Here is a 144,179-nt window from a genome sequence, read left to right as displayed (position 1 = left end):
ACACTTCTGTGCCAGAACTGACTGAAGTCAGTTTGTTGAGACTTTGTGTCCATTAGTTTTGTAGTAGTTTTTCCATGGTGGATACTCTGATGGATGTTAACATATAGTATCAACATCTTCCCATTTTGTGCTTTCTTTTTGGTCTATAACATGCATCCATCCTAGGTTTCCTAGTCTATAATCTTCTGATTGGTTTTCTTCTTTGTAAATTGGTGCATTATAATTATACAAAATAGTGGGATTCATTGTTACATATTTATACATGAACATAACATAATTTGATCAATTTCATTCCCCAGTAACTCCCCCTTTCCTCCATCTCTCTTCTCCTGATCCCTTTCCTCTATTCTACTGATATCCCTTCTATTTTCATGAGATTACTTTGATTTATTTCTATGAGTCCAATCAAACAACTGAGGTATTTGTTATTGCTCACAAATACATATAAATGCTGAGATAATATCAGATAACATTTCCTTTCACTCAAAGTGATTGACCCAATACACTGCCTGAAAATCTGTCTACTTGGAAAATTCCCCTCAGTACTGTTCTTTTCAAAGCACTTTATTTTTTTTTTTTTTTTTTTTTTTTTTTTTTTTTTTTTTATATTTTATTTATTTATTTATTTATTTATTTATTTATTTATTTATTTTTTATTGTGAACAAATGGGATACATGTTCTTTCACTGTTTGTACATAGAGTAAAGGCATACCATTTGTGTAATCATACGTTTACATAGGGTGATGTTGGTTGATTCATTCTGTTATTTTTTTCCCCTTCCCCCCACCCCTCCCATCCCTCTTTTCCCTCTATACAGTCCTTCCTTCCCCCATTCTTGCCCCCCTCCCTAACCCTCACTCTAACCCTAAAACTAACCCCTCCCACACCCCATTATGTATCATCATCCACTTATCAGCGAGATCATTCTTCCTTTGGTTTTTTGAGATTGGCTTATCTCACTTAGCATGATATTCTCCAATTTCGTCCATTTGCTTGCAAATGCCATAATTTTATCATTCTTTATGGCTGAGTAATATTCCATTGTATATATATGCCACAGTTTCTTTATCCATTCATCAACTGAAGGGCATCTAGGTTGGTTCCACAATCTGGCTATGGTGAATTGAGCAGCAATGAACATTGATGTGGCTGTATCTCTGTAGTATGCTGATTTTAAGTCCTTTGGGTATAGGCCAAGGAGTGGGATAGCTGGGTCAAATGGTAGTTCCATTCCAAGTTTTTTAAGGAATCTCCATACTGCCTTCCAGTTTCTCTCAGCAAAGGAAACTATCAGCAATGTGAAGAAAGAGCCTACAGAGTGGGAGAAAATCTTTGCCAATCATACTTCAGATAGAGCACTAATCTCCAGAATCTATAAAGAACTCAAAAAACTCAACACCAAGACTACAAATAATCCAATCGACAAATGGTCTAAGGAAATGAACAGACACTTCACAGAAGAAGACCTACAAACAATCAACAAACATATGGAAAAATGTTCAACATCTCTAGTAATAAAAGAAATGCAAATCAAAACCACCCTAAGATTCCATCTCACCCCAATCAGAATGGCGATTATCAAGAACACAAGCAACAACAGGTGTTGGCGAGGATGTGGGGAAAAAGGTACACTCATACATTGCTGGTGGGGTTGCAAATTAGTGCAACCACTCTGGAAGGCAGTATGGAGATTCAAAGCACTTTAAAGTTCAAGTGAGGCTATATTGGCAACTGCCTCCCATTTTCAGCTTGAGACCAAATACCAAGTTTATCTACTCATGAACAGCATGTGTTTCTTTGTGTTGTCTTTCTTTGGTCCTCTCCACAAATGCAACCCCAGGTTTTAGCAGAGGAAGAGGCATAGGTACAGTAATGTGGGCGTGTTGGAATCTGAGTTACTTGCTCAAGTGGCCTGTTTTTGCTCTTCTGTCCTATTTGTGCTCAATCACAATCGCAACACTTACATTTTGTAGTGAATTGCTGATGGGCACATCTGATTTTATGAATTAGTAGGTCTAATAGTATTCCATTCATGTTGGGGAGTTCCGGCTACAAGACCCCTTGGTCTCTTATGGTTAGATGTTGTATGTCTCTGAGGGTCCTTGTAGCATGCAAAGAACTATTTTCAAAAGACATGTAATTCCCTGCTGAAGATTGCATGAACTTATTTCAGAACCCCGGAGGTCTGTGTTATTATTCCTCTATTGAGATTTGCTACAAACTCTACATAATATCTCTCCCCAACACTGATGCCTCTAGTACCCAAGCTAGGACTATGTTGTCTGTCTTAAGCACCAGGACTACGGACTTTTCACTCTAAACCAGGTGCAAAGTCCCCTGACCTCAGTTTCCATCAAAGCTGAAAGCCTTCTCAGTTACCTAATATTTTAGAAGAGTATTTTTAGATACAATACACTGCCTCTAGAACATTTTACAAAGCACAGGGCTTTCTTCTGTGTAGTAGACTGTGAAAGATGTGATAATTTGTCCTTCTCTTCGATGGGATTTTCCAGGATTTCTAGGCCATTGTATCCCCATGAATTTTATTGAAGTAAAGATCCCTAAATACTCTACTGCCTAAGGTTTACCATCTTATTAGGACTCAGAACACACTTGAGAGGTTCTGATACTAGAATGACTGGTTAGAGTTGTTTATAGTGAGCAAGACAGGGTCTGGCCTTTATTTTCCACAGTGATTCATATCCACACAGCTGATGAAGCTGTCTTGGGTAAAGAGGTCTCTTCATAGAGGCAATTACCTGAGGGGTCGTCAATAGACAACCTTCACAGGAGGTGGGGAAGATAGTTCTCAAGTTTTGAAGGAGGCAAGTGTAGGCAATGTAGACCAGCATACAAAATTATTTTTGCAAATTTCTATTTTCTCTGGCTCCTAAAGTTAAAGTTACTTTCCCTTCTTCTAATTTGTAATTTTCATCTAATATCACTTAATAATTTTTAAATATTTGAATATTGGGTAGTTTGAGATTTTTTAATTTCATTTGAGTTTATTTCATTAATTTTAATTTTTGGGGGAGTATTGTGGATTGAACCCAGTAGTGCTCAACAACTAAGTCACATACCCTTTTTATTTTTCATTTTGAGACAGGGTCTCTCTAAGTTGCTGAGGCTGACTTTGAACCTGCAATCCTCCTGCCTCAATCTTCTGAGCCTCTGGGATTACAGGTGTGCACCACTGTGCCCAGCTCTTTTCAGTCTTCTAAAACTTCAGTGTTTTAAGTTACTTATTTCCAGTTTTGATTGTTTTTATTTTTAAAGTTTTAATTCATTTCTTGGCCTCCACTGGTTTTTATATGTGTGTAATTCTTGCAAATTAATTTTAATTTTCAACTTTTCTGAAATGTTAGCTAGTCTTATGATTTATTCAGGCAAAGTCAAAGCAGCACAGAGAAACTTACTTAGCAGGCTGAAAGACTCCTTGAATTATATTTTTTTACTGCTTTCTGGTTACCCTTAGTTGCATTTACATTTTTTCTAGAGTTATGTACATAAAGTCATGGTCCTCTCAGGGGACTTACTGACCAGTAGTGACTCTTTAAGGCCACAACTGTCTACTCCTTGCAGACAGCTCCTGTGCACTATTGGCATGGGTGCATTTCTCATTATAACTTCTATTTAAGTTAAGAGGAATAGTATTTGAAGCACATTATTGTCCTCTTCTCTTTAAAATTTTGTGACTTGGTCTTCTTACTCAGATGAAGCTTTCCATCTTTTGGGAGGTGAGGATGAGGTGATGGTAGAGGCTGGAATGGAATACTAGCATGGGAATACAAAAGAGTCACCATCTAACACCAAAAGAGGATCTTGTAACAAGAGTGCTATGGTTTGAATAGGTGTTCCTGAAAGGCCCATGTGTTAAGGTCTTGGTTGCCAGCCTATAGTGTTTTTGGGAGACAGTGGAACTGTCGAAAGGCAGGATCTGATAGAAGGAAGTTAGGTCACAATAGGCATGTCCTTGAAGGAGATATTGGACCATAGCCCCTTCTCTCTCTCTTTGTTTCCTGGAGGACATGACGTGAGTCACTCCTTCTACCATATACTCCCTCCATGCTGTACTGTTTCATAATAGGCCCAATAGCAATGAGACTAAGTGATGATGGACTGAAACCATGAGAAAAATTAACCTTTTCTCCTTATAAGTTGACTTACCTCTGGTGTTTGTTATAGTAATGGATAGTTTGCTAATATAAAATCTGTCTTAACACCTAGGCTTTTTATAGTGATTTCTTTTGTATACCAAGAAAAAAAATATGGTGATCTTTGATCACTTATGTTCTTTGCTGAGTGTGGAGAAAATAAAATTTCAGCTAGGCCAAAATACCGGCTTTCTTAGCAAAAGGATTTTATGGTATAAGGACAAGACTGAAACTACCCTGATAAATAATGAGAAATAAAAGGGAGTCAGATAAGAGAGAGTAGACCAGATATTAGGGTGTTAGTTTCAAAAGAAAGTAGGATTGACCACTTAGAAACTTTCAGGTTGACATGGGCTAGGGGCATATGAACTGATTCCCCATTTGTCTGGAAGATTCTAGGCACTACAGTATGGAAGAAGCAGAACACTTTAACATTGTACATGACTATGACAAATAGCAGTATTAAAGAGAGGCATGTTCTGATTTCTCCTCTTTGTGTTGAAGACCCTGAGGGAGGTATGTTCTGGATAGAAGAAGGAAAATATAAAGAACAGAGGGGGGTCGCTTCAACAAAATACACTTGGTAGTGGGAGTCTGGGGATAAGATCTGATCCAGTTGAGTTCCAATTTTTCTTAAATGGAACCTACCTTCTCCATAAAGGAGTTGGTTGAGAGTATGATTTCAGAGCTGTCCTGAAAGTATAGCCCCGGAAGTCAAGCAGAGTGCAGAGACAACCTACAGAATACATGAAAATATTTGCAAACTACATTTGACAAAAGAGTTGATATTCAGAATCTCTTAGGAACTTCAAAAACTTGCTACAGAAAACAGAGCAAAACAAAAAGCCTAACAACCCACTTTTAAAAAATGGGAAATAGATCTAAACAGATATTTCTCAAATCGTCAACAGTTATATTAAAAAATGCTCAATATCACTAATCATCAAGGAAGTGCAAATCCAAAACACAATGAGGTATCATCTCACTCTAGTAAGAATGGCCATCATCAAAAAGACTACAGATAAGAAGCACTGGTGAAGATGTGGAGGAAGAGAACCCTTGCATAAGGATGGTGGGAATGTTAATTAGTATATCTATTATGGAAAACAGTATGGAGATTCCTCAAAAAGTTAAAAAAAAATAGAATGAAGCTTTGATCAAGCAATCCTACTGTTATGGTTTACATGTGAGGTGTCCCCCAAAAGCTCACATGTGAAACATTGCAAGAGAGCTTATTGGTGAAATGATTGGATTGTGAGTGCCTAACCTAATCAGTGCATTAATCCCCTCATAGGGATTAACTAGGGGGTAACCGTAGGCGAGTAGGATGTGCCTGGAGGAGGTGGGTCCCTTGGGAGCATGACTTTGGAGTATTTATTTTGTCCTTGTTGAATAGAGCTTTCTCTGCTTCCTGGTACTATGTTCCCAGTTGCTTTTCTCTGCTCACTTCAGGCCTTTCTCTGCTCACTCAGACCATCTAGGGACTGAGACTTCTAAAATCGGGAACCCCCAAAATAAACTTTCCTTCCTTTAATTGTTCTTGTCAGGTCTTTTAATCATGGTGGCCACAAAACTGACTGAAATGCCTACAATTGCATCTCTACCCCAAAGATTGAAATAGGTATGTTGAAGAGGCACCTGCTGTCCCATGCTTATTGTGGAACACTTCCAACAAAGAAATGGAATCAACCAAAGTGTCCATCAACTGATGAATGGATAAGGAAAGTGTGGCACATATACACAGTGGAATACTACTGAGCCATAAAAGAAGGAAATCATGCCTTTTGAGACAACATGGATGGCGTTGAACAACATTATATTAAATCAAATAAACCAGGTGCAGAAATATAAGTACTGCATGATCTTACTCATATGTGGAATCTAAAAAATTTGATCTCAGAAACTGAGCATAGATGGGTGGCTCCCAGAGGCTGGGAGAATAGGGAGGGTGGAGGGGTGGGAAAGGTTGATCGAGGTACTAGGTTACTGTCAGGATCAAGAAGTTCCGGTATGGCATCGCACAGTAGAAGACTATAGATAACAAAAATGTACTGAACATTTCAAAAAAGCTAGAAAAAAAGAATTTGAAGGTTTTCACCAAAAAGAAATGATAAATGTTTGAGGAGACAGATATATTTAACCTGACTTAAACATTACACAATGTATCCATGCAGCAAAACACTTCATGATACCACATCCACTAACATACATAATTTTCGTGTGTTTCTGTATCAGTTAAAAAACAAATTAACAAAAACATTTTTTAAAATCTCTGTTACTATAGGTTGGAAATATACAGCAAAATGAAAAAAATACTAATTTACTTATAGCACTTTAAAACATTAGAAACATTGAGAATTGAAGTGTATTATGTCTGTTAAAAAGACTTTTCAAAAATAGTTTGAACAGTACTTGCCTTCTTCTTGTCATATAACTTAACATATGGAATGAGCATATTTTCTGTGCCTTGGTGAATTGTCACACTGCTTTCTAAGTTTGGATCAGCTTCCAGAATTTTATCCTTTGTGCTTTCAATGTCATGAAATATCTCTGAGAGTTCCTTTAATATGAACATTTTCTTGTCAGTCCTCTGGGAAGAGCTTCATCTTTTTATCACGAACGCTTTTCCAAGTCATGTTGGTAAGTTGTTCACCTTCACTAAGTACTTCCGGCTGAGTGTTGAAAGTCTCTTGAATGGCAAGTGCCAATAATCCTATTCAGTTATGTCTCGACTATACTTTAGATCTGAATTTCACTCCAGTGTTATCACCTTTCATTTCTTCATGGCACTTTGATTTCTGTTGGCCGATTCTCTTTTTTGAGTGTCTATTTGCATAAAATGTCTCATGGGTTTTTTACTAAGCAACAGGGAGACAGCACAACCACATACTTACTTAGGTAAACCGAATTGTGGATACCACTGGCCCATCACCCACAGACTTTAAGACAAGTGATGTGATTTTTCACTGATCATGAGTGTCTCTCATTTTCATAATGATTTGTGGAATGAAGAATTAGCCTTGAAGTTTGTGCTTTATACAATTGCTCAGTTGACCTGTTGTGGTAACTGAAGTTTGAACTGTATCGCTGGGAAACTGGTGTTATTTAACCTGTGATTACTAAAATTCATGCCTATTGGAATTCTGCAAATTGATACTTTCTAAATACTCATCTTCCTGAGGGCTTAGAATTTCAATGGAGACTCAGTTTCTTTCTTGTTTTCTTATATTGAGGAGGTGAATTTTACCTACAGCAAATACACAGTTGTTAAGGCTACAATTAGATGAACACTGCTACACCAATCCCATTTATTTCTTGACTTCTCTTTCCCCATGTGAAGTCTTGTCTTTTGGAGTTAGTAGAAATCACCATGAGACTCTCCAGTCCATGTATTATGATGTAAAATGTCTCTCAACTATCCTATATGACTAGATATAATGTATCCTTCCTTCCTTCCTTCCTTCCTTCCTTCCTTCCTTCCTTCCTTCCTTCCTTCCTTCCTTCCTTCCTTCCTTCCTTCCTTCTTTCTTTCTTTCTTTCTTTCTTTCTTTCTTTCTTTCTTTCTTTCTTCTTCTTCTTTTTTTTTTTTTTTTAATTTGGACCTAGTCACTCTACAACAGCTACAGTGGCAGAGCCACCAGATCTTCAGATAAAAGGCTGCATCAGTTTGATTTTATTTCTTGAAAACTGCTACTCATTAAGATTCCTTTCCTGAAATGTATTTGACTGGGGCTTCAAAAGTAAATATCTGGATGAATTAGTTTTTCAGACAGATTTTAATAGTATGTCAATTTTCATAATAATTTTTTTAAATCTTTGATTACAAACATTTTAAGGGCAAAATATCAAATGTGAATATAAAGGTGAGCAAACCATTGCTATCCTGTTCATTCTCACAACTTAGATGTTGTGTTTCCCAGAAAAATTCTAAAGTTTTTCCTAGAGTAGATGCATGTAGTTTATACAGGTTACTCGGACGTCTGGTTTTATACCAACAATCTTTCAACTGATGTTTATTTTGTGTACTTCATGCAGAGATATTTATCTCTGGGCATCTGAATGGCTGAATAGGGTAGGTTCCCTGGAGCATTCCCGGGGCCCACTGCAGAGGGTGAAGATTGCATTCTGGAACTCTTCTTCTTTGGTGAGTTGAATAAATTGGAGTGAATAATTCTTCGCTGAAAGAAACTGATCCTGCTGAGTGGAAGCATATAATAGAGCCCTAGGGGTGGTCTGGGAAAAAGAACTGCAATTACATCCTCTCTGCTCATTGCATGCTTAGGAAGGATTCTTTGCCCTAGACAAAAAGTGATCAATGTCCTCTCATACTAACCTCAATGTAGAGCCTATTTGTAGTCATGATTGGACTATTGGGATTAAAGGATTAAAGAGAGCAAAGTGTTCGGAAGGACTTTTGAATTTTAATGGTAATTATTTGGTGTCCCAGGATCTGCAGAATGCTGTTTTGGTCACCTCAAGAGAGGAACTCTTTATCCCACTTACCAGGGTTCTAATTCTTGGCTTGATAAAAACGGATGGGAACTTGCAAACTACATCAGTGAAATTACTGATGCAATAAGCCATAGAGAGCTCAGTAGAACCTGTCTGGGTTCTTATCATATTTAAATTATACTAAAAGTGTTACTTCTTCAAATCTCAGATAAAATCTGAAACCATGACTTCTTTTAATACTGGGAGTAAGTATAGATTCTGGAACTGAGTTTCCCATAAGTGAATGTGGTAAAAGAGGAGTAGGAAACCTATATCTGAGATATCATTTGAGATAATTATTTTGTTTATCACACTAATATTCTTCTAGTATCCATGGAAAAATATGAAAGTGCCGAAGAGTGCAAATGAAAAATCCACCATTCTATCAATCAGCTGCAGTTCCACTTTTGAGATAAAAACCACTTTCACATGTGGTTCCTGTTGTTAGTTCTTCTGGTATTTAAATATCTATGGTATTTAAATATCTAATATTTATGTCTCTTTCTGTATTTAGCAATTTTAAACAGCATCCGTTTATACTACAGTGTGAAAAGGAGACAATAACTTAATTTTACTACCCTCACACCTTTCTTTTTACTTGCGATTTAAATACTTCCACATGTAAGTATTATACTTCAATCTGTATGTCTTAATCAATTGACTTTAGATAATATGTTTTGATTCCTGTCTATATAAAATGAGAAAAATTTTGGTACTCTTATTTATAAATTTTGGCTTTAAAAAATATTTTGTTTGCTATACTGGAAATTGAACCTTGGGGCACTCTACTACTGAGCTAAATTCCTGGTGGCCTTATCCTCACCCCCACTTTATTTTTAAATTTTGAGGCAGGGTCTTGCTAAGTTGCCCATGCTGTCCTTGAACTTGCTTTCCTCCTGCCTTAGCCTCCCAAGTAGCTGGAATTATAGGCATGCACAACCATGCCCGGCTTATTTTATATTTCTCTTCAGTTCCATTTTGGGGTCTGGGTTGTCGCTCAGTGGTGGAGTTCTTGCCTAAAATGTGAGGATCCGTTCCTAGTACCACACACACAAACACACACACGCACACATACATTTTTTTGAACCTTTAAGTCTCTTTTAAACACATTATCTATTATCCAGTGAATAATTACCTGTATTCCTGTAGTTTCAAAATTTTGCCATTTTCCTACCAGATTTTGCACATGTATGTGTGTGTGTGACTTAGTTGTCAAATTTTTTAATAATTTACTTGATGCTATTCAATTTACCTCCAGCAGTAATTTCCCCATAATGTATATTCATGAAAAACTTTTCAAGTTTTGCTCACCTGAAATGCATTATTTTGTTCTCACAGGTAATGAATAGTTTGTGTGTGAAGCCCTAGGGTCAACATTGATTCCTCTCCTTTGGAACTATGAAGACATTGTTCCATTGCTTTTAAATGTGCCTTATTTTGAAAGAGACACAATTCTTCTTCACTTTTGGCTTTCTGTTTCTGGAAACTTTTAGAATTTTCACTTTATCCTTGTTCTTAAATTTTATTAGAATGTGTTCAGGCATAAGTCTTTTCCAGTAATCTTTCTAGTACCATTTCATCTAGTAATTTTCTTCAGCTCTGAATATTTTCTTCTGCTAAATCTTTTTTTTTTATTTTTTAAGCAAACTTTAAAAAATTTGTTCTTTTTTAGATATGTATGACAGTAGAGTGTATTTTGACATATTATACACAAAAGGAGTATAATTTATTCTAATTAGGATCCCATTCTTGTGCTTATACATGATGTGGAGTTAGTTATATCTCGATTATTACTTCCCTCTTATTTTTTCCATAGTTCCTTCATTTTAACTCATTTCATATGAGATTCAGTATTTTCTATTTCTTTCCTTTTTCTCTCAGTGCTTACAAGAGTAAGTATCCCTCTTATTGATTTTTTTTTCCAATTATATTTTTTCACTTGATAATAACTACTTTTTAATTTTTCTATTGGTACCATGACAGCATGGTTTTGCTTTTTGGATATAATACACATTTTTATTCATCAATTAATAAAATATTAGACTGTTTTTTAAAAGACTAAGAAAGAGTTAAGGTAGTCACAAGAGTACAGGAGGCTGAACTGAGAGTAAAGGCAGAGAGCAGATACAAATGCAGTCACTGTACGTGGTCAGACAAGATTAGAACCACTCACCAAGTTGACTTCTGTGCCTTCAAATACTCTTGCTTCACTCAGAATTGTCCATTCTCATTTTTTTGGCAATTTCTTTTCACATTATTGATTTTCCTCCCATATTAAGCCGCTCCCTATTATTACTTCTTACTTAAAATTACTTATGAGGGATTAGATTGGTTAGTATAGGTAGTTGGCATGGGTGTCTTGTGTCATTGTGTAGGTCTTTTTGCTCAACAGGGATCTGTTCTACATAGGAAGATGATTTAGGGCTCTACGAGCCTGGTAAAAACATCAGTTGGTTATCTTCATTTCTGGCTCAGGAAGCAGTGAGATGGCAAGTACATACATCCACTCTGTCAAGGTATAAGAGAGATGGGTTTCACTTTGACCTTCAGCATTCATACTAAGAGATATTGGCTTCATGACATTTATTTGAAAAACAATTGTTTTCTCCTTCATGAATTCTTCCTTTTATTAGCACTTCTATAGATGTATTCTCTTTAATTTTACTATCCATCCTAAACCCTGAGTTTTCTTGGGATGGCTCTGATATCTTTGTGGTAACCATAAGAATTATGTAAACATTCACAAAGTACAACAGAGGAAGTTACTTTAATATAAAGAGAATTGCTTGAACTTTGTAGTCTCCAAAACTTTTCCATATTTAAATAATGCAAGCAGGGGCTCTTTATTTAGAATAGCTGATTGAAGAGTGCAGATTAAGTAGAATAACTCCTGAAGACATTAAGTGGCCTGATTGTAGTTTGTAAACTTTGGAATCTGAATTTTTTCCCATCTAGATGGATTTTTAAAGTAAACTACCAAGTTTTAAAAACTTAACCTACTTTCCATTAATGTATGGATCTATTATTTTATTCTTAGCAAGTAATCCTCTATTTCACCCAATAAATCCATTGATTAATTCATCAATTTTTTAAAAAAGTAATCTCTACTTCACCCTATGTTTATGGGCTCATTGATTAACTAGTTACTAGTCTTCTAAACTCTGTTGGTTTCCTTCCTGATTTTAAATATATGTTTCTTGGGTCAGTATTCTATATGGTGAATATTGGAACTTTGGATTTTATTTACCCAGTATTTACAAGTTCACCAGTATTATTACATTGTAACTTTATGAATAAAATTATTAATTTTTTTTTGATATTTTACCAAACTTTATTTGACCCAGAGGAAGTCCCCAGATATTAATTAAAACTAAAGTGGGCAAACTATTTCTTACAGGAATGAATAGTAAAATAAACGACCTTTTTTTCTTACTGTCATATGGTCTCTGTAACAGATGCTCAGGTCCAGAGCACAAAAGTAGTATAGAAAAAAACATAACAAATTATTATGAGCCAGGTTCCAATAAAATTTTTTTAATTAAAGCATTTTATATATAGATAAATTGATTTCATTATGGCATATTCATACATGCATATAACATATTTGGATCATATTAACCCCCATTACCATCCATTATACTCTCCTCCTTTTCCCCCTGACTCTCTTCCTCTTCATTACTAGTCTCTCATCTACTTTCTCATGTCATGTTTTCTTATTTTCTAGATTCCCCATATAAGAGCAAACATGCAATATTCATCTGACTGTGGCTAATTTTGCTTAACATGATCATATCTTGTTCTATCCATTTTCCAGCAAAAGACATGATTTTATTATTCTTTAGAGCTGAATAATACTCAATTGTGTGTGTGTGTATAAATATATACATTATTGATTTTCATATATATATATATATATATATATATATATATTGAACTTTCTTTATCCATTTTCCCATTGATGAATGCCTAGGCTTATTCTGTAACTTGGTTACTGTAAATTTTGTCATGAAAAACTTGGGAAACATGGATATGCAGGTGTCTACGTAATATATTGACTTTGATTTCTTCTGGCATATACTGAGGAGTGGTAGAGCTGGATCATAAGATAGTTCTATTTTTAGTTTTCTGAGGAAACTTCATACTGATTTTCATAATGGCTGTACTAATTTATGTCCCCATCAACAAGGTGTAAGTTTTCTCCCTGCCCTATCTTTGACAGCCTTTATTGTTTTTTGTATTCCTGATGATTGTCATTCTGACTAGGGTGAGATGGACTCTCAATGTAGTTTTAACTATTGACCTTTCATACTTCTTTTGAGGAGTGACTGTTAAGTTCATTTTCTATTTATTGATTGGGCTACTCGTTTTTTTGGTTAAGATTTTTGAACTCTTTATAATCCTCTGTCAGAAGAGTAGCTGGTAAAGATGTTCTCCCATTCTGTAGACTGTCTCTTCACTCTATTACTGTTTTCTGTCCAGTTCAGGAACATTTTAATTTGATGCAGTCCCAGTTGTGGAAGTGTGCAATTATTTCCTGAGCTGTTGGATTCCTATTCAGGAAGGTTTTGCTTATGACTTTATCTTGAAGTGTTTCCCCTACACTTTCTTCTAGCAGTTTCAAATATCAGTTCTTATCATTCAGGTCTTTGATCATTTTGAATTGACTTTTGTAGAATGAGAGATAGGGATCTAGTTTCAGTCTTCTACTTACTGGTATCCAGTTTTCCTAGCACCACATGTTAACGAGGTTGTCTTTTATTTAGTGTATCTTTTTGGCACCTTTGTCAAGAATCAGATACATGAGTTTATTTCTATGTCCTCTTATTCTAGTCCACTGGTCTATGTGTCTGTTTCTATACTAGTACCATATTATTATTGTTACCATGCCTCTGTAGTATATTTTGAAATCTGGTGTTGTGATGCCTCCAGAAATTGTTCTTTTTGCACAGTATTATTTTGGCTATTTGGGGTCTATTGTGCTTCCATATGAATTTTTAGAATTTTTTTTTCTAATTCTGTGAAGAGTACAATTGGTATTTTGATGGGAATTTAATTTAATTGAAATGGCATATTGCTTTAGTAATATGGCCATTGTAACAATATTAATTCTGTCCATCTATGAACATAGGGTATCTTTCCATCTTCTAGTATCTTTTTCATTTTCTTTCTTCAGTGTTCTGTAATTTTCCTTGTAGAAGTCTTTTACCTCCTTTGTTAGATTTATTTCTAGGTATTTTATTTATTTTCTTGAACCTATTGTGAATGGAATTACCTTACTGATTTCTTTCTCATCTGTTTGTTATCGAGCTATAGAAAAGTTATTGATTTTTGTAAGTTAATTTTGTTTCCTGATACATTGCTGCATTTCTTGATCACATATCTAAAAGTCTTTTGGTTCTTTCAGGGTCTTCTAAATAGATTACCATATCATTTTCAAATAGGGATAATTGACTTATTTCTTTCCTATCTGCATTCTTTTTTATTTTTTTTCCTCCTTTCTAATTGCTCTAGCTAGAATTTCAAGTACTATATTTAATAAGAGAGGTGAGAGTGAACATCTTTCTGTTTCTGATTTTAAAGGAAATACTTTCATTTTTTTCTCCATTCACTATCATGTTGGCTAGGGTTTGTTTGTTTATAGCCTTAATTATGTTCAGCTGGATCCTTCTATATCTAGTTTCTTCAGGGATTTTACCATGAATTACCTTGAATTTTGTTGAAGGCTTGTAATGCAATGATCATATGATTTTCATCTTTCATTCTATTTATGTCATATATTACATTTATTGATTTGCATTTGTTAAACCATCCTTGTATTCCTGGAATGAAACCAATTTGATCATGGTGTATCATCTTCCAATGTGCTATTTAATTTGGTATGTAAATGTTTTATTGAGTACTTTTGCATCTACACTTATCAAGGTTGTTGGTCTATAGTTTTCTGTTGTGACCTTATCTAATTTTGGTATCAGCGTGATAGTGGCTTCACAGAATGAGTTTGGAAGAATTCCTTTCATTTTTATTTCATGGAATAGTTTGAGGAACATTGGTGTTCATTCTTCTTTAAAGGTCTTGTAAAATTCAGCAGTGACTCCATCCAGCCCCAAGCTTTTATTTGTTCAAAAGTTTTTTATTACTGTTTCAATTTCATCACTTGTTATTGATCTGTTTAGGTATTTTTTTCAAAATATTCTCTTGGTTCAATTTTGATAGGTCATATGTGTCTAGAAATTTTTTTTCATTTCTTCTAGATGTTCCAATATATTGGAACTTTAGTGTTCAATGTAGTCCCCAATGATCCTCTGAATATTAGTGATATTTTTTGTAATATCCACTTTTTAAATTTGGGTCTTCTCTTTTTCTTTGGTTCATTTGATTAAAGGTTTAACAATTTTGTTTAACTTTTCAAAGAACCAATTATTTGTTTCATGATTCTTTGCATTCTTCTTTTAGTCTCTATGTCATTATTTTCATGTCTGATCTTTTATTCTTTCCTTCTACTGGTTTTGGGTTTGTTTCTTCTTGTTTTTCTAAGACCTTGAGATGCATCATTAGGTTATTTATTTGACATCTTTCTGACTTTTGAAAGTACATTCATAGCTGTAATTTTCCCTCTTAGAAGTGTCTTCACTGTGTCCCACAACTCTGATGTGTTGTATTCTCATTTTCTTTTGACTCTAAGATCTGTTTAATTTTTCTCCTAATTTATTCAATGAGTCACTGATCAATCAAAAGTATATTGTTCAATCTAAATGTGTTCATGTAGTTTCTGTAGTTTCTTATGCTTTTAATTTCTAGTTTCATTCCATTATGATCTTATGCTATTGAAGAAAATATTTCAATTTTTTAAATTACTAATAAATTGTGTATTTTGGAGAAAGTTCCTTGGACTGCTGAAAAGAATGTGTATTCTGCTCTTGTGGATGGAATATTCTGTATACATCTGTTCAGTCCATTTAATCTAATGTACTATTTAAATTTGCTATGTCTTTGTTGATTTTCTTTTTTGTCTGGATAACCTATATTGTTATGGTTTGGATGTGAGGTGTCCCCCAAAATCTCACATGTGAAACAATGCAAGAAGATTCAGAGGGAAAATGATTGGGTTATAGACTTAACCTAATCAGTGAATTAATCCCTGATGGGGTTAACCAAGTGGTAAATTGAGGTAGGAGGGATGTGCCTGGAGGAAGTGGTCAATTGGGGGCATGACTTTAGGGTATAAATTTGTATCTGGAGAGTGGAGTCTCTCTCTCTCTCTGTTTTCTGATCACCATGTGAGCTACTTCCCTCTGCCATAATCTTCTGCTGTGATGTTCAGCCTCACCTTGAACCCTGAGGAGTGGAGTCTGCTGTCTATGAATTGAAACCTCTAAAACTGTGAGCCCCTAAATATACCTTTCCTCCTTTACAGTTGTTCTGGCCAGGTCCTTTAGTCACAGTGTTGAAAAGGTGACTAACACATATATGTTTGTGACACAGTGGTATATTGAAGTAATCTATTATTGTCCAGAAGTCTAACCATTCCTTTATGTTGAGTAGTGTTTGCTTTATGAAATTGGGTGCCCGAACATTCAGGGCATATATAGTTGCATTTGTTATACCTTCTTGGAAGATCGTTCCCTTTACTGGTATGTAGTGACTGTCTCTTCTGACTAAATTTGGTCTGCAGTCTGTTTTGTTGGCTATCAATGTAGCTATCCCTGCTAGTGTTTGGATTCCATTTATGTACAAAAGTATTTTTCATTCTTTAACTTCCAGTCTGTGTATATTTTTGCTAGTGGTGTATTTCTTGCAAGCAACAAAGAATTGGGTCTTGCTTTTGAATCCAGTTCATGAGATTGTGTCTTTTAATTGGAGAATTAAGACCATTTGCAAGGTTATTATCAAAAGGTATATGTTAACTCTTATTGTTTTATTGTTTTTTCTAATGTTTGATTCTTTCCTAATTTTCATTTACTTATCTACACTTAATGAGATTTTTTCCCCCTATATTCCTGTGGTTATGTTTATCTTTCTCTTCTCTGTGTAGAATTACTTTGAGTAATCTTCTACAACACTGGCTCAGTGTTCTTTTTTTTTTTTTTTTTTTTTTTAGTTTATGCTTATCTTGGAAGGTCTTTATTTTTCTTTAATTCTGAAGGATAACTTTGCTAGATATAATAATTTAGGTTGGTAGTTATTTTCTTTCAGGACTTGAAATACATCATTCCATACCCTCCTGATCTGCCAAAAATCTGTAATTCTGATGGACGTACCTTTATAATGACTTGGTATTTCTCTTGTATAGCATGTGATATTTTGTTGTTGTGGTGGCGTACTTTGGTATTTTACCTTTAAATGACATGAGGAGGTTCTTTTCTGGTTATGTCTATCTGGAGTTCTATATGCCTCCTGAATCTGGATATTCATATCTTTCTCCAGATTTGGGAATATTCTGCCAGTTTTCCCTGAACAGATGTTCTGTGCTATGTAGTCTATGTCATGACACACTTGTCTATCCTGAACATTAATATGTTTGGTATTTTAATTGTGTCCTGAAAGTCTTGCATATTTTGTTCGTAATTTGTTATTTTTTTCTTTTTTATTATTCTTCTTTTTATGGTACTGGGGATTAAACTCAGTGGTGCTTAACCATTGAACTATATCCCCAGACCTTTTAATATTTTTTATTTAGAGACAGCATCTTGCCAAGTTGCTTAGGGCCTTGCTAAGTTGCTGAGGCTGTCTTCGAACTAGTGATCCTCCTACCTTAGTCTCTCAAACTCCTGGGGTTATAGGTATGTACCACCATGCCTGCCCTTTTTATTATTTTCTGATAGGCTGATAGGTCATCACCTTGTCTTCAAGCCCTGAAATTCTGTCTTCTGCTTGAGCTAGTCTACTTATTAGGCTTTCTGTTTAGGTTTTATAATTTACTTTATTGAGCTCTTAATTTCCAAGATTTCTGTTGGGTTCTTTTTCAAAACTTCTACCCCTTTATTGGATTTTTCATATATCCTGTATCAACTTCTCCAATTCATTCAGACATTTTTCTATATTCTTTTGGAATTTCTTGATCTTTTTAAAAATCATTCTTTTGAATTTTTTAATCAACCATTGCATCCACTTCAATATCTTTAGAGTCAGTTGCTAGTGAATTATCAATATTAGGAAAAATCATGATGCCTTAATCTTTCACATTTTTTATATTTTTGTGTTGAAATTTTTATATCTGTTGATGTTATGGTTTAGATATGAGGTATCCCCCAAAAGCTCATGTATGAGACAATGCAAGTGGATTTAGACATGAAGCAATTGGGTTATGAGAGTCATAACCTAATCAGTGCATTAATCTCCTGATAGGAATTAACTGGGTGGAAACTGTAAGCAGGTAGAATATGGCTGGAAGAGGTAGACCATCAGGTATGCCTTTGGGGTTTATATTTTGTCTGTGTGATAGGAGAAGTTTCTCTCTCTCTCTGTTTCCTTGTTCCATGTCCTGAGTAGCTTTCCTACACCACACCCTTCTCCCATGATATTCTGCCTCACTTTGGGCCCAGAGTAACAGAGTCAGTCATCTATGGACTGAGACCTCTGAAACCCCAAATAAACTTTTCCTCCTCTAATTATTCTTGCCAGGTCTTTTTTTCACAGGTGTGACAAAGCTGACTATAACAGTTGACTGGATTTCTCTCCCATTTTCATGTAAAGCCCATTTAGGGAAAAATCCTTTCTTGATCCTATGTCCTGAGATATTATAAATTATTGAATATATTTCCAAGTGGGCTTCATAGCATAGTTTCTTTGGTGGTTATTAGTGTGTTCTGATGCCACGCATATTGTTTTGAAGCCTGAAGATTCTACTTTCTATGTAGATCTCTTAAAAGTGGGGTCCTTCTAGTGGACCAGCCCATTGTGTTGTAGATAGAAGAGTATGTAGGGTGTGTCCTCTGTGACTATTTCTTTTGTCAGTCATGTATGTTCTGAAAGGGCATGAGAGCAATCTATCATGAAGCCTTCCCCAAGTGCAGTGTCTTGTCTTTGTTTTGCTGCCCTCTGCTTGGTTGGAGTGGTGAATGTTCAAGAGTGGGTCTCAACTCTTCCCAGAACTGTGTCTTCTTTGGGCCTAGTCAGCAGCTTAGAGTTGTCATCTCACCATTTCTGTGTTTAAACATGTTCACCAAAATTGGAACAGGGATGGGTTATATGTGGAATGAGAGTGTATCTCAGAGGTATAGCATGCACTCAACATGCTGCAAGTGTTGCATTTGATTCCAAGCACTGTGTAGAAAGGGAGAAACAAATAACAGTAACAACAAGAAATCATGGTGATCAAGATAAGCAATAAAGTAAAACCCAGCTATCAACTAGAACATCCGTAACACTAACAATGACAACAACATGAAGGATGGTGGGGTGGAAGTAATAGAAACTAAACATTTTTGAAGAACACAAAAAAATCCACTTAATTTAAAAAATGGTAAGAGGAAGGCAAAATAAAAATTAGAATATTCAAAAAATGAAAAAAAGGAGAAAAAAAATAAAGCAAAGGCCTTAAAAATAATTAAAAAAGAGAGAGAATAAGAGAATTTGACTATGAGGAGAAAAAAAGAAAGAATAACAACAAACAAACCTATCTGCAAACACAAAAACATCTTCATGAAAAATGAGACAACTGTTTTCACTGAGATGGTGAAGTCAAGTATGGATCATCACTGCCTATACCAGTCTGCACTTCTCTCTGTGTCTTCTGGGGAGAGTAAGGACTTAGATTGAGCAAAGGCTGGGGGTTATTTACTCCTTCCTCCTTTCGTGTCACTTCCCAGGCTGCCAACTGAAGTGGTTTCGTATTGGAGCTGACTGGAATGATTCTCATCTTCTCTGTCAAAGGTGTCAAAGGTAGCATGGAATGGGAAGTTCCATCAGATAAAGTGCATTCTAGACAGATGAGGTTGATGAAGTACTCCCAGGGCCAGGCTGATGATCTCTGTTGTGCTTCTGGGTCTCTTCTCCCCTTAAGAAGCCCACTCAGAGGGTGAGGTAACCAACTACCCTGGGTCCCATGCAATCCACTGTCCATGACCATGGCCTTCTGGGGTCCAGTTTTGGCATGCAGCAATGCACTGACCCTCTTTGGCTGGTTGCCCAAGTCTCCTGACTCAAACAGAAAGCAAGCTTCTCTCCCTTTTGCATTTCCAACCTGAATTTCCACTGTATATATATTTTTTAATGAACTCGTCTCATCAGAATTTCATTGGGGCCACACAGGCCACAAGGTAGACACTGACTGGGACAGTGTGGCAATATTTATTGTGATCTCCAGGGGAAAGGAAAATGTTGGGACTTATGTTTCTTAAAGCACCAAGCTGAAGTTTGACCTTCCTGCCATAGCACCCAACTTATAAGTTGAGAAACATAGCACACTTGTCAGACACCAGTCCATTAGGTAGGTCCTGGAATAGCTGAGTTTAAATTGCCTCTCTGATTTTTAGCTGTTTCCATGACAATTTTTTCCACTCTCTCTCTTTTTCCCTCTGTGTTACCTCTTCCTTTTGCAATGCCCTGGTACTGCTCTTGCAAGTTCACTGCTGATATGCTTTCTTCCCTTCCATTTTGAAAACAGAAGGAAGCATATCTGTGTCTCTCCAAGTTTCTATCTAACATCCAACTTCAACAAATTCTCTGTCACCCACATTGCTAGTAGCTATTCTCTAGCGGCTTCGATTCTCAGCCATGGAGAAGATAGAAAGAGCTGCTTGTTTTTAATATACCACCTTGGATTCTCTCCAGTAAAAGCTTTATTTAGGCAAATGACCTGTGAACTGCAGTTTTAATGACTCTTATCTAAAGTCATATACGTCAATATAAACTCATTATTAGGAGTCACAGAGAAACTGAATTCTAAGATCCCCTCACAGGATACATTGGTTGATGCCACCCCCATTTGATAAAGTTCTCATGGAAAATATACTAGCATACAATTGGCATATATCTTCCTCTTTGTTCTCCTTTTATTGAAATGACTTCACATTGCATCTGGATGAAACAGATGTGTGATATTAGATAGAAAGATAAATATTCTTTACATCAATAGTATGGGTTTTCTGTCTCCAGTTTCAGAAAATTGATTTTGCTATCAAATTATCTTAAAAGATGAATCTGCATCATGTAACCATTCTATATCCCAAATAATTTTTCTTGGAAAATGTTCTCCAATATTTAATTGACTTATATATAATTATCTTCCATCAAGTCACTCATTCTTATGGAGGTATATTGTCAGTCAAATATTATTATTTTTTAATGTAAAGACTCTATTTATTAATGTTTTGTGGATGTCCCTCTTAACTAACCTGCTCATCTACCATAAAAGTAACTCAAATTTAGGCAAGAATATCCTGTTAACATTTTCGGTAAATGACATTTTTGAATCAGAAATTTTTTCTACTTTCTACAAAAGACATAACAGTTGCTATGGAATTAATAACATCAGAACTGTTATTTCAAACATTTACAAATATTTATACATAGTTTTTCAATATTAAGTCACAATAGGTATTATTTTTAAGAGTTCTTTAAGAAATTACATTGTTCAAAGTTAGACATCTGTGAGTGCTATGTATTATGAGAGGTTCTATGTTGTTTGAAATGCTTCCAAGGTACTGTGATTTAAGATGCTCTCTGACATAGAATTCTTGGGTCTTTATGATCCATTTTTCTTAGTAATTGTGTTAGATAGATCCAGAACTATTTTCTTAGGAAGCAATGGTTTTCTCCCTCTGGTCGTATACTGGTGAATCTCTATTCAGAGATAAGTCTTTGTGTTAATCAACTTTTAACTACTATAACGAATACCTGGCATAAACAACTTATATAGAGAAAAAAGTTTACATAGTCTTGCAGTTTTAGAGGTTTCAGTCTATAATTTGTTGGCCCTGTTACTTGCAGTGAAGCAGCACATCAAAGAGGGAGTGTGTGTCAGAGCAAAATCACTCACATCCTGGCTGAGAAGTGAAAGAGAAAAAGAGGACTAGGGTCTCACTATCCCTTTCAGTGGCATGCCCCAAATGACCTAAGGACTTACCACTGGCTCTACTTTTTCCAGTAGTGCCACTCTGGGACTAACCCTTTAACACATGGGTATTTGGGAAATACTTAACACCCAAACGAATGTGTCCTTAATGAGTTCTTTTATTTTCTTAAGAATATGGCAGGATAGGAGAATGAAATTTTCTCCTCCACTTAGTTGGTGCAAATACTTTTAGGTTCTGACTCATTTCAATGTCACTTAATTTAAAATTGAGTTTTCTGCTCCAAAATTCTGAGAGCTCAAATGTAGAAAAAATATAAATTGTGAAATATTTCTGGATTGATATCAATATATTCTTTTCTTTGTATCCATTTTAAAACAGTGCTTCAGAGGCCTGGTGTTCCAAAGGAACTGGCATGTTAGAGGGAGAGAAGAGTGGGGGGATATTGGTGAGTAGACTCTCTGGGCCTCCAGACATGAGTCAAGGGATCAGCCCCACAGTTTCATGCAAATAAGTTTCTGCTGCTAACACATTTGGGAACCATTGATTAGAGACATCTTCTCTTTGTTTCTTAGCTAACAGAGAGCTGTTTAATGGGACCACAATAATTTGGTCTTTCATAGAATTGCTTATATAGAACTGTGTTTTGTTGTTATCACTTTGTTTTGGGGATGTTGTTGCTGAACCTCATTACAAGAAACAGTCAAATAAACCTCACTGATACATTTTTAGTGAGTATATCACTGAGGACACCACCTTCTATGAAGAACACCTCAATAAAGAACTATTATAGAATTTACCTCTTGAACCAGGAAACAGGGGTCCTCTTATACATTGATTTTATTTAATTTCATGGACATTAGTCATTTCACAACTATTAATTAATTAGCCATTAGGAAGATCCCAAATTTGACCTCTCCCCTGGAAACTAATTACATGCAGTTTTGCTTAGTTAGCTTACTTGCAACTTTGTCTAATTTTTTTTTTCATTTATTAATTATGTGCTTTGATGTCTCTGTTTACTTTTATCTGGATGAATGCATATATTTCTTTGAATTTATTTAAAGCCATTTTGGATGAAATGAGCCTATCAGATAGCATTCTCTGTTGTTAGGGATAGAAAATTAAATCCAAAGTGGCTTAAGCAGAAAAGAAATTTATTTTATTATGCAATAACAACAACAACAAAATCAGGATAAGATTGGTTTCAAATACTGCCTGATCAAAGGTTCTAACAAATTTCAAAAGGATCTGATGTTTCTGTCTGTCTTTCTCTCTCTAATGCAGTCTTCGACTGGGTTGGTTCTATTCTTGAATATACCCTTGTCTGATAATAATGAGGTGTCTGTAAGAGTTCCAGCTTACACATTGGCTAACCAAAAAATGTCAGTTAACATCTAAGTCTCGGTGTGATTCACCCAATTTTGGTAGTGTGTTCGTTCCTGGCTAGTATTTGAGTCCCAGGAATGGAATGTGTTTCTTTGATTAGGCCATAGTGTGTACCCTGGCTGTGGGGTTGATATCAGCAACCAGAGGAAGGCACAAAGGCTAGCAGTGCAAAAGGGTTTTTCCCCCAAATCCACAGCAGAACATGTTCAAAAGAGGGAGAGAAGAGATTATGCGAGCAAAACAAGGTAGAGGTGTACATTTATTGGAGAATAATTAAAAATGTAAACCTAGTGAGTTATTCTTCAATACTCCCAGAAACAAAAGCATTGACATTTCCCGCATGGTATCTAGAATGGTAATTTGTAAGGGGTTATAATAAGATAGCAGGGTTGCCTTTTTAACAAACATAGAAGAATTTATATATTCAAATGAGAATAGCATTTCAAGGTCATTACCTTGGGGATCTATGTACATAATGATAATAACTACCACTAATTGAATGTCTGCTCTTCCTGGAATTTTAGGACTGTAGCTAAGAGAAATCAACATTACTTTAAATGCTGTCCACCAAATTCTCAAAAATAGTCTCTCTGGGCATAACAAGAACGTCCTTGGGAGTGAGAATAAAAGTGTCAACTGATTTTTTAAATAAGTAAAACAGAAAGTTTAGTGATTGGGAGCAGAGGGAGATGTGAGGAAAAAATTGGAATAAGGGGACTCACTTGAGTAGGAAAGTTGGTTAGGAACAGGAAACACCTCCCACCATCTCTAATATTTTAAATCTATCAATATTCTGTTAATGTGTATTAGGTACAAAGGTCTTGGGTGAGTGGTGGTACTGTGGGGAAAAAAGAACAAAGGACTGACTGTGCTCCCTGAGGGGTAGCTTTAGTTAGAGGAAGGAAGAAGGTATGGAAAGAAATTGAGGGTTTGGCAGAAGCTAGAATTTAGGCTGGGTGTAATGGCATGCACCTGTAATCCCAGTGGCTCAGGAGGCTGAGGTAGGAGAATGGCAAGTTCAAAGCCAGTCTCAGCAAAACTGAAGTGCTAAGCAACTCAGTGAGACCCTGTCTCTAAAAACACAAAATAGAGCTAGGGATATAGCTTTGTGGTCAATTGCCCCTGAGTTCAACCCCCAGTGCCCCCCAAAATAAATAAATAAATAAATAAATAAATAAATAAATAAATAAATAAATAATAAAATAAAACCTAGAATTTAGAAGAAATGACCAAGGAATTGGGACTCAAAACAACCTTTGGAACTGAACTTCCCAGCGATCATAGCATGAAAAGGATAGGATCTTCATGATTGCCATCTGAATTAGACATATAGTTTTGCTAATTTCTCCAGCAATGTATTAGGATCCTCTTTTGCTGATAAGGATACTCAGATTTGTAGAGATTGAATGATTTACCCAAGGTTGCCCACCATATAAACTAGCACAGCTGGAATTTAATGCTGGATCTGACTCTTTTTGAAAGTTTCATTTATTTATTTTTAGTTTTTAATCAACATATACTATTTGTATTTATTTATGGGGTATAGTATTATAATTTGATACTTATTTGCAATGTATAATGATTAAATCAGAGCAATTAGCACGCCCATCTGCTCAAATATTATCATTTGTGTGTGTTGGGAAACTTCAAACTCTTCTCTAGTTAACTATAGTTTGAAACAACTAATTATACATTTCAAAATCCTAGGCCTCATCCTAAAGTCCATGCTCTTACCTTCCTTTATGCCCCAATATTAACTGTATTTCATCTTTGCTCACAATTGTTTTGTGTGCTTATTATTTCAATTTGACTCAAGAGTTATTTAATGTTTATAATAAAATGTATAACTACCCCTGGACTGAAAAACTTACATTGGCATGGCCAGTACATTCTCATCCAAAGGAAGATTGACACAGAAAGTCAATTAAATCCAATGGATATTTGTTGAACATCAAATCATAAGAGAAATTAGATAAGCAAACAAGTATTTGTACCTATTACAATTGTTTGGCATATCACTTTAAATGGCAGATTGACTTGCCAACAAAACTGAATATATTCAGAGTCAATTGATGTTTAATACTCTGCTTCTATCTACTCATTAGGAGTGCTTCTGTTTATTTAGTGTTAAAAGATAATTTTTAGAAAACAGGGTAAATCATGACTCATATAGAAACAAAAATTTAAAAAAATGAACGTATGTTAAAGAATTTATGTGACTCATCCAATGAAATAACCAACCCAATGTAAAAGCTTATTGCAAAGAAAAGTAAAAAGGAACAAATGTATTTGGAATAAAGGAAGTGAATTGTAAGCAAAGGCAAAACTGGGTTTTCCATAGCAAATAAAAGAAGTCTATTGAAACTACTGGAAAAACATAATTTTCAAATTTAATCAACTTGTTAAGAATTGTAAAATAACTCAAAGAAAATGAGTGACTAGGATCTGATAACCTGGAAGGATGTACTCTAGGTAGGCATGCATACATTTAATGCTCCATTAAAACACCTTTTTTATTATAATAGAAAAGAAATACTTAGGTTTTAGCTGAAGTTTCCTCTCTTCCAGGAGGGGAACATAGGGACATGTTTGGGGCATATTGTTGAGGTGTTTGTTCTTTGTATCTTTTGTGGATGATCAATCCCCTTTTGTCTACACATTCTTTCCCACAATATATTAATCTGGTATATCAGATTTTAATCTCAAGTCTTGTAAGGACTTGAAAGCTATTGTGTCCTTTCCCTGTGGTTTCACAACATCGGCCCAGTAAATATCTCTTGACATCCTCATCTTTGTGGTTGTACAGTTTGAATGGCAAGAGACCAGGGTAAGGTTAGATGGTTAGTTTGAAGTTATTTCATTCTGAAGTCTTGGATAGTGAGTAGTGAGAACTTGAATGAGTAGTGAAGGGGATATCATTAGTAACTAAAACATTTTTTCTGGAGATATAGATATATATAGTACAGGTTTGGAAACAAAGGGCCAACCTGTTACCCAAACAATTTAATGTCTCAGAGCAGAGTTTCCCCCTGATTTCTAAGCTCCTACACTCTGTAGGTAGTATCAACAGGATTTTCAGTCAATGGTCTATAGTGAAGTACATGATAAGAATAGGTATGGTTTCTGAGTGACATAGGTAGAGAAAATTGGGGCTTTGCATAAAAGAAGGTGTAATTACCCCAAAGTCTGGTACAATATGGCATATATTTCTGAGAAAGCTCCTGTCTACTAGATCCTACAAGGGTATCAACTGAAGTTCTCTTGGTAATCCTGCTACATTCAAAATATGAATATGTGAAAATGGGATATTGAAGATACTAGGGTTGATCATACTTGTGAAGTATAGGCATGGGCCTCACAGATCACGGGGTAAAAGCACTAGAATAATAATGAGGTCAGGGTGTTCGAGATAGATTAGAATTGGGTACACTTTTGGAAATGCAGAGAAGGCGACTGGATTGATTTCATAAATTTGGCAGTTTAGACTATGAATTAGATCACATGGTAGAAATGATCTTCAATGTATATATTAGGGTGGGGTTGGTCCTTACACATTGGGAGGCTATTTTGAAGGAATGAGGTCTTTGATGTGCAGGAGTTATGAATGGAGTGGGATATGAGTCTTGTGGTCCATGTGATACTGGTGAGGCCTGGCTTGTGGGATCCAAGATGTGAGAGAGACTTGAGCTTCACTGGCTTTTAAGAAGAACTGAACACTTGACAAGGTAAGAATAATTTCATTAAGCTTAGTGACTTGGTCTTATTTTCAAAACAATTTCATTCTCAAAGGTTAAGGATATGTCACTATCAAAGATGTACGTGCAGAGTATATTCTGAGGATTATGGAACAAAAGCACAGCCTTACAAGATGACTTCCTTGAAGTTGGTAAAAATCATTTGTGTAGGTTTGTAAAATTCACCCATATTAATACTATCTTTTTCGTACATTATCATTTCTATAAGCATAATATAAAGTGGTCTATTAAGATGGTCTATAGTAAAAATTGAATAATTGCATCATTTTAAGTTTCTTATTTGCTATAAAATCCTTATTGTAATCAGGTGTCTTTTTATAAATAGCATCTATCTTATTTTAATGTAGTATTGAAAGATATTATAACAAAAAGAAAGCCATTCCTCACATTTCTCCTATCATCTTTTAAAACAAAACTCTAAACATAAGCTATTGACCTGCGTCTGTAAAAATTGCCTTCAGGAGTCAGGGAGGGTACCAGTTTCATGGAATTGACTATAATAGTTCCTGCAATGCCATTGCATCCTGTCAGGCATATATTTCTTCAGGGACTTCTGAGATGCACATGACAGATTCAATTGTTTAAATACATATTTCTCAGATGCCTTTTTTGGATTAGATAGTGTATGCCCTGACATTAAATACAATGCAATGTGTTATTCATCTCCTATAAGATTTTATCATGAAGTTCCAAAGTATTGTGGATATTAGTAATATTCTATGCCAGTAAGTTTCCAAACCTGGGCCATTGGAGAACAATACATTATACAGATTGTTCACAGATTTATCGTGTATAATAGAATAATTTCTTTTGATATTTTTCAATGAAATTAAATATATTAAATGTGTATTTCTCATTTTTATTTAGCAAGTAGTCTTGAACTGTTGGTTTAGCATCTCAATGATGACATCAAACATCCAGGGGGTTTTTGTCATTTTGATATTGTGTTCTTGATTTTGGTCTATGCCTAGACAGCACATTCTTATACCAACATTTGAAGCTGTGAGGGAGGGGTAGGAGTGTGATGTCTTTTTCTAATGTGGCACAATTATTTTTTTCAGGAATGGATGCCCCCAGTTGATTTTTCCTTAAAGTTCATTGACCAGGACTGTGTCAAGTGTCTGCAGCTAGACCATTGACTGGTTTAGATTATCAGAGGAAAGAGCAGGGATTGCTCTTTTGTAAGATTATGGGATCTGTGCTGCCACTAAAATAAAAAATTCAGGGCTGTTATAGCAGGGAGAGATGGGAAAGGTGATGGTGTTGGTTGGTTGTGTTAACAGGTTATGTGTGCTGCAGAGCTGATGCAGGTATGTGAGTACAGGGTCAAGGGGAAGGCAAAGCTATAGGAGGACTCTTTTTTGCAAGAGTATACAGGTAATACCCATTGTAGAGGGATAACTCAGAGGCAGTAAGTGGAGTTAGAGGGCCATTAGGAAAAGCTTAGGTATAAGGGCAAAGAAATGAGTGTATTAGGCTATGGTGGTAGGAATCAAGATAAAGGAAGCAATCCAATCTTTTGAAGACAGAGATGACAGCACCTCATAAGGAAATCAATAAGAGATTAAGAAAAGATGATGAAAGAGTGAAAGATGTCTTCAAAGTTCTTATCTTGGGTCTAGCAGCAAAGTGCTGCCATGGACAGCCATGTCGTGTTTATGATGTAGAGTTGATCTGGGGGAAAGAAATGACTCCAGGATTAAAATTCAACACAGCATCAGACATTAAGGACGGAGCATGTGAAAGCTATGTCAGACACTGTGGGAACTAGGGAGAGAATCTCTGCATATGAGTAAAAGATTGAACATATATGCTTTTCTCATTGAAGAATGAATCAACCAATGCATGACACGTAAGAAAATGTTTAGTAACTTATTACATACAAGAAGAGTTGGCTGTGGGTGGTGGAGATGTGTAAATTTGTGGTCTCTTAATGTGGTGGGACTTCAGGGGATTTGCAAAGGAGTTCAGAGGAAAGTAAACAAAAATAAAAATTCTAGCATCGAGGATGTCTTTTTTTAGAATATACATATAGATATAAATATATAGAATATACATATAGATATAAATATATATTTAAAAATAAAAATACATCTTAGAGTTGACATTGCTGAAATAAGACAGGATAACTGGAAATCAGAAAAGTAAAGGAGGAATTGGAAAGAGCTTAAGTGGGAGACAATGAGAAGTTTCCAGCTTGGCTGATGGTAGCCCCACATTCGGGCTCATTATCCCCCTCTGGATCTCATTTATGTGGCCTCACTATCAGCATTTAGCAAATTCACCAAATAATTTGCAGCTCTCCCTATATATGCTATGGATACAGTTCAAGGAGAAAGTGTTCTATAGAAACAAATTCTTGATGAGCACAGGTATTTTTAAAAACAGAAAAGAAAATCAAACATACCCTGACATTGTAAATGGTTTAGCTAAATGAGACTGGAACCTCAGGAGAAAACGAGAGACAAGCCTGGGATACAATTAGAAATAGCATTTTTTTATTGGCATGATAAATTTGGTAAACAGGCTCTCTGCATCATTCGGAGGAAAATCCACACTAAAAGAAATCTGTTTTGATTTTAGACATTTTTTCGAAGGTTATTTTAATTTAATTAATGAGAAATCATAGGTTAATTGCCTCCAGCTTTAATGTGAGGGCATTATGCATGCAGGCATATTTTATTTATATCTTGACTGTTTGATGTACACAATCAATTCAAAAAGGGATAATGAAGAGGTGTTCTGTCCTGTGTGGAATAATAATTAGGGACTCTAGTACAGAATATTTTTTATTAATTGTGCAGCTCAGTAAACATGTTTGACATAATACTGAGAAATGCATTTGTCAAATTTTACCAATATTTTCCCTCTGTTCTCCCATTTTGCTTTTCTAGCTTCTGCAGAATCTTTTTCATACTGACCCTGTTTTTTTCTAACTAGGCGCCCTCTAACCACCTAACAGTTTGATTTACAGACATAGGACCACCTACTAAGTTATTTACATTATAAAATTCAGGCAATCACATTTGATATCTAACTGCTATTCTCAGTAATATTCATCTATTTATGTTGTTAGGGATGTGGGAATCAGTTTTTTTTTTTTTTCCATAGAGAGTGGAGACTACATCAGTCTATAAAGCAGAATAAATTACATTAGTGAAATCTCTATGGTTTTTGGATTGTTGTATAATTTGTTGGCAATTTTGCAGGTAATTCCTGGCCATTATTTTCTTTGCAAAACCTTTCATAAGGCACATAGGCATGGATTTCTCATTGTCCAAAGTACAAACTATGTCTCCAGAAATGTCAAATTAGTTTTACTCCATAACTATTTTGTGGGATTTTGGGCAGCAGCCAGTTTGACAGAATGTTTTGTTCAATCTTGAGAAGTGATTTGAACTCTTGAAAGTCTCTCAAACTCTGAGTACATATTTAATGAAAAAGTTGTATTATACCTCTTCGGTAGAAAATAAACATGTCCAGAAATTTCTAGAATTTTTTTTCTTGAAAATCTGTATAGCCAGAACCAAATTTCAAGGCTTTGGGATATGTTGCCAACATTTTGTACAGCTTGATTCCTCTTATTCCTTTGGCACTTAACTCTTCTGACACCATTTTTCTCTTTTCTATAAACCTCTACATCTATCACCTAACTCATGTTTTTTCATGTAGCTAATTTTTCTACATTTCTCTCTCCAAGGTTTCCATACGGGGATCTCAGCAGGTATAGTATATCTTGGTTAAGTCAATTGCTTATAACTGCCACATGAAGCAGAACTTCTGTTGGGCCACCAGTGCCCAGGAATGGTTCTTTGGCCCAAGTAACTCATACATGTGAGATTAATAGAGAACCATATTGTTCCAAAAACCAAAACCAAATATTAATTTTGCAGCTCTTCCTCCTAATGTCCAGTTCAAAGAGAACTGAGGTGAAAGTGACTGTAGTAATAACATTCAAATGTTGTCACCATCTGGTGCTTGTTTGGTGGCCCTATGTTATACAAGCAGGTGGTCCTTGTGTATCTTTAAGTGGCCAGCTGTCCACGTCACAAAAGCCACTGTCACACTTGGTGTTAATTGGCATCTTGGTTGTAATGATCAGTGGAAAAGCCAAACCTAACTAGACCTCAGTATATTATTAGTCTCTGTTCTAAGAGCTCTGGGTCAAAGCCAACAAATATTTCCCTCTGCTTTCTTACTTTATTTCCTATATGAGATTCTAAGTGCAGTCCATTAAATCAGTCTATAGAAAAGCAAATGCATGTATCGTTAAGCTGTTGATTCTTAACTGAACTGAGAGACTCTCAAAGAAATCTTCTTCAAGAAAACTTCATAGAATTTATGAAGGATCAGTTGCCTGCTTTGATTGCTCTGGAGATGATTTTTATTTCCCCTCCAACTTTAAATATTAGGATTTTAGGAATAAAAGAATCTTTTATAGTTTGATGTTTTTCTTTTTTGGATGAGTCTGATCTGTAGATAGTGTCTGCCAGAAGAACCAAGTTGGAAGAGTCTCATCCTCTGCTGGGTCATACTAAAGTACCTACTTTGACCTACACAACTTGCAGTTTCATAGGGTTCAATTATATACTTTTGTTTTGCAGTTTTTAAAAATTTAAGAAAGTATATATTTCCTTTAGTGAAATACTCCTATGTCATAAATTCTTGTTTACCCAGAGGCTTCAGTGATGGTGCTTCCTTGCATGAAGGTTGGTTGTCAAGTACTCTTAGTCCATCTTCTAAAATGGTCAGGTCTTCTGAGTTCAAGCTATTTGCAAAGAATGAAGGGGTGTTTTTTGGGAATGAATTTTAGTTAGAAGGATAGGCACTATTTAACATCACACACAAACACAAATGTTGACATTTAGAGTCAACTTTAATCTTTTTATCTCATTCCTATCACACAGACAGAAAGCATACCCGAGAAGTTAAATAATGTTCCAGGTGCAGTGGAAAATTTTGACTTTAATAGGCAGTAAATTGGATTGAAACCTTTGAGTAAAATAACCCACAGGTAGCTCTGCAATCACATCTTTGCTTATGAAGGTCTCTGTGGGCATCCCAACTCTCATGTCTCATTTCTTTCTTTAGATTTCCTTCAGGGCCAAGCAGTGTAACCCTGATTGTTAACTGTTTTTAATGTTGGTTTGTTTCATATGCACCATTCTTCTATCTCCATATATGTTACCAGATGCTTGGAGTGAGGTATTATATTTGAACTATTTTGATTCCTCCAAAAATATAACACTATGCTGGGTAAGTAGGAGGAACCCATAAATACTAAATATTCAGTAAATGTTCAATGATCAAAAGTAAAAGATACAGGACAGCAAGCTCTGTAAACAAATTAATTTTCATCAGTCAGGTTTTAAAAATAGAAATGAACAAAATAAGCCATGTGCACATTCAATGTCTTTAAAATATTGATCTTTGTATAAAAGGTTAGGATCTGGTATAATTGAACCAGTACAAGAAAAGTAAAAGTTAGACTGTCCATCTTTTATGCATTCCATTAATTATAAGAATTTCATAGTTCTGAATCAGAACTTACTGCATTAACAAATTATGTATGCTGAATTAGTCACATTACTCAAGTCCTGTTCTTTTTCCTCTGCAGAATATTTGTCACACAGATATTTAAATGGAATCAGGGCTGTACATAGTCGTGACATAATACTCTGTCAAAAAGAGAAAAAGTTAATCAGGTTGGTGAGTAATCATACATTGCCTTTCCTACCTCATCTTACCAGCTCCCAAGAAGTAGATATTAAAAGAACAGATCATTATAAAGGAAATAGAACCAGACTACCTTGGTAAAACATCATAAAATTTTAGTCATTAGTCCACGTATAATATTTTAACTTCTTTGACAATTAAACACTCTTTATTATTTAAAAAAAGAGGTTCTATTTAGTGCTTGTCAAATAATCCCAGAAAGAAAAATAAAGTATAATATTTCAGTATGAAATAGAATGAATCACAACTGGCATGAGTTAAATAACCAAATTAAAATCAAGTTCCAAATTGCCTCTTTGAATCATCAACTTAGGGAGCTTCTTGAAAAAGGCAGATTGCTATTCTGGAGGCATGGAGGGAAGAGTGTGAAATATGGTGTTTTGATTTTAGATCAGTCCTTTTCATAGGGGAGCCCAAACCTTTGGGAGATGGAGCAGTGTGTTCTTATAGTAAATGGAGTAGTGCGAAGTCCAAAGAACCTACAAGGTCGTGGGGACACAAACCAGGACAGCAACAAAAGGGGATTTCAAGAAGCAGCTTGTAACAGCAATCCATGGCACAGATCGTAGGAGATGTCTTTGGGAAGGAGGAGACTGTGCAAAAATATGACCTGGTATTATAGAGGAAGAATGAAAAAATGGCGGGAAATTTGGAGTTAAATAATGGAAGGGAAATGAGAAATGAATGAGGAATTACAGGAAGAAAATAAGCTGTACATGAAACAAAATATAACTATATGCTTTTACTATTTGCCTAAATAGTGAACAATATTTTTATGGTCATAATTCAGTAAAGCTTTCTTAAATTCTCAGCTTTTAAGATGCATCTTTTGAGATAAACTTATTAGAAGCGGACATAAATTTCATCACCTTGGCAAAATAAAATAAAGGTGGCAGTATTTGAAGGACCAAAGGTGGAAAGTGAGATGATAGAAGAGCAAGGGCAAGAATATTCCTGTTGTACAGAGTGGGAAGTCAGGAGATAAGTGTCAGTACAGAAGAAGCAATAAAGATGAAAATATCATTTGTCATTATGAACTCAACAAATGGAAAACCTAAAATAAATATCAATGTATTCTAAGTGGATGGTGGGAGGAGGTGGGGTTTTACAATGAGCTAAATGTTCATCAATCATAGAAGGAATTAAATGTACAAAATTCCTGAGTCTATAAATAGGTATATAAACACACTATATATCAGCATAGACATAATCATGGGAAGAAAATATTTAAAATGGTTTCCTTTGTGAATTTTCCCTAGATTGGGTGTGTTGGATATAGTCCCTATATCTCCTTCCATGTGAGGTGATTTTTTTCTTCCTTTTTAAAAATATGTATTTTTTCTTTTTTTGGTGTATTGTAGTTGTACATAAAAGCGGAATTTATTGTTTCATATTCATACATGCACACAATAATAACAAAATTTGACCAATTTTGCTCCCCAGCACTTTCCCCCTCCCTTCTCTCCTCTCACCCTCTGGTCCCTTTCTTCTGCTCTACTGATCTCCCTTTGCTTTTCATGCAATCACCTCCCACTTTGCCTTTTGTTTTTCTTCTCTAGCTTCTACATATGAGGGGAAACATAATGCCCTTAATCTTCTGACTTTGGCATAGTTCACCTAACATACTGATCTCAAGTTCTATCCATTTTCCTGTAAATAACATAATTTCATAATTCTTTATGGCTGAATAAAACTCCATTGTGTATTTATACTACTTTTTTTTTTATCCATTGATTTGTTGATTCACACCAAAGCTAATTTCATAGCTTGGTTGTTGTGAATTGTACTGCTATAAACATGGGTATGCAAGTGTATTAGTCAGCTTTTTGGCTACTGTGACTGAGAGACCCAACCAGAACAACGGTAGAGGAGGAAAGGTTTATTTAGGGGCCCACTGTTTCAGAGGTCTCAGTCTATAAGTGACTGACTCCACTCCTTAGGGCTCAAAGTGAGGCTAAGCATCATGGAGGAAGAGTGTGGCAGAGGGAAGCAGCTCACATGATGATCAGAAGGAGAGAGAGTGAGAGAAGTCTTCACCTGCCAGATACAAATACCTACACCAAAGCCACGCCCTAATTCCCACCTCCTCCAGCTACACCCTACCACTCCAAATACCACTTCATTAATCCCTATCAGGGGATTGATTCACTGAATGGGCTAAGACTTTCACAACTCAACCACTTCTCCTCTGAACCTTCTTGCATTTTCTCACATGTGAGCTTTCGGGGGACACCTCACATACAAACCATAATGGCATGTATCACTGTAGTATGATGACTTTAATTCTTTAGGATAAATACTGAGGAGAGGTATGACTGGGTCATATGGTGGTTCCTAGCCTAGTCTTTTGAGGAACCTCCATACTGATGGAAATAATGGTTGTACTAATATTCGATCTCTCCAACAGTGTAAAAGTGTTTCTTTCTCTCCAGCATTTATTATTGTTTGCATTTTAGATGACTTTGATTCTGCGGGTGTGACATGAAATCTCAGTGTAGTTTTAATTTGCGTTTCCTAATTGCTAGTGATGTTGAACATTTTTTCAAAAGTTTGTTGGCCATTTGCATTTCTTTTTTTGTGAAATGTCTGTTTAATTTGTTTACCCATTTATTAATCTGGTTATTTGTTGTTTGGTGTTAAGTTTTCTGAGTTCTTTATATATTCTACATATTACTCCTCTCCCAGAAATGTAGCTGGCAAAGTTTTTCTCCCATTCTTCATTGTTTCCTTTACTGTGCAGAAGCTATGTGAGGTGATTTTTAATCATGTTAATGTATAGCATTTTTCAAAAAAACTGTTGGGAAAATGGAAAACTCTCATTCACCAAGGATACAACCATTGTGTACTTAACTGCTTCCATGTGTAGCTTTAAGCTATTCCAGACTGACCGAGGTCAGTTCAGCAGTATGCCTTTCATGGGAAATCTTCCTGTGGATTTAGACTTGTGTGGATCCTCCTTCCTTTCCATTATATTTTAAGAGGTCCTCAGTTTCAGGAGGGTGAATATTTTAGAACAGTTTACTAGTAAATAATGTAATCAAATTACTCCAATTCAGAAGGCACAAGAGGGAATACAGTGCTGTATGCCTACTCCATCAATTCAGTATTAAATTTCTCGGTAGTCTTCCAGAGCTTTCCATAGTCCTTTTATGTACACAGAAACTAATACACACACACATGAACAAATACACATTTATGAAAACTTGATGGGTTACAAATTTTTGCATCTTTGGTACTTAAAAATCTATTATTTTAAAAAAGGAAAATGTTATATTCCCAGGCAATCAAAACTCGAAGGTTCAACTTAAATTGTTATATTGCAACTCACTAAGGATATCTGCATAATATAACACCAAGAGCCTAAATATTAAACACTTACTCATGAGTTCATTATGTGCAGTGTGAAATGATAAAAAGTTTTCTAGTCAAAATTTTGTTTATGATTCAGTGGCTTCAACATCACCTGAGAGCTTGTCAGAAATAGAGAAGCTCAGACCCAAAGGCAAAAACTCAATCAGAATCTGTATTTTGCAGATATCCCCAGATGCTTAGCTGGCACATTAAAGTTTGAGAGGCACAGCTCACCAGCATCAGTTATGAATTACATATTCTTTTTATGAGTTCACCTCTCTCTATATGCGATATCACTTCAAGCTTTTCTTTGGTATAAGCACTTCCATATATTTTAGGTATGCTTATTTTCTTCTCTTCTGCTTTTAGGAGATATTTGTACTTCAGATATGGGGAAGATGATGGCAATAATGTAGAATGTGAGCAGACAGCAATAGGGACTCAATTCTACCTGGAGAACACCTGAGAAATGATTGAAGCTCACTCTGATCTTCCTCTGATCATACATACCATTTTTGCTGCTTGCAAGTAGATTCAGTATAGTAGTTTATTAATTTGGACAGGGGATTTTGAATAAAAATATTTGGCAGTCATTGTAGTGAGTCTTCTGATGCTGAGAATTCTGATAGCAAGGAAAATCAGTGACCAACCCCTCCCTCATCTTCTTAAAACAGAAGTAGTACAATAATATACAAGTTGTGCTGCTCTTGAATTTGTTTCTTTAGATATCAGTACATGTCAATGCTTAAATAAAATTCCTCTATCTTCTTTTATATCATCCTGGTACTCTGTAGTGTGGTTCAACCATAATTTAATTAAACATACCCCTTTCACTGGACATTAGGGTTATTTTCAGTATTTTGCTATTGCAAACAATATTCCATAAATAACTGTATACATACTTTTTATATGTGTGAAAGTGTCTGTAGAAAAGAAGTCACTGGGTTAAATGTCATGACCACTTGCAATTTTGATAGCTATTGCTAAATTATCCCCCATGGACATTTAATTTACCCTCTGCAAGAGAGTGGCCTCAATCCCCACACCTTGTTCAATAACTGTGTTGTCAAACTGAGATTTGTACCATTCTAAACTGAGAAAAGTTATTTTAATTTACTATTTTATTATTATGAAAAATGTACATTTTTATTTGTTTATGAGCCATTTTCTATTCTTATAAATTATTCTAATACTTTGTTAATTTTTCTATTGGGTCATTCTTTTCTTTCACGGATTTGTTGAAAGATCACCTTTTAAAATGTCACACATTTCTTCAGTCTAGTTTGTCTTAGACCTTAATTATCTTAAATATATGTATATATACAATATTTCATATATTTATATACATATATTATATATAAATATTTAATATATAATATTCTATATATTATATGAAAATAATTTGTATATATTATGAAATATCTCATAATATATTTCATATAATTTATTATTTGTTTTCCCAGACCCTCTAGTTATGTCATCCCTATTTATTGAATAATCAGTCTTTGCACAAGGGACTTTTTAATGATATGGATTCTCAGAAAGCAACCCCAGCATTATTTAGTAAATTTTATTGGTACGCAAAAAGAAAGGTCCAGGCAATTTAGATGTGCAGCCATACTTGTGAATCACAGCAAGGAGGCTTAACCGTGAAGGTGAAAGCATTTTATTTTGTTGTAATGAAAATTATACAAACAGATGACTGGAAGTCTACACTTTATTCAGGAGAAAATAATTGTTCCCTAGAAATGGCTCAATGGTATGTTTGCCTGGATTGATTTGTATTGATAATACACAATATCAGCAAATTTATATACTGCCTAGTTTCCTCTTAAATGTTTCTTTGCATTTCACATAGGAGATATGTATCTGTATTTTTCTATTCAAAATATTTAAGAGTGTTATTTTACATATTGAATACTATTTTGTTTTTCTCTCCTGAAAGACAAAAGCATCCTTCTTTCAGGGAGAAACACAGTTTATCAATCTTCTTTCTTGGATTATTGGGAAAGGCTGGATTCAAAGATCTATGAGTTCAACCCTGAATGCAGTTACATGAGTGAACCCTCTGGCAATTGGTTTATCTTGTACTGTGCCTTAGTCTCTCCAGCAGCAGGAGGAAGAACAAGCATTGTCAGCAATATAACCAGTTTCTGGGTAGACAGAGTAGGGGGTTTGAGTGTTTAGAAAATTGACTTACCAAGGTTGCTTTTTCCCTGGTCTACAGTGGATCCTTAGCATTCATCCTGGGAGTCTTCTTTCTTAAAGTAGGTATCATAGTAAACTTACATTAAAGGAAAGCGGGAGTTTATTTACTTTCTTTTAGCTGGAGTTTTAAGTGAACATCACTCCATCAGCAAATGGCAAGTTAATTCTCAACCTTAGGTGCACATTAAAATGCTTGGGAAGCCACAAAAATACTGATGCTTGTAATCCATCCAAGTATGCTAGCCACTCACACCTAGGACTTCTGACCTCAAGTCCAGGGCTTTTTCCTCTGTGTTATGAGTTCATTTATAATAGCAGAATAGGACAAAAGACAGCTAGAGAAAGAAGAGGCTGAGGGAAAATATCTGATCAGAGGCACAAAAGTAGTACTAGAGATCTAGGGGTTTCCAAGAGATGGCAGAGGGTGCTCAGTGGGGCTGGGGAAGGCATGTTGAAGGTAAATCCAACATTTTTTTTCTCTATTTAGAAGGGTAAGTGAAACACTGTCACTTCTTGTGTGATGGAGATAATTGCTCCTTTGCCAGGGGACAAGTGTAGAACATACATCAGATATTTCAGAGGAAAATGCTGATCTTCTCTCTGCTTTTTTTCTTTTAAATAGTGTGCTTCTTGAAGGCCTTGACCTTTTTCCACATATAGCCCCATAAATACTGAGAGACCTTTTAATGCAGCAGTTCCAAGGACTTGTTTAGGTTTTTCTGTAGGGCCAGATGCTTCTCATTTTCCTGGGAAAAAATAATGAAACCTTGCTAATTCATAATTCACAGGCCAGAATATTTGCTAAGATTTTGGATGCTATAAACAAAGGCTTATCTTGGCTTTCCAGCTTACATTTATAAGGAAGTCTCTAAAGCGTTTTGCAAACAATACTTGGGCCTAAGAAACAGTTTAAATCGTGTCATTCCTGGCAGGTCATTGCCTTGTCCTGAGGATAAATTTGATGCTGTGTGCTGAGTAAACATTTATATTGCACAATTGTAAGCATTTAATGAAGCTGAAGTGCTATTTGATTTTAAACACCAGCTACTTTTTAGACATATACTTCATTACAAATCCACCCTGAGAAGCATAATCAGAGGTGAGGTGGACAGGAACTTTTGAACTAAACTCTGAACTCCCTGTGGTACACAGCTTGGGGAAGCTGTAGGTGGAATCTCAGGCAACCTTCTGCAGACCCGGAGGTACAACTTCCAGGATGAGGCTGGAAAGATCTCTCTTCTAATCCTCTTTTATATGCTCCTACAAAGGTACCACCCCAATTCTTCCTTTTCTACTTTTTCCCACAGTATATGAGTCAAGAATATGAGCCCTTGGCAGTGATTGTCTTCAACAGCTGGTGTGAATGAGGGGGCCTTTCCCTCCTTGTAGCCATTTTTCCAGTTCCATATCCTTAGCCTGCCACAAAAATCCAGGAACTCTATTAGATTTCCAAAACACTGAAAGTGGATGCATCAAGGTATCAGGAACTGATTGATACTGGAAGGATCTGACATTTTTAATTTTGTTCCAATGCTAATGCCATCTGAAAAGAGATAGCCATTTATAGAGATATGCTTAGATAACAGAATAAGAAACATGGGAGTAAATCCATTTAGAAACAGAAATATTCCCATGTGAGAAAATGTTTATGATGCTCCTCTTTAAGAATTTCCTTTTTTATTGATAGAATTTCTTTTTGCGGATAGTGTTTACAGTCAGTATATAGATTTCCCTTTTTTAAGTGTGAAATATGAGAGTAAAGTTTGTTTGATTTCTTTTTTTTTTTTTTCATTTTTGTATTCTCAGCTCCTAACATGCAGTCCAAGAGACAAAACATGCTCAATAATGATCTATTTGAAGAATAAGTGAAAGATGTACTTGAATATTAATGTTTTAGATTCTGAAGGTTGAACTTTGGACACAGCTATTAGCTTGATGCTCCCTGAGGATACTCCCTGTAGGATGCTTGAAAAGTTAACACAGTGCTTGGCAGGGAGGGGCTTCTTGATCACTTCTACTTATTCACGTACTGCCACTTCTTGGGTGCATACTATGCTAGGCATTTAGCCTAGGTAACTTCCATGTGTTTCATCAAGTGACATCAACAGCTTTGGACCTAGAAATTGGTTCTTTTCCTTCTTTCACAAAGGATAACCTGAGAACCACAGAATACTAACGTAAAGGTGATATCATTGTTAAGGGGCAAAACCAGAACCATTTAAATGTGCAAAAGTAGGAATCAAGGAGAACTCCTGCTTGCTTCTCACTCCTGCATTCGCTGGTTTTTAGTAGCTGTCAAGGACTTTTCTCCTGAAGACCACGGAAGTGTAGAATGGGGTGAGAAGGGGGAGGGACTCACAAGGGTTTCTGGTGAATTTCAGTCCCTGTTTTTCCCCAGTTATACTTCTCATTGTCTCTTCCTAGCTGGTTGTCTGTGGCTTTCAAAATATCACTTAACGAGGACATTTGAGAAATTACTTGGTGAGCGATAATCTATAGAATGTGATGTAATTATTGCTCACTGCAGGGCTGCCCTGAGGAGTGACAAGGGCCTGTATTGAAGCAGCTCATGAAGAGGACTTGAGCGCTGTACCAGCTGCATAGCCCTGGCTTCCTCCCAAGAGCTCCTGATGGGATATTTTCCATGATTTCTAAGACCACCTGGAGTTATTAGTCCCTTGAGGATCCCCATAAGACCCATTATTATCCTTTCCTTTGCTCCCCAGGTGCCTTAACTGAGATCCTTATTCATTGTGAGACTGGAAAACCATGCACGTGCAGGTCTTGTCTTAGGTGGCAATAAAATGCTATTACCACTGATCCCTGAATGTAAACGACACAGGAAAGCTATTTCTTAACATCAGTAAATCTAATGTCTGTGTAATCAAGAACCAGAAATCTGAACTCTCCATTTTGGTTAACTCAGAATCAGCATCATTATGGTAATTAGAGTTAGGGTTTTCATGCTTTGTCTTCCTGTAGTAAATGCAGTTATTTCCAAAATTTTAATTAGTTTTTCATTTTGAATCTAAGACTTGAGGCAACTTTTAAAGTTTGTTCAAGAGTTGGGTTTAAAACTGTAAATGAAACCTTAGTCTAGCGTTTTTTTTACATGTATATTTGCCAACACCGGAGTGTTAAAAAATATTTTTGAAAGTGTTTTTCTAAAAACTAAATGGGAACAATATCGACTTAAATAGAACAAATTTTTAAATAAATGTTAAAAATGTTTCACTGGGGGTACACAAATAAAATAACTGACTGTGATCATTTTCAGTAATACTACACTAGCAATGTCCGACTTAGTATCTCCATGTAGACTGTAAATGTTTTATCAACATGAATTCATTACCGAACAAATTATTGCAAATTTAAAAGAAACATCAAAAGCTGACTGCTTGTTTATTTTTACCAGTTCTTCCTCCATCATGGAAATTATTATGCTTCTGAATATAATGAATGAAACCAGAGGTAATGACACTGGTTTTATGTGAGGCTGCCATTTTCAAAGTCATGATACTGCTTCTTGTGGGTTAGAGGACATGAAGAGGAAAGAGAGGGAAAGAAAACCACCTTTGCATGTCTGCTGTGTCTGTAGGTCATACACTTGACATGCTGTGCTGTTTCCAGTGTTCCTCACTGTGGGTGTGTTCTCCCTTCCCTCTGAGAAAAGCTGGATTCAGACCTACATCTGCATGATGCCAAAGCCTACGTCCTTCCTATCATTCCTCTATGACTGCCTGGGATGCTTCTCCAAAAACTTTGAAATAGAGGAATCCTAAGAATTCTAAATGAAAGTAACTAAAAAATTCAAAATAGTATAAATGCACCTGAATTTTAAGATGGTATTTAATAATAGTTTTCTTATCTATATTAAAATTAAAATTCAGTGCAAATAAATAATTGCCGTACAACATATAATGTTGGCAACTTCAAGAAGACCGGGAACAGATTTCAAAGAAAAAAAATTGAAAATACATGAACTAGGTTCTATTTCAGGTTTTAAAGCCAGTGGTCTTTTGATTTAAATTCAGGAGTGGTGAGTCATTGTTTTGAACCCATTCCCAAATCTGAGATCAGTGGAAATTTCCTCCAAAAGGTGCCCATTGAGACATAATCATTTTGCGCAAAATATTTTAGGATGTCACAGATTCCCTAAAGTTCACCAATTATACTCTTTCACCTTTTGCTGGGGTTCATGGGGTCAACTTTGAAAATATCTTTAAGTATTATTACAGAGCTCATTCTCTAAAATATTGGTTGAATTTCCCATGGCTGAAAAATGTAAACAAATCTTTCACTAATAACCTAACTACAGTAGGATTCGTGTTTAAGAAAATGTACACATGGGTGAACAGAAAGATATAGAAATACCACATATCACTTTTGCGATACTTGAGGATGAATACAAAGCATTGCAGGTCTTATCAATCTTCTTTCACCAATTTAGGGAAGCTGTGAGAGAGTGAACACAATGTCAGTGGCTTTACATCCAGTGAAGCTAGGATTTAAACCCACTGAATCTGGCTCCAGAGCCCAAGTGGTTTTTTCTTTTTTTGTAACACCACAAACCTCTTTAGGCTAGTTAAAAACACATGTTTTTAGTTTAGTTTTTGTTTATTTGTTACTATGCTGGGAATCTAACCCAGGTCTTCCTGCATGTTAGACAAGCATCTACTACTGAACTACATCTCCAGCTCCACAAAACACATTTTGGAATATAATTAATTTATTTGCTAATTCATCTTTTCTGGATGGTGAGACTCTGAGCTGCAGGGCCAACAAAATGTTATAAGTGAAGCAAACTGAAAATTCAGTTAACTGAAATTGTAAAATATTTCCATGTTTGTACATCTGAGTGACTGGATTTATAAGATTTCTATGGTACCACATCTTCAGTGGCATAGATGGCATTATGTAAAGGGAATGTATTTCCCAAGTCAACCAGATTTGGACCAGGTGGTGTTCTCTTTAACAGCTTCCATATGCTCCTTTGTCCTTGAGTAGTACACAGTAGGATGCCACTGTTACAGTTTTAAATGACAGGTCATTTTAATTGGACAATAACAGTTTTTAAGGGTTATGTTTAGAATTATGTCCTTTAGCAAAATTAATTTTTACTAAATATTCATAAATATTTCAAGACTCTTGACTAAAACCTGAAAGCAAAGCAACCACTTCATCTTTGGGGAGTATTTGAAACAGTTTTCTGACCACACAACTGTGTGAGCTCATTGCCAAGGTCTTCAGAAGGGCAGACTATTCATAAACTCCTTTTGACTTAGCTGACAATATATAAAAAGTCTTTCATTCCATAGCTAAAGGATAGTTGAGAAAAAAATGTGGCGAAGCTGGATATATCTTGTTGAAATAAAAATGTCTTCCTTGTTTCTGCATAAGCAAAATATGCCACTTAGAGGAAAAAAAAGAATTTATGAATAGAAATAGAATCAGGTCACAGTGCATTTCCATATTCCCCACGGGATGTTATTACTCAAGTTCTGTGTTTTTACCTCTTTTATAATACCTGCCATTCTTCCTCGTACTTCAGACAGCAGTTCATCTACCCTTGCTATATTCTTAACTCTTCAGGGTGGTTATCATGTCTTTATTTATCTTCGAACGCACTTCCTGTGCCCTGTCCCTTTTTTTGCACCAATTTCTGCTCCACTTGGGAATTTTGTACTCACAGATGTGTCATGAATATTTATGAGATTAAAGTGAATGGTCCAATATCAATTCAGGAAATTTTTGACCCATTTGTACAAATTATTTAAAATATTCCCTGTCCCACTGAGGTAGTGGGACCTTGAGATCACTATTCACCTTTTCTCTTTAAACAGGTCAATACAATCAGGATGTTAATTTCTTCTAAAACAGAGCTTTTTACCTCCTCATAGTTCAGCATGTCTGCCCTTGATTACAGCTATCCTTGTGGTCTGTCTCAACTTATCCCAGTTGACAGTCCTGTTTCGATATCCTCTATAACACCTCTCTGAACCTTCAAATTTTACTTAAATAGGCATTAACCTAAATAAGAAGAGGTTCATTTCTCTAGTGAGCCAAAAGAGCACATAAATTTGGAACTTTCTTGTCATGGAGAGTGGGGGGTGAGCTGAGCCATAAGCAGAAATTCATCACTGAGGTACCTGCTTTCCAAACCAACTCTTCTACCATGCCACAGGGTTTTTCTTATTTTTATGTTTTGCAGTACTGGGGTTAAACCCAGGATCTTCAGCAGGCAAGGCAAGTGCATCACTGAGCTATCTTAGGCACAGTGCTTGTATACGAATTGTTTCCCCTGCTCCCTCCCTCCTTACTACCCTTTCTCTTTCCTTCTTTCCCTCTCTTGCCTCTCTTTTTTCTTTTGGAAAAGGTCATACCAAATCCTTCAAGTTGTAGCGTGTCTTTAGAGTCTTAGAAAATATGTGGAAGTTTCTTAATTTTTAAAGTGTTTTTATTTCATTGTTTTTGTATTATTTTTATACTTAGAGTCTTTGAGAACTCCAAAATTGAAAACAACATTTACGCTTTAAATTTATATTGAAATTTTCGAGCAATACTCTTTTACATTGTCTTCAGATTATCCAGAAAGATGGAGGACACAGGATTCGCTCCCTCTGTATTGTCATGTTGTCAGGGATCTTCCATAACATTTTTGAGAAGTATTAAAATCTCCTCCATTAAGAATAGCCTTTCTTTGACATCTTATATCTGTACAGCTGTGTCTCAGTGGAATTCCATCATTCCCAGCTGATCTCTGAAGGAAGGTGGGCAGTGTTGGAACTCCACCGATTGGGCTCAGGGAAGTCCATTTATAGAATTTTTAAAAAATTTTTCATTTTTTAACTTTTTACAGACTGTATTTTGATTCATTGTACACAAACGGGGTACATCATTTTGCTTCTATTTTTTGAGCATTATTTTTGTTTTTGCTTTTTTATTGCTTATTTATTTTAAGTTGACAATAATCATATATATTTATAGGGTACAATATGATATTTTGATCTATGTAATCTCATTGCCCAGATCAATGTTATTGACATTTTCCCTATTTTTTTTTAATAGCTGCTTAACATTCTCAGGTCGTACATTTAAGTCTTTTTCATTTTGAGTTCACTTTGTATATGGTTTGAGAGAAATATCTTCATTCTTTTGCTGGTAGATATCAAGTTTTCCCAACACCATTTATTGTGTGTTCTTGGCACTTTTTCTGAAAATCTATTAGCTGTCAATACTGGGGTTCATTTCTTTCATTCTCTCCTATCCCATTGGTTGACATGTCTTTATGTCAGTACTAGGCAGCTTTATAATATATTTTTAAATAAGGGTGTGATATGCCTCCAGCTTTGCACTTTTCGCTGAGGATTGTTTTGGATATTCAGGGTCTTTTCTGTTATATACAGACTCTTTCATTAATAAAATCAAGTTGTTAGCTTGAAATCAACCATGTTGGGGGCATTTACACCACAAAAATGGACAGGGGCTACAAATAAGTCCTCCCTACCCCTTCTGCTTAGAACTGATTGTTAAGTATGTACTGGAACACCCCGTAAGGTTGATGCTTGGTCTAGGTGTCTTCCTTACGCTTTCTACGTACTGCTGTGGTCTCATCAGCTATTATGCATTAGCCTCTGGCAATAAGACAAGCAATCACCCTTTGTCCCAGGTCTCACAAATGACTTGGTTATTAATCAAATGGTCACTTGGCTTTGCTTCCTTTGTTCGACTTATACTTATAAGTATGAATATGTTAGCTTTGGACAGAACCATAGTTAAGGGAGCTAAAGCCTACAGTGATTAATGACTTACAAGGTCACAATTCTAGTTAGAGGTGAAGCTGACACAGGAGTCCAGGTTTTCCAAGTTCCAGGTAGGTTTTGTTGCTGTTACATAACTCTGTTTTCCGCAACTATGTCATAAGTGTTTCATTGTAATGAGCTTCAGAAAGTACTGCATACTACTGAATAATATACTGCTTTTTTTTTTTTTTTTTTCGGTACTGGGGTTGAACCCGGGGCACTTAACCTCTGAGTCACATTTATTTTTTATTTTCAGACAGGGTCTCCCTAAGTTGTTTTAGGTCCTTGCTAAATTTCAGAGACTGGCTGCAATACTCCTGCCTCAGCCTCCTGAGCCACTAGGATTACAAGTATACGAAAAGATGAAAAGATACTCTTTCTAATATTTCTAATCTTTGCTTTTTTTTTCTTAATCTGAAGAGTAAGATACATCAAGAAATATAGAAAATATAAGATATTCCTCAAAAAAAAAAAAAAAAAACTCCTAACAAGTTAATGTGTTGAGACACATAATTTCAAACAATTTACCATCATCATTTGTTAACTCTTAAATATCTGGATCTAACTCTCATGATCTTTCACCAAAATGAGACATCCCTGCCCCCCACCCCCCGCCCCAAGTAATTTGATGTCTTCTAACTCACTTGTTAAAGGAAACTATAATGTCTTCAGCAAGAAAAAGAAAGATAGAGGGCAACCTGGGTCCAGGGAGCTATCTGTCCTTCAGAAAACCATGGCTATAAAACGTGCACATCTGAAGAGGTAGCCAGGAAAGTGGATAGAAGCGTGTAGAGAGGGTCTACCCACATCCTCTCCTCCAGTCCTCCAGAAAGAAGTGCAGTGTTTCTTTGTCATTGTTTATGAAGAAAAGCAGGACTTTGGAGACAAAGCCAATGAAGGATAAATGAGTGCTCTGCCAAAGTCAATGTGAAGATTCAACAGGGGAAGTGAGCAGGGCTCAGAGGTATTATTTTTAGAGAATGTGAACAAGAGAACTTGCCTGGCAAAAGGGTTTTTGCAAGCCCAGTAATTGGATGAAAGAGGGGCTCGTGGTTGTTCCTCATGAATGCTCCACTTGTGCACGGGTGTGATTCAAGCACAACATCAGGATGGGAAGGTGATAGCTACCAACCTCAGGAGAAAAAGAGAGAGAGAGAGAGAGAGAATGTAAATATGCCAGGGGGTGAATAGAAGTGGTTTCACTCTGTCTGCACAGGACTGAGGATGATGTCTGACAGAGCAGAGCTACTTCATTAATGCATCACAATGGTGAAGAGCCCCTGAAAGGCAGGCTGAGCAGCAGTAGCAGCAGCAGCAGGCTGTTACGCTGACTGCAGGCTGCAGTTCTCAGGAAGCTCAGCCTAGAAGAGAGGCAACAATAGACTCAGGAAGATGTCACGGGCTGTGGCTTCCTGTTCCTCCTCCTGCACCACTGTGTTCTCCTTCTCCTTTTTCTTTTCCTCCCTCTGTCCTGCCCTCTTCTCTCCCTCCCTGAGTCCTGCACTACCCGCATCCCTTTATGCCTCCTTCCCACCCTCCTTGTATTTCCATCCCTTTGCTATTTCTAAAAAAAAAAAAAAAAAAAAAAAAACCAAAAAACACAAAACACAAAGCAAAACAAAACAAAACAAAAAACACTTTTCTGACTGGGCAGAGCATTTATAACAAAGGAAAGATAGGTGGCCTAGATGCTGAAGCAGAGTAGAGAGCTTTTAACTGCAGGAGTGTTAGGATATGAACACTCCTGTTAGAACAGAAATGAGAAAATCCTAAGAGAACATGTATGCTGAATTGTTCAGAGAGGGAAAAAATCTTTCTAGGGAAATCACCTATAAAACGGTTCAAAAAGCTAAAATAAAGCCATTTCCCTGCAAGCAGTTTTCCTTTTTTTCTTTGGGAAATAACAAATGAATGTCCCCAGGCACCTCTAGTTACCCTACTGTTCATGGCTGGTCCCCAGCCTCAGGGGTTTCTATTTTCTTGTTGCTCTCAGACATGCATTTGCTTCCTGAAATTATATCTCCTTTTCCAAGGCGAGAGAACATAACTCCTTCTCCTGCTTCTGCCAGCTCCTTCAAACTCTGTCCCTTTCCGACCGAGTCTGAAAAATGGAGTGGCAATCCTGCCACCCTGCTTGCTCAGTCACCTGAACCATGGCTTCTGATTGCTGCATTATCGATCTGGCTGTGGCCTGTCCAGAGAAATGGAAAGACCAAACGATTGTGAAATAAATTTAGTACTCCTCCTTGGCACCTTCTTCTTTTTCTATACTTGGTTAGAGCAACACTACAGCTATTTATTTTGTCTTTGCAATTTGTGGGAGAGTGAGAAGGTCATGAAGGGGGTTTAAGACAAGCTGTCCTGACTTTTCCCTGGATGATCTGCCTTTCCTAGCTACCATTATCTGAGTACTATAAATCACTATGAACAATGGATTATGAGCGAGTATTATAATATCTGTTAGAGATTATCATTTTTTTAAACTTATTTTATAAATAGAAAAAAAGAAAAGCAGATCCAGAATATTACCTATATTGTTCAAAGCAAGGTTTGTTTTTAGAAGTAGAATCTTGCAGGCTGTAAGATATTGATGTGCATTTTTCTTGGCCTGCTCACTTATTCAAGATTTCTAAGTTTCATGGGTTTCATGTAGCCCTCATGAAAAAAAAAAAATCTTCCCAGACCATAGTTTTAGAGTTTGTGTGCAATAACTAAGTAAGACTGAAAGCTTAAAAGCCTTGAAAACATACGTATTTGTATGATTTCATGAGTCTAGTCCTCAATTCTGCTCCAACTAATGTTGAAATGATGTCATAACTTGTAGTGTTTTGTTTTGTTTTTGGTTTCTGAACTACTCAGAAAATGCTCTTTGAGAAGGAAAGGACTTAGAATAGTTTGGCTTGGATTTAATTTTGTCTTATCTAGCTATGCCCCTAGATTATGGATTCTTCAATGGAAGTGTCAGGATTGCTTGTCTTTTTATCTTCTAATGAGGCTTTGATGGATGTTTGTGCATAATATCATAGAATAATTGTTAGATGAATAAAATGTAAACCATTTTTAAGGATTTTAATCTCAAAATGATATTTAGAAAACCAGAAGAAGGCAGGAAATAATTAAGATTAGAGTCAAAATTAATGAAATCAAAAATTTAAAAAATACAAAGGAACAATGCAACAGAAAGTTGGTTCTTTGAACAGATAAACTTGACAAACCCTTAGCCTTACTAACCAAAAGAAAGAAAATATCAAAATTAACAAATTTAGAGATTAAAAAATGAGATATCAACACAGACATTGCTGAAATCCTCAAGTTCAATTAGGAACTGTTCTGAAATCTTGTATTCCAATAAAGTGGAAAATATAGATGGTATTGACAGATTTCTAGACAAATATGACTTAGCCAAATTGAACCAAAAGTGTAAAAGAAATCTAAACAGACACCAATATCAAGCAACGAGATTGAAACAATAATAAAAAAGGTTTCCAACAAAGAAGTCCAGGACAAGATGGATTCTCAGCCAAGTTCTCTTTAAAGAGAAACTAATACCAATACTCCTCAAATTTTTCCATGAAATAGAAAGGGAAGGAGCACTCCTAAATTCTTTCTAAGAAGTCAGTATCACCCTGATAACAAAACCAGATAAAAGAACATCAAGGAAAGAAAATAATAGACAAATAACCCCGATGAACACAGACACAAAAATTCCTAATAAAATATGAGCAATCTACATTCAAAAACACATTAAGATAATTGTACACCATGATCAAGCTGGTTTCATTCCAGGGATGCAAGTTTGGTTTGACTTTCACAAATCAGTAAATAATTCAACACATAAATAGAATCAAGGGCAAAAATCACATGATCATCTCAATAGATGCAGAAAAAGACTTCCACAAAATCTAGCACCCATTCATATTAAAAACACTGGAAAATTAGGAATAGAAGGAGCATAATTCAACATCATAAAGGCTACATATGACAACCCAAAGTCAGCATCACACTGAATGGAGAAAATCTAAAAACATTTCCCCTAAAATCAAGAACAAGACAAGGATGTTCACTCTCACCACTTCTGTTCAATTTAGTTCTTGAAACTCTAGCAAGCAGACAAGAGAAAAAAAATTAAAGGTATAAAAATAGGAAAAGAAGTCAAATTATCTGTTTGCTTAGGACATAATTCTATACTTAGAAGACCTAAAATACTCTACCAACAGACTTGTATAGCTGATAAACAAATTCAGAGAAATAGCAAGATATAAGACAACATGCAAAAATCAATAGCTTCTTGATAACCCAACAATCAATCTTCTAAGAAAGAAGTCAGGAAAATAATTCCATTCATAATAGCCTCAAAACAAAAACAACAACAAGAAGAAGAAGAACAACAAAACACTTGAAAATAAATTTAACCAAGGAAGTAAAAGACATTTATAGTGAAAATTACAGAACACTGAAGAAAGAAATTAAAGAAGACCTAAGGAGCTGGAATATCTACCGTGTTCTCAATAGGCAGAATTAATAGTGTTGAAATGGCCATATTGACAAAAATGATTCACAGATTCAATGTGATACATATCAAAATATCAAAGACATTCTTCAAAAAACTAGAAAAAAAATCCTAAAATTCATATGGAAGAATAAATGACCCAGAGTACACAAAGCAATACTTAGCAATAATTTTGATGGTACAGGCATCACAGTATCTGGTCTCAAATTATATTAAAGAGCTATGATTACAAAAGCAGTATGGCAATGGCATAAAAACATATGAAAACCAATGGAATTGAATAGATGACACAGAGCAAAATCCATATAGATATATCCATCTGATCCTTGAAAAAGGTGCCAAAAATATACATTGGAAAAAAGATAGTACTTTTAACAAATAGTGTTAGGAAATATGGATATACAGACATAGAAAAATGAACTAAACCCCTATCTCTTCCTCTGCGTGAAAAACAAATCAAAGTGGATGAAAGGCCTAGGAATCAGATCAGATACCACTGTAATTGTTACAAGAAAATACAGGGTCAACACTCCAGTATATTGGAACAGGCACCAACTTCCTTAATGAGATTCCTGAAGCTTAAGAAATAAAACTAAGAAAGGGCTGACTTCAAATTAAAAGGCTTCTGCACAGGAAAAGAAACAAAAGCAAGAAGACAGAGCTTACAGAAGGGAGAAAAAACTTTGCCAGCTACTCTTCTGATAGGAGACTAATATCCAGAATATATATAAAACTCAAAAACTTAACACCAAAGTAAACAATAAATGGGCAAATGCATTAAATGAGCTATAGACATTTCTCAAAAAAAGAAACACAAATGGCCAACAAATACATGAAAAAATATTCAACATCCTTACCAATCAGGGAATTACAAATCAAAAGCACATTGAGATTTCTTGCCACCCAGTTAGAATGACAATCATCAAGAATACAAATAATAAATGCTAGAGAGAATACAGGGAATATGGTATGTTTATACATGGTTGGTAGGACTGCAAATTAGTACAACTACTCTAGAAAGCAGTGTGGAAATTCCTCAAAGGACTAGAAATGAACCCACCATATGACCTAGCTACCCCACTCCTTGGTATTTATTTATAAGAACTAAAATCAGCATACTATAATATGCTATATATATGAATACCTGTATTAATAGCAGCACAATCCACAATAGCCAAGTTATGCAAACAGTCCAGATGTCCCTCAATAGACCACTGAATAAACAAAATGTGGTATAAATAAATACACAAGAGAGTTTTACTCCACCACAAACAAAAATGAAATTATGTCATTTGCTGGGATATGGATGAAACTGGTGACCATCATGCTGAATGAAATGAGGCAGACTCAGGAAGTCAAGAATTGAATGTTCTTTCTTATACAAGGAAGCTAGAGGAAAATAAGGCATGAAAAAAAGCGTGTGGGGTGGTATCCCATGAAAATAGAAGGGAGAACAGTGGAAGAGAGAAAGGGGACTGAAGGGTAAAGAGGAGGGAAGGAAAAGGAGAAGATAGCAAAATGAAATTAACCATGTCATATGCATGTGTGAACTTATCACAATGAATTAACTTTTAATGAAAAGTAAATCAATAACAATTAATTAAAAATAAATCAATAAAGATATTTAAAAATAAAAAACAATATTTAGGTACATGTGAAGTGAGGAGGGAGGGTATATACTGAGAAACTCCTAAAAGCTAACTTGGTAAGAAGTTTAATATCAGATTTTTGCTATTAGTTCTTTTAATATATGAAATCACAAAAGAGATCAAATCAAGCTATGACATTAAAAGACTCCTTAAGTAAAACAAATGAACTGAGATACTCATCTGGCAAATAATGAATGAATAAGCATTTTCAAGTATATAAGTTGTACGTGCTGAAGAAGTAGCTGGAATTTCCTTTACAAAAGGAAAGATAACTGATAGACCTTTGTCTTATGAGCTTTGGAAATGACACATACTCCATCCCCTAATTTTTTTTTTCAGAACAAGAGAGTATTAAATGACCCAAGAGAGAAGGAAAATACACAGAGCAAGATATTAATTCCAAGAATCAAAAATGAATGCTGTAGAGGAAGAAAGTCAACTGAAGAAATTAGGCAATGAGACAGGTAAGTGAAAATATTGCCTGTAGCACTTGTTACTAGCTTCATGCTCAGTGCGATTGGCAGCACTCACTCCTCTTAGAAGCCTGGTCTCAGTGCTGCTAGATGAGTGCATAGTGTTACAATATTTTATTAAGCATTTTAGGGTAACATCTCTTCTTTCATACCCCTCTAGGTAGCTATTTCTCTTCCTTCTTTCACTCTTGATCTGGTCCTTGTCAATCTCTGTGTATGACTTTGGTTTGCCTAGTGCAAACAGAACCACTACAAACTTGTTCCATAATGAAGAAGAAGTTCGTGAATGCTGAGATTTAGTTTATCATTGGCAATCTGATTACAATGTGACCTGATGTAGTTTTCTTCATGTTTATTGATGGGTTTATTGGTTTCTTATGTTTTTACGAATTTCATCAGACCTGGAAAATTTTGACCATTATCCCTTCAAATGATTTTTTTTCTCCATATCTTGCTCTCTTTCCTCTTCTTCAAGAACTCTAATTACATTTATATTAGACCACGTGAAGGTGTTCCACAGCCCACACATGCTCTGTCCAGATTTTTGTTAGTCTCTCCTGTGATTCATTTTGAATTGTTCCCGTTGCTATGCCTTCAAATGTATTAATCTTTTTTCTTCATTTTCAGATCTGCTGTAAATCACATTCAGTATATTTTTCACCTCAGACGTCATTTTCATCTCTAGAAATTAAATTTGGATCTTTTTAATATCTTCCATGTCCCTATTCCTCTATCTTTTAGAAGAAATGTAACAGTTATAGTAACTGATTTCACATCCTTGCCTGTCTATTCTAACATGTGTTCTTGGTTCTGGGTCACTTTGGATTTGTCTCCTCATTTTAAGTTGTGCTTTCTACCTTTTTTGTGTGTGTGTGCCTGGTAGTTTTAGACAGGATGTGAACTCTGTTTTAGTGGGTCTTGAGTAGATTTTTATTCCTATGGATCTTGATCTTTGTTCTGGGATGCCTTTAAGTTTTTTTAGTTTTTAAGGTGAATCCAAATCTACATTTAATTTAGAGTTAATTTTACCTAACCATTACTGAGGCAAGGCCCTTTTGAGTTCTTTACCTAATGCCCCATGTGTTATGAGGATTTCCAGTCTGATTGGGTGGTGGTGGTTGTCTGGGGTGGTGGGGGAGCCACGATTCTTAACCCTGCATGAGTTTTGTGAACTCTTCCCTTTAATCCTGTCAGCCAGTCTGCCTTTGGCCTAGAGTAGTTTCCTCACCTACACAGTCCGATCAGTGCTCTGTTGAACACTCATAGGGACCTCCCACAGAGGCATGTCTTTCTTCTCCCAAACTCTGGCTTCCATATTCTTCAAAAGTCTCCTCTCCATCTCCTCACCTCTGGGAACTGCTGGGTTCTGCCTGATTTCCCTCCCTTTCACTTTGGTCTAGAAGCCTCTCTCAAGGAGTTAATCTTGAACTATGGCAGGGTTACCTCATTGTTGTCCAAACTTTCAGGGGTCCCTGTCTTTCATTCTTTGATTTTCAGTGTCTTCAAAACTGGTGTTTCATATTTTTTCTCCAGTATTTCTGATGTTTCTGGTGAGAGGTCTTTCAAGTAAATCTGAACCTTTGCTATATCTTTTTGACAAAAATCACCAGTCTTTAAATTTTTTAATCTTTAAAGTGACACTCTAATTTTCTTCCTTACCTAAGGAGCTAAGAAGATAACAAGAGTATGTAATTTTATAATTCATTTATGTAACTTTTTTATCGGCCATTTTCTTTCAGATTTATAGATATTTATGTTAACAGATAAGATGAAGTAGAGTCAATAACCCAAATATTTATCTTTAATCACCTAAAATTTGTGGAGTGCTTGCTTCGTGCCAAGCTGTAGGCAAAGTACTGTACAGAGCATGCCAACCATTCTCTGCACTGTAGACAGAGGATGTATGAACCTTGTCATGTCCCTAAGAAGGCACTTGCTAACTGCTCAGGAGAGGCATAACTTTACCTGATATGAAGGTTGAAATTCTTCATGTAGTTCCTCATAAAGGAAAAACATGAGTGAAGATAACCATGCCCTTATCCCTCATCCTGCACTTCTTCCCAGTTTACTCCCCTCTGAGAAATTTGTCACTCTCTGAACTTTGGACATTCTTAGAACTCACTGGCTTTATTCCCCCAGTTCCCTTAGTCTGGCTGTCCCTCAGTGCTGCTTCCCTCCAGGAAACCTTCTCTGGACCCCAGCCAAGGTTTGGTGTCCATGGGAAGAGATCCCAAGTTCTCCAATATTTGACTCTGACATAGCTCTCACAAACTGGGATTATAATGGTTTTCTTGTCCATTTTCACTTCCAACTATAAACTTCCTAAAGGGTGAGATGATGATTTGCATTCTGTATTCTCAGAGATTAGGATATGATATGTAGAACATAGGCAACATCAATCATCTTTAATAAATGCATGACATGAGAGTTAATCCTGAAATAAATAGAGGAATCAGATTGCAAGACCTAATTCTCAATAAGTTCCCTCATTGTTTATTCAAAAGATAGTGCCCAAGTACAAATCTGGTGAGGCATGTAGCAGTTCAGGCACTCACTTAACTGCTGATTCAGCAGAAGAGCATATAGGTGAAAATGTAAGACTATTTATTTATTTATTTATTTATTTATTGGTGCTGGGGATTGAACCTAGGGTTTTGCATATGCTTAGTCTCTTTTCTAGCATTGAGGTACAAAACTGGCCCAAAATATAAGATATTATTATTCTAGTCCCCAAAGTTTTGGTTCAAACTGAACCTTGTACTTGACATGGCCCTTTTGTAATTTCTCATGGTTTTCAGATTACGTTATTAATAATAGTTCATATGGACTGAATATTTGAATCCCCCCCCAATTCCATAGGTAGAAGCCTGAAACTCCAGTTTTAGATCATGAGGGAGGACTGCTTCTGAATGGGATTAGTACCCATGTAAAAGAAACATGAAAAATGATCTCTCCCTCCACCATACAGAGATAAAATAAGAAGGGCCACCAGAGAGTTAGAGAGTCGGCCCTTACTGGATACTCAATCTGCTGGCACATTGATCTTGGACTTCCAGCCTCCAGAACTCTACAAAATATATTTCAATTGTTTAAACCATCCAGCATGGGTATCCTGTTATGGTAGCTTGAACTGAGTAAGACAACACTATCATGTGTTATTTTAGTAACAAGCATTGTCTCATTAATAAGAAGTTTCCTGAAAGTATCTCCTCCCTTACTAGTCCACTCTTATATAACTAGGATGTTGGTTGTACAGAAGCCATCAAAACGAATGCACATGGAACTGTGTGATCTTGGCTGGTCTTTTCATTCTGCCACCCAGGTATGCTTATTATACTTATATTATCTGATATGATGATCATAATTCTTTTGATGGGAAATCTAGGGATTTTTTTATTTGAATGACTAAGCTTTTCTTGGCATAGTGTTTAAAGAAAATACCTGTAGATGACAGAAAATGACCAATTTTACTTTCAAAATACAGATTAAAAGAAGTTTGGTTTTCTATGAAGGGAACTAAATAGTTATTATACCCATATATTTGAAAGCATGAAGATTAAAGGTCAAACACTAAGATATCTGCCATGTACAGTTGTTTCTTTTCTAGTTTGGCGAAAGGAATGAGGGACCTGTCCCTATACTGGACTATGCAAGGGATACTGACATTGAATCTGGTGGGGCAGGCCTGACCCATGCCTGCTTTTCCTGTTGTCTCTGGATTAACTGTGGTGATGTAGTTGACATTCAGCAAACCCTGAAGTCAGGCCATGTGCCAAGGTTATTCAGGTAACAATACATTACCTCTGTCCTCAAGGAGAATAGGTCAAATTGCTGTTTCCAAAATGGGCGTCTAGTATATTTCATTCGCTCTTTATCTCCTGTGCCTACAACAGATCCTGGTTCAGGACACATATTTTAATAACTGTTTGTCAAATGAATGAATGCATTCTGCTATAGTAGAGCAGAGATGTAGTGAAAAGTTCAACAAATTAAGATATAATGGAGTGAGAATGGTAATTTCTGCTGGTTTTGAATGTGAGGAGACTCTAAGAAAGACTTCATAGAGAAGTGACATTTGAGTTGGGGCTTTGTAGGTTGAGAAATTTTTCAGACAAAGAACATAGAAGACAGCATTTCAGTGGTTATCGAGACCAATGACAGACAGATCTGCTAAGGAGTTAATCTGGGAATGAAGAAAAGAAAAAACAGAGATCTGGTTGAAATTATTGAGTGGAACTGTAAAGGAGGAGGCGATTGAGAATGTATATGAGAAAATCAATGGCCATTGGATGCTGGTATGCATAATAGGGTCATGGAGTTGTCACGGAGGCCTCAAGAAGGCTATTTGAAGGGCACCCTGGGAGGGAGGGTACTGAGAAACCTCCCTATTCCCTTTTACTCTATCCAATTTTCTTCTCCCAGTGAGCACTTGAGCTCCCTAAGAGGACTGATTTGTCTGTTGACTTACTGACAAGTGCTCAGTACCTAGGACAGTTCCTGACACATGCAGGTTCAGCTCTTGCTGAATGGAGGATTCAGATGTTGCGAATGCATCCTCAAAGATGATGTGTTGTGTAGATTCTTTGTACCTTGGTAAAATCTCAGTGCCTTCCTTGTGGTTCATATTCTAGTATGAAGAAATTTTATTTCCAAACTTTAGATTTCTTTATTGTCCATTCGATTTGTCCTGGTGTTTTGCAGCAAGACCAGAGGTCAGCAGGATGTTATAGGAGGGAGTATGTTTGCAGAGGAGAGTCTGATTAAATTTTCACAATGGGGTTCGTATATTGCATGTGCCTGGTCATGGAAGGGGTCTTTAAACAGAATAATTCTAATGAGAATTAATATTGATTGAGAACTTCATACACATTAGAAACTCTGCTTAGCACTTACATGCACTCTTTAATCTTTCTTTTTCTTTCTTTTTTTCTTTCTTTCTTCTCTCTCTCTCTCTCTCTTCTTTTTTTTTTTTTTTTTTTTTTTTTTTTTTTTTTTTGATGTGGTACTGGGGATTGAACCCAGAGATGCAGGGTGTTCTACCATTAAGTTACATCCCTAGCCCTTTTTTTTAAAAAATTTTGAGACAGGGTCTTTCAAAATTTCTCAGGCTGTCCTCAAACTTACATTCCTACTGCCTCAGCCTCTCAAGTTGCTAGGATGGTGGGAGTGTGCCATAGCTCCTGGCTTCATCTAATTTTCATAGCAACCTTGTTTTATTTAATCCTTGCAATGGCCAATTCTAACTTTCTCCCAGTTTATGGATAAGTAAACTGAAGCTTAGAGATGCTGTTCAATTTAAGAAGGCTCCAAGCTAGCTAGAAAACCACCTTCTGGTTCTGATTTCTAATTATAACTTGAATTCCAGAGTTAAGGTTGAACACAGGGGAAATATTTCAGTTAGTAACTCTGAATCAAAGGTAGGTGATATTTGGTCAGTCAGTAAACTCATGTATCCTGACATGAGAAAGTCAACTTTCTGTGACATTAGGTTCTCAGATGTGAGCCCAAACAAACATAATGCCCCATATCTTTTTTTCCTAGAGAAGACCAAACTCATGGTTCTAGAGAGCATAAGGTCAGAGCACAAAAATGGATGCATTAGAATTAAGCTGGTTTCCATCACAAAGCTTCATATAAATATTATGCTGGCTCTATAAGACACTCAATGTTTGGTTTCTGAACCTATTAATATATAATGAGGGTACGATGTAATTAATATCGTTTGTTTTGATTTTCTGTTAAATCCGCTTTAGTAATAAGAATTCAAGGTAATTATTCAGAAAGCCTTTTCAACAAATGCCAGTTTTCATTGATTAAAAATCAAGTCAGTGCTTCATTTGAAATGATATTTACAAGCATGCTTTAAGCAGAAATGAATAATTATCGGGTTATTGAACTGCAAGTTATCTGCAAAGAATTCTCTGTTTTTTTTTTTTTTTCCTTCGTGCACCAGGGCTTGATCTCAAATGATAATAATACAATAAACCTGAGAGTACTGAGAGGAAGTGCCATGCTTTTGCCTGTAATTTTCTCAATATAGTGTTAAAACATTTTGCTTTCCCCTTTGGTGCTAGGGATAAAACCCAGGGCTTCATGCATGCTGGACAAATTTCTACCACTGAACCACATCCCCAGTCCTTAATACAGTATTGATGCCCTACCTTCCCTTTTCATTGGATGTAGAACCACTCAGAGTCAGGCATTGCTAGGGACAATTCAAAGCTGTTTACCACATAGTGATTTAAAATTCTTCTGCCTCTGGTGGTCTGCTATGAATGGTGGTTATGCTATGCCAACTCAGGAGTTTCTTCTCAATCTGAAATGCCTTTTGTTTCTATATATTTCTTTTTCACTCTTTTGCATAAAACAATGGAAAAGTAGTCTGTCATCTGTTGTTCACAGAACTGAGTTGTGCAAAAGGAAATGTGAATTCAGAGCCATTTGTTTTTCTGGGATGAAGGAAATGTGCACAACAACAGCCCCAACAAATTTAGGCTGCAGTGTATTCATATTTACAAATAGGCGTGCACACATAAATCAAGTCACCAAAACTATGCACTGCATGGGTTTTAAAATAATGTTCTTAGTGTGACTAACTCTTACTTGAAGTATTCCAAAAACATGAAAAAAAAAACCCATAAATATGTTCTCTCTTCCTTTACCTTCTCATTAGCCTTTGTAAAAACCACTCTTGTAGGTGCTTACAATGTGGTAACAAATAAGCGGCCCAAAGAGTAAGACCCTACTGTGTGTATTTCACATTTAAGCCAGGGAAACTGACATTAACAAACCAGCACAGAAAGTATGGAGCTTGCTAGATGCTGAGAAGTGCCAGTGTTGAAGATCAAGCAAGGAAGTGGATGGAGAGGGCAGGGAATTTTCATTGATAATTGGGTTGCCAGAAAAACTTTCCTGAAAAGGTAATATTTGAGAAAAAGCTTGAAGAGTGTGAGCAAGTGAGTCATGTGAGAACCTGAGGGGAGAGCATTATAGCCTCAGGAAACAGAATGTGCAAAGGTCCTGCTGTGGTCAATGGCTGATTGTAAAGGCAGAAGAAGGAGGCCAATGCATTTGGTGCAGGATGAAAGCAGAGATGAGTAGGATTGAAGGAAGATTTAATTGGGAAATCCTACAGTGAAATTCCTAGTTCCTGACAGCCCACATCTATCACAAAAGAGAATTGTTAAAACAACTGGTGGATAAGTCAGTTGATCTGCAGACAGTTTAGGTCTTTCTGACTCTTCCCTGTGTGATCACTAGAAACTAAGCCACTTGCCCAATGGCCACCAAAATCTATCCTTCTGCATGTCTGGTTGTTGAGACCCAGTAAGAATTTAGCCTTGCCATGTCAACTAGGACTGCATGGTTTGGCAGAATTTTTAAATTTTAGGTTAACGTTAACAGGAAGGAAAATTACAGAGATGAGACGAATGATCATTTGGTTGTAATTGAGAGAAATACTGTGTATGGGTGTAAGAGTTATATGTGGCAAAGTTTTAAATGTAATGCTTTCTTCTAAATTGAAATATTTTGGTAATTGTTTTCCTATGAGAAAATTGGGCCAAATTTTAAAAACTATATTCCTGATTCTTGTCCCTCAGAATGTTGTATTTCACCCTGTGGTTTTCCTTGGGTTCTACTTAACATGTCAGGAGAAAGGCAAGTAATGTGTTTGGTCAAAGGACTAAACTAAGGCAGCAGGCTGGGTAGAGGGGAAGGGAATGGGAATATATTTAGTATTCTCATTGGCCAGCCATGTTGCTTCCTTTGACTCCTCATGACTCTCTGAAGTAGGAAGAGAAGCTGTACAGCACTCTGAGCAATCTTTTGTGTGTTTCTGAATCCAACACCTGTCCATTGAAGGGAGCTTCCAGTAAACAATAAAAAAGGGAGTGTGAAGGAATTCAGGTCAGGATTCACATATATGTTAGTGGTGAGTAAGGAAAGTGACAGTTCAAACACTTTGTTCATCTCATTGAAGAACAGTTTCCAAGCTCCTTTACAGATTGAGACCACCACCAAAGTCAGAGAGGATTCTTAGGTTACCCACTGTAATCTGCCAGAAGTATAAATCCAAGACCAGAAAACATCTAAGGACCCAACCAGTAAATGATCAAAAAATTTGCAATTAGGGTGGATGAAAACCTGGAAAATGTGAAGACCCTTAGTAATTCTATGGCATCAGAAAATTAAATTTCTGTAATAACAAATTACAATATAATGAGGTCACATTAGTAGAATAAGAGGCCCAGATGCCTCAATGATTTAATCTCTCTCTTCACGTAAGCTTGCATAGAATTTTAATGAGTATTTTGATTGATAACATATTTAGTTCAAAATAGGTCTTTGAAGACAGCTGTAAGAGTATTAACATTTTAAAGATGCTGTGATGGAAATTCATTTCATTAAGTAGCTGATAAGAACAAAAAAAGCATAGGATAAACCTACTAGTGTCAGACATACTATTGTGACCCATATATTCCTATTGAGAAAAGGGACAGTAATGTATCTTTATTGGGCTATTCTTTGAACACTACAGGAGCTCATTTTCCTTACTGAGGAAAATGCCAAGTGACACCAATGAAACAGGTACAGTAAAAGCATTACATTTAAGAGAAGAAAATTTCAAGTAAAAGCTGCCTAAATATAAAATAGCTTTGGTGCCTCAGCTTGTGGTAAAATTGCAATGGCTTTGACAGCTGGTGGATTATCTCAGTGAAACTCAATACCGAGACCACTGCTGTCCAATAGTATTATAATGAAAGCTGTAAATGCAAGCTATACATGTATGTCTAAAATGTCTAGTAACCATAATAAAATTGAAATAGAAACAGGTGAAATTAATGTGTGTTAACTTCATGTATCTAAAACATTATCATTTCAACATGAAATCACTATAAACATTAATGAGACATTTTATGTATGCTTTGCACTGAGTCTTTGAACCTCATTCTGGTTCCTCTTCTGCCCAGAATAATGTAGAAAAAGTCCAAGTCCTCATCCAATGACCATCCCTTTCACTTTTGGTGAAAATCCTTATTTCTCCCTAAGTCATCTTCTTGACATGCTAAATTTCTAAGTTCTAATATCTATTCTTTTTATTGCCTCTTGGCACCTTCTTGGTCACTGTTCTGTGGACATCTCCCATTTTATCAAATGGTCTTTTAAGTTGATTCTCAGAATTGTGACTGCTACTCCTTGTCATAAACCGATGCCTCTGTTAGTGTGACAAGCTATTAGATAAAACTGATGGTTTACTAGATGGGTTAGCAGACTCAATTAAAGGGTTCAGGATGTGACTGCCAAATTCTTCTGTCTGGAAATGCTTGAAGCCAGGGTTGCTAATGAAGTTTTAGTGTCAAGGTCCTTTCTTGCATTGGTCCCTTTAGAGTCCTGGGAGGGTCTTAGTAATGTATTTATATGGTCATACAATTTCATAAGTTTTACAAAAGTACTGCTCTGACTTAACCTCTGCTTTCTTCCCCATGTTGGCAATGTCTGTGGACATTTTGGAATTGGATTTAAGATTGAACTGAGTTAGGAGTATGTTTAATTTGAATCCAGTGAGGTAATTGTGCTGCTTGCATTCATTTATGTATGGTTATTTGAAACTGACTCAGTTTAGGAATGAATTCCCAGAATCTCTCACCTTTTCCCTGGGCCTGATAACCAGCATTAGTGCCCAATGACAGGGTCGGTGGTTGTATATCATATGATTATATCCTATGGCTCTCAGAGACAAAGGTTGGTTTATGGAAAGCTCTTTTCATTCATCCCTACACGATTTTAGTAAAGAATTGTGTTCTTATTGACAGTTAAATCATAATCACTCTCTTGTCAAATATATGTATGGTAATATGGCATAGCAAATTATCACAATGTATACATTTTTTCTCTTTTGTTGGACTTACATAAAATTTATCAGACTTTCTGCATTTAAAAATATATTTCACATTTTTTGATTGACACATAGTAATTGTACATATTTATGGGGGAGAGTGTGGCATTTTACTATAAAACTTCCTGTGTTTTTAGGATACTTTAGGAAACTTGTTAACAGTACTGCAGTGAATAGGTCTCTTCTAAGGAAGCAGCTTGGACAAATATTTCTCCAAATCTGACAACAGTCTTAAAAATTTATGTGATATATAGTTCAATAAGTTGTGAAATAAAAGGAAACTTTCTACACTATGAATAAAGATAAACAAATTTTAATCAGTCATATCAATAAAAGATTGAAATTTATTTCTATTCAGAAAAATATTACAAAATCAGTGACATAGGTAAGTGATTAAAGAGTATGTAGTAAAAAAAAAAGCAAAACAAAAAAAAAACTATAGTAAAGTTGTACTACACAGTGTGTCAGATAGTAAATTAGTAAAAGTATTATGCTATTTTTCTGGATTTTGTGATGTTTGCAATACTTGCCAGATTTTAAAGTTCACTTTTCTGATTTCTTTTTTCATTCTCATTCACTAATTATATTTAATGATTACTTAATGAATTATAATTATTATTTAATGGATAATGAGGAATTAATTTTGTGTTTGTAACTTTGTATTCTAGAAAAACCTCACCTTCCCTTATTTCTACAGGTTTCAGGCCCCATGAAATCTGCATCTGTCCCTGCCTCTGGCAATCCTGTTGGTAAAAACTACCCATCACTCAAAACCAAGATCAAAAGTCACTTCCATTATAATCTATTTTCCGAATCCCTAATCAGACGAAAACTGCTTCAGAATTACATATTACTTTGTTTTCACCATTTAGAACCATTATCAAAATGTGCCTTATTTTCTTTCTCTGTCTTGCAATTATCTGTATCATTATGTGTCTTCTTTATTGGAGGGACTGTAAGTCTTAGCAGGAAAAGGCTGATATAGAGGGCACTGAGACCTGGAGGCTAATGTGTCCAGACAAACCCAGGAGCATAGTTCAGGTAAGCAGTGATCTACAGAGGCTACCTGTGCCAAAGGGGACTAAGAGGTATCCCAATTAGTTGGTGGATCACAGGAACAGTCAACTGAGCTGGTAATAGCAGTAAGCCTAGCAGGTTATCATTACCAAGGTGTTATAATATTAGCCAAGAGGGCTCCCACTGGAAAGTCAGGGGTAGAAATCAGTGTCCCAAAAGAGAAGTATATCAGAGCAGACATCCGTCTTAGAGAAATTGCAGCACAGGAAAGGATCTTAGAGCCTTAATCCTTGTAAGTTAGAAAGAGCCTAATTCCTATCAGAAAAGCTAAGAGTTACAGTCACAGCAGCTGGTGCATTGACTTGATGTTATCTGTACCCCTGATGTTCTGCCTAAGCTAGAAATGGCTAAGAGCAGAGCCCGGGGTGAGACAGCCTGTTCTTAGGAGTTAAGGGAGCTGAGATGCCAGATGGCTGTGGCCTTTCCTGAAGGCAGGGACAGTGGATTCACCTGACTCTTTCAATATTTCTGGATAAGGTTGAACATATGTGGATAGATACTTGATATTTATAAAGTTAAAAAATAGCCTGTAATCCCAGTAACTCAGGAGGCTGAGGCAGGAGGATTGCAAGTTCCAGGCCAGCCCTAGCAATTTAGCGAGATCCTGTCTCAAAATAAAAAATAAGGAGTGAGGTTGGAGCCCAGTGGTAAAGTGCACCTGGGTTTAATCCCCAGTACAAAAAATAAAATAAAATAATAATAATAATTAAGTTTTTTAGATACCTCCTATCTTCTGTTTACTTCAGCTTGTCCCTGCCTCTCTAAAATGTGGTCCTAGAAATCAAGGACTCTGGTGTGTGATAGTGGAAATTTGTGCTTTTCTTCATTTAGTTGCTGCCCTTTGTAAAAGCTATATAAGATGTCCTTGGACTATTTTATGCCAATTATGGATGTTGTTTGGTTTAAGTCCATTAGTTCCTAACAAATTTGTAGCCAACTAAAATTTCTTTATTTTCTAGGTCTACTTTCAAATTTGTTTTCCCATTCTTGAACGTGCAACTCTTTTCATTAGCTGAAATACAATGTGTTATGTTTATAAATGCTAAATTTTATCTTAAAGACTTGTATGATCATTAGAGAGCATCAAAATAAATATGAATAATTTTTATTATATATCCCTTTTGTTTTATGCCATGCAAAATGTTTTTAAATTTTCTTTGAACTCTGTATTATTTGAATAAACTTATACACATTTTCTGTACATGCATGCCTCTGTGTGTGCATTTTATACATATTTTTACATGAAGAATTTAGATCAATGTTCCCTTTCCTGATTTCACCAAGGTATTCAATAAAATTTTTAGAAAAATAGGACCAAGAACAGATTTTTTTTTCTAAACTTACTAAATCATTTGTAAAATATTGTTCTTAGAACTAAATAAAAGAATATTTAAAGAAATTTTAGAATGTGGAATCCCTTAGTTAATGTCAATTATCTTTATAAATGTTATAGATTTTATTTTAATTTTTAATTTTCAAAACTTATAATTTGAAATTCAGAAAATTTAAAATAGGAATAGTGCATAGATACTCATATACATCTATACCTCAGTCAAATTTACCTATCATTTATGTTTCATTCCACGTGATTATCATTTACAATAATTCTCTCTGCTTTTGCTACTCTTTAATATGTAGATGTTCTGAGACGGGTTTGCTGAGGGTGAGGACCACAATGCCTACTCTTACCCAGCGCTCTTACCCAGGCATCGGAGATGGAGCTCTGAAGACACAGATCTAATTTTATTTAGGGTTGCAGAGGACATATATAGACACATTATCCAATCAGGTTAACACACTTGTTAAAGTATAACAGAGTCGGCCTATAGGTGAACTATACATTGAGGGTCCAGGTAGTGTAAACAAACCAAGCATGCCTAAGCAATTCTGCCCAGCCACAGGTCTGAGACAAAGGACTGGGGGAATGGCAAGTTCCAGCACACAGCATGAGGCAAGGCAGCACAGGGGAGCTCACATCACAACTTTCTGTGATGTATGTCAGAACGAGGCCTCCCCTCAGTTCAAACTCAGCCTCAATAGCTACAAAAACCTTCATTCCATGGCGAGTCTTTACCATTACCTCAGTTTCTCCGTGCAGACTGTTTGGCTTACTTAGACCATGGTGTCGGTGACTGCTGTCAGATAAGCTTGAGGAAAGTTCCCTACATTAATACTGTTATAAATCTTAGTAAATTTGACATTTATGTAATCATTTTATTTAAGCCACTGCCTATATTTCAACTTTGTAAAGTATCCCAATAATGTTCTTTACCACATTTTTTTTTTTCTTCCATTAAAGGAGCCCATTTAGAATCAGGTACAACATGTAGTAATTGTAGTTAGATTGTTAGTTTCTTGATCTGCTCTCATTGAGAAAAACTTTCACAACTTTTATTTATTTATTTTCTGATATTACCATCTTGAGGATTTCAACATCCCTTCCTCTGTTTTAATAAAACTTTCTTCATTTTAGGATTATTTTGGTGTTTCCTTATGGTTAAAATCAGGTTATGTGTTCCAGATTGGAACAGAAGTATCCTTCTTATTTATTACTTTTGGAATCACATGATGTCGGTCTTCCCCTCATTGACGACATTACTTTTGATCACTGTGTAAAAATGTCCAGCTGAGCACTGTATAGTTACCATTTTTTTGTCTCTTGCAACTACTAGAAATCTGGAGGGAGACACTACACTGTAAGATTAAGCAAGGTCCTCATAAAAACGACTACTTATATGTAGCAATCATTGGAAATTCTTGCTTGAAGCAATCTTTACTCTGATGGTGCTCACTGGTGATTTTCTGATGGTACATCTCCTACCACATTTACTTGTAATCAAGAGTCCACCCTTCTCCTTTATTAGTTAATTAATTATTTGTTATCAATATAGACATGAATTCCTCTGTTTTAAGTGGTCCATAATTAATTACAGTTTTAATTTACTTTGGTATTTAAATTGTTGAGATTTGTCCAGTGGGAACTCTATATCTTTGTGACATACACTCATCATTTTGCTCTTTTAGCATTTATTTACTTATTTTGGGTAAATAAGAAAGATTCATTTTGCACCTACTGTACCACAGGCTTGGTGCCAGACATTTCTCATATTATAGACCAAGATGTTATTGATGATGGAGGTTGTTACAACTTTTCTAAATTAATTATTCCTGCAATCTTTTCTTTTTCCTTTTTAAAAACCAGAATATCTCCTTATATAAGTCTTCTGTATATTCTTCATAATACTGTCCGTAAAAGAGATCATATTAATAGCATCTTTCATTATTTTAATGTATATTTTAGTTAGACTCAGGCATGAATTAATTTTCTGACTTGGGATACCCTTTATTCCTTTTCAAAAATTTTAATATCTTTATTACAATATAGTTTTATGTCTTTCCTCTTTTGAATACATTATGTTTGATAATGAGAATAGAAACAAAACATAATAGGATTTGGTTAGTTAGAAGAATATTACTTTTACATATTTTGGAATTCCCCAGTTTCCTATTGTTTTTGACTTTTAATTTCATTCCAATATAAATGAAAATCTGGAGGGATTCAGAGAATTGTGTTATTTTAATTCTTTTAAATGTATTGAGACCTCTTTAATTGCCTAAATTATAGTTAGCTTGGAAAATATTCCACATATGCTTGAGAATTATGTGTATTTTGATGATATTGGGTGGCATATTTTATAGATGTCTATTAGGTATAATTGGTTTCAAGTTTGTTCAAGTCTCATATTTCATTCCTGATCTTCTGCCTAGTTATTCTATCCATTATTAAATGTGGGGTGAATTGAAATCTTCTGTTATTATTGTGGATCTATCTGTTTTTCACTTCAATTCTGTTAGTTGTTGCTTCAAATATTTTTGGGGGGGTTCTGTTGTTAAGTGCATATACATTTATTATTGCTATCTTTTCCTATTGGGTTAATCCTTTTAACATTATATAATGTCCTTTGTCTCTAGCAACAATTTTTGTGTTAAAATATATTTTCTCTGCTTTTAATATAGTCACTTCAACTCTGTTTTGGTTTACTGTTTGCATAGTGTATTTTTTCCCATTTTTTTTTCACTTTCAAACTATTTTGGTTTTTGAATCAAAAGTCTATTATAAATAGCATAGAGTTGGATTTTGTCGTTTTTACTCATATTGCCAGTCTCTGCCTTTTAAATGGAGACTTTACTCCAATTTCATTTAAAATACTTACTGATGAGGAAGAAAATTACAGCTGCTATTTTGCTATTTATATTCAAAATATTGTCTATCTTTTTTTTTGTTTCTTAATTACTCCATTACTACCCACTTTAGGTAAAATAGAGAAGTTTTAGTCTATTAGTGTATATCTTTTGAACTCCTTTTTCTTTTTTGTATTCTTAAAACTATTTTTACATAGTTTCGAGGTGATTTCTCACTGATTGTCCTAGGAATTATTGTTACTATTTTAATTTATATCAATGTAGTTCAGATTAATACCATTTTGATTTCAATAGAATACAAAAATTTGCTCTTACATAGATTTGTTCTTCCTCCTTTTGTTGTTAATATGACAGATTTCATCTTCATACATGGTATGCTTATCTTTGCAAGTTTATGGTTAATGTTTAATGCAGTTGTCAGTTAAATCAGATGGAAGAAAAATAGTGTTGCAACTAACAAATTGACACTTACTCATGTTTATCTATTTAGTAAGCTCTATTGGTGCTCTGTATTTTTTCATGTGAATATGACTTCAGCCTCTTTTCATAGGACTACCTTTAGTGTTTCTCACACAGTAGATCTATATTAGCACTGAATTCTTTCAGTTTTTATTTATCCGAAAAGGTCTAAATTTTTCCTTTTAAAGTACAGTTTTACTAGACATAAATCTCTTGGTAGACAAACTTTTCCTTTCAGTATTTTGAGCATATCCCAACTGTACTCAGGCCTCTGTGGTTTCTGATGAGATAAAAAATAAGAATCCATAGGCGATTCTTGCAAGCAATGAATCACTCCTCTTTTACTGCTTTCAAGATCCTTTGCCTTTGCTTTTCCATAGTTTGATTATGATGTGTTGAGGTGTGTGTTTGTTTGTGTTTATCCACCTTGAAGTTTGTTGGGCTTCTTGGGCATATAGATTTATGTTTTACCTTAAATTTGGTAAATTTTACATCTAGCTCTATAATATGTTTTGATTTAACTTTTGTCAAGAGTACAATGCCCTTTATCTAGGTAAGTTCACTTGTCCAAATGTGGCAGCACCATGATTTTTCTTTATTCCATGTTTTGTCTTTATTTCTTTGTCTAAGATTTATTGATGATGTTTATGTGGGTCAATCTCTGGACCATCAACTCTGTTGCATTGTCTATTTGTCTATTCCTTTGCATTATGATATTGACCACAATGTTGATTATTATAGCTTTAGAGTAAGTCTTGAAGTCAGGTAGTGTAAGTACTCCAACCCTTTCTTTCTCATTCAACATTAAGTTGGCTATTCTGGAACTTTTACCTCTCCATATGAACATTAGAGTCAGTTTGTTGATATCCAGAAAATAAATTGTTGAGATTTTAAATGGAATTTCATTTCATACATAGTTTGGAAGAGGAAGAATCAACATCTTGATGATATGCAATCTTTTTATCCATGAACATGGAATATCTCTGCATTTATTTAGCTCCTCTTTAACTTTCATGGGAGGAATTTTGTAATTCTCTTCATATGTAACTCGTACATGTCTTTTTAAAAAAATTTGATTTGTTCTAAAAAATTTGATTTGTTATGTTGTACATGACAGTAGAATGAATTTATATATTTTGATAGATCATACATAAATGGAGAGTAGTCTCTCATTTTTCTGATTATATGTATTGCAAGATCATATCAGTCACACTGACATACATGTATATGAGGTAATAATGTCTGTTTCATTCTATTATCATTCCTTCCCCCATACTCCTTCCCCTCCCTTCACTCTCCTCTACATAATATAAAGTAACTCTATTCTTCCCTATCCCCACCATTGTGAATTAGCTTCCACATATGAGAGAAAATATTCAGCCTTTGGCTTTTTGAATCTGGCTTAGTGCACTTAACATGATATTTTCTAACTCCATCTATTTACCAGCAAATGCCAGAATTTCATTCTTCTTTAAAGATGGGTGATATTTCATCATATACACACACACACACACCACATTTTATTTACCCATTCATCTGTTGAAGGGCATCTAGGTTGGTTCCATAGGTTAGTTATTGTAGATTGAGCTGCTGTACATGTTTTTTATTAGATTTGTATTTAACTATTTCATTGTTGTGGCCTGCCACTATAAATGACAATGTATTTTTAATTTAGAATTGCACTTGTTCATTTATAGGATATAGAAAAGCAATTGATTTTATATACTAACCTGCAACCTGAAATCTTGCTATAATGGCTTATCAGTCCTAGGAATAATGTAGTTTTATTTCCTACTTTCTGATTGCCAATGATGTTGTGCCACTTGTATATAGTCTTTAATAAAATCTCTATTGTAGTTTTTTCTATTTTTGATTAAAATTTGATTCATAGGAATGCTACATATATTCTAGTTATGACTCCTTTGTCTGATATGTGAGTTGCAAATATTTTCTATTACATGGTTCTTTATTTTTTTACTTTTTTTTCTTGTTGAATAAAGTTCTTAATTTTAAAAAAGTAAAATTTGTTTATTTTTAAAATATACTGTATAAGAAACCTTTCCTTATGCTAATATGTTACCTTTCATGTTTAGGACTACTAATCTGTAATTGATTTTTTGGGAGGCTGAGGTAGGGCCCAAGTTGATTTTCCCCCACATGAATATAAAATTGACCTGGTATCATTTATTAAAAAGAGAACACAGTGGGCTGGGGATACAACTCAGTTGATAGAGTGCTTGCCTTGTATGCACCAGACCCTGGTATAATTATTGTTTTTATATATTGCTCTAATTATTTTTTTATTTTAATTTTTTGCTAATGAGTTTCTTACACATGTGTTCATTGTAATGTATAAAGCTGCTCCCCTGCCCATCAGGTGCAGTCATTTTCCCCGCCTCCCAACCACTTGTCAACCTGTGAATATCCTGGCTAGCTATTGGTTCATCAGTCAGCTTGCAAGTATCCTTCTCTGATATTGGTCCCGTTAGCCCAGCAGAATTCAACTGTTTACTATAGCTTTCCCGCCATCTTTTCCCATTCTTCTGTCTGTCCTCCTCACTTTTCCCTATCCTCCTGGCTTTCCACTCTCTCTAGCGTGCGCCCTTTCTCTTTCCTTTCTCTTTTCTTCTCATTTTCTCTCTTACCCTGCAGGGAGACACTCTGTTTGCTTAATAAATTCCCTTATGTGATTTCCCGAGTCCGGCATGGTTCTGTGGAAATTCCCTTACATTCATGACAGCTTGGTCTATGATATTCCTCTTTTTTAGTGTTTTTGACAGGATATGGTTTCATAGTTATTCTGGTCTGATAAAAATAGTGGATAGTGTTTCTTCATTTATTTTCCTGATAAATGTTAAAGTGGTACATTTTTTTTCCCCTTGGAAGTTGAAGACGATACTAAGTAAGCCTTCTAGACTTGGAGGGTTATTTTTATTGATGTTTCTCTTTGTGTTTGGTAGAAAGGATTCAAATTACAGGCTTTAACTTTTAAAATAAGAACAGTACTATTCAGATTTTCTCACCTTATTTTGCCAACAATTTTAATTAGTTGCGTTTTCAAATAATTTGCTGCTTTCTTTTTCACATGGTTCTTTGAAAGTGTTTTAATTCTTCCAAAGTTTTGGAGAGTTTTCTTGTTGCATCTTTTTATTGATTTCTAGCTTTAAAATTGTCTAGCATCTTTTTAAGAGTTGATTAATAGAAATATTAAATGTATTCTAGTTATTGTAAGAACCCAGAAACCACTCCGGACACGGGAACTCACATAAGAGAGTTTAAGCAAACAGAGTGTCTCCCTGCAGGGTGAGAGAGAAAATAAGAAGTAAAGAGGGAGAGCGCCCACGCAAAAGAGAGAGTGAAAGCCAGGAGGAGAGAGCATGAAAGCAAGGAGAGAGAGAGAATGAAAAAATGGTGGGGGAGCTATCCTTGAGCAGTCAGATTCCGCTGGGCTAACAGGGGACCAACAATGGAGAAGCATACTTGCAAGCTGACTGATAACCAATAGCTAGCTAGGATGTTCACAGACTGACAAGTAGTTGGGAGGTGGTGAAATGACTGCAGCATAAAGGGCGGGGGAGCAGTTTTATATTATATTATAGTTATGACTTCTTTTGCTATTCGATAACATACTCTATTTAATTTCAGTTCTTTAAATTGATTCTTCTCAATTTTTTTTCTAAAATCTCCCACTTTTCTGAGCATCAGACTTTACAAACAAACACACACACATATACACACACATGCACGTGTGTATGCGCACACACACACACAATTTTGGAAAATATAAGAGGGATAACACATAGAGTGCATAACTCACTTGTCCATGGTTGCGATCTTAGGAACAATATTTAGAAGAAAGAAGAGGGCCCAATTAAGGAGACAATGATCAGATGGAAGACAGTGTTTCTAATTTCCAAAAAGCTAAGGGATTTAGATTTTAAAAACACAGCATAAACCTTTGCCCAAATAGATAAACATTAGCTGGTTCTAATATCACTCTCTCCCTGATAATGAGATGCAAAGAAATGCCATGACTGAAGCATGGATTCTGATTCCTATGAATCATACCTGGGATCACTGTTCCCCAAACTATTAAAATCTTAACAGGTCGGGTGTTGGAATGCAGGGAATAAACGACCAGAGACCAGTTCTCTCTTCAAAAGACAAAGGTTAAGAAAGAAAGAAGCAAATAAACTGCTTAGGATGGAAGCAAATATAAATCTTGGCTTAAAGAAGAAAATTTAAGACCAAACTGTAGAAAGAGTTTTTAGAGCATTTAAGAACAGGAAACAGGCAAGGATAAAGAAAGTTCTAGTTTACATGAAAGACCAGAGTGAACTTTTTCTTAGGCTAAAGGCTTTAATGAGCTTTTCCCAAGGTCTGGAAACTCACACATTTCCCAGTTTGAAGTCATTAGCATATCACAGACTTGTCCCTTTTCTAGTCTGTTGAATTGTGATAACATTTCAATAGAAGAAGGTGGGAACCTGACCTGCTGTTTTTCACTTCTTGCCTCATTTACATACTTGAGGGCTCAGGAAATAAATTTAAGAAGCACATGGCCTTTTAATTTCCCTTTCCAAATTTACAACATTTTTCTGGTAGCTTAGGTATACTTTCTTGGAGAAATTGCACTGGATTATTTATATATGACAAATGTGGAGAATATGTCTAATGTTTTCTTTATAAAGACTAACTTCTGTTCCACTAGAATACTGTGGGGGTTTATTACATTTTAGGGACAGAATTTGACCTGGAATGAGCTATATAACCACAGATCACTGGTATCTTATGAAGGGTATATGTTTTTTCATTGTCTTTTGTGGAGAGAATGGTTCATTTCCATGCTCAGGCCTTGTTTCTGCTTAGAGTGATGAGTTTGTATAAGAAAGTTTGGTAGAAGATGAGCATCATCCCCTCTTCAAAGTTAAGATTCAGAGAAGAGGAGAAATTATTCTGCCTGGAAAAACTTGGAGACTGAGTGTTTGAGTACCATACATGGTCTGGAAGGATAGGAGGCAAGAGAATGGAGTTAGGAAGATGAGGATAGGAAGCTGTGAGAAGACTCATACCTACTCTTGAGTAAATGTTTTGAAAACTGATGAAGTGCTTAGAATTGTAACAATGGTCCACTTCACCTTTTGAATATAACTCTGAGACATTTTTAAGAAGGAAAAGTTTTCCTTTTACTCTTCTCCTTCTCCCACTCCCTAACCTGGGGGTAGGGAATAAGATTACCCTGTGCTATCTGTGCTCCACAGGAAGGAAATAGCTGCCAGAGGATCTGAGTGAATATCTCCCAAATTAACAAGTGAATGTTAGCACACTTTCTGGCGCCTTGGGGCCCCCTGTCAGGGCACACCTGGAATGCAGCCTTTGAAGGGCTCCTTTAAAAGTCCCCTGTTCCTTCTGATGGGGAGAATCGCAGCCTTTGGGACAGGAGTCCCCTGTGTTTCTCCTTTGCTAGCAAAGCAATAAGCTTTCTTTTTCCTTTTTCTCAAAACCATGCCCTTGTTATTGAATTGCCATCAGGGACAAGGACTGAGCTTTTGGCAACAGAATGAGTACATTTTTGTTGTTGTTGAAACTGAGAAAAGAGGTGAACTATGTCGCTGAGAGATATATGGAAAAAAATAAAGCAGACCATAAGACTGATGGAAGTGGACCTTCTACCACAATCCCTGGAGATTTGACAGGACTTGTGGGGACAAGTAAACTTCTAGCAGTTCAGGAAAGGTGTAGAGTTCAAGCCAAGTAGGTTTTAGTTTTTAAGGGCCAAGTGCTTCACTGACATCTCTATTATATTTATGTGGCATCTTTTCTTCCCCATTTCTCTTATCTCTTCACCCTCCTCTTCGTTGTCTGCAAAATGTAGAAAAAATCTCCAGACCTATAAGGTTTGTAAGATGCAAGTTATTTTGAGGAAAATTCAAAGTAGGCAGAGATATTAAACTTGAAATTTTTGAAAAAGTTGGTAAAAATAGATAGCAAACACTGAATGAAGGGGATTTCCTGTGCTGTCCAATGTGTGTAGTACATAGAACTTGATGTAGTAATCTTCACACTCAATAATTTCTGTTAGCTGATCTCAAGCCATTTTATTTTCACTTACATATGCTAAGCATTGAAAAATGTAGAGCAGAAATTACTTCTGGTGGGGAAGTCATATGTCGATATCCTAATAAATCATTCTGTAAGGTGTAAAACATGATAACACCATCTATGATAATAGCATTCTTATTGATTTGAAAATAATGCATTCCAAATACTTTTATTTATTATTATTCAGTTCTTTCTCATAGTTACATATTTATGTGTGATACCTGTATGCATGCCTTCTAACTTCTGTTATGTGCATAGGTATGTGTGTATTTTTAAGCTAGTTACTTACTATTTACACTTTGATCCTAAGACTTGTTTTTGAAATCGTTAGCAATCCTGTTCATCATAAAGTCATCTACAGATACAATGAACCCATTCTAAGTTTTGTTTAGCCAAATCATAGTAGCAGCAGGAGTCTCTTGGTGGACAAGCCTATGCACCTATGTAGATCATCAAAGGCCTTTCAGTTATGAAATTAAGTAATTTCTTTTCCAATTGATCTATCACATTTGATACACATGATTAATTTCATAAAATACTCTTTTTCCTCAAATTTCCAAATGACACTCTTTTCTGCCTCTTTCCCAACTCTTCTCATTGCCCTTTCTCTGTCATTATCACCAGCCTCCATCTCTATGCCTCTCCTACGTCAAGGCTTCTAGAATTTTAACTTTGCTCTTGTGTTTCTCTACCTACTCTGTCTTAGCCACCTTGCACATTCTCATGGGTCTAACAACTATGTTAAGCTGATGATTTGTTAACTATGTTAAGCTGCATTTTGTTCCTGAATTCCAGATTCGTATTTTCAGTTGCCTATTAGAGTTCTATAATCAGATGATCTGCAGTCATCTCTAGTTGACAAATTGATTAGTGAATCCATTGTTTCCTGCAACTCAAGTTTGAATTCCCTTCATGTATAACACTTTATTTTATGTAGTAGTATCACGACCAATCCAAGATACATTGAGTACAGTGGGAGTGGAAACCTACATCCTCGTCTACTGATTGGGTTTGATCAATGGAAGGCAGGCAGGCAATAAATGGGCAAAGGAGAGACACAGTGGGTTGGGTTGCCCTGCTGCTTCTGTGTTTTAGAACATCCAAGGCAGTATCTGTGCCAAGGGTGCTCTCTTCCATAGTGCCAACTCTCAATTCTGAGGAAAACATTTCCTCTTCTTCTTGCATGAAGTCTAGGGAATAATTTCCTGCTGTTGCTGTAATTTCCTTGAAAATTTTCCCTACTACTATATATAGTATCTTCAATAAAGTTCTCTGAATTTCCTGCCAAGTGTGCTTTGTGTTTTGGGCAGGACCTTTGACTGATATAGTGATTCTTGTGTCTACCACTTTCAAAACTGTGCAGGCCCCTCTGGCTTCTATAACTCACATTGCCTTTTATAAAAATTCTGTTCTCCAGTCTCAACACATTGAGATTCAAAGATGATTTTAGTCCTTTGTTAAAACCCCCACTTGGATCCTTCAACTCCATGAAAGGATTCAGGCATTTTAAAATTTATAAACCTTTAATTAAGAAAGGTACTTAGAATTTAAATCCTTATCTCTGTAAGCTCCGCCCAAATGCCTATCACTTTTCTTTCACTCATGTATTTATTGTTTATAAATTACATGAGGTCAGGAACTTGTTCTGCCTGGTTGTTTGTTCTATTTCCAGAGCCTGAAATGTATACATTACATTGTATGCACTAGATAAGTGTTTATTAAATTAATGAATGAATAAATTAGTGAATAAATGAAATCTCCAAAAATAATTTTGATTTCCACATAGTATGTGTTTTAGTCCTGTGTTAGCATGGTAAATTATTTGTAAGATGGCTGTAACACTGCCTCTTATCCTTGGATGCATGCATTTCTGCTAGGTGACTTTGCCAGTTTTCCCACCATAAAGTGGTTTTTATCTTCCCCTTCTGAACCTGGGTGTTATAGTTTGGATCTGAAGTAGTACCAAAGGTGCTACTAGGAGGTGGAAACGTCTGAAAGTGAGGCCTAGTTCAAGAGATGAGTCACTGGGGGTTTGCCTCTGAAGGGTTTATATTGAAACCAGCCCCTTCCTTTCTCTTTCTTTTTCACTCTGCTTCCTGCTTGCCAGGAGGTGAGATGCTTTCCTTGGCCATGCCCTTCTATCATCATGTTCTTCCTCTTGACAGGCCCAGAAAATTTCAACCAGTCAACCATGGACCAAAACCTCTGTAACTGTGAAACAAAATAAAACTTTTCTCCTTTAAGAGACTTTTCTCAGGTATTTTGTCACCATGATGGAAAATCTAACTAACACCCTGGGCTAGCCCTATGACTTGCTTTGACCATTAAGACTTGGTGATATGATGTTGTGTGAAGGAAGGCTGTGAAGAATCTTTCAGTTTCTCTTTGGGGTAGAGTGTAGGAATCTGCCTAGTCAACTGGAGGACGAAAGGTCACATGTAAGAGGTTGGAGGAACCTCTGGCAGATCTGTGAGTAAAGCTGGCAGATCTGTGACCCAGCTTTTCTAGATGAAGAGAGCTACACAGGTGAGTACAGGTGACGACTTCAACAGTTACAACCAGAAGAATCACATGACACACAAATAGTTGATTTTGGGGGTACCATGATGTCATGACTTTAGAGGTGAACAAGTTGATTTCTTTTCCTCTGAAGAGTTTACAACCTCCTGGGAGAGACATGTCACATGCACTAATAATTCTTTGTTTTTGTTTGAATAGATTATGACCATAGTTGTAAAATCTTTCTCTTGAAGTTGAGAGTAATTCTTGGCAGCTAGGAAAAGGACATCTAACAAAAATGAAGTGAAGACAGAAAAACCTTGAAAAAAAATCCCCTTTGACCTAACACACATGATATATTGGAAACAGGGGGAGATACACATACATAAAGTTGGGATAGTGAAGCCATTTATTTTATGAATTATTTGGGAAGGAAGTACGAATTTAGGCCTGTCCTAACCATTTCAGCTTTTCTCCATGGATGCATGTAGGAAGAATTACATTTACACTGGGTTCTATACAGATATAACATATTTCATATACAGACTCTGACAGACTCAATTCAGAATGAAGAGCAATCTTTCAGATACTTTTCATTGCATTTATATTATAAACTCCATTTGGTGGGCGAATATCACTGTAAGCCTCCGCATTCATATGCTAATGTTATAAGTTGGAGTTGTCAAGAGAATTATGCACAGGCTTGAGTACATGTGTGTGTGAGTGAGTGATATTTGTGTTTGCCAAAGCAGCATGTGCTCCTGAAGGGAGAGTGTGTCTTATCGTACTGGCTGTCTGGTCTCAGTTTCTCTCTGTAATGTGCCAGGAAGAAAAATGTCTTTATCGCTGAATATTTGGTGATGCACAGATTCCAGGATGCCCTCCAGTGGTATGAGACATCTGTGTGTGTGTGTGTGTGTGTGTGTGTGTGTGTGTGTGCATGGGCATGTATGTATGTGTACATATATTTATTAGAAGGATGGGACTAGTATCCTTTGTGCTTTTGTGTACTTTTTATAATTTCATGGGATATCTGTTAATGTTCTTTGAAAATTTTGAATTTTTTTCATGTAATGATATTTATGAGACATCATTCCACATTTCAGTCCAAAGAAAAATAGTCTGTGATTTTATTCTTAACACTTACATTAATCCTATGTTTCTGTTAGAGACAAGAACTTTGTTTATGGAATAGCCTCAGTAGAAAACCTTTTTTATGTCTTAAATTTTAATGTCATTATAACAATTTAAAGAAACAGCAGAAGGTTGGGTTTTAACATGATTAGAAGATAGAGTTTGAGCAGTGAGACAGAGGCCAGAGTGGGAGGAAGGTCAGGTCATGTTAGGGTAGGGGTGTTTGAAAGTCTTTGGCATGATTGCCTAAGCAGTGATATGTCTGATTATAAATTGAGAGCTAATGTGTTCATATGTTGAACAGTTCACTCAGGCAGGTATGCAGAGAGACCTGTCCACATGGGACACCAAGACAAATGAAGCATTTTAACTACCATCCAATATTCCAAATAAATCCTTTGATAACTAGAACATGGGACAATGTTTCTCAAAGTGTGGTTTTAGATTCATCTGCATCAGAATTACCCAGGGGATGCTTATGAAGAAGCTAGTTCATATCTGCCACATCCATATTTTTGTAGACTGCAAATATTTCATCCTGACTTTGTTCAAGTTGCTCTCTTGGTCCAGAACATTCTCCCATATTTCTTCTTGTCCATGCAATAGTTTTTTATCAAAATCCAGTTATAACATGGTTTCCCTGAGCAAGTCAATCCTGAGTCCATGTAGAATTGATCACTTTCTCCATTGTACCCCTACCATTCCCTTTCATCATTTCTCTATGGAATCTGTAGTGGCACATTAATGTACTTCTTTGTGTTTATTTTCTTCCCACTAAATTTTTAAAGGACAGTGATGATGACTTACATCCTTGTTTCTCCTATGCCTTCCTTATGTGTTTTATAAAGTAGCTTATGTGTTTTATAAACATTGTTGACTGAATATTATGACTAAATGGAAATTTCTTGATCTTAATCACAGTTTTTCCTTGGCTAGTTGTGTTTAACTTGACAAGTGTTTATTGAATATTTTGTGTCTAATCCTGTTATAGAAGATGTTTTCTAGTTGAGATAATGTAATGCATCCAGTTCAACCCAAGTTGTGGTGCATCCAATGATGCTATGAACAGTTCTCAATAAGCATTAGTGATTGATATCTTAGATGGCTAGGTGAAGAATTTGGATTTAGAAGTGGATTTTGATGACTCAGTAAAATTTGAAAATATGAGGAGAGACCATCTCCCTTCATAGTCAATGTTCGAGTAGGAATATATATGGAGGAATCCAAATTCATGGTAAGAATTGGAGGTGAAAAAAGTATTGAAGCCAGAATTGGGGACAGGCAGTTAGTGTAGAAATAGGGGATCTGGTCAGATGGAGGAAGTGGAGGCCATGAAAGCCATCTGCCTCTGGAAGTTGGAGACTGCCCTGGGAGATTGGAATGTCAAGGATCTCCACAGCCCATTCATTACCAAATTTACCTGCACTTGTCAGGGACTCTAGGCAAGATAGCTGCTAATTAATGCCCCCTAAGCCCTTACCTGGTTGAATTACTTTGACTCTCCCCCTGCCCATTGCTTCTCACTTTATGCATCTCACCTGCAATACTGGGCCTAGTCACTTAGGCAGGAAGGAAAGAGATAAGGGGGAAAGAACAGGAGAATAAAACTTATAAAAAGGAGGAGATTTGCTCATCCTATAGATTCTGCCTTTGGGTCCCCTTCTTCCACCTGGGAGAAGTCTGCGTTTACTTTTTTTTTTTTTTTAATAAAGCTTCTTTTTTTCCACTCTATGATTGCCTTGCACGCTTCTCTGGCGTTATACTTCAACACCTGAGGAAGCAGGACTCATCACCGGTAAATGGGGGTATCAGTATTAAGACCTTAAAAAGAGGGATAATGTAGAAGTGTAGAACAATAGAAAATTGTTTAAAGAAAATAAATAAAATTGCTGACAATATATAAGAAAGTAATTTTACTTTCCAAGATGAAAAAAAATATGTTGTAAACAGGAAGATGCCAAAAGAGGAAATGAAAAATTTCAAAACCATGAATTTTCTGGATGACTGCAGTCACCTTGTCTAAAGAAGGATGAAGTCCAAAATATTACATATGAATACAGAGGACAAGGTCATTGTGCCCAGTTTAGCCTTTCATATGTTTGTGATTCAAAATGGATCTGGGACATGTAGCCCTGCTTCACTTTAGGTGTGACCTGTCCTTCAGGTTACAGCATAGCATCTAGTACTAAGGTTTCCTCCAGCAGAACAGCTCTGTGATGAGCTTTGCTTTCCTGATGGAGCATGGGGTAATCTGTCTTGCAATGCAAAAGGCCTCACTGCCCATATTGGGAATCATTCCAAAGGTACAGAGTGATGCCTAATCTAGGCTCTCATTGCAGATATTCAGGCATGGCCAAACTTCCTTTCTGCCTGAGTTTCTTGGAAAATATGAAACGATTTGTAAGGAAATCCCATGAAACCACGCCAGACATGGGAAATCACGTAAGGGAATTTATTAAGCAAACAGAGTGTCACCCTGCAGGGTAAGAGAGAAAATGAGAGGAAAAGAGAAAGGAAAGAGAAAGGGCCCATGCTAGAGAGAGTGGAAAGCAAGGAGGAGGAGGAGGAAACGCAAGTGTGTAGGAGAGAAAAGCAAGAGAGGAAAGATGGCGGTTGAATTCCGCAGGGCTAACAAGGGACCAATAACGGAGAAGGATACTTGCAAGCTGACTGATGAACCAATAGCTAGCTAGGATGTTCACAGATTGACAAGTGGTTGGGAGGCCGGGAAAATGTCTGCAACAGAATGGGCGGGGGAGCAGCTTTATACATTACACTATTGTTACTTGAATTTATAATTCAGGGTATGTGAACAAAATTTGGTGATAGCCTTTTGTTGAGCTTTGCTTATGAGAATTTAGACTCCATAAATGAACCATGAATGAGTTATATTATTTTTCCTTCACAGACTCATCTATAACTTAATTTTTTTCCAAACTTATAGTAATACAATATCAGTATGTGAAGCAGTCTGGGTGGGACCTTCTACTTAATGTGTTTTCAAAGAGAAGACGTAAGTCAATAAGTACCAAAAGGCCAGAAGGTTTGTTCAGGGAAGAAAATGCGGAAAGCAGATGGGCTTACCTGGTCAATGCCTAAAATCCAAAAGAAAACAGAATGACATATAACTAAGATATCACAACAAAAATGGCATATTATAAACTTGGAGTGAGAAGTAGTGAGCAAACATGGCTTATGGTTTATGAATTATGGGACTAGATAAGTGAAAATCAAATCATCAGGACAACTTGTGAGATTTCTACCTCATGCAAGTTCCCAAAGATTCATTACATTTCACTTCTCTGTGATATATGACTCCATAAATTTTGGGCAAAGGCAAGGGAAGAAAGATCCACACCTGTAGAGTTTTGTGCCTACCTTAAAGAGTGCTGATTCTTTAAGTTTTAACTTGGAAGCTGTCATATGTCTTTTGGATTAGGAAGGGGATTTTTGCAGAATGATCACATACGGGTTTGGGAGGGTGAGGATTCACTCTGATGCCACACCATTTTCAGGAGGGACTCCCTCCAGATGACCTTACTTAATATTCATTCTTCTCTAAAACTGGAATTTGGCTGACAAAGTGCATGAATTACTACACCTTTTTATTTGTGCAAAGAATGAAAATTTATGGAATAGGAAGTGATAAATCAAAGAGATGGGAATGAATAAGAAATGGCTCTCTTAACTTTTGTTATTTGTTGATGCACCAGCAAAAAATAAACAGCCTGGAAAAGTGAAGACAGTAAAATACTTTTGAGTTCCTCCTAGAAATGCATGATATAAATGCAATGCATTATATTCATTTATGCTCCTAGAAGGCACAATTTTTCTGAGTGCTCAAAAGAAAGGATGATTTGATACATGGGCAAAGAGTGCTAAAAGAAATTTTTAAAACATTTGCCACTGGAACATCATTTCAAACCTGTCAGAAATGTGGGCAGGAAATAGAAAAACTTCTGCCTTGACAATGTTTTTGGGAAAATGGGCCAGCTAAACAACTATGATTTGATAGCAGTAAGGAGCAAAATGCTCAGAAACACAATTTTATTTCCTTTTACAAATTCTTCCCCCAGAGTTTTTAGTCACTCACAAAACAGATGTCATTTCTGAAAATGCAGAATTGCAAAACACAAAAAAATCAGCATCCTTCAAGAATGCTGTTGTGCTTTCTTCTTATTTGCTGGTAGAAAACATGTGTGTCTTGAATATCAATTATCTTTTCAGTTCAGTATTTTCATGGGAGAACAAAAACTTTCTGGTACAGCTGCAGAGCAAACACAAAATGGTATCACAGAAGAGCAACTAGCACCTTGGAACCAGCTGTTTATACTATTTTGTCATCTTCCTTTAACCCTCTGAGTCCTGCATGGAAGTGGGGAATAATCTTGATTATACTTAGTTCTGAGTGTGTGCACATGTACATGTATTTAAAGCTTCCTCAGCATACACTGAGGACTATGAAGACAGGCAGACCTGCTGTAGTTCCAGCTTTGCCACTTATTTTTCACATGATATTGGGAAAGTTATTTAACTTGTCAAAGCATCATTTTCTTCATCCATAAAGTGGCTGTACTAATATTTTCCACATAGGGTTGTTATGAAATTAAGATGTTGCATGCTGAAGTACTAAGCAGACATGATAGGTGCTCAATGGATGTTAGCTTTGGTGGGGTTAATCTATTTGAGGTCAAGTTCTCATTCTTGAGGTTCTCTCTAGCTTCTTAGTTTGGTGATAGGTATAAAAAATACTTGATATTTAGGTGATGACTCCTTTACCACATTCTACAATTACCTGAGCATCTAGTTCATGCCAGCAGTTTCACTGTGCTGTGGTAATTTTCCAATAAATGTTTATAATGGTGTCATTATCGCCATATTCTAGATGGGAAACTGACATGCAGAGGAGGTTAAGAAACCACTCAGTTTCAAGGAAATTGGTGGTAGAACTGGTATTCAAATGCCAGTCTTTAAATACTAAGTTCAGCATTCTTTCCAGACAGACTTTCTGAAACAAAACAAAGTAAAACAAAATTTCTAATAACAAGAACAACAACACAATGCTAAACAAATAGGGTTGGGAATATGTTAGTGTTTCACATTACACACAGCAAAGAAAATTAAGTCTGTAAAACTAGGGAAAGTCAGGCATCCTCAGGGCTATGATTTAATCTAGAAGGCTTGGAGATATGAATGTTCAAATGGGAGATTTACTGTGATCTGGGGGTATGGAGCCAGAGATCACTTCCCATTGAAATTAAAATTTCATCTCTCCAAGCTGCAGAAAGTGCATTTGTTATAATTTATGTTATTTTTAGGCAGGCGCATCTGTACCTTGGGTGGTCTGTGGAGTTCTACTAACTTTCAGAAAAGAAAATTTAAAGGAAGCCTCATAACACAGGCTACACCTTTATTGACAGTTGCTAAGAACTTCAGACTTTTCTAGGAAAAGCAATTTCTATATAAAAGACTTGATTTCATATCCTTTAGCTCCATGTAAAAAATAAAGTGAAAAGTAGAAAAGGAAGGCATTGTAGTTTCTTTAGTGTGAATGGAATTTTGATCAAAAAAGATTCTTTTCTCACAACTCAAAACAAAATCAAAGAGGGAAGAATAGACAATAAACAATGCATGCACATTCCAGAAGGAAGAGCATTTTCATATGAGATGCTGAATCCAGGGACAAGGACAGCAGGACATTCCCCTCACTGACTATCTTTTCAGGAGACTTTTCTTCCCTTCCCCCTCCTCCTTCCTACCCTCTCCCTCTTCCTTCCTTCCTTTCAAAGTAAGGAATCTTAATTTGAAGCTGAAATCTCTGATAATATCTACATGAGGTTAGAAGCTAAGGCTCAGACTCTTAGGGTTGTTTGGGATGTGGTTTTTGGGTCAAGCCCCTATTAAGCCAGTGACTGTGAGGAAGAGGAGATGGGATTTTCAGGAACATTGTCCCTCCACGTGACTCAGCCAGACCAGAGATGAACTGAAGAAGCCAGGTTCCCAAAGACTGAGGTCCCTGGATGAAAATCCCAGTCCTCTGTGTGAGAGCCCTATGCTGCTGGGTGGGCAGAAGTCTTTCTCTCCTAGATGTTGCCTTTGCCTTTTCTACAAGGAAAAAAAATGAGTTTGTATTTTTCTTTCTGGCTTGTGGCAACTGGAATGTTCCAAAGTGCTTAGTTTTTGCTTCTTGGTAATTTTGGAAGGAAACATATAATTTCCTTTCCATAAAGTTTGTATGTTTGTTTGCTTGGCATCTCTAAGACAAGACACATGTTTTTGGACTAGTGGTGAGAAGTAAAATTTGACTGGTGTCAAATTCTACTCTGGCTTTCCATTTTTTGAATATTTTCCCCAGTTATGATTGGTCTTGGGAAAAGGAGACCCTCTGCAGATTTTGCCAGAGGGTCACCCTATTATGATAGTGGTTATGTGGGGTGATGGTAGGGTTAATAGCATTACCTGGTGCTAAGGTCAGATATTGTAATTACAGGTGAGATGGCAAAATAAAGGTCTTTACTCATCTCTGTTTACTAAGATGCCATTGAAAACACTTATTACTGTTAAGGCTACCCCTTATTCTGAAGTTGTACTGACCAGTCTATTGCATGGTTAATTTTTGCCATGATGATCCATGAAAACTATTCTTTTGAAGATTACGGAAAGTATTAGAGTGACCAACTGCCCTGGTTTGTCCAGGACTGAGAGCATTTCTGGGATATGGGGTTTTCAGTTTTATAATCAGGGTAGCCTCAGACAAATAGCATTTGGTCACCCACTCCTAGAAGGGGAGCAGGGCTTAGAGCACTGAATTGAACATTAGGCACCCTGGTGTTAAGTACTGGCTATTTTACTGACCAGCTGTGTGGACTTGGGTAACCTTTCAAAGCTTCAGTTCCTCTCAGCTGCAAAATTACAGTTCTAGCTGTATGACCCATGGGGTTTCTTCCTACTTCAATAATCCATGATTTCAGGATGACTTAGAGTGATTAGAGTGGAAGAAAAAATATAAATATTTCATATAACATATTTAGAAGGTTGTATTTCCAGCTTAGATTAAAATGCTGCTACCCTAGAAATCCAAAAATGCCTCCATCTCTACTTCAGTTTTGTGTTACTGGGTCTTTCTTAAATGACCTCCTGGAGTCCAAAGGAAAGCATGTCAGGGTCCTGCACTCCTTGCTTACTGGTCTTTTTGTTGAAAGTCCCCTTTGCCCTCCCTTCCACTGCCTTTACCTTAGTTCAGCTTGTCATTGTGTCCCGTTTGGACTGAACTTGACATCTACTGTCTACTTTCATCTTCTTTTAAAGTAACACAACCACATTAATTTTATATTCTATAGTTCAAATCCTTCATTTATTAGATTAGCCTTTGTCCACAATTCTCAATTTATCCACTGAGGCTTTTGCTGTATTTAAGTGTAATAAAAAAATGTGGGTGTATAATAAATTGGGGCAAATATTCTCTTTGCTATAGAAAAATTAACATACTTGGTCACAGACTTTTTTATCTTTCTATATCAATTCTCATTTGTATGTTTAAAACAAATTTCTCTGCTATTATTGGTATCACAAATACCACATTGAATTCAGACTTATTTTAAAACTTTTAGTTTGAACTTACACTTTGCATATTTTGAGATGGGGTATATAATTAAATAATTCAAAATGGAATAAGTGAGTATAAAATTAGAACACAGACTATCTATAGCAACAGATAAAGGAAATGTCATCTAGCACTTAAAATAGGATTATGATTATTAATAAGCTAGTAATAGGAGCTAACTGTACTTGAATGCTTTACTATGCCCAGCACTGGCACTTTGTGTGAATTATGCCGTTGTTTTCTAACAATTAAGGCACAAAGGAAACACTTGGTGCACATAATTCTTATTGGCTGACTAAAGAAAATATGCACAATAGATTTGCAAAGAGCAACTTTTCCACCATGAAATTAAAGGGATACTTTTTATGGTGTATACTTTAGGAGAGTACTTTGAATAACATGTGAAAACCTCGTTTTTCCACTATGGTTTGGAAAATTCTGAAAAACATTGTTCAAAAGAGTACTTTGTATTTTGACCTACAAAAGCTCGGTTCACAGCATAAAATTGTACTTTATCAAACTATTGAATTAATCATCAAGGACTGAGTAATTTTGTTTTTATAATCTGCATTAATATATCAATAGAATTTAGCAATGTTGAATAGAGGATTGGCATGGCTCTTTGGACACTTTCTTCAATACCAAATATCCTGGATAAGCCAGTGTGAGCTTCTAGCTCATAATTATATGATGATTAATTTATTTAAATCAAGAGCAGGTGTGCTGTGCATCTGTGGTTAACCTAGTACCATGTATTTCATGAACCAAATGTACAGGAAGCAAAATGGATATTCTTGTTTGATTGCATAAGAACCTAGTTTTTATTTCCTCTTAGCAGAGGACTTACCTGCTTCAACATGGGCTAGGACAGCAAGCATATCTGCAGTAGAGGTCAATGATTTTCTCAAAGGTGAGCTTTGCATCTTCTGGAGCACTGGCACAATTACTTGGCAGAGATCCTGAAGTTCTAAAATATTATATAGCATGCAGGAATTCATTTGATGTGAAACAATTTTAAAGAAATTTATTACCAACAGATCTTTTTTTTTTTTTTTTTTCTGAGAAAGAACTACATCCTGATGAGTTAGACAGAACAGAAATAACTATAAAGGCACTTCCTTATATTTGAAAGAACTGATGCATTGTGTTGAGTACCTTAAAGCTGATGGAGTTAATTGAAATGTAATTAATGTTGGGAAATGCCATTCAATTCAATGAGTTTGCTTTTATGCTTGATGTTTGATACAGATTTGCATTTTCTAAAAGTAACTAGGAAGTGAGTTTATCTGATAATTAAAACATCACCAGAATTTTTAGAAAGAAGTGTTTACTCCTGTAATTATGCATATGTGTGGGGACAGGGTTAAATTAGGTATTAAACTTACTCTTTACCCATTTACCTGTACCAAGATGTTTGATGTAAATTAGTAAGCAAGGAATTAGAACATAACCATAGTTAACATCACTTATGTTGACATTTAAGAGAATATATTATGAGAATATTTATGTTAATTTTGATTTTAGCTTTACTAGCAAGATATAGTAGTCTCTAATATCATGACTGTCTCAGATTTTATATCCATTAACATTACTGTTCACCATAAGAGTAAGTAAATCTGAATACTATTTGTCAGGTACTGTATTAAGGGCTTTACACACATGAACTTATTTGATCTTTTATATACTAAACCTGGAAGGTGTGCATTTTTTTTTTAATCAACCTCTTTTACAGATGGGAAACTGAAGAACAGAGAAATTAACATAACTAGTAATTGGAGAACCCCGAATTCAAATGCGGGAAGCCTAACTCTAGTGTCTCCATTCTTGTAAATACTATGTAATACTGTTGCCATAATAGACTGGAGAATCTCATAAACGACTTTAGTTGTTTTAATTTGATATGTCATGAAGAAAAACTATAAACCTGATCACAGTGAGAAAATTATGCCTGAAATCTTATTACTCCACATAAAGTTATTACATTTGGGGAAAATAAATTGTGGTCCTAAAATTTGTTTTGAATCAGTCTACAATATTACTTAGAAACAGTGTCTAGTAGACTGATAAACCTATTATTTTGAATGTATAGAGCATTTTTGTTTTGAAAGACAAGAAAAATTCTCGTTTCATACTCTTCCTAGGAGGATTATGCCTCTAGAGTTAGAGTACATAATTTTGAAAATTTGGTTTTTTATTTAAGATAAACTCTTAAGAGATTCTTTGATAAGAGACCTCCTGAGGTCATCTTTTCTAATATTAAGTAATTGATCAGATATTTTAGAGTAGATGGAGTTCCAGGCTCCCAGCTGGGCCAGTTACTGGAACCTACAAAATGCAGAAGTCATGATGGTTGAGTGAAGTGTCATGTCCAGTCACTGATAAAGGTGATAGAGGTACTTCTAATTCCATTCACAGAAGTCATGCAATGTTTCAGCATCTATACTTAGCTGCTCTTCACAGCTGAGCCTCAAGCCTCCCACTGGGGTCAATTGTAATTATGTCACCCTAGTGCGTGTGTGCATGTGTGTGTGTGTGTGTGTGTGTGTGTGTGTATTTTTTATTTTTTTCTAGAGTGAAATAAATGATTGGTGTGGGGATTTTTTGATGATATCAAATAAAATTTACATTTACCAGGATGTAGACAATCATAATTTATTATACCAAGGCATACATTGGCAATTTTTTTCCTCTCTCCCAAGTAATAGTGTAATAAAACTTATTTAAGCCTATCTATGATTAAGAATACATTTAAAGAAAAACCTCCCAACAGGATGAGTTAAGTACTGTCAAACAAGAAGAATAGATTAATTTAAGTTGGAAAATTCTCACTGACTCAACCTTCATATTTTTGTAATAAATAATAAGATAATTTAAAATGAAAATAATTAGAAATATAATATGCTATCAATAATTTCATTATCAAAGGTACTTCTGTTCCTGTATGACCTCAACTTCCAAATGATTTGACATGTTTGAAAGTTGTAGGAGTCAGGTAAGTCCAAAGAGGTCAGGGTGGGGTTATGAAACAGAAAGAAATGTTGTCTCATGTTGAGAACCAGAGATTATTAATGCTGTGGCACCACAAGTAAACTGAGTGCTTCTTGCATTATTTTCTGGGGGAAAGATTCACACATTCATTCAACAATATATATTGAGTCCCTACTGTGTTATAGACATTTCACCTAAAATTATTTTGCAAAAGTCTTTTGGATATAATAATAATAAGATGATTGGTACATAATAATAAGTAACATAAAATATAAATTATTAGATAACCCTCTAACAGAATTTAATCCACATAATTGATTAACATTGAGCACTTCATTTCCTCTCTGTATTCAATCCAGAAGAGAATAGAACATATTTGGTTGGTTAGGTTTGGGGTTTTTTGGTTTTTGTTTTTTTGATTTTAGTACCAGGAATTGAACCCAGAGGTGCTTAACCACTGAGCCACATCTCCAACCCCTTTTTTGTTTTGTATTTTGAGACACGATCTCCCTAAGTTGCTTAGGGCCTTGCTAAGTTGCCGAGGCTGGCTTTGAACTTGGGATCCTGCTGCTTCACCTTCCAGAACCACTGAGATTACAAGCATGCACCACCATGTCTGTCTGGCTGCTTAGTTTTTAAATATTTTTCTATCATTATCATCTGCTGTTTAGTAGAAAAATCTAAACATTAAAACTTTGTTATTCGGTTTTAAAAATTCATAACTGAAGACAATAAAGTAGTATACCTGAAAAGCTCATAGGTGTCACTATATTTTCTACTGTGGAAGTACTGAGATAAATATAAAAATATGGCTATCTTTTTAGTTTTAGCTTTTAATGTCAAGGTGATCTTTTGACATGTCTCCAAAAGTCTTCCAGACCTTTATAAAATAGGTAGCATTTTCTAAATGCCTCACAGAAAAATCATTGTATGTAAATGCACTTGGTGGTTTTTTTTTTTTTTTTTTTTTTTTTGCATTCATTTAACAAAAATTTGTGTGTTCATTTTATGTCAGCCTTGTCTTAGGCCAGGAACATAAAATGAAAAAAAGTGCATTTTGGTTCTTGAGGGTTTCACAGTTCATTTATTCATTCACAATGTGCTACATACCTTTCTAGGCACAATCTAGTTTAGAGTCAGATATGAAAATGAACCCTTTTGCAATCTACAGTAGTGCTATAATAATAGAAGTACTGGAGTCATGTTTGAGAATCCTACAAGGAAAGTAACTGCCTTTGAAATTATCCATGTGATATGAAAGAAAACTCTCACATCCCAACTGAGTAGTCCAAACATTTGGGATTAATTATTTGTGCCATAGCCCAAGGCAGTTTCATTTTTCTTAATTTTTAACTTTGGAATTTATATTGTAAAGTTTTACTTAGAGTAAGAAAAAAGCCATGAAGGAATCTGCCATTGGCTACTCTATTTTGGTCTGTGACATCAAGGACTTCGTGGGGAGGGTGTGTGAATGTATAATGCAATGTCCATGTATTATGCTTTACAATTTTTGAAATCAAAGTACTCAATCAGCATTAATTAGAAAGTATTGTGCTGTAATTTCTGAGTGCATGTACAATGGATAGTCTTCTAAATTGTGTGCAATTTTCCTTTTCTTTCGAATTTCCACATGGAGCTCTCCCTATTATATATTAAATTGAGAGGCAGTTCACATTTTGGGCATCCAAACATCAGATTTTTTTATATTTTCATGTGTCATGTGCAAAGTATGCCTACTTCTGAAAAATTTGATCCTTGTCGTGCTAATCAAAACACCCACTTTGTGGGCCTCTCGTAACAAACTTGGAACTGTTCCTTCTGGTTTTATAAATCATGTCTAAAGGATTCTAAACCACATTTAATTACACATGACAGAAAAGCTTCATGTGCTAATGTTCTTCTGTTGACCCACCATGAATTTCTGCTAAAATTTTCATAAGCCTTTGAGACCATTCTCTGGAGTATCCCCCAGAGCATTTCCTGGACACCAGTGATGCAAGAGTTTACCATTCCATTGATGGTTGTCCCAAAGCACCCCAGGATGAATACTCTGGTTCCTTGAGAGCTGCTCATGGACCAGGATGCTACTATAAATGGCTGAAATGTGATGCAGCTTCCCCTCTGACTTCCTCCAACTCGGCCTAATGGAGATTAAGATCCATTAAGAGCTCTTTGCTGCATGTGCAATTTCTATTGATCAGATTGACTCATTTCATTTTAGACAATGATCCTATTACAAAAGCTGCCTCCTTTCAGTGTTTTACTGGCACAGGGAAACCTGCAAATGCTCTGTACTGTAACAGGCAGTACAGAGAAGGGCATCATCTTGAGTTGTGTTTTTTTAGCCCTTGCTAAATATCATTTGCAGCAAATAATTCTTAAAAGTTTTCAGGAGTTACTATTATTATTCATGCTCATATTGAGGGTTGAGATATAGGTTAAGTGCGTGTAATTCATTTTTAAAATAAACATTTGGGAAACTATGTTAACCACAGTACAGATATAGACAAGGTTCAGTATGAACAACACTGTGGCTTAAAAATGAAGTTTCCTTGAGTAGGAAGCCTATGAAGAAAACAGAGAATGGAAATAATTGCTTATAATGACCATATTAATTGTCATTTTTGTATGTAAAATGAGACATTAAGCAAGTGGCAGACATCATTGTTTAGGTGGTCAGCACTAAGTGGAATCATGGATTTTAAAGATGTAAGAAGTGGACCTTTTAGAAAGAATTTTTGGCAAAGGATAGGAATAAAGAAAGAAAAGAGCAGAGAAGAATAAGTATAGAGAACATGCAGCAGTGCTGTTTTTCTGAGAGAAGTTGTTCTTTGGCTAATTACATGATTATAGCACATGTTTATGTCTTGCATTTGCAAAAGACTTCATCATATCCCCATTGTCACATACCCAATTAAGAAATTCAAATGTCATTTATTGAGCACCTATAGTATAATTCATTTTGATATATGCTGTGATATTTGATCCCTTTAGCAATGCTATAGAATTTGAACTACTAACATTTCCACATTTTAAATGAGAGGAAATGACAGAGAAGTCAAAGGACTCTTCCAAAGTCTTGACTTAGATATGCAGAGTTTGGCTGGCTTCAAAGTCTCCCTCCCCCCCTCCCTCCCTTCCTTCCTTCCTTCCATTATCCCACAAGGTCTTAACTGTCTGGATTCTCTCAACAGTTTTTATCAATGGGTAATGTGTTATTATTAACTCCAAAGTTCAGCAGAGATAAGCAACCCGTCCCAAGTATTTCAAGTGCATGACTCCAGAGTGAGGATTAGAACCAGAATTGCCTGACACATTAAATCATCTTGTGCAATGTCACAATTAAAATTTACACAGAAACGTAGTGTGTTTATGCATCATTTTATACTATTCAATTATTATAGAAGTGAATTTTCAGTGCTGAAACATATTTCCAGTCACTGGAATTCTAGTTTTCAATCAATTTTTTAATCTCTTCTCTATTACACTTTCCCTAATTCTTTGTAATATAACAGATTCTGATATACTTCCACAAAGAAGTAGATGTCTTGCTCCATGAATTTGAAAAATTTAAATGTTTTCTACCAGATGTGTGTCTCTTAGGAATAGTAAATTGCCAATAGAAACAAGTAACGATTTGGGCTGGGATATAAGCCAATATTAGTAAAAGTATTTTTCTTGAAAACAATATTAATTGATCTGGACTATGCTACATTTCTTAGAGCTTTTAAAAATGTGTCATTTATATTTATTGACTATAAATCTAACATTCTATTTCTTTCATCTGCATAATATTTTATGATAATTCCTATGTATTTTTAAGAACTTGCATTTGAGCTTCTGAGAACAGCTTCAAATAATCATGTCTCTCTTCTTTGAAAGTGACATTAAAAAAAGGTATTCCTTCACTTGTATATATGGAAATGAAATAAAACCTCAGAATCAAGAAATACCCTTTAGTGTTGTGGGATGCATAGGTTTATAAATGTAAGTGGTACGCTGAACAGCAAAAATTTAGGTATCAAGCCCAAATAAGATTTCTGGAACTTCTAATTATAGAATAATTCATATTTTAGTAGCAAAATTACCTTGTGTATTATACTAATAGCAACTCAGGACTTTGCTGAAGTGTTTTCCTCCTCTAGTTCAGGGTGCTGCAGATATGAAGCTGCAGGGAAGTGAGGGTGGGTTGGCATCTTCTCGGGTTTTCCAATTGGCACTCCTTTGATGTACCCTGTGGCCCTTCTCAATTCTGACTAGATCTTGCTGAGTTGAAGTCAGAGGGTGTCCTTGGAAGGCCTTACTGAACCTGTACTGTTGTGATCTAGAGCAAATGTTCTCCCAGCTTGGTCATTTCTGAAGTGGGAAAGGTATGGAAATGTTTACTTTCTCATAAAGGTGGTTTGTGAGAGCCTCAACAATACTCCCACTATTACAAATACTTCTTGGTTTTTCAGCTCAAGACTTTTAAAACTCTTAAGGGAACTTTGTGCAAAGTCACTCCAGAAGGAAAGCTTGATCATCACATTTACAAATTCTGAGTAGTTAATTGAGTACCCCATTTTGTCAAAAGGGGGGGTTTGACATCTATCAGTTTGTGCTCAGACTTTTGGACTTGAGTCAAAATTGAAAAAGAAATGGGATCATTTTAATATTCTACTGCATGCAAAAAAAAAAAAATGAGCTAAGCAGCTTAGTGCACTGGGGAAAGCACTAAATGAAATCCTTATAGGACGATGTCTCTTTCTCAGCTTTAATCTTCTCAGGCACTGTATTAAGTACCCAGTAACTTCATTCCAACTTTAAAGACAAGGAAACAAAATAGAATGAAGTTACATAACCTTCTTTTGGACCAACAGCTAGTAATTGGGTGAATTAGGAACCATTTACCACTGATATGTGAGAAAATGTACAATCTTTTAGAAAGGTAAACTTTTGAATCCTACCTCAGCAGTACTAAGCCAGAAATGCTGGGAAGGAGCCCTGCCATCTGAGTTTACCAAGCTTCCAGATGACAGTGAGGAACAAAGTTCAGGTTCAGGGTAGTCAAGAAAACCAAATTTTAACTTTGGTTTGTCATTGATTCATTGATTATACAAAGATGGGCACAGAAGTTGTTTCAAGTTTTTTTTTTTTTTTATAACTATTATTGAGGGCAGATTAATTTGAAGAGCATGTGCTAAACACTAGGCAAAACAGTATGCATAGAAGGCTAAATTAAGCTCACTCTAATGACTAAACATATTTGTGTCTACACTGAAATTATAACATGAGCTAATTGAACTTTGGTCCATTTTTAGAAGTAAAATTGCAAACCCACTCTTTCTTCAAGACATATGAAGTGTTGGATGAGAAAGAAATCACTGGAGATTTTTCCCTGAAGAAAACCATTTATCTATTAGATACTTTAAGATTTATTATGTGGTTAAACAAAACATCATGTGAACTTGCATGCTTATTGATATACTTTTACTAAACTGCATTTTAGATTTATAACATTGGCCAACATTGAAGAACTCTATAAAGAACAGTGCTACAAAGTACTCTGTTTACTATGAGGATGTTGTTCAAGGAATTGCTTACCCCATTACTCAGTGACTCTTCTTATGAATCCAAGTGAAGCATTTTTTCAGTCCTTGGTAGCAAAAATAAACTTGCTTGTCCTGAGCATTAGATTGTTGACTTATGGACAAAGAGAACCACATTGTTAATTGTATTTCCATTTTTGTGTTATATCCCCCCAAATTCATATTCCTAACCCTGAATATCTCAGAATGTGACTGCTTTTGGATAGTCAGGATCTTTGAAGAGGTAATTAAGTTAAAATGAGGTCAACTGGAGTGGATGTTAATCCAAAATGACTAGTTGTTGTATAAGAAATTAGGACATGGACACAAACCTAGAGAAGACTGTATGAAGTTTCGGGGAAAAGACAGTCATCTACAAGCAAAGAAAGAAACCTCAGAAAACACCTATCCTGCTGACATCTTCATCTTGGACTTTTAGCCTCCAGAATCAAGAGAACATTAATTTCTGTTATTTAAGTCACTCAGTCTATGGTGCTTAGTTATGTAACTCTATTAGTCAGGATTCTTCAGAGAAACAGAATCAAAATATATAGATATATCACAGGAGATTTATTATGGGAAGAAGTACATGCAATTATGGAGGCCAACAGTTATAGAATGTGCTGTCTGAAAAGCAGAAAACAAAGAAATCCACTGGACTCATTCAGTCTAAGTCTGAAGACCTGGGAAACAAGAACCTCAATGTTCTAGGACAAAAGATGGAGGTCCCAGCTGAAGAAAAAGAGTAAATTTTCCTTTCCTCCGCCCTTTAAACAAATCTATTAAAACCCTCAAAAGATTTATGATGCCTACCTGCTTTAATGGGAATGGGTCTTCTTTACCCAAGTTGACACAAAAAAATTAACCACCACAGAAGTCCTAGCAATTGATATGCAATTGATATATTTCTTTTTTTTTTTTTTTTTTTTTTTTTTTTTGGTACCGTATTTAACCCAGGGGCACTCAACCACTGAGCCAGCCCTTTCTGTATTTTATTTAGAGACAGGGTCTCACTGAGTTGTTTAGGGCCTTGTGCAGTTGCTGAAGCTGATTTTGAACTCACAATCCTCCTGGCTCAGCCTCCCAAGCAGCTGGGATTTCAGGCATGTTCCACTGTGCCTGGCATTTGTTATATTTCATATTGACAGTTGCAAAGTTGCATTTATGAGCAAACTTTAACAAAAATAGAGGCTTTTCAAATCAGTTTTTCTTAAATTAACCTTATTTATTATTTCATTCACTTTTCCTTATTTGTTTTTTACCTAGTTTCTTATTTATTTATTTATTTATTCATTCATTTATTCTTTTCATCTCTCATGCTGACATCCTTGTTGGGCACCATATTGCACCCACTGGACTGTCTACTGCCTTGTTCTTCTTTTTTTTTTTTTCCCCTACAGCTGCTTGGAAGGATGGGACTGGATCTCCTGTACCCTTCCTAGGACTTAGTGAGCATAGGCTATGCCTCCAGGTTTGGAATGATCTTTTAGCCATGTGTTCCCTCTGCTCCTCCCTCATGTGGCCAGGCCATCCAGACTCTACCCTGTCTCTTGAACCAAGTTACAGCACTCATGGTTTCTGATTGGAGGCAGCCTGCATGTTGTTGATATCTGTCCTAAAGTTGACTGATATAACTATTCTCTCAAGAGTAATTCTACTAATTGTGTATCAAGTCCTCTTCCTGCTTTTGAGTGTAGAATACCCTCAGACTTGTTCTTGTCCCTCTGTGGTACATTTTTAATGTGTCCTAGATGATAGATTTCCTATATGACTATGTCATTTTTTTTTTTTTATGGCTTTCTAAATTCTGTTATTCAGGAATTTCTCTTAGTTTCTACATCATTGTGAGCTCCCCTTCCTATTTCAAGTATACACATACTTAATTTATTATGATTTAGGTATATAAACAAATCTATTTTAAAATTTTGGTTTACATAATTAAAATTTATATGTAAATATAAATGCAGTATATCTCTACATTTAAATTTTGTTTTAAAATGTATTTTCTACAACTTTTGCCCAGGGTGAGGAAAACTGTGGCATAGACTTAATCCACCATGATGAAATGGATATTTATTTATCTGTTACATAGTGATTTGTATATTATTTTATGAATTGTCTTACTTTCCCTTGGAAGCAGGTTGTTTATATATACATTCACTTCTATGTAATAGAGAAGATCATATGAATAAGTTGGATCAGTCTTTTTCATCTATCCATACTTGCTTCTTTAACTGTAAAATAGGAAACAGAGATTTTTAAGGTCCCAGAAACCTTTAAACTTCTTTCTTTCTTTCCCAGAAAGAAGTAAGTGAAACTCAAGGAAAAAGTGGATTCCTGCCCCTGTCTTGAGTTCCACCTTGCTGTGGTGACTCACACAAAGGACACACATTTCCTTCCTAAGATACTGAAGAATATGGTCAACTTCTCCTTGTGGCTGTGAAAGGATTACACTTCTCCACACAATACCAAATCTTATTCAATATCCTCTTTAGACATTCCCACCACTAGAATCCCGCAGTGTGACAATTCTCTCCAAGTCTCGCTTCTCTCTCTCAAAACCCTCGCTCATTTCCTATACACTCCCTGTCGGCGTTCATGTCCTCTTTCATTATTCCCTTTTGGTTTTAGTCAATCAAGTCCCTCTTGGTTTTTTTCTTTCTCCCAAACTATTACTCTTAGTACAGCAGCACAAACAGAATCTTCTTTAGAAGGGTTAGTAAGGGCAAAGGCTTCGGAAGATTATACTTTAATATTTTGGTTCCTGTCACATAAGATGCTATGATTCCAATCAGACATATAATGTAACCTCTGGGTTTTGTCAGAGGTGCCACTTTCACTGGTAAATGTACAAGTAGGCAGGAGCAAATTGAGCTTCCTCTGCTGCTCTGGGACTAATTTGTACGAAGGAGCATTTAGAGTCTGTCTAGTGATCTTGCTCTCTGACTCCAATTGGGAACGAAAGTGCAACTAAGACTCACTGATTTATAACTGGAAACACGAATTCCAGTTCTCAGTGTGATCTACACAGTTGATGTTCCTGTCAACAAGTGGTGAAAGTTAACTCTCCCTGCTTGCCACCATCACAGTACAAAAATTCCTGGAGCTGAGTATAAAGCAGCAGTTCAAGGCATGGATTTGGTGTCTCACAGAGCTGTGTTTCAATCCTGATGTTCCATTTACTTCATGAGAGACCTTGAATAAATTACTTAATTTTCAACTTCATCTTAATTTCTTCATCTATACCAAGGAAATAATATGAATGCCTCCCTTAAAGCATTACTAAAACATCATGGAAAGTAACGTATGTAAAGAACAGTTGAGATCACTTTTCTTGGGTTCAGGACTACCCTAGCCAGGCCTATGGGGTCCTCCATGATCTGATTCCTGGTAGAACCCCACCTCCTACCTCCACATTCCCAGCATGTGCTTCACATACCAGCCATAATAATGTGTTGTGTGCTGGCTCTTTATCTGGTCTTGTCCTATTCTCTGGAGATAAGAGATAAAAAAAAAAAAAAAAAAAAAAAAAAAAAAAAAAAAAAAAAAAAAAAAAAAAAAAAATTGGACTCCTGACCTGGAAGCTCTCATGTTTTATTAGGGAGCAAGAGACTCATAAGCAAATTAGTTATCTTGTCTGTTGAGCATTAAATAGCTATTAATTGTGGTTGGGTAGAAGTTGAATGGGAAAAAATAGTCAATCTGCACAATATATAGTTTGTTACAAGGTTATTAACACAATTCCAAAAACATCTGCAAATCATGGTGTGTTTAGCAGAAAAGGATGCAAAAAGACTAAAAAAAAACACCACAGTCTTGTCCAAGCTAGGGACTACTTCTTTTATTCCGGAACTTAAATTTCTGCAAGTGTCCCAAGCTGAGGTTTCACAGACTCTCAACAGGACAGTGTTCATATTCCAGCTATGTAATTCCACCTGTAGTTTTTTAAAGATCCAATATTGCAGATAATATCAAGTGGTTGAGTGTTTAGATGCCATTCTTTTATCTTTGAGCAGGTGCTCTGTGTTCTTGTTATGCAATATCTGCTTGCCACACTGAAGCTGTGTGATGGCATTATGATGTAGCTTGTTGTTCTTGGCTGGGAGAAAGGTTTCTCTATCTCTGGTTGATTGTGCTTCCTCTCTTGTCTCTACACTGTTTACATACATGGTCTACCTTTTCTGCCTTAATATATTGGCTCCTTTGTATCCTTTCCCTGGAATTCCTTTTCAATTTTCTATCTTTCCAAAATACATTTCAAAATTATACTTGGGTTCATTCCCTCTTTCCTTTGTGTTTTGGTATCTCTAAGTTCCTTGTACTTTCATTAAGGTCTCAACAAGTGTTGATAGAATAATGATCAATAGCACAGGTGCAATAGTCCTGTGACCCTGGCAAAGATACCAGGGAGGAGTCAATTGGAGCTATCCAGACATGGCATGACACATATTTGGGCCAGTGCATTTGCAGTGAGAAGAGGAAATGGTTTGAGTTGCTATTACTTAACACCGTGGTCACCAAATAAATATAAAATTTGGTTCCAATTTGATTCCTGAGCATGAGAAGGAACAACATATTTATCAACAAAGATAGACTGCCAATTCCCTTGGTTAACCAGACTTTACACTACTGTCCAAGAAGCTGTTTTGATATAGGGTTATGATATAGAGTTAAGTTTCTAGGTAAACCCAGGGAAAAGTGAGTTAGTTTGGATTTGTTAAGCAATACGTATTTGAATAAGTACAAGGGTTTCACATCTGTGGTATCAACCAACCACTGATCAAGATATTTGAAAAAAATATTATTTGTACTTCATATGTGCAGATGTTTTGTCACTATTCTCTCTTCAATACAACATAACAACTATTTGCATAGCATTTACATTGTATTAAGTATTATAAGTAATCTAGAGATAATTTAAATGATATAGAATGATGTGCCTAAGTTCAATGCAGATACTATGTCATTGCATATAAGGAACTTGAGCATCCATGGCTTTTGGTGTCCTCAGGGGTCTTGTAAACAATCCCTGTTGATATCAAGTGATGACTACATATCATTGGAGTCAATCTCAGAAAGAACATAAAAGAACATTTTAATATACATTTAAAGTAAAAATTAATTCTGGGCTTTTTTAAGACCAGAATTGGTCTTGGGTTGTTCTGATCTGGAAGAGTAGACAAAATAGTTCCCACCATTGGTATCACATGACTTCTAAAGCTGCAATATTGCAACTAAAATTTCAAATTTTAGTCTATTCTTAAGTCATATTGTCTTTTTGGATGTTCATAAACAACCCCAATTGTTTCGATGCAGTGAATATACAATAATAATGCTAATTTTGTCAGAAACTTGAAGTTTCCAAGCAATAAGGTGGTAACACAGAGACAGGAGATTTGAAGCTTATCTTTTTTTCATATAGTTTTTAATCGAAGGAGATGAAGTACAGAGGGAACAGAAATTGCTATGGAAATAAAAAAATGCACTAAGTAAAACATGTGCTTATTAAAAATCACTTCAGTGAATTCCCCATAATGAGGAAAGTTTTTTTTCCTGTACCCTATGGTTTTAGTTAAAACATTTAACCTTGAAACAAGATGTAAAATACCATAAAACAAACTGGCAACAGGAATTTATTTTCAAAATCAAGTTTAATGTACATTCTGTGATCAAAACAAAATCAACCCCAACCCCTATTTATTTGTTTTGCTGCACAATAAAAGCCAGTATTCATGACGACAAAACTTTCAGTCAATATAAGATTTTCAAAATCAATTTTATTATATTTATGGCAAAATTTCTATAAAGGATGGAAAAAACAAATATATTCAAATCAAGAAGATCTCAACAAAGCTTGAAGTTAAAAATTCTTATGAAAAAATTGTTGCGATCTTTCAGTTATCATGAAATTCTATGTCACAAATATTTCAATTTTAAATTAATAGAGGTCTTATTTCTAAGAACCTATACTACTAAATATCAAATCATACAAGTATGTGTCTGTATTAATATAATGTATACATATATTATACATAGTATATATGTAATATCCATGTGAATACATATCAATATATGTATGTATGTGTATATATAGATACACACACATATATATACACACATATATATTTCAATATAATACTTATTAAACAAATTATTGATGGTGCTCTTGACCTGAAAACTCTTAGTTGATATGCTGTGTTAGGTTTCTAACACTATAATGAACTACCTGAGAAAATCAACTTATAGAAAGAAAATGTTTATTTTGATTCACAGTTTGATATATTCCAGTCCATAATTATTTGGTGTCATTTCATTTGGCAGCACATCATGATGGGAGTACAGGGTGGAGTAAAATTGTTCACTTCATAACCAGGAAGCAAAGGCAAGGATGAGGAAGAGGCCAGGGTCCCACAATCCCCTTCAGTGGCATGGTCCCAATGACATAAAGACCTCTCACTAGGTCCCACCTCTTAAAAATTCAGTTTCTTCTCAGTAGTACTACCCTGAAGACCAAGCCTTTAACATATGGGCCTTTGGGGGACATTCAAGATTCAAGCTCTAGCAGATAGCAGATATATTCAGCACTTTGAGAAAAAAAATCACAATTCTTGGAGAAAACATTTGACTTTTCTAGTTGAATGTGCCAGTGGCAATAGTTAAATGAAAATTAGTTGGTTTAGAAAAATTTTATTGCCTGAGTCCATATAGTAATGAGAAAAACCCAGGTCTTGTGGTCTAGTGGTTATGCATGACTTCTCCTCCATCAAAAGAAACCTAATTAGGTTAGCATTCCATCTCCCAAACCTGTACTTAGTTTTATGGTTTTAGTTGAAAGTTTGTCTTGTAAAACATGTGAAGAAAAATTGAGCATTGTTCATACAGAGTATGAAGAGTGGGGATGAGGGTAAATTATCATATTTAGAGACTTGCAGACAAAAACCACTTCCTAATGTGCCTATTAAAAAGCAACAACATAGCAATGACTGCAAACAGATGTCAATAGGTACAAAAGCACCTTGTACTATGAGCTTTTATTAATAACAGTGCTTTAACTGTGGATAGATGGCATTTACTATCTCTGAAGGTCTTTGGACACATTCCTCATCCTGCAAAGCAGCAGGGAAGATGTTATCTGTTTTACAAATCTAGAGACAGGGATTTCATTAGGTTTTCAAAGATCATATAGTATGTTGTACAACTAAGACAAGGATTTACATTTTACAGCAATCAATCAGCTTTGATGTCCTGTGCACATCAGTGTCATTCTTTTTTCAAACTTTGCTGGTTTAGCATGAAACTGTGACCCCTGGAAATTTTACTCTCTAAATTATTGTAGTTGAAGTAACATGCATTAACTTGATAGATATTCTTATGCCCTGATGTTGAGAATTCTAGAAGCAAGATCCTGAGTGAGAATGTAAAGCATATGCTGAGTTACTGGAAATTTGGGCATTTGGATTTGAACTGATGCCCAGGTCTTGAACTGTTTCATTCATTAACAAAATAGGTGGCAGATTTCATAAGAGCAGAATGATGAATTGCAAAAACTTGTATCTTGGCTAAATTCCAATGCCAACAATAATGTGATGGCAATTTTCAAATGGACAAAATTAATTCCACAGAAAATAAAATCAATACCTGGACAGTACTTTCTCTAGATCTCAAAATACTTAGATGAATAACTCTACTCTCGTGTTTGAGCCTTACACTGTGCAGAACATATGAGGCCGTACTACCTAAGATTTTACCAGGAAGTCTGGCAGAAGAAATTAATGTTAAACTAGAGAAGGCGGAGAATGACATTGGTTTCTGAGAACAACAGAAACACTCACCCACACACAAGCCTTTGGATTTCTAAGGACACTTCAAAATAAGGATATAGACTAAATTTTCTCTGCAATGACTTCTTTCATTTAATATGATTATCTAGAATCATGCAGGTATATGCATTCAACCTTTGTTTAATGGAGTCCATAAGAAATACGTGTTCACATTGGTTATTTGTGAAGTTATCCTATCACACAATTTGACAGTTGAAATTTAGAAAAATCAAACGCTCAGGAAATTAGATGGGACCACACTTGATGGTTGTCCTTTTAAAGTGAAGTGATTCATTTAAACCAAATGCTGAGAGAATAGCTCCAGTTGCTTATTTGAAGTCTGAAAATGTATGCAGAAGCACCGTTGCTTTTTGAGAAGTGCTTTATATTCCATTTCTTGCTTTCACAAATGCTTTACTACTTTCTTAGTGTTTTATGATTTTTAACTTGTTTGTTTTCCACAAAAATCCTGTGTGTATTAAGGAGGTATAATAATTCTTGCTTATTAGAAGAGACTCAAACTGAGAAAAGATAAATATCAGATCCAAGGTCAAAATCTACTTAAATTCAGGTTTTTGTATTACAAATTCAGCTCTTATCCCTGTAGGCCTTATTTCCTTTAGATACAGAAAACTCTCCCTCCCTCCAATTTAGGTGTTACCACTTCAAGAGGGGGTAATGGTTTAAATTGCCACTGGGACAGCCAATAGCTGCAGAGCAGGAAGTAAAAGAATGTGACAGTTCTGACTTTAGCATTAATTATGCATCAAATAGTAAGAAGTGGGTCAATGGGAGAGCCAAAGGCATCATATGTGATGCATCACTCATGGTAATAGCTGATATTTTTGTCTTCGTAGAGGCATTCTTGCTTATAAATTATTTCCTTGAGAATTTGGTTCTCAGTGTGACCCCCCTCAGGAAAATGGAAGTCTGTGTGGTTTTCATAAGACTGGCCTAGGATATTTTGTGTTCTGTAATTCTTAACTTAAACCTAGTGAAAGAAACTCAGTGTTTCTAAGGATGAAGGTGCTATCTAATCATAGAAATGCCAACTCTCTGGGGACTAGTTTGCTCATGATCCCCAGGAAATGGTGTTAGGTCAGCTATAGTTCAAGTAAACTTACCTGATGCAATTTGATAAGCAGCCCTAGTTGTAATTCAATATGTTTTCCCCTTTGAATATAAATCAGGACAAAGATATTTCAAATTGGACTGTACAAGCAAACAATTGTAAAATGTACCAAATTATATTAACTGTAACTTCTCCTTCAATGTTATGTTTGTTTATTCTGAGCCAAAGATGGTATTAAGTAGAAGCAAAAACCAATGAGTCAGGGAGATTTACTTTAGTGTAGAAGATGTTTCTCAATATGGCAGAAGCATTTTGAACCAGAGGTAAAGAAAAAGTGATACCTTGCTACTTGTCATGAAAACACATGCTTAGTCTTTTAGACTAAATTTAAGGAGAGATGCTTTATATTTTTTCAACTTGCCAAGATATGCTAAACATATTAAACAAACACTGTCCTCTTGCTCAAAATGTATGAAATTTCTATTCCATTTTTAGAGATCTGCACATAGCTGACATTTCTGTTCAAATTGAAAAATTATTTCCTGTAATTTTCTTTTTTCTTTATGTATTTTATTCCAAGCCAATGTGTCAATTTTGCATTGTAAGTATAGAATGTTCGTATCACAGGTGGGCCATGTGATAAATGAAAAAGTTGAAAGATTTAATTATGTTTATCATTTGATAACACAAAACAAAAATCTTCAAGATTATCCTTTAAGGATTATCTGTATGGATTGAAATTAAAATTCATTAATATTTTTCCCAAATATGAGAGTTATGAGGCTTATGATAATTTGCTATTTTGAAATGCATATGTCAATATGTGATATTTTAGTGCTATTGGTAGACTGGTTCTGTGATCTTGACATCCTGCAACTGATTGTACACCACACCCTATTGATTTTCTTTAGGGGATGAGTTTTGAATCCATTCCTATTCTCAATGCTGATGTTCAAACTTTCCTTTTCTCCCTTATGTTTCTTGTATCTTCTTTCTCTCTGCTTTTGGTGCTCCCTAGGATCATTTAACTCCAGTCCATCCTTCACATTGCTGTGGGGTTGTATATTTAAAAGATAACTATGGTCCTGTTGCAGCTCAGTCAAAACCTTTATCAAATTCCTCTTGTCTATAGTGGAATTGTAAACTCCTAGAATAATAGCAATATTAACAGGATAAGTGCAGTCTGTAAAAAATTAAAAAATAAATAAATAATTAAATTTAAAAAATTTGTAAGACAGTTATTTGCCATTATAGTGGGTACATAGTGGTACTTCAATTTTTATTAATTTGTATTTATTGGATGACTTGTAATGTTGATAATTTTTCAAGTGTGTTTTAGCCATTCATATATTGCATTTTTGGTGAAATACTTATTCAGAACTTTTGATGATTTGTTTTCTTTTGGCAATCATTTTGATGGCACAATAATGAGAGCATTTTACTTTTTAAAGTCAGTAACAAGGCAAAAATGTCCCTGTCCTATCACCAATTCTATTCAATATTTAATTGGAAGAACTGGCCAGCACTAGTTACATATTATAGATCCTGGACATATGATAGACACATAAGTAGGGTAAAAACAGACAACTTAATAAATAATGTGAGATAATCAATTGTGCATCTGAGGAAAAAAGAACTTGGATTCCTGCATTATACTATATCCTAAAATCAACTCTGTTGTATTAAAATGTAAGTTTGAAAGGTAAAACATTAAGGAGAAAATACAAGAGATTATCTCTATGGCTTTGGGGGCAGAGAAATAGTTCAGAAGTAAACACAAATTTTACTAACCTCAAAATAAGAAAAAAGATCAATATAGTAGTTACATTAAAGTAGAAGTCTAATTCGTTAAAAGACCCTATAAAAAAAGCGATCCTATTTGACAAAACATTGTGCAGAAACAGAAATTAAAAAATCAACCCTATTCACTTGTGAATATTGATGTAAAATTTTGATTAAAATACTAGAAAATTAAATTCAATAACATATTAAAAGACAAATGCCTGCTATTACAGCTCTTAAGAAGTTTAATGAATAACAGAATAACAGAATTTGGAGAGGTAAAAGAATCTTAGGTACCAAAATTGCAAATGAAAAGGAGAGATTATAATTATTTATAGATGATGCTATTGTATCTCTGAGGACAGCTGGAGTTAATCATCTAAAATTCTATTAGAAACAATAAGGGAAGTTATTAATGTGGCTCTCTAACCCTTAAACATAAAAAACAATAGCTTTCCAGAGCCCAGTCACCAAGTGGGATAATGTAAAGAATTATTCCACTTACAACGTTGCAGAAAGATAAAATACTTAGTCATAAACTTATCAGGAAATATTCAACACCTAAGTGATTTTTAAAAACATTTAGACATACAAATGGAAAATTGCAGCTTGTTCTTGAATAAAAAGACTCAGTAAAGATGTATATTTCCCTTAAATTAACTTAGAAATTCAGTAGAATCACAATAATAAAGCTTATTAACTTTGGATCATTTGCAGAACTAGTCAGGATAGATCTAAAATCCAATAAAGAAGAATACAAGAGGAAATAGGATTTTTTAATGCTTACTTCCCTTCCTTACTTCATTTAGGTTTACTATGAATCAACTTTTCCTAAAACAAACCCTAAAGGCATTAACATAGAATATTCAATATTTCTGTGTTTTTTTTTTTTTTTTAATTAGACTTTATTGTTTGGAACAGTTTTAAGTTCATGGCAAAATTGAGGGAAAGGTAAAGATTTCTCATAATCCCCACCCACCACCACTACCACATGCATAGATGCATAGCCTCCTTGGCCATCAATATCCTCCACCAGGATGGCAGGTTCCTGCAATGGGTGAGCCTGCATTGACATATCATTATCACACAGAGTCTATAATTTGTATTAGGTTCACTCTTGGTGGTATACGTTTCTATGGGGTTGAACCAATGTATAATGACATGTATCTAAAATTACAGCATCACACTGACTACTGTCAGTGCCCTAAATATTTTCTTTGCTCTGGCCTATTCATATTTTTTTCTGTCCCTCTAGGGAAATAGTTTTGTTTTGTTCTGTTTTGATACTGAGGATTGAACCCAGAGGCACTTTCCCACTGAGCTACATCTCCAGCCTTTTTTATTTTTTACTTTGAAACAGGGTCTCACTAAGTTGCTGAGAGCCTAGCTAAGTTGCTGAGACTGGCCTCTATCTTGTGATCCTCCTGCCTGAAGTCTCTCCCAAGTTACTGGAATTGTAGGTATCTGACACCGCCTGGTGGGGAAAATAAAAGCTATGATACTATACTAAGCCTATCATATAAAAAATATCAATATGATGGTTTTTGTACTGGCATACTAAATAGTCAGACTCATGAAGTCATACTGAGAACCATACACAATGGAGACACAATATAATTTAGAGTCTGATACAAATACAATGTAAATAAGTTGCCGTTGAAGGTAAAAATATTTAGATTTCTTATTTTATTCTTATTCTTAAAATAAAAACCAGATTTGTCAACAATCTTAATGTTAAAATCAAACCTGTTTTTCCCTCTTGATTCTCTAAAATAGTTGTGTATAAAAATACTGGATTAATGTATTTTTACAATAATGGAATTGGAAAGGATTTTCTTTCTAAACAAGATGAAACAACTTAAAAGTCATTAATTTAAAGAATAAAACAACAATTACATAAAATTAAAAACAAGTTTGTTTAAATATTAAAAGAGCAAAATAATATGTAAATTAGCACATAAAATATAAATATTTATATAAATATTAATGTGTGCATTCAAATTTCTTTTTTTCTGAAAGCATACGCAAGAATCTGGTACCAGTGATTAAATCTACAGAAGGAGAAGAGAGATTGGAGATGGGAAAATTAGTCACTTTTTATAGTATCTTCAGTAGGTCTTAACTTTTAGTAATGTCTATTAATGTATTATAAACTTCTTAGATGAAACATTAAGTATTTTGAAAGGTATTCTATGAAAATAAGGATGGGAACAACTTGTTCATGATAGGTTCTGTAGATGACTTGATGATGATACACTTCCTAAACTTCTTTGGGTGTCTGTTTCAAATGTGAACTGGCCATGATGTGGGAACCTCTCCTTTGGTTGAAGCATCTCATTCCTGCCTCCTGGACAGTGTCCTGCATCATCTACCTTCCTTTGCTCTCTGTGACTGCTTTCTTGCTTGTTGTCCAGGCCTTTTCTCTCTAGCAACTTCTTGTTTTAGATGCCCCTTGCCTTCCTTGCCCACCTGATTATTTCCTGATTTGTTGCTGAGCATTACAAATCTGCTGCTGTGGTTTCATGTGTCCCTCTCAAAGTTTGTATGTTGCATACTTAATCCCCAGACTCATATACTAATGATATTTAGAGGTGAGACTTTTGGAAGGCAATTAGGATTTGATGATATACAAGGGTAAGTACCCATGATGGCATTGGTGACTTTTTAAGAAGAGGAAGAGAGGTCTGAGCTTGTATGTTTACCTTGTCTGACCACGTGTTGCCTTCTGCCATGATACAATGCAGAGAGAAGGACCTCAGCAGAAGCTGTGCATCTGTGCCATGCTCTTGACCTTCTTAACCTGCAGAACCATGAACCAAATAATTTTTTTTTCTTTTTTAATTTAGTTGGTCTAAGGTATTTTTTTATTGCAGTACACGATGGATTAGGACAGATGCTTTCCCAAACCTCTGATTACTTGCCCAGGTCTTTACCACATGTTCTCTTTCTCCTCATTGAGCTCATAGTGGGATGATTTGTTGGTGCTAGCTCTCTTGTTCTCTTTGAGTCTCTCAATCTCACATGTCCCTCATCATCTTCTTGAGCACAAACTATCTTTTTCCTAGAAGTACAGATTAAACTTGAATGATAAAAGGAAGCTTTGTGTAATGAAAATCAAAGTAGATAAAAAAAAGAGAGATTGAGACTTTTAGTATGTAACTGAAGAGACTTGTGAAAATGGAAGAGGAGAGAGGCTGTCTTCAGAATATAAAAGTCTAATTATCTTCCTTGACCCAAGGATGAGTGGCTTTGCTTCATCTATTCTGCACTTAGTTGACACAATAGAAGGTACAATAGAGCCCTATGCATGTGGTTAGAACAAGGCATGTGGAACAGAATGATTGAAAGTCTTGAGAAAAGCAGTGGGATCTGAGGGTGGGAGGTGTGGAGTGGAAGGCAGGACAAAGACTCCCTGGAGAGGAGAGGCTTGCCCAAGAAGGATCAACTAAGATTGGCCTGTATACTTTACAAATTTGAGAAAGAAGGCTGCTTCCCCTCAGGAGGAGCCAGCAGGGAGAAGACCCAGTCCCAGTTGCTCATCTGCTTCCTTTTCTCAGCAGATGCCATATTTTCCTTGGATTGCATTAGGGACTTGTTTTGAAACAAGAGACCCATTCTGTATGCTCTGCTGGATTCTTCATCTTGGACTGTGATGGATCATACATACACCCCTGCTTTTTTGAATATCAAGGTCCTGGTAAGGGGTTGCATTATCTCTGCAGCAACTTTTCCAGAATAATAGGTAACAGTTGAAAAAGTACATTATTCTGAAAATGTTGAACTTTACTTGAGCCCTATGCTCCAAGAAAACAGACAATCAAGAAATTATCCTATCCTTTAAGACACCAAAAGCAAAGGCAACAAAAGTAAAAATAGATAAATTGGACTACATCTTTTAAGAAAACACAACTTCTGTATATCAAAGGTCATGATTAATAGTGAAGAGGCCATCTGTAACATGAAAGAAAATATTTGCAAATAATCTATGTGACAGGGATTGAGATCTATAAAAAAATAAAGAGTTCCTACAATGCAATGACAAAAACAAACAACTCAACTAAAAAAAGTCAAAGGGCTTGAGGAGACATTCTCTAAAGAAGATCTGCAAATAGCTAACAAGTACATACACAACACCAATCATTAGGGAAATCCAAATCAAAATTCCAAATGAGACACCACCTTACATCCATTAGGATGGTTGCTCTCAAAAAAACAAGAAAATAATACATGTGGTTAGTATATAGAAAAAGTGGAATTGACAAAGTCTTGCTCCTTCACCAGATTTTAGTTAGGTCCTTCTGAATCCTCTTCTCAACTAGGCCCTGACCTAGTTGTATGTATTCATCCTTGTATTGCTCATCTTGGCAAGAATTAAGCTAAGGCAATTTAGTAAAAATAACCCACTCTCAGGTTCTGATTAAATTCCTCATCCAACTCCATCCCTCAGGTGATGTATGAACACCTTTGAACCTTCAGTAAGAACCCTGTACGGTTGGTTTAGCCAGGATCCTTGTTATCTCCAACACTTCTTCTTAGTAATTTTCCATTCAAATATCCCGACTCTACTCCTTGTCTATAAATCTCCGCTTACCTGTGCTGTATTTGGAACAGAGCACCGTTCTATAATGAGATCTTTTCCCCTATTGCAACAGTGACCAAATGCGTTCTTTTTTTCTATTTTATCTACTATCATCCTCTGGTTTCCTTTAAGAGAATATTTGTGCACTGCTATAGGAAATGTAAAATGGTATATCCCCTGCAGGAAACAGTCTGGATATTCCTTAAAAAGTTAAAGAGAATAACCATATGACCCAGCAATTTCATTATACTCAAAAGAATGGAAAGCAAGTTGTAATGGTTTAATTGAATTGTCAACTTGATTGGATAAAGAAATGCCTACAATTAAGAGGCTTTTGGGTGTATCAATGAGGGTGTGTCTAGGAGTGATTGGAATGTGGGATAGCCAACTGAAGTGGAGACATCCCTAAGTGTGACTTGGATGGAATAAAAGTTAGAACAAGGAAGCAGATGCAGATGCAAACTCCACTCTTTTTGAATGTGTTCTTGATTGCTGCTTTGGTTGTCTGAGGATATTGGATTCTTCCTTCTTCACTCTTCCAAAGTAGACTCTGCCAGTGATTCTCCAGGGAGTTTCCAGAAGCCTTGGTCTCAGACTAGGGTAGCACTGTTGATCCCTCCTGTTCTAGGGCTTCCGCCTCTTGGGCTGCACAGCTACTGGTTCCTTCAGCTCTCCAAACTTCAGACAGCCATTGTGGACAATCCAGCTTCTGATCGTGTAAGCCAATATAATAAATCCCCTTTTTATAATCATACTTCCTGTTTATTCTCTTCCTCAAGAGAACCCTGGCTAATACACAAGGTTTCAAAGAGATTATTTGTGCATCCATGTTCATAGCAGCATTATTCACAATAGTCAAAATGTAGAAGCAACCTAAGTGTCCATCAAAGAATGAATGGATAAATAAAGTGTAATTTATTCATTTTGTGCAGTCGTACAAAGAAATGAAATTCAAACATATCTTACAACATACATAAATCTGAGGATATTACACTAAGTAAAATAAACCAATTGCAAATTAATAATACTGTATATTGTTCCACTTCAATGAGGTATTCAGAATAGTTAGGTTCACAGAGAAAGTAGAATGACAATTAGCAGGGGCTAAAGGAAGGGAGGAATGGGGAGTTATTATTTAATAGATACAGAGTCCCAATTTCCCAAGACAAAAAGAATTCTGAAGAATTATTGCACAGCAAGGTAAATGTATGAAATACTATTGAAGGGTACACATAAATATGATAAGGATGGTAAATTGAATGTGTGTTTGATCACAATTTAAGATTTAAAAGAAAAAGAAATCCCCCTACACTTTTATGTTCTTAGACTTGCTGCAAAATGCCACTCTTCCTTACAAGATTTATGTAAGGGATGACCTCCTTGTTTACCTATGACAAGGCCAGACATAGACCCTCCAAATTGATATTCTTTTCCTCATAAGTGATGAATTGAGTGGCTGCATCCTCTTAACATTGGGGACGGGATAATCGCCAATGTTAATTGACCAAACTTCAGTCAGGTTTCACCCTTTCCCATAAACCTGGACCTTGACTTCCTGTTGAATTAAGCAAGTGGTGTAATACGGAACAGCACTCCTTTAAGGACTCCTGGCCAGGTCTCCCATCATGCCTGCTATTAACACATGCCCCTGCCCCCAATTCTTGCTAGCCTCATTTGCCCCTCTTTTTAAGAGCAAACCCCTTCTGCACCATCTTTGAGAAGCCTATGGATACTACTGATGGAGAGTTCTTCCTAATGCAATAAACTTTTGAATAAAATCTCTCTTTACCTAAGTCCAGATTTGTTTTTGTTTGACACTTGCAAAGTATGAGAATAACGTTTGTCCCATTTAGCATATGGAATATAGTTGAAATGATATTTAATGCATGAATTGTTTATATACAGTAGGTAACACATATAATTGGAATATGTGAATCTATTTGTGTAGTATGTACATACATATATATTTAAGTGTGCTAGCTAAACATCATATTATTTTCCTTGGGTATTATAATTTTTCTTTATAAATATTTTATTTGGAAAACTGTTATCACTCTATTTTATGGGCTTCCAGGTAATATTTTTAAAATGGAAATGTAGTTTAGGAAACTATTAAATTTAAGACTCAAAATCATTTGTATAGAACATAAGAAGTTAGAGTCCATTGATTTGACTTTTAATATGGGATTGTGTCTCTAGCTTATCCTACAGTTGCCATTTCTTTGTTTTGACTTTATGAAATTATGAATTGAGGGTGAAAAACTGTTGTTCTCTGGAGTAAAAATTAACACTTTATAATCAGTAAAACTTAGAACTATTTTTATTTTAGATTCATAATGTTTTAAAATGATTTCCTTTTGACTTTTAAATTGCAGTTTCTGCAAGCCTTCTGTCAGAATTCCTCATAGGAAAATTATAATAAATCAGTAACCACAATAATTAACCCAGCCAACAGTCTTACCAAGAGCACAGCCATCAATGCAGCTTAAGGGGATATTAAAATAGCAACAGATTTTCAAGGTCAAATCTAAATATTTTTATGCTAGGGAGAGAACCATTCTGTATTTTTCCTTTCCCTTTCCTTTTTTCCCCCAAGCATCTTTGTATATTTAAATAGTAATTTTTGAGAAAGTCATGATGCTCTGCTGACACTGGTATCTAGAAAAACAGAAGGTTTGTGTTTAGATAGATCCTTCTATTTTTTATATTAAAATTTCCATACATTCACTCACTCATTTATTAACCACTAGGTGATAAATATTCAGGAGTATGAGATGACTGTATTCAGAAATACCCTCTACAGTGATTTCTTCTTCCTGCTTCCACCTAAGTCCTATCTAAACCAAATATTCTGATTCTGCAACCATCCATTTGCACTGTCCATACATTTGACTGACTTTGTCTATTTAATCACTCTCCGGTTTCTTATGCTGTTATGCCTGAATCTCATTTGTGGGATACTCTTTCCCCAACACAATTTTCTTTGTTCTTCTGTCCTAGATCATCCAAAACTCATTTTCATGTTGAGCTAATTCTATTCAGGAAGAGTTGATGATACTTTCCAGAAAATAGGCAAAGCTTTTTCTCTGTAATTGACTTGAATGTTATTGGCCAAAAGAGACCTAGAGAACTTTGACACTATCAGTTCTAATCCCCTCTCTCCCTAGATGAGGAATTCAGGACAAGAGAAATTTAACATCTGTTCCATACCACCTAAGTGACAGACCTGGGATCTAGGCCCCAGTCAAAGCCACAGGCCCACGTGATTGGAACAGATAAAGTCATGTGCTTTGCATAAAAACTAAATCATTGACTATTATTATCATTGTTATTATTATTTTACTTTGCACATGGGACAGAGGGAGAGATTGAACTTTAGATCCAAATGGCTAGATATCCAGAGTATCTTGATAGTGCCAGACTCTATATTCTGACACTGGGATAAATTGGTGTTATCAGATAGGTGGTAACCAAATACAAATAGATGATCTGTAGGACCTTTCATCCGACTGGATCATTCTGGTATTTTCTACTAAATGTTTTCTTCTTCATGACTTGGATCATCTTGATTAAAGTCTCTTAACTTGAAACAAAGCATCCCAATTGACTGTCATCACGTTAGCAGCTCCAAGATGTCAGACAGACAAAATGCACTGAAGAAACACTTGGTGGCCAGCTTGTGTGAAATCAGCTTTAAAAAATTATGCAGAACAATTATGAATGGTAGCATTGCAAACTATACAGTTGTGCAGGCCTGCTTTTCAGAGAAGCAACACACATCAAAATTAAATGGAAAAAAGTAGGCATTTTTTTTTTTATAATAAAATTTGCATACTCAAAGAGGAACCTGGGGAAAAGTATGGCTTTGGAAATCCGTACAGCCCCAGGGAGTGGCGCAGCCATCCTTGATTAGTTCTGAGGACTGATAAGGAGTGGGAGTACCCGAGTCTCACATGATGTTGGTTGCCCTTCCATAATATAATGCATGGATGTGCTTTAGCAACCTTCCAAAAATAAGATTCATGTATTAGTTTACAAAACTGAGATTGTCAAGACTATCTTAACTTTTTTCTCCCCATTTTTGCCCATGTCTGAAAAATATATAGTAATTATATACTCCAAAGCAGTCTTATTCCTTGAAATCTCATAGAAAAACAGCAGAAAATTCCAAGAAATGTCTTACTTGGGTAATGGTTACCTTAAATATAGCAGACAGAGTTCAGATGCCTCATCTCAGATCATCTCTGGGGTTTGCAAAATCTGTTTGTTCATTTCTCTGGGAGACCCTTTCTGTTCTTGCATCTATTGCAGTGTGTTGTGATAAATAATGCAGGGCCTTCCCAACAGTTTCCTTAGCCATACGAGGGGTACATTTTAAAAAGAGAACAAGCAGACACAGAAATGGAAATTAACCCCAGGCCTGCCAGCCTCCGTCAGGAATAATGGCGTCACATAATTCCAGGGTTAAATGAGAAGTAGGTGCCTTTTTTACTGAGTTCGGCTCTTTGTCCTTGCTTTAGTGTGTCATTGTAGCAACTGTCATGTAAGGTTAATGACAGCCCCTCATTACCCTTGTCAAATATGTAATAATGTGGCCCAACAACGGGTCTGAATGGCTTCTGCTTGTCAGACCCCTATGTTTTGCCTAGCAGATGGTCACTGTGTTTGGAGAGGCCCTTGCTCAGATCCATCACACTGATATCCTGAACACGTGTGTGCGGGAAGCATTTTCCCCTGATGGGACAGTGTGTGGCTAGAATACTAATTGAGCACGGCAAGCCAACTGCAGACTTCACCCTCCCTCCTCCCCCAAATCCCTGTTAGTGTTCTGTTAGGCTCCAGGGGGAAAGAGAGCTGATAGGACTTTACTTGCCTCTCTCCTTCTATTATTTCCTGTGACACACAACACTTTCTCAGCTGTGATATGCACCCGTTTTCAAACCCTTTATTTGGATCACTTCAGATGCAGCACCCATGAAATTTAGACACATTCTATTCTCAGAGTCGTGGAAACAAAGGGGGAGAAAGCCTCACTGTGGAAAGTGGCAGAGGGCAGGATTTCCTGGAGAAGAGCTGCAGCCTAGGTGGCAGGAAGCTAGAATCCCAGCCTTGACCTTGAGCAAACTTGGTTGATACCCAGCCCCTTCCCTGGCATGGTGGCCTGGCTGAAGGAGGTAAGAGAGACACATTTAAGACCCATGTAGAAAGGATTCTCTATCTAGCCTTGGTGATTAACCAATCGACCTTTGTTGTTTTCATCCTTAGTGATTTTTTTTTTATATTAGGTCACTTCCTTTCTGAAAAAATGAACTGACTCCCAGGTGTTTTAAAAATTGACTTAAACTCTAACTAAAATCTACAGAAGTAGTTACAAGATAAGCTATTCTTTTTCCCTTAGTAATCTGTTCCTACCCTTTACATGCTGCAAATACCTCATCAGACACAATACACCTACTTTTTCTGTTTTCTTGGCTTTTCAAATCTTTGCTTATGTCTAGATTCTCATATGAAGCTCTCTGATACTCTCTCTTATCAATCCCCGTCCTTAAAAACATTTCTTAAAGACCTTCCTGAATATATTTTATGTCCTTCCTTTTCCCCTTATTAACATACATTCAAAAACTGAGACTGTGATTGTAGCTCAGTGGTAGAGTGCTTGCCTAGTATGTGTGAAGCACTGGGGTTGATCCTCAGCACCACATAAAAATAAATAAATAAATAAATAAATAAATAAATAAATAAAATTAAAACAGAAAAACAATAGACCTTGGAAATGCCTCAATTTAAAAGATGAAAAAGTACATTGGTTAGGACCATGTTCGAAGACCTAATTGTGGGTAGCAAGACCAGCACCTAGAGCTTTTGATTCTGAGTTTAGTAACATCTTCCCATTCTAGGAGATGACCCACTCCCTGGATCTTTCCATTGAAGAGCTGCCATTAGCATTTATGTTTATGTTCTCTCCCACAAGAGATCACAAACTCCTAGAGGGCAGATGAAGCTGTGTCTTTTTATTGGGTTCTGACCAACCTGTACAGTTCTGTGAGCACAGGGCATCCACATGGCTGCAAGTCCCTTTGTAATCTCCATGACATGTTAACACATTGCCAGCACCATGTCTGCACTCCTCTCTTAGCACTCCCTCACAAGGGCCTCTTTCTTCCTTATCTTTTAGGTGATGTGCCCCTGAGACCAGTGAGTCACTGTGAAGCCATCATCATGAGCGAAATGTGTTAGGACTCAGTGGGCAGAGAAACCCACAGTCTGGCAGGTCTTGCTCTCCCCTGGTGGTGGAGAAAACCCAACTCCACACAAACCTTGGATGTTCGTAGGAATGATGCAGTAAACTGAGGGAACTTCATCTATCCTTTCCAGGTTGCAAAAGGAAATAAATCATCAGGCCCAGTTTCCCAGAAGAAAGATACTATTTTGAATGATTTTAGACTTAGAATTTGCTGTTTTATCTTTCTTTTTTCTTCATCAAACAGTGGAAATTTCAGCATGTGTTGAGTAACTCTGCTTTCTAAATGAGATCTCAATGACCATAGAATTCTTCTGTTTTCTCTTTGATTCCAGATATGCTTCCTTCAAATGTTTTTCTCATATTATGTCATTTAGGTGCATTCTTGCTCAAAATCACATAGCATGTTCACATAGACACTACTTCTGTAGACTTTCTAAGCCATAGGGATCATTTCCTTTGACTATCATAGAAGTTGTACATTATAATTATCATTTCATTATTGTACTTTTGCCTTTCAACATTTATGGGGCATCTAATATGTCAAGCATTGTTCTAAAATTCACAAAGAATAAAATAAAATTCCTGGTCTATAAGCACTCATTATTATAGTGGTAGAGACAGGTATTAAATAGTAAGACTTATCATTCAATTTTATCTTTTCCTGCTCCATATGTTAACCAATCAGATCTAATCCTCTTTTCCTTATCATCTCCAAATCTTACCATCTGCTTTCAGGAATTCTTGCTCTCTACTCTGAAAACTTCCCTATATTATTAAACTTATCTCTGAGTTTGCCTTCTCTTCTGAATTCTTAAATTGGCACCTGACCATTCCATAAGTACATTCATTTTCTTATTGGGAGTTCATTGCTTAATTTTTCATACCATAGTAACTAAAGGCTGGGGTTCACGTCTGCATCCTTGAACTCCATTACCAACTTAAGGTCATTATTTCTGTTCTACTGTATAAAAATGGAACTCCATCCTACTACTTTTGACTTTCTACTGTCTGGTGAAACCACCTGCCTCTTCTTGTTGTGTGGTCTGCTAATCTCTTGCTAAGAAACCCCTCATTTACAGGCAGTCACAAAGAAGACCTCTCACACATGCTGACCTTTTGGTCCTTGGCTGTTTATCCTTAGTGACTCTTCTGAGCATCCCCTCTCAGCTACCTTCCCCCATCCCATTGGGGATCTTACCACACATGGGATCATCCTATGTTGATCAGAATGAATGACCCATATTTCCTTCCATCACCTTCCTCCAACTTCCTTTATTGACATATAACCTGGAAGTATCAATATATAGGTTTCGACTATCTACTTTCCTTTTGATTTTTTCCTGACTCCATTCACTTCTTTTCCAGTGAGGATTAAATAGTAAATCATTATAATCACTTTCTTGCAAAAGCTTTCAATTGCTTTGCCCCTGTTTTCATCCACCATATTTTTTCATCCACAATATTTCTTGGCAAAACCCCAAATCAGGATAAATCCAACCATCTGTCTCCCCTGTGGCTACATGTGAGCAGTTTATTGTCGCTGGTGAAAATTATAAACTGGCCAGACAGGTTTTCCTTCCATTGTATTAACACCATTTCAAATGGGTACTTAACATGGCCCCAAATTTTACTATGTTTCTCTAGTAAGCTGTCCTCAAAAGACCACTCATGTATCTCTTCTTCTTTCTTCATCGTTTCCCCATCTTCTTCCTGCAAACAGTTCTTGACCAATATTTCTGTGGACTCCTCCCATTCATTACTCACACTGTGTACAAAGTGCTTTTTTTTTTTTTTAATGCAAGACATTTGTCAAAAAAAAAAAAAAATGTTCACTAAAATGATCTCCCACCATACCAGGACAAAGTGCAAGCTCCTTGAAGTAGTCTGGCCCCAGCCTTCATGTCTACCGTGTTCCTCACGTCTCCTTCACTCTCTGGTCAATCCCCAAGTCAAGGGGGCTCAGCTTCCCCTGGCTCCCAATCACATGGCCTCTGTTCCTTTTGACCCACTCTTGCTGTCTTCCCTTAGCCCAGATGACTCTCCTTTCTACCTCAGGTTCAATGTTACTTCCTTAGGAGGACATTTCCTGAACCCTCTATTTCAAACTAGTCTTTTCTCAGTTTCTCGTCAGCTCTCAATCCTTGTAGCAGCGTCACAACTTATAATTTACACTTAAAGGTGTGAATTCTTTTTAATTTTTGTGTCTTCCACTGGGGTCTATGAAAGAAAAATCTTCTGTTTGGTTCATCATTGTTTATTCAACATGTAATATAGCTATTGCTATGTAGCAAGAGTTTAGTGAATATTTGTTGATTGAATAAAAAGTGTTATGAATGAATTACTACTCATAGGTGGTTTGGCCTGGGAAAATTGGTGGTAAGGGCTTCATTACCGAATTATCAGTTAAAGAGGAACTGTATTGGTTTAATAAGGAAAGAAGGAAATAGGATTTTTGAAAGAGGGACTATCTTAGAAAATTATGGAGCTGTAAAAACCATGATATGTCAGTGGAAAGATCTATTCACTGTAATAAAAATATGCAGGTCCTAGGGGAAAGAGTGGGAGGCAGTGGTGGGTAAAATAAAGTCCCCCCTCAAAGATGTCCATATTCTAATCCCTGGAAACTCTGAATATGTGTTATGTGGTAAGGCAGAATGAAGGTTGCAGATGTAAGCATCTGCTAATCAACTGAAAGGCAGAAAGCATCTGGGCTTTCCTGGGTGAATTCAATAGCATCACAAGAGCATGAATGTGGAAGGGGGAAGTAAGAAAGTCAGTGTCATAGTGACCTGATTTGATAAAGACTTGATAGTAGTTGCTGACTTGAAAGTGCAGAAGGCAGCCTTGAGCCAAAGAGAAGTTTGAAAAAGCAAAAGCAAAAAAAAAAAAAAAAAAAAATTCTCCCCCAGAGCCCTAGAGCCTTCAGAAAGAACATAGTCCTCCTGACACTAAATTTGTGGTAATTTGTTACAGCAGCCACAGGAAACTAATACAAAAATGAAGCTATGAATGGAAACTGAAGGCAGACTATGAGGAGACTTGCCACAAAACTTAAAGTGGACAAATGGTTTAACATGTGGAAACAGAACAGTTGCTTTGTCTAATGGGAAGAGACTCTATCAGTGTAGAGTCATGCTGTGCTGGAAACATACGGGAAGAGGCAGATCACTATGGAGGCTTCTAAAACCAAAAAAAAAAAAAGTCATTAGGAAGACCAGAAAGAAGGGCTGAGAGTCATATTTCTCATCATGAATTTTTATTTAGTTCTATGTATTTATTATTGCATTTCTCAATCTAGACTAAGAGTTCCTGAAAACAGTGACTTTTAAAAGTTTTTGTTTGTGCATTTCTGAATTCCTAATAGTAGTTGCTCAATAATGGTGGTTGATCTTATAGTGGATTAGAACCAGACAGGTTTCCTCACTTCTCTGGATCTCTGTGAATTTCTTAGATAAAATAGGAAGAAATAGAAAGGGATGATGTGAGGAATACAAACTATCAATCATTATTTCATTATTTCATCTAGCTGTCAATCATCATTCTTTCACCAACTGGCTCCATCTTCTATGACCATGATTTCCTAGCATAGGAAGCATAATAGCAACTTCTGCTCCCCAAACTTCAAAAATGAATGCAATAAACTTGAAAAGGACATTGATTATTGGGAGAGGCAGCCCTCATTCTGAGACTCTCCATTCAAAGCAAAATCCTCAAAACACCATTGATCATGTAACAGCTGCCCATCTAACTAGAGCTCAACTGAAATCACTGGGACCTTAATTTTCCTCTGCTTTTGGAGAGCGTGTGACAGAGGATTATAAAAAGCTGTGTGGTGGATTAGTTTGTAGCTGCTTTCTTTTTCCCTTGTCTAAACTACTTAAAAAAAAAAAAAAAAAAAAGACAGCTGTGGAATGAGCCAGTTCAGCAATCTGTTTCTTGCCTATCATCCTGTCCTACTATCTGTTGTGTTCTTCTGGGAAGGAATCCTGGGGACTAGATGGAAGGAAATCACAAGCAAATTCTAGAGCTTCTTGGAGAGTGGGGGTGGGCAGGAAAAGCACAAAGTAAACTATAAAATGCAATAGTGGAGTCAGTTGCTCCCTTGGGACTTACTGTAGGAAGCTGGCCTTCCTCCTTGGGGACTGAGGCTTTTGGAATTAATTGTTTCCATTTTATACAAATACTTCACCCAGAATGAAAGGGAAAAAATAATGCAACCACAGGCCTCTCTTATAAAGATGAATATGAATACACCCACACACAGACCAGGGAAATCACACAGTATCATTTAGTGTGCAATCCAATGATCAAGTGTCTTCATGCCAGCAGCTCTTTGGGTGGCAGTAACTATCCCTTGTGGGAGAGCAGAATGGTTTTGGTATCTGCATCTGAATCCTGGAGGGTGTGTATTGCAGCTTCTGGGCACATCTGCCTGCAGGTATTAGGCTAACCAGTAAGCTCACAGTGTCCTCCTGTGCACTCTTGGTGACTCTTCTCTAGGAAGCAGTGAATCCCAGGTCTGTCTTATCCACAGTAGAGTATCTCAGCTTCTAAACTGCACAGCTGTTATACATATGACCCATTCAACTGCTCCAAAACTTTTCCCAAACATAATACCCCAGTGTCTTCTTATAACTTGCCATATGGCTCTTGATGCTAGGGGCCTGTCTTATTTCCTAGCTTTAATTTCCTTCCTTCTTTATCCACCATTACAGACCCGTGACCCGATCCCCTTGTTCTCCTTCCTGTTTTAGGAACACAAGCTGCTCTTCTGCATTCTGTGCCATGCCTTGACTTGTTCCTTGACCTCACGTTCTTCTCTGTTCACTTCTCTATTTGAGAAATGTACTTCTTCTTCAAGTCCCCCTGAGACCCATCCCTTCTATGAAGCCAGAAACACATCTTAATGACTCTTCCTCTCCAATTCAGGAAGATTAAATTACAACTTTCCCTGAGCCTCTACACTGCCTCATTTACACTATTATTTTTAGCACGGATTCCACATCTGACTTGTATAATATATTTCTGGGTATCTTTCCCACTGGAGTCAATGAGACCCCTAGGGATTGGGGGTCTTTTCAATTTCATTTTTGCCAACCCATGGAGACCAGTATGATGCCAGACACATAGTTCAAGTAATAAATGTGGCAGGGAAGTACACCCAAGTCAATTCCCAGGCACACCAGCCAACCCTCTCCTCTCCTCCAAGTGTCTCTGGAATGAGTTATTCAAGGAAAGGCAAGAGGGACTGTCATCAGTGACAGTAATGTGTGGAAGGTGTCTGAGTGGGACCCAGGGTGAGGTTCATAAGAAACCTGTGATAAGGGGTTGCTGGTGCTTTGCTTTCTTGGTTGTTCAAATCCTGCTTCAAAAAAAAAAAAAAAAAAAAGTGGACATCAACACATAAAATAAGGAATGCAATATTTTCCAGAAGCAGAAACTGAAAAGGTATTGCTTAAGGTATTCTTACCCATTGAAGGTCTATCAGCTTTTGAATTTACAAATGGATGTCAAATCAGTTTCCAGTCTCAGTTTGGAGGCATTCGTTTTTATCCATTATGTGCTATCTGGAGAGCAGGAAATGTTATGTCAAAGTCATGTGCGTGTGTTCATTTTTGTCCTCCTCCTAAGGAGAGAGGCACTTACCAATTTGGGTATGAGGGTTAAAAAGAGCAAGATAATAACAACAAGCAACAATTGCATAGCAATTTGCAGCCTACAAGCCCTTCAATCTGCTATTGCATTTAACCCTCAAGACAATCTTATGAGGCTGGTATTATTGCCCCCACTTTGCAGAGGAGGAAACTCAGGCTAATGATGTTTAAGTGACTTGTCTAAGGTTATATACAAGCACCAAGACTGACAGAATGTTATTTATTCAGAGTAGCATAGAGTGAACTGAACTCCAGTATGATTATACCAGACTTTTTGTTATAATAATTTGTAGCCCTTACTGACTGCTGACAATGTTGCAACCCCTGTTCTGAGTGCTTTTTAACTCATGTAATCTCCAAACCACCACATGAGGTAGGAATGGTTATTCCTTCCCTCATTTTACGGATGGGAGAACTGAATTCCAGAGAAGTTAAGTACCTTGGTCTTGCATGCTGATGACTGGGAGTGTGAAAGCCTGGACTGAGGCAATCTGGCCCTCAAATCCATTCTATTCAGGTCCTGTGCAACCAGGCAGTAGAGTCTGCAGGGAGATGTGGGCCAGTGTGCAGTGGTAACTCTGATGAGTGGTAATAGAACACTTTCTTTTAGAAATAAATGCTTATTGTTTTAAATATAAGAATTTTAAGGTCAACAAAACACATTTTGGAGATAGATTAAGTTGTGAGACTGCAAGTTCTTACCTTGCTCCCAGGTATGACTTTACCCCTCTTACCTCTAGGATCCCAATTCCCTCTCTCTCTCTTCTGCTCATCCACTTCCCAAGAATGGGGGGTTTAGGAAAATATCAGTTGAATGACTGAAAGTAATTTCTTCAATGTTTACCTATTAGCAGCCGGGGGAAAATAATTCTATTGACCAGTTAGTGAACCTGATTATATATTTATTCCAAATTTCATCTCTGCAGTCATGTTGAAGCATTCTTTTCTTCTCTTTGTTTCTAGCCAACTACTCCTATTTGCCTTTCTGGTCTGGACTTAGATGCCTCTTGCTTTCAGAGGGTTTCCATCAAGTCTGGAGTAGATGCCTGTTAAGGGAATATATAACTCCTCTATTTTACTTGTGTCTGGTATCTGCAATACTCATTTAAATTTCCTTTCTAACATGGTTCATGCATGCACACATGCAGATTATGATTTCCTTAGAGACAAGGATAGTGTGTTTCATTCATACCACTTCTCGGGAGACTAGAACAGTAGACATTTATCAGGTATTTGTTGGAAGAATAAATGAACAAGTGAAAAAATTTTAGCCACAGTCACTCAGGGATGTTCACTGATGAATAGAAATGTAGAAACAATACACCTTGTTAAAGTCAGTTGTTAAAATCCCCTCAACAAAATTATCTAGTGTTTAAAGAACTGATAACAACAACAGGCTCTCTTCATCTTGCTGATTGGTTGTTGTGGCTCTTGACTCTTATTTTATTTCATATTTTGAAGTTGGTTTGTTATTTTGTGCCTTTTTTTTTTTTTGTACTGGGGATGAAACCCAGGGTTGCTTAACCAATAAGTTCCATCCCCAGTCCTTCGTTTTTATATTTTATTTAGAGACAGTCTTGCTGGGTTGCTTAGGGCCTTGCTAATTTGCTGAGGCTGGCTCTGAACCTGTAATCTTCCTGCCTTGGCCTCCCAAGTAACTGGGATTGTTCTCTCTCTAAAATGTGTTTGTTGACCTTGGGAATACAGGCCTGTGTCACCGGGCCTGACTATGTATCTAGATCTATTCTAACCTTGACCTGGCTTGAGGTTGGATCTGCCTCCTCATGCTGCTATGTATTTTGCTTATTATTTCTAGATTTCAGAGATTGAAATTGGCTGCTCACAACAAAAAAATCATCTCTTCTTGATGAAAATTTCCAGATAATTTCTCTTCATGAGTTATTTTATTGTCATTCTGAGAGCACTTTTTGTTGGATGGAGAAGTAGGTACGTAGAAGGAGAATGGTAGAAGGTAGACCTTGGCACAACCTCTAAAGTGTTAAAAAAGCTAGGACATAGTCAGTGGAAATTGTATCTTGAACGGTTCTTACTTTAGATGACATTATCGTTTCAATTAGATTAAAACCATCAGATTATCATCTAGATTAGTTATTATTTGTTTATTTTGGTTTATGTTTATTTGGGTCTCAGTCTTTCATACTATGACTTTGAAAATGTACTTGGATTAACAAAAATTAATATTCTCTCAAGTCACCAATACTGTATTTCATCTTACATATATGCTATAAAGATTTTTTTCCTTAATTTATTTACTTCTTAAGAGACTCTTTTTTTTTTTCTTTTTTAATGAAAACCAAGCTGTGAAGGTGGAGAAAATTGTGATTTTTGGTGAATGTTTAAAGACAATGTTATGCTGAGTATGACGGCACACATCTGTAATCCTAGTCACTTGGGAGGCTGCTGCAGGAGGATTGCATTTGAGGCCAGCCTCAGCAACCTAGTGAGACCCTGCCTCAACAAACAAACAAACAACAAAAAGGACTGGGCATTATATGAGTTAAAATCCACAAAATAAATAAATAAATAAATAAATAAGACAATATCACTATCTATCTTAGATTTTAAGTTGTTCTCCAAACAGATTAAATTACTTTCAGAGAACTGTATTTTTTAACATTAAGCAATAATTCAACAGTCAATAGATATTTCTTGTTTTCAGTTATACAATTAATTAGGGTTGGATCTTTTCTGATGATACATAATTTATAATTTTCTATGTATATTTAGAAGCCTATCATACTCACATAGACCCAAGTAGAGTTTTACTCATGAAGAATTCTTTTCTTTTTTTAATAAAAATTATCTTCTATACAGGATTTTTATAGATTTTGTCTATTTAAAGATAATTTAATGGTATGGTGTGGTATTCCAGGAGAAAACTTTAAATTATACACATTATCTTTCTCCATTCTCATCTTTTCTATGTTGACTTTTATTATTTAATTGTGTAACAGCTTTTAACTTTTTAAATTCTGAAGAGTTTTAAGAGAGAAAGTTGCAAGAGACTGCTCATTCTCCTCCAATATTTGTTCTTTGCTTTCCTGTTTATCAAAAACTCCCCTGATTCTTTTTTGACTGGCTTCAATACAGATCACATTCCCAAGGTTCTTTGAGGGTATGGTCAAATAACTATGCTTTAGGCAGGAAGCAATAAGCAAAAATGTTACATATGTGACTTTCACAAAGGTCTTTCTGAGTAAGAGTCGATTTTCTTTACCTTTTTTTTTTTTTCCCCAACTCCTTTTCTCCTGGTTAGAAATATGGGAAGGAGGACTAAATCTTGAGCTATCTTTTCTGACCATGAGGTGAAACCACTGAAAATAAATAGTAGTCATGATAGAAGTTGAAGTTGAATTCATCTGGACATCCTTGAACCGTCCACCACTGGACTATATTTCCTTCAGACAGTAATACACTTTGGTCCTATTTCGGCTCTGTTTGGGTATATTTTCTGTCATTATTTAAAAATTATAAGGAACTTGACTGGATTTAATGAGGCCCTCAAAGGTGTCTGTTCAGAGTTGTGTTGTGAAATCATTTGTCCTTGTCGAAGTTTCAGAGATGAATCCATGGGTGGCAGGGACCTCTACCCTGAGGCTTCTGTGAGGTTGTGCATTCAGTGTCATGCTTTCCAAAGTGGCAGGTGTTGTCAGTTGCTCTCCCTGGAGATGTGGAATGGCTGTGTGTGGAGGAAGCAAGAGTGGTAGCATCATTCTGATAAGGTGGCATGCTTAATGAAATAGTTTCAAGAGGGAAGTTTTCTACACTCCTAACTATCAACATTTCATATTCACATTTCGACCATAAAGATGTCTTTGTTTGACCTTAAAGAAAAGATAAACCTTCTCTCAAATCCTAGTAACTACCTAAGAATGCTCAGGTGTTCTTAAACACTTCATAACATTAATAAGTTAGTTAATGATAATAATTTTAATTTTGCCCTTGATTCTTTGATGGGAGCTACCTCTTCAAATCTAATGGATTAATTTTATCTTGCTTTGCATTTCTACATGTTTTTATTTTAAAATATAGTCACATAAATATAAGCAAAGATATATATCTCAAAAATGGTAGTGTGACTGGGTCCATTGTTCTTATATGAGACAATTAAATACATGGAGTCATTAAAAATGGTATGATATGCCTCTATAGTTTCAAAGGTGTTTATACAAGTGTGCTTCTCATCTATAGAGAAGGTTCTTAAAATTCGGTCCAAATAATCTGGTTTCCTGAGGACCTATTTTTGTGAGGACCTATTTTATGTGAAAATGATGTCACCAATATTTGGTATAAATCAATGTTGTACATATGCTAGTAATTTTGGTGCCACCCTCAGAGTAAATCTATTATTTCCAGTAATTTTTGTATTTGGAAGGAAGTGTTGAGAGTTTGTTTAGGGATGATTGCCCCTGAAAGGCATTTGAATCAGTTTAAAGGCCTCTCCCATGGCATATTGGGAATAAATCAATAGTTGTGGCAGAAGAGGGACATACTAAGTGGCTCCCATTTAGAACTGCAAAGCCACCAGAGACATTACTTTTTAAAGTAGTAATCATTAATCACTCATAATTATAACTCATAATTAAACATTTTAGAGATATGTATCTCTAGCTTCCTTTCATATGTCCTAACTTTTTAAGACTATAGCAAACCACAGCAATTATTGATAAAATTAAATTTTATTCTGCTTGCTTACTCAGATAATTATCAATGGAGAGTTGGGACTGAGAGTGAGCTTGCAAAAAATAATTGTGCACCAAATGATATTTTTCTGTTACTGTATTTGCTACAAAAGACATTAGCAGCAGCATTTTAGTGAATTCCCATGAAATCTCAAAGGCTGACAGTATGGATGAGGGTGTTATTTTCAGAGAGCACCCGGGGTTGTTTTACATATAAGGGTTCTTCCCAAATTCCTTAAAAGTTTGTGTTATTCTGGAGGGTGACTGTGAATTACCTAAGTTCTTTCCTTCTTTACTTAGACCTAGCAAATATCAAATTCAAAAGAGTTCTTGTTTAAGAAAGCAATTCTGGGCAAACTGCACACAAAAACATATTAAAAAGATAGTGCACCATGATCAAGTGAGGTTCATTCCAGGGATGCAAGATTGGTTCAACCTATGGAAATCAATACATGTAATTTATCGCATCAATAGACTTAAAGACAAGAATCACATGGTTATCTCAATAGATGCACATAAAACATTTGATGAAATATAGCACCCATTCTTGTTCAAAACACTAGAAAAACCAGGTGTAGCAGGAACATACCTCAAAATTGTAAAAGCTATATATGCTAAATCCAACGTCAACATCATTCTAAAAGAAGAAAAATTGAAAGCATTCCTTCTAAGAACTGGAATAAGGCAAGGGTGCCCTCATTCACCACTTCTATTGAACGTAGTCCTGGAAACTCTAGTCAGAGCAATTAGACAAAAGAAAGAAATTAAAGAAATACAAATAGGAAAAGAAGAACTCAAACTGCCCCTATTTCCTGATGACATAGTTCTATATTTAGAAGACCCAAAAACTCTACCAGAAAACTTCTAGAACTCATAAATGAGTTCAGCGAAGTAGCAGGATATAAAATGAATGCCCATAAATCAACTGTGTTCCTATACATCAATGATGAATCAACTGAAAGAGAAATTAGGAAAAGTATCCCATTCACAATAGCCTCAAAAAAAAAAATATTTGAGAATTGATCAGGTGAAAGACCTTTTAATGAAAACTACAGAATACTAAAGAAAGAAATTGAAGAAGACATTAGAAGATGGAAAGATCTCCCATGTTCTTGGATAGGCAGAATTAATATTGTCAAAATGGCCATACTACCAAAAGATTTAATGCAATTCATATTAAAGTTCCCATGATATTTTTCATAGAAATAGAAAAAGCAGTCATGAAATTCATTTGGAAAAATAAGAGACCCAGAAAAGCCAAAGCAATCCTCAGCAATGAAAGTGAAGCAGGAGGCTGTTGGGACTAATGACATGTTAACTAACTCAGGCCGACTCCTTACTTCCTGGAGGATGAGCAAGATCAAGGTCTCAAAGGCGGTTTCAGAAGTTATTGACAATAAATAGGACCACCATCAGGGATTGGTTAGCAACAGTTCTGCGAACGTGATCAGCTCATGCTTGCCATATAGTCCAATGGGACTCTCACGTGCATGACACCCCCCCCACCCCACCCCCGACCCCCGTGCCTTGCTGACCTTTAAGCTGATTGGTTCCCGCCTGGCCTCCACCCTACATAAAAGCTGTGTGACTTCCTCAATAAATGAGTTCCTGCTGTGACTGGTCTCCCTGACATGTCTGATTGTCCTCCACCCGGAGGGTTGGGTGCGGGTGGTCAGTTGGCCCTACCTTTCCTGGTCTCCCTTCCATTGTTGCTGGTCGAGAAGATCAAGGGGGCTAAAGACCCCAACATTTGGCGCCCAATGTGGGGCCCCTCGAGGCTGATTCAAAGAAGCCGTGGCCAAAGCGAAGGAGCGGCTACAAAACCGAAAATACCAGCGGATGGGGCTAAGTGAGTTCCGAGGTAAGGGCATCTCTGAAATGATGGGGCAAACGCACACCACATATGATGACCCTGCACTCAAGGCTCTTAGACTTATGCTAAAAAGTAGGGGCCTTGAGTGGTCTGATACACAGGCAGAAAAAGCCTGGGACACCTTTACTCGGGTGGCCCCTTGGCTTCCTGCTGCTAATCTTTTTGACTGGTCCACATGGGATCATGTAGAACAACTTGTTAGGAAGAGGGAAATCAATTTAGGGGAGGGTCCCCCATTGGGAGTCTACCCTACATTATCTACCCTTAAGGCCTGCTTCTCTCCAGGACCTCCCAAAGTGGGCTCCAAGCTTCCCCCCAAAGAGCCACCGCATAAAGAACCGCCAGTTCCTCCCGTTGCATCTCCTTCTGGAAACTTGCCACATAGTAAACAACGTTGGGAGACCTTTAATGAGGAGCCCAATCCATCTCCATCTGCTCCTCCCAAGGTTGAGGTTCTTAAAGGAGAGCCCTTCTACCCCTTTGATATCATTTTTGGTGCTTCTAACATGCCCATGGTCGCATCTGATTCTGGGACCACATCAGATTCCAATGAAAGCCCTTGCCCTCCTCCTTATTGCCCATCCTCACCTGGGGAATGGTTATTTGCAGATGGAGGAAAAAAGGGATCTGCTGTTGTAATTTACCCGCCTCCCCCAGATTAGGGAAAGAGGAAGTGACTACCCATTTTGAACCAGTTATCGGGTCAGCACAATTTAAGGAGTTATATGCAATTGCTGTGGCTCTAACTCAAGTGCGAAAACCCATGAATCTTTTCTCAGATAGCCTATATGTGGTAAACCTGCTACACACATTGGTCTCCTCATATATCAAGTTAGATAAAAATCCTATTACCCCCTTGATGATCCAGGTACGGTCCTTGTTAAAGGAGCATGCTGAACCCATATTCTTACAGCATCTAAGAGGACATCAAAATCTATTTAGTCCCTACCCATACCATCTGTGGAGCACTCCAACCCATGAGCAAAAAGGGCAATAAACGTTATACCCCTCCTACTAGGGACAGGAGTAGTCACAGGAGTAGGGACAGGAATTTCAGGCATAAGCATGTCTCTCGCTCTCTATAATAAGCTTTCCCAACAGATAATTGATGATATGTTGCCAGTACCATTTTAGATCTACAGGCCTAACTTGATTCCTTGGCCACTGTCGTCCTGCAAAATCTTCGTGGTTTGGACCTGCTAACGGCAAAGGAAGGAGGGTTTTGCCTGTTCCTTGGTGAAGAGTGCTGTTTCTACGCCAACCGCTCTGACATTGTACAAGATAAAATCAAAAACCTACAAGAAGATCTGGAATGTCATAGGAGCGAGCTCCACTCTAATTTCCTCTGGACTGGGTTACACGGGTGGCTCCCCTACCTCTTCCTGCTTAGGGGACTGCTAATCACCATTATCCTTGTGTTCACCTTTGGGCCTTGCATAATCAATAAGCTTATCCATTTCCTGAAAAGCCAGGCTAAGTCTGTGCAGCTCATGGTGGTCCGACAGCATTATACCGCCCTTCATAATGATGATTGGGAGCCCTATAGGATCATGGATCACTCGTATCAGGACACTGGGGTCTAAGTGTCTCTCCCTTAAACCCTGCTCCTCCTGAGGGGCCCTCCTGAAGTGCTAAGGTGGTAGTCAATGACGGGTAAGATCCTCAGAGGAGGACAACCTAAGACAGGCACACCTTCGAGTAAGGCGGACCCCCAAACTGCTAGGGTGATGTTCCATGACAGGTAAGACCCTCCCAGGGGCAACCTAAGACAGACACACCCTTAATATAAAACAAAAAAGGGGGAAATGTTGGGACTAATGACACGTTAACTAACTCAGGCCGACTCCTTACTTCCTCGCAGTTGAGCAAGATCAAGGCCTCAAAGTCGGTTTCAGAAGTTATTGACAAAAATCGGACCACCGTCAGGGATTGGTTAGCAACAGTCCCGAAATGTGATCAGCTTGTGCTTGCCATATACTCCTATGGGACTCTCGCCTGCGTGAACCACCCCCCTTGCTGACCTTTAAGCTGATTGGTTCCCGCCTGGCCTCCACCCTACATAAAAACTGTGTGACTTCCTCAATAAACGAGTTCCTGCTGTGACTGGTCTCCCTGACACGTGTGATTGTCCTCTGCTCGGAGGACTGGGTGCAGGCGGTCAGTCGGCCCTATCTTTCCTGGTCTGGCCTAGGTGGGGAGTGCTCCCTTCCTTTGTCACTGGTCGAGAAGATCAAGGGGGCTAAAGACCCCAACAGGAGGTATCACAAAATCAGACCTTAAATTATACTACAGAGCTAGAGTAACAAAAACAGCATGGTACTGGCACCAAAACAGATAAGAAGACCAATGACACAGAATAGAAGATACAGAGACATTCCCATATAAATACAGTTATCTCATACTAGACAAAGGTGCCATAAACATACATTGGAGAAAAGATAGCCTCTTCAACAAATGGTGCTGGGAAAACTGGAAATCCATATGTAATAAAATGAAATTAGACCCCTATCTCTCACCCTGCACAAAACTCAACTCAAAGTGAATAAAGGACCTAGGAATTAGACCAGAGACCCTGTGGCTACTAGAAGAAAAAGTAGATCCAAATCTCCACCATGTTGGGTTAGGAATCAACTTGTACAAGAAGACCCCTAAAGCACAAGAAGTAAAATCAAGAATCGATAAATGGGATTGTATCAAACAACCAAAAAGCTTATTCACTGTAAGGAAACAATCTAAACCATGGAGCGCCTACAGAATTGGAGAAAATCTTTGTCATCTCAGAGCATTAATCTCCAGGATATATAAAAAACTCAAAAAACTCAACACTGAAAAACCAAATAACCCAATCAATAAATGGGCTAAGGAACTGAACTGACATTTCACAGAAGAAATAGGAATGGCCAACAAATACATGAAAAAATGTTCAATATTGCAAGCAATTAGAGAAATGTAAATTAAAACTACACTGAGATTTCATCAAACTCCAGTCAGAATGGCAATTATCAAGAATACAAGTAACAAAAAATATTGGTGAGGATGTGGGGGGAAAAGTACATTTATACATTGCTGGTGGGACTTCAAATTGGTGCAACCACTCTGGAAAATAATATGAAGATTCCTCAAAAAACTTGGAATGGAACCACCATTTGACCCAGTTGTCCCACTCCTTTGCATATACCCAAAGAACTTAAAGTCAGCATATTTTAGTGATGAGGCCACATCAATGCTCACAGTAGCTCAATTCACAACAGCTAAGTTATGGAGCCAACCTAGGTGCTCTTCAATAGATGAATGAAGAAAGAAAATGTGGCATATATACACAGTGGAATATTACACAGACATAAAGAAGAATAACATTATGGCATTTGCAGGTAATTGGATAGAACTGGAAACTATTATGCTAAGTGAAATAAGCCAATCCCCCCAAACCAAATGCTGAATATTCTTTCTGCTATGCGAATGCTGACTCAAAATAAGTGGTGGAGGTGGAGGTTCACCGGATTGGATGGGAGACATGGGGTGGGGGGAAGGGCAGGAGAATAGGAATAAGAAAGACAGTAGAATGAATCAGACATAACTTTCCTATGTTCATATATGAATACAAACCAGTGTACACCACATCATGTACAACCACAAGAATGGGAAGTTATACCCCATGTGTGTGTGATATGTGAAAATACACTCTACTGTCATGTATAGCTAAAAAGAGAAAATTTTTAAAAATTTAAAAATGTAAGAGGCAAAAAAATAAGCAATTCTGCTTCTTGTGTTTTGCAAGGTATATTCACAAGGTTATTCACCTTATTTTAAAATTAATTCTGCATGTACCTTAATATTCTTTAGGACAAATAGCACAATTGTGTGATAGGTGGATGTGGAATCCCATGGAGTCTAACTAAGGAAAACTGTGTTAAGATCTGTGTATCCAGTGTTGTCCCATCCTTGCAGTTGAAACTTCTTTTTCTGTCGGGGGAGGTACTGGGGCTTGAATTCAGGGACACTCGACCACCGAGTCACACCCCCAGCCCTATTTTGTATTTTTATTTAGAGACAGTTCTCTCTGAATTGCTCAGCACCTCGCTTTTGCGAGGCTAGTGTTGAACTTGTGATCCTTCTGCCTCAGCCTCCAGAGCTGCTGGGATTACATGTGTGCGCCATGGCAGCCAGTTATAGTTGAAACTTCTGTTTACACATTTTGTTTCCTATTTTTTCTACAGTTGAATTGAGAAAGATAAATCTTGAAAAACTAAGACATAAATGCCCTTAACAGAAGTGAATGTGTTCTTTTTTTTAACAACTTTCTTTTTTTTTTTCCTTTTGCGGTGTTGGGGGTCGAACCAGGGCCTTGTGCTTGCGAGGTGAGCACTCTACCAACTGAGCTATTTCCCCAGCCCTTTAACAACTTTCTCAGAAAAACAAACAAACAAACAACAACACAACAACAACAACAACAACAACAACAACAAACTCCAATCTTCTATTCAATGTTTAACAGCCCTTACAGAAGACTCTTGAATCCAGGTTTGGGGAGAACATCTTTTTCCTCTCATGCAAGTCTCAAATTCCTTTTTGGCAATTGCAAATGTCCCTTCTTCCTTGCCTTCCCTATCTTTGCTAAAATCTGAGAGGTGTAACTGATGAATATGAGAGGGGGCATCACTACCTTATGTCTGTCTGTCTATCTTCCAGCCTCTCTGCTTGGCTTTTGGCTTCAGGCCTCTGCATGTGGTGAGGACATTACCTTTGGGACATCAGAGGACACATATTCCTCAGGTCCAAGGAAAAGGGGTGCATGTGAAGAGGTGAAGGGACTCTACCCTTCATCCAGGGTGGGCAGAGGGCCTATGATTTGCAGCCTACCAAATTGTCAGTGGGGAACATCAGCTCCACAGTGGAAGACAATGAGGAGCTGTTTCCTCCTGGAGAAGAGTGATGCTGGAAAATACAGATATAACAGTTGCTTATTCCTGACAGAAAACTAGAAACACTAGTACTTTATACTTCTTCATTCAGCTCTCCATGTCTCTACCTATAGCTGCATCTATGTGCATGTCTGAATTGATGTTCACGTCTTCAGCCTCTGTCTGTGTCTATCCCTTCACATATCAGAATTATTCATTCTGCAGCACTTCAGCATATGTTTCTCTTAAAGATGGCCCATTATATAGATGAAGTCATTAAATAAACAATTTTTGAACACTGATAGTGCACATGATTATGAAAACACAAAAAATCAAGTTCACCTGATTCTTGTTCTACACATCTCAACCATTAGAATATACACTGTTTCAAAGCAGCTAAAATATTCTTACAGCATTTTGCACATGGTATGCATGTATTATTTATCAGTTTTTTCTTTATATGACATTGGCAGGAGGAAATACTCCCGGGAGAAGATACGTGACACATTATGTGATTTAAAGTATTCTTATTCTTATATTCTTACCAGAAATCTTAAGTTTTCAATTTTTTAAAGTTAATGACTCCAGTCATTATCAAGGAAGATGCTATTTCTCTAGAAAATGTTGTTGATTTTATTTGCTAAGATATGGATTATAAGACTAATTTTTAAAGTGTGAGCCTGGTAAATAAGCTTAAGATGAATGTAGAAAAATATGACTAGGTAATAAAGAAGTTTATGTAATGAACGGTTGTTTTATTGTATTTGGCAACGTGTTCTGAATTCCTTATTCAAGAGAAAGCAATATAGTTTTATTTAAAATGTTACATTGAGTAGTTTGAGTCTCTAGTCTAAAAAATTATTTGTAATGATGAGATGTAAAAAAAAATCTCCATTAGTAACAGCAGTTGGATAGTAGGTCACATATTTACTTTTATTAATTTTCACTTTGTCATCTTAAAAGGAATTAACCATCTTGATGGTATGTTCTAGGGGTTTCTGTATGAAATTATGACTCAAAATGATTATGGTGCAAATGGGAAGCAGAGTTTATGGCCTTTCCAAACACTTAAACCAGTGTCTAAAATAGGACTGTATGGATTCTGCTTTTGAAATGATTCTTCCTATCATACTACCTCATCCATTATAAATTCTGTCAGACAATTACATATTTACAAATAAGATACAGAATTTATTCACTTCCAACCAATACTGATACCAAGAAAGTAAAACATTCCTCAAAGTAACTTGAACCAAAAGCAGGGGTAGTCCTTAATTGACTCATATAACCATGCAACAGTCAAGGGAAGATCTACCTCAAGGTAGATAAAATTAGAGCCTTGCTGCTTCTCTGTTAAACTGTTCTGTTTTTCTATCTCTTCTTCTCATGATGCAGGTTTTTTTGTATGTTGCTTATAGACTCAGGCTTCCAGCCATGTGATGGAGATATTACATCTGGGAATTTGGGGTCACATTTTGGCAAACCCAGATCCAATGGAAGGAGGTGCTTGCTAAACAAATGTGTCTCTGATGTGGAGGGAGGTGCTGAGATTGGCAGCCTATAAGGTCACCACTCTTACTTTTCCCAACATGGCGCTGGTCAACCTTCTCTTCTGGATTCTACCTCCCATCTCTGTTCCGACTGCGCCAGGCCACACTTAATCAGTATTCAACTCCTCCACCTGAAACCCAAGGCAACGGGACTCGTCCTATCAACTCTCACCCCGTTTCATGCCCCGACCAACCAGCCCACACCCGGCTCTATATAAACACACTCCTTTCTGAATAAAGCAGAACTACTCCGGCATTTAGCTTTGACCCCTGTCTCAGTGTGAAATTCTTTCACAGCCCACTAGAATATGAAGTGGGGGAAAGTCAACTCCTTACTAGAAGGAAACCAGGTATTGTTTCCAGTGGAAGGAAAGGGATTCTGGAGTGATAGAATCAACCGATATCTACTTTCAGGAAAAAATTAATTCTTTTGAAGATTTTTACCAGTTTGGGGCCTCATGTGGATCATTGAGGATGTCAGAAATTGATGTTGGAAACTAATTATGGATCTTTAAGTGCAACATGATAAAAAAGCAAATATCTCCTGCATTTGATGAATTTGAGTTAGATTCCTGGCACACTTCTTAGTAGTGTGCTTTGTTATGGTTAAATTGTGACCCTCTCAAATTCATAGGTTGGCATCTAATCTCTGCTCCTTGGAGATAGGGTCTTCCCAGAGGTCGTAAGACTTTAATAACAGGTAATAATAAAGTTAAAATAAAGGTTAAAAAGGTTAAAATAAAGTCATTAGGATGGAGCCTAATCTGATAAGGCTGGTGTTCTTAAATGATGGGAAAAATTTGGCCACAAGGACATGCATAGAGGGAAGTAGTGAAGAGATGTAGTGATAGGATGACCATCTACAAGTCCAGGAGAGAGGCTGGGAGTAGATTTTCCCTGCATGGTCCTCAGAAGAAAACCAATCAGGGCCAATTTGATGATTCTGGACTTCAGACCTCTAGAACCTTAAGATAACACATTTAGGTTGTTTTAAACCCCCAGCCTGTGGTACTGTGTTATGGCAGTTTGAGGAAACCGATATTATTGGATGTGTTTGCCCAAATTTGTAGTCAGTCCATAAGAAATAACTCCTATTTTAAAATCTTTATTTATTTATTCTTTATTTTCCTCTTCTTCAATCTCTTTTGCCCATTGTACTAAAGTCTGGAAGGCTGCTGACAAAATTGTACACCCTTTAATCCTTTTCACATGTGAAAAAGATTTTTAGGAATTATCAAGCTGCCGCACTACAGATTCAGGTAAGAATTCAAATAAGTATTAAGAATGGGGAGGTGGGGCTGGGGTTGTGGCTCAGTGGTGGAGCACTTGCCTCACTGCATGCAGTATTGGGTTTGACCCTCAGCACCACACACCACATAAAAATAAATTAATAAAATAAAGGTATTGGGTCCATTTACAGCTAAAAGAATTTTAAAAATTAAAAATAAAGAATAGGGAGGTGGTGTAATATAAAGCCGATACCAGCCTCCCAACAACTTGTCAATCTGCGCTCTGCCCGCCTCTTAGGTTACAGGAATTTCGGGCTTACGCTGCCGCCATTTTACTGCTTCCCATGTTACATCCTAACATGCTAAATGGCTATTGGTTCATCAGTCAGCTTGCAAGTATTCTCCTCCACTACTGGTTCCTTACAGCCCAGGAGATTCCAATATCTGGGAGAAGCGGCCATCTTCCCTTTTTTCCTTTCTTTTCACCCCTGAAGCTGTGTTAGTCGTCTGCATAATAAAGTCTCTTGCGTGAGACCTCGTGTCCGAGGTGCATTGCGGTGAGCGAGCGGCGGCAGTTCAGCGGGAGTGCGCAGCAGCGAGTCGCCGCGGGTCCCAAGCTGCCTTACAGGTGGTAAATGGTTTACTAAAGAAGGAAATAATGACGTTTATATTGATTAACATACAACATTTTAATTAAAACCTTATGAAGTTGGAAAACACAATACATTGAGAGGATATAATTGCTAGGGAGACAGGTTCTAGAGTTGGATTCCCTGCATTTTGAATCTCGTCTCTGCCATTCACCATGCAATCTTGTCTCATTTACAGAACTGTGCTGTGTCTTTTTTTTTTTTTTCTTTCCTTCTGTAAATTGGGAGATAGTTATAGCTGAGTTAGGGTTATATGGGTTAAGAAATACAAATTACTCAGAACAGAGCATGGGCCCTGGTAAGCCTTCATTACAGATAGGCTACTTTGTTACTGATTTACCGCTCTCTTTCTCACTCATTCTGAAAGCCCTTGTGGAAGTCAACAGGATGTTTTCAGGTGGTGGAAAGTGCAGATCTTGCTGCCCCATAATACCCACCATAGGTATATTTCTAAGCAGCGTCACTGTTGCACTGGCTTGGGAAATCAGCATCTTAAGAGCTCTCCTTATATAAAAAGGGAGCACATTCACAGGACTGCTCACTGTCTCTCAGGGCAAAGAAATGCAGGGATCTATTTCTCTCTTGGCCTGAACTTCTATACAAGCATCTCAGGAATTAATGGTAGGATTACCCAGGAAGCACAGCAGAATCATCTTCTCTCTGCCTCATTTATCCAAGAACACAACTCCGACAGTAATTTGGGTCCTTTGTCTTTAAATGCCTAGGCACTGGTAGAATGAATGCCCTTTGTACAGGCAACACACCTGGGAAATGCTGCCTAGGCTCCCTAATGAAAGTGATGCATAGAACAAAAGGCAGGCGATGGGGGCTCAGAGACACCAGGAAGCACCAGCTGTGCCTGTGATGATAATGCTGAGGAGGAGGCGGCTCACACCTGAACGTACCTTTTTAACAACCTGCTAGTACACACAGATTTCCTGCTTTAAACCTTTGCTGGATCAGTGGGACAATATTTAACAGTAACCTTGCAGGAGGACAGACTAACTCAGTGGTATAATAGCCTGGGCAGTAATTTATAGCTTAGGTACTGGTGTAAGTCAGGCTGAAAGTGCTTTATTGTCCTTGGAAACTTTGCCTGGTGACCTGGCATAATGGAGATTTGTGCAGACTTTTTAAAAATTCAAAAAATTACTCTCATGCTGTATCTGCAGGTAAGTTGCAAACACAATTGAGTCACTTGCAAGACTTTTATAACTTATCCAAAACCTGTATGTAATTCTAAGTGGTGTATCAGTGACCACTATTATTTTACTTATATGTCTATAAATATTGGTAAGTAAATATTTAGGATGATTTTGTGCAGGGATACTTTAAAACTGTTATTTAATTTTTCCTATTTAATTTTAGAATCAGCCTTCTTCACCCCAATGCTATCAAATAGGTTTGTGGACCAAGCAAGTTTGAATAGCAGTTTAAAGAAATGATTTCGCTTAGCAAGAACATAGCTTTCCCCTTAAGTCAATATATGGGGTTAAATATAATAGTGCACCTATTTTTAATATACAAATTCAGATGCTGCATGCAGTTTTAAAATCTAACTCTATGGTGGGGGGGACCAAATGATCAGGGCCAAGAAATATTCCAGGTGTGCCAGGAAAAGGGAGAGGATTTCCATCATTATGCAATTTATTCTTTCAATTCTATGTAATCTTGTATGTATTTACATATTATATAGGATTATGCATGCCAAATCATTCTTCAGAATTACTTATCTTTTTAACCTCCTCTAAATGTAACATTTCTTAAGTCTTTCTCACTCATCACTTCTTTTTTAAAAATTCTCCATTTTACTTATACATCTTTCTCATTCACATTTGAAGGTTTCCCAGCTTCTATCTTGAGCCTCAGCTCTGCATCTCCAACTGCTTCTTAAACAATCCACGCACAATGCATCCAGCAAAATCAATATCATTTTAGCTCGTCCTATGGACCAAGCACTCTGCAAGATCCTGAAAAGATGTAATCAGAGATTGGTCACCATTCCTGTCTCTGATGTATCTGTAATAATCACATATAAAGAGTTTTAATAAGGTACACCATACTAATAACCAATAAATTAAAATAAGTATTCTGAATTGGAGAGAGAGGAGAGTCTGACTTTCACCAGGGGGTCCTGGGACATTATGGGACAAGTAGGATACAGGTTAGTCTTACAGAGCAGAAAGGGGTTCAAGGACTGTGAGTCCAAGAACTGTAGCAGCTGCAGAGACCTGGGTGTGCTTCAGGCAGGTTGAGAGGGGATGTGGGAGGAATAACAGCAGGTGAGGTGGGAAGTGTGGGTCAACATTCCTCTACTGCAGGGGGCTTTGAAGCCAAGTGGAAGTTTGAACTTCTTTTGAAAACAATGGGAAGGCATGCATGTGTTAGGAAGACACCTCTGAGGACAGAGGGAATGTTGATTTGAGACGGATTGGAAGCAGAGATGCTGATTTTAAAAAGTCATGGATTTGACCTTTGAAATCATTGTAGAATCCAAGAAACTTGGGTTTGAACACAAGCATTAGCACTTTCTAGCTGTATGAACATGGACAGAACTTTAACCTCTCTGAGTTTCATCTTTCCAATCTGTAATAATGGGCTGAGGGAGTGACTGTCAATTTTAAATGAGAATGTGTCATCACAATGCCAGGTGCATATTAAGTAAGCATTCCAAAGTCTTAGTTATTATTATTACTAATGAAATTAAAATATAAAGAATAAAAATAAAAATGTTTTAGTTTATATTTAGTTAATATTTGAGGAACCCTCATTATTAGTCTATCTATAGTTTTTCAATTCAGTATGAGAAATATTTATTCATCCAGCCATTAACCTACTCAATTAATTATTAAACACCAACTTTGGCTATTTACCTTCTAGGCATTGGAGATGAAATTGTGAGTCAAAAGCTTTTGACTTCTTGGAATTTATGTTCCACCAGAGAGAGACAACACACAAATACATAAATGGATAGAATTTTGGGTGGTGGCAAGTACTATGGATAGGTGTCACAGGTCATAATCCTGGTTTATGTTTCACCGCGGTAATTATTAAAAGCGCCTCCTTTCACTTGCACAGATGACTCTGAATGGTGAATTATATGGTCACCCCACATACAGAGAATAACTAAACAGGGCAAGAGGGAGATGAGAGTCTGGTATAGGGCTGGAGTGAGGTTACCCTTTTATCATGGTTAGTTAGGGAAGTTTTCATTATTAAAGTTCTTTTGAGCAAAGATCTAAAGGGAGAGAGTAAACCATGGTATGTGAGAAAAGAAATTGCCAGGCAAATGCAAAGGCCCTGAGGTGAAAACATTTTTTTGTATAAATAAGGATTAGTAAGGACATGACTAGAGAGAATGAATGAGGTAAGAAGACAACGAGGACACAAGGTGTTCTAGTCAACTTTTGCATTGCTGCGGCCAAAATACCTGGACAAGAACAACTTATAGGAGGGAAAAATTTATTTTGGCCCAGTTTCAGAGGTTCAGTCCATGGTTTGTGAACTTCAAAGCTAGAGGATTCGAGATGAAGCAGAATATCATGCTGGAAAGGTATGGCAGAGGAAAGCATCTCAGGACATGGCAATGAGGAGGCAGAAAGAGCAAACTCTGCTCACCAGAGACAAAATATAAAATGCAATGTCATGCCCCCAGTAGGCTACTCCAGCCACACTCCACCTGCCTACAGCTACCACCCATTTAATCCATATCAGTGGTTTAATCCACTGGGTAGGTTACATCTCTTGTAATCTATTAGTTTCACCTCTGAACATTCTTGCTTTGTCTCACACATAGGTCTTTGGGGTTCAGCTTGCATCTGAACCATAGCATGAGGTCAGAGAGGCCAAAAAGTAGGTGTTTGTGGGCAATAGTAAAAAGAGTGAAGACTTGACTTTATTCTGGATGAGTTGGAAACCAGTGAAAAATATGAGCAGAAGTATAATAGTAACTGCTGCAGTTAAAGATTGTGCCCACCTCTACTGAGATATGATTGACAAAATTTTAATATATTTAAGGTGTACAACATGATAATTTTATACATGTATACATTGTGAGGTGACTACCACAGTCAATTTAATTCACTTATCCATCACCTCACATCATTTCTTCCCATTTTTCAGTGACAAGAAAGCTTAAAACTGACTCAGCAAATTCTAAGTGCAGGATGCAGTGTTATCGACTATAGTTAGGAATCGGTATATTAGACTTCCAGAAATTACTCATTTTATAACTGAAGACTTGAGTCTCATTTTTTCCACCCTCAGCCTCTGCTAATCAACATTATATTCTGTTTTTTAGTTCAATTATGTTAGATTTCATATACAAGTGATATTTTGCAGTATTTGTCTTTCTGAGTCTGACTTGTTTCATTTAGCATAATGTTCTTTAGGTTCATGGTTTTGAGACTGTAAGAGTGTGTGTGTGTGTGTGTGTGTGTGTGTGTCTGTGTGTCTGTGTGCACACGCATGGGTCATGTTGGTTGTTTCCATATCTATAATGAACAATGCTGCAATGAATATAGAACTGCAGATACCTCTCTGAGATAGTGATTTCTTTCTGTTTCATGTATATTAAAGGTATAGAACAATATATACATGCACACACATATATAAATAATAAAATGATTATCACAAACAAATTAGTTAATACATCGATCACGAGATGTAGTTAATATAATAGTGATTTCACTTCCTTTGGCTATACACCCAAAAGTTAGATTGCTGAATCATATAGTAATTCTTTATTTAATTTTTTGAGTCACTTTCACACTGTTTTCCATAATGACTGCACCAACTCATAATCCCTTCAACAGTGTAAAAGGGTCCATTTTTCTCCCATTTTCCCCAACACTGGTTATCTTCTGATTTTTGATGCCAACTATCCTAACATGTGTCAGGTGATATCTCATGTGATTTTGATTTACATTTCCCTCATGATTTGTGATGCTGAGTACCTTTTCATATATCTGGTCTACTTGTATGTCTTTTCTGGGAAAAAGTCTGTTCAGGTACTTTGCCAAGTTTTAAATCAGGTTATTTGTTCCTACTGAGTTGTATGAGTTCCTTTTATATTTTTTATATCAATTCCTGATAAGACATATGGTTTGCAAGTCATTGTCTCTTCCATTTCATAAGTTGCTTTAATTTGGTTCTTGTTTCCTTTGCTGTACAGAAAATTTAAATATAATGCCATTCCACATATTTGTCCAGAAAAAAAAAAAAAAACTAATAATCATTGTTCAGACCAAGTTAAGGAGCTTTTTCTGTATACTTTCTTCTAGAAGCAAATGGTTTTAGGTTTTATGTTTAAGACATTAATTCATTTTGAGTTATTTTGTGTGTGGTATAAGACAAGAGTTTACTTTTATTCTTTTGCATGTGGATATATAATTTTCTTAACACCATTTATTGAAGAGGTTATCCTTTCTTCACATGTATTGTTCCTTTGTCAAGATTAGTTGACTGTATACACGTGGGCATATTTCTAAGTTCTCTATTCTGTTACATTAGTTTACTTGTCTGTTTTTATGCCAGAACCATACTGTTTAAATTACTATAACTTTGTAAAATAATTTGAAATGAAGTGAGATGACTTCAGTCTTGTGCTTCTTTCTCAAGATTGCTTTAGCTATTCAGGTTCTTTTGTGGTTCCATAGAAGTTTTAGGATTTTTTTTTCTATTTCTATGAAAAAATGCCATTGAAATTTTGATAGGGATTGCACTGAATCTGCAGATCACTTAAAGTAATCTGGGAATTTTAACTAATAATTGGAGACTTCAGAATTTTCTATACATATAGGATCAAGTCATCTGTTAACAGAATATTTTGCTTCTTCCTTCCAAATTTGAATGACTTAATCTTTTTTTTTTGCTTAATTGCTCTGAATAGAACCTCCAGTACTATGCTGAATATAAGTGGTAAGAGTGGACATCCCTATCTTCTTCCTGATGTTAGGAGGAAAAAGCTTTCAGATTTTACCATTGGACATAATGTTGGCTGTACAAACTCACAGGTCTGGTGAGGGCAAAGAGAGATTAGAAAATAAAGATTCACAGACACAGATCTTGAAGATTAAGCTGGGATCAGGTGGATCTCTGCTCTCTGATGGAGAAGCAGGTCCAAAGAGCAACCTTTATTTATATATGTCTCATTATGAGGTTAATGACTATGCAACCATTATTCTTTGTATTCAGGAAAGTTACAGAAACTAGGACATCTATGTAGCTTTTCTGCAGTTGCAATCCACATTTGTAAAGTGCAATGTTAGGAGCTCCATGTAGCTCTCAAGAAAGTCCATTGTTTAAAGTTACTGTAAAGCTGGCAGGAACTGGAGAAGCAGGGTTGGTGAAATATTGTGGTTGTCTAGCATAAGAATTTCTTCCTTCCCAGGAGCTGTGTGCCTGAGATCAAGGTCAGAGCTGATAGGACTCTTGCACAGAGCCTCCTCAGGCAGGGCCCTGCCATAGCAGCTAAGCATCCTGTGTCCTTGCACAGGCACCAGGCATGCCACAACCATGAGGTCATCAGAGACCCCCAATCTCAGTCACTGCTCTCCACAGTTAGTTTTATTATGTTGAAGTATATTCCTTCTACATCTGTTATGTTGAGAGCTTTTTCAAGAAAGAATGTTGGACTTTGTCAGATGCGTCTTTTGCATCTATTATGATAATTGTATAGATTTTATCCTTCATTCTTTTAAAATGGTATAGCATATTTATTTATTTGTATGTGTTAAACCATCCTTGGATCCCTGAGATAAATCCCAATTGATCATGGTACACTATCTTTTTAACATAGTCTTGGAGTCAGTTTGCTTATATTTGTTGAGAATCTTTGGATCTATGTTCATCAGAAATATTGGACTGCAAATTTCTTTTTTGTTGTTGTGTGCTTCTCTGTCTTTGGTTTCAAGGTAATGCTGGTCTTGTAAAATGAGGTTAGAAATGTTGCCTCCTCTAATTTTTGAAAAGGATTGGTATTAATGCCTTTTGAAATGTTTGGAAGAATTCAACAGTGAAGCCATCTGGTCTTAGGCATTTCTTCATTCAGAGATTTTTTATTTCCAATTCGATTTCCTTACTAATTATTAGTTTGTTCAGATTTTCAATTTCTCTCTTTTCATGATTCAGACATGATAGATTGTTTCTTTCTAGGAATTTCTCCATTTTAAAAATATTATCCAATTTGCTTGTGTATAATTGTTCAGACCATCTGTATGGTCCTTTGTATTTCTATGGTGTCCATTGTAAAGCTCCATTTTTCATTTCTGATTTTATCTTTTTTGGGTCTTCTCTATTCTCAGAGTAGTTAAGGAATCATCAATTTTATCTGTCTTTTAAAAAACAAACTCTTAGTTTTGCTAATACTTTGTATTGATTTTCTCATTTTTTTTCACTTATTTCTGTTCTGATCTTTGCTATTTTCTTCTGTCTACTAACTTTGGGTTCAGCTTATTTTACTTTTTCTAGTTCCTTAAGTACAAAGTTATGTTGATTGCTTAGAGCTTTCTTTTTTCTTCAGGTTGTCATCTATTACTATAAACTTCCCTCTTGGAACTACTTTTGCTGCATTCCATAAATTTTGGTATGTTGTGCTTCTATTTTCATTTGTTTGAAGATATTTTGTAATATCCCTTTGATTTATTCTTTGACTTATTGATTGTTCAGGAACATATTGTATAATTTCCTCAGATTTGTGAGAATTCTAGTTTTCTTCCTGTTCTTGGTTTCCAGTTTCATAACATTCCAAGTCAGAAATGATACTTGAAATAATTTAAGTCTTCCTAAATTTGTTAAGACTTACTATGTGGTCTGGGATATGATCTATCCTAGAAAAAGTTCCTTTTGTGCTTGATAATAATGTGTATTCTGCTGCTGTTGCATAAAATAGTCTCTGTAGTTATATTTTGTCTATTGTGTATAAATTTGTGTGTTCAAATTCAATGTTTCTTCATTGATTTTATGCTTGAAAGACCTAATCAGTATTGAAAATAGGGTATTAAAGGTATTATTGTTTTGCTATTTATTTCTTCCTACAAATCTTTTAATATTTTCTTTTA

This window comes from Sciurus carolinensis, chromosome 1 (assembly GCF_902686445.1).
Source record: "Sciurus carolinensis chromosome 1, mSciCar1.2, whole genome shotgun sequence".
Taxonomy (NCBI): Eukaryota; Metazoa; Chordata; class Mammalia; order Rodentia; family Sciuridae; genus Sciurus; species Sciurus carolinensis.
The sequence above is the reverse complement of the archived record's forward strand: the minus strand, read 5'-3'. Positions refer to the sequence as shown.